This window comes from Capra hircus, chromosome 19 (genome assembly GCF_001704415.2).
Source record: "Capra hircus breed San Clemente chromosome 19, ASM170441v1, whole genome shotgun sequence".
NCBI classification, from domain to species: Eukaryota; Metazoa; Chordata; class Mammalia; order Artiodactyla; family Bovidae; genus Capra; species Capra hircus.
In genome coordinates this window covers 33,330,003-33,470,887 of record NC_030826.1, presented here as the reverse complement: position 1 = coordinate 33,470,887, position 140,885 = coordinate 33,330,003, and the positions used below count along the sequence as shown (strand labels likewise).

At 45.4% G+C, this 140,885-nt stretch overlaps 2 protein-coding genes across 3 annotated transcripts; one reads left to right on the top strand and one right to left on the bottom strand.

Moving 5' to 3' along the window:
• AKAP10 (A-kinase anchoring protein 10) lies at positions 6,200 to 51,738 on the bottom strand. Of its 2 annotated transcripts, none has more exons than XM_018064728.1 (15): positions 51,453 to 51,737; positions 43,237 to 43,284; positions 41,262 to 41,444; positions 38,987 to 39,523; positions 32,006 to 32,104; positions 29,852 to 29,936; positions 28,993 to 29,116; positions 27,716 to 27,852; positions 25,855 to 25,999; positions 24,076 to 24,249; positions 20,827 to 20,936; positions 18,380 to 18,462; positions 15,660 to 15,712; positions 14,925 to 15,020; positions 6,200 to 11,946 (listed from the first exon to the last, which is right to left on the bottom strand). In XM_018064728.1, exons 1-15 carry the CDS (start codon positions 51,538 to 51,540, stop codon positions 11,941 to 11,943), a joined length of 1,968 nt encoding a protein of 655 aa, XP_017920217.1. In that variant the 5' UTR covers positions 51,541 to 51,737; the 3' UTR covers positions 6,200 to 11,940. The 2 variants fall into 2 exon arrangements, with proteins under 2 accessions (XP_017920217.1, XP_017920216.1); XM_018064727.1 differs by lacking the exon at positions 6,200 to 11,946 and adding an exon at positions 11,953 to 13,654 and having other exon boundaries at positions 51,453 to 51,738.
• Positions 66,299 to 130,627, top strand: LOC106503272. The gene is made up of 3 exons (XM_018064005.1): positions 66,299 to 66,361; positions 122,725 to 122,891; positions 129,911 to 130,627. Exons 2-3 carry the CDS (start codon positions 122,745 to 122,747, stop codon positions 130,625 to 130,627), a joined length of 864 nt encoding a protein of 287 aa, XP_017919494.1. The 5' UTR covers positions 66,299 to 66,361; positions 122,725 to 122,744.

Sequence of the window (140,885 nt, the reverse complement as noted above, 5' to 3'; positions counted from 1 at the left end):
GGCCCAGTTCAGATGCCCCCTCTGGAAAGGCGCCCAGGATTCTCCAGGCCCTCCTGGGTCTCCTCCATGTCTCCCATCCAGGCCTTTGCATCTGTTGTTAGCTCTGCCTGGAGCCCTCTTCCTTCATCATGGCCCCTCACCACCTTCTCGCCTTTCGACCCATTTGTCTCCTCCACCTGGAATGTAAAGATGTAGTGTTCTAGCCCCCAGGCCTGGAAGACGCCCTGACACACAGACTCTGTTGACTGACTACATCCCATCTCCCGATGTACCGTCCTGGGCTGGCTGGGCTCCACACAGCTGGGTGACCTATCCAGAGTAGACCAGGGAGGAGAGCAGCTCCTCATGTCTGGATGGAGTCGGGTGAGGCCGCAGTGGGGTCTCAAGTGAATTGGAAAGGTAAGTCAGTGCATATGAGGAAAGAGGGCTTCCCAGGTCCAGCAACTGTGACTAACCTGGAGAGGCCAGTACAGGAAGTGGGCAGAAGATGAAGGATATGGAGCCAGAGGATAAAAGAGACACCCAGAAGGGCTTCATTCAACAAACCTTTGTTTAACACCTGAGTGGGAGAATGGGTATGGGGGCTGTCAGGGGACAGGGCAGGAGGTGAAACAGGGAAAGGGGCTGAGATGGACAGAGGAGAGTGGACTTGGGGCAGCAAAACAGACCAGGAGATGAAGCCAGCGGGAGTTAGAAAACCCCCCTTATTTTCTTGTTTCTAATATCATCGTTACTTACAATAAACACGAGAGCAAATTATTGTAGAAGAGACGTTCAGTCTTGGCAGAAATACTTGTAGTCTCTTGCTTGATCTGTCTACGAGTTTTAGAAAGGTGAGAGGGATATTGGTATTTTAAGCCATTTTAAAGTTTGTGTGTTTACTTATGTAGTTTTTTTTTTTATTTTCAAAAAAAGTATAAATGGTATTTTACTATACATGCCCAGGGCCAGCTTTCATACTCTTTTTAAATTTAAAAAACATTTATTTAGTTGGCAGTGCTGGGTCTTAACCCACTCCAGTGTTCTTGCCTGGAGAATCCCAGGGACAGGGGAGCCTGGTGGGCTGCTGTCTCTGGGGTCGCACAGAGTCAGACACGACTGAAGCGACTTAGCAGCAGAAGCAGCAGCAGCAGCAGCAGGTGGGTCTTAGTTGCAGCATGCAGTACCTAGTTCCCTGACCAAGGACTGAATCCAGACCGCCTGCATAGGGAGCACGGAGTTTCACCCACGAGACCACCAGGGAAGTCCCTATTTGCTTTCATTTGTGACCACCCTCCCTTCCCGCGTCTCCCATGAGACTTTTGTCAACAATCTATTACAGATTTTCCCCACACAAAGATGGTCATATACAAATATATGTAAACTGCTGCTTATAAACAGGTATGTGGAAAACATCCTTCCTGTATGTCAGTTTGACAAACAGGGGATCATATGATACCCTTTTGTATTTTGCTCTTCTCAGGTATTACGTGATGGGATTCCTTTAAGTTACTTGGTGCAAAACTAATTAACCCTTTTTCAAGGCTGCATAACATTCCATGGTGTGGATGCATCAGAATGTATTCAGGCATTCTCTGTGGTTGGACATTCACTGTTTCCTGGTGTGTGTGTGTGTGTGTGTGTGTGTGTTTGTGTGTGTTGGCCACTATGAACACTGTTGTGTTACATTAATTTTTTATGTATTAGTGCTTCTATTTCTTGGACTAGATTCTCAGGCGTGGGATTGCTTGGTCTAAGTGTATGGATTTTTAAATGTAGGTGCCTACCTTGAGGAGTTTATTTTCAGTGAGGGAAGCAGACCATGCCTAGGACAAATAACATATCTGGGAGTCTCACTAGCAACAGGTACCAAAGTGAAATGAAAGTGAAATTTGCTTAGTCATGTCTGACTCTTTGTGACCCCATGGATTATACAGTCCATGGAATTCTCCAGGCCAGAATACTGGAGTGGGTAGCCTTTCCCTTCTCCAGGGGATCTTCCCAACCCAGGGATCAAACCCAGGTCTCCCACATTGCAGGCAGATTCTTTATCAGCTGAGCCACAGGGGAAGCGCAAGAATACTGGAGTGGGTAGCCGTTCCCTTCTCCAGGGGCTCTTTCCAACCCAGGAATCAAACCAGGGTCTCCTGAATTGCAGGCGGATTCTTTACCAACTGAGCTTTCAGAGAAGCCCAACAGGTACCAATAAGAAAACTAAACCTGGGAGGGCGATAAGAAGCATGAGGGGAGGGGCCCAATTTAAGAAAAAGTGACCCAGAATGACTTCACTGAGCTGACATTGGAGTCAAGACTTGAAGGAAGTGAGGCTGTGATCCATGCAGAGGGGAGGACTTCCAGGTGCAGAAGACCCGAAGCAGAAGGGTGCCTGTAGCCCTGAGTGACTGGGACTGAGTGGATCAGGGGGTGGTGATTGGAGATAATGTCCCAGAGAAAACAGGCGAGAGGCTATAGCATCTCAGAGGTCATTGGAAGGATTTTGACTTTCCCCCGGGTCAGATGAGAAGCCTTTGTAAGGTTCTTAAGGAAAGAACAACATCATGACAGTAAAACTGAACAGGAAGTAGTTCTCACCCCTGGAAGAAATGTTGTTGGGGACTTCCCTGGTGGTCCAGTGGCTAAGACTCTGTGCTCTCAATGTAGGGGTCCTGAGTTCCACCCCTGTTCAGGGAACTAGACCTAATATGCCGCAACTAAGAGTCCACATGCCACAACTAAAGATATCAAGTGCTGTAACTAAGACCCAGTGAAGCCACATAAATAAAAATAAATACATTTTTTTAAAAGGAAGAAATGATAATGATTATGTGATGCAACGGAGGTGTTAGCCAATGCTATGGTGGCCACCATGTTGCAATATAAATGGGTCACATCCACATGGCCGGCCCCTTGAACTCACACAAGGCTCAGTGTCAACTCTATCTCAATGAAAGAAGTGGGCAGAAAGCAGAGTGCTTTCCCACAGGCCCCCACTCCCACACAATCTCAGTGTCCTCTCCCCCAGCAACATCCCCGCTGGAGGGTACACGTGTTACAACTGACGAACCTGCATGGAGACATCCTCACCACGCAGAGTCACCGTTTACGTGACAGTCATTTCTGCTGTTGTGTGTTCCGTGGATCTGGAAAAACATCAAAATGGAGAGAAATTTCTCTCTCTTCTTACCTTCTGAGAGTTTTTCCTTTTTTTAATTGAAGTATAGTTGATGTACAATACTATATAAGTTATAACTGTATCACGTGATGATTCACACTTTTTAAACGGTATCCTCCATTTATAGTCACTATAAAATATTGGCTATATTTGCTGTGCTGTACCGTGGGCCCTTGTAGCTTATTTTGCTAACAGTTTATCATGAAGTAGAGTTGGGTTGTGTCAAACGCTCTTCCTGCTTTGCTTTTTGACAGTAGAACTTTTCCTCAGAAATCAATAAGTGGGTCTCTCTGATATGGACTTCAGAAATCAATAAGTGGGTCTCTCTAGTGTGGAGTGTGTCACGGCTGTGGGAACTTGATTAACATGAACTGTTCCTGAATCTGACGCCTTAACCCTGGGGGCTCACAAGACCAAATTCGGTGACCTCCCAGGGGGCAGACAGCAAGGTCGACAGCTCCCCAGCCCCTGCCTGCTAACACCCCCCACTGCCCACCCACTGCGCTGGGCTGACTTCGCCTGTGTCTTGGGCTTTCCCTCAGGTTTTGCTGATTTCTGCTCTTCTGCTCTGAGAGCCCGTGCACAGTCTTGGTTCTTGCAGCCCTTGGTTCTGCTTCTTGCTTCCTTTGAGGAAGGCCCCCAGCCTCCCCAGGCTTCCTTCTCTGAGAGGCTGAACCACCAGCCGTGCTGCTGACCTCAGACAGGCCGCAGGCTGGGCCCCCAGGGGCAGAGGAGGTGGCTTGGGGCCCTGTGGTCAGGACAGGATGTTCACTTCCTCTCGTGCTGGTTGAAGACCTCAGCTCAGCAGTTCTCCCCACGGTGGGGAGAGGAGGAGGAAGGCTTATTTCCCAGGGCTGGCTCCACTATAAACAAACCCTGTGATTAGAGTCGCCTCGAAGGAGGAATTGGGCCTGCACACAAAGCCCTGGGTCTGCACTGTGAGGGCAGCCTTGGGAAGGAGAGGATTAGAGCAGGTCTGTCCTTGTAATAAAGCAAAGAATTCAACGTTCCACCCTTCTCTTCATCACCCAAACCTTCCGATTGCACTGCCAGAAGTTTCCCAAGCCAGTGAACACTCTCTGCCACCACCTGGTGCTGAAGAACCATTATATCCATTTCTACAGAAGACACAGAGGTCCAGGGAGGCAAGGGAAAGGCTGACGACCCACAGCAAGGGTGCAGCACCAAGTGGAATGGAAGCTGTATGTGTTAGTTGCTTAGTTGTGTCTGACTCTTTGCAACCCCATGGACTGTAGCCCGCCAAGGCTTCCCTGTCCATGGGATTCTCTAGGCAAGAGTACCAGAGTGGGTTGCCATCCCCTTCTCTGGGGGATCTTCTCGATCCAGGTCTTTCTTTCATGCAAACAGCACAGTGCAAGTAAGCTCTGATCTCCTGTGCGTGGCTTCCTCCACTGGCCTGAGGGTGGACCATTGGGGCAGTTCTCAGACTTTCTCATCTCACAACCCTTGATAGCCTATCTGTGGGTCTCACTTCAAACCAGTCTTTCACCTACTCATGGTTTGGTGAATCATGCATCAGTCATTTGGACAATATTTGTTCATTGGATTATGCAGATCTTCCAAATATGACAAATTTCATCATACAATATTTTTTTGAATCACATTTATAAGTTAGAGCTCATCAGAAATGTCTTTCAGGATGGGAAGCTATCAAGGCCACCATGGTGAATATCAGTTTTCCAAAATTCTAGTTTTTGCTTTAAGTCGAATTTCATCCTAGGCAATAAATACTGACAGTGTTTTCTTCTCAAAGGGACAGACAGGCTCACTTCATTTTCATGAAAGAAAATGTCTTTGTAAGACCCAAGCCTGAGTAGCAAGTTTGTCAGGCGTGCCCTCATGGGGGTCCACATGATGGCCAGGGGCAGAGCCTCTCCTAAGCCAAGTTGCCCCTCGATGTAGAGGGCTTCCTGGGTCCTCCCATGATGTCCCACATGACATTAAAAATATGCACTTAAGGGTCGATATTTAATAAAATTAATAATCGTTACTTCTTCAGAACTTTCCTGGGGGTCCAATGGTTAAGACCTTGAGCTTCCAATGCAGGGGGCACAGGTTTGATCCCTAGTCTGGAAACTAAGATCCTGCATGCTGAGTGTTGTAGCCAAAAAATTAAAAAATAATCATTACCGCTTCATTCTTACAGGAAACTGGCTCTTTTTTCTTTTAATGGGAAGTGCATGGCGGGAAAGAATACAAGGACCTCCAGCAGTGTCCAGATTCCTGCTAAGGGGCCACGATCACTTTTGCATAATCAATACAAATATTCACACAGTGAAAAAGACAGTTCACATCTCAGTGTTATTATGAAGATGGTTCTAACCGTGCAGACCTTCTGAAAGGGTCTCAGGACACTGGGCCCCTTGGGAGCTGCTGGACCCGTATGAGTGAGAGCCTCTTGTGGGAACAGGTAGGAAGGTTTCTGACTCAAAGGCGTGGGAAGCCTTGGTTCTGATCCTGGGCAGACGGTGCCCAGGAAGGCCATGAGCTGGGCCTGGTTCATTTAAAGCAAATTTTTTCTTTTTTTCCTCCAGCATCTCCCAGGCCATGATTCCCAACGTCAGAATCAGGCCTTCCCTAGGAAGAGCTCACTGACATTGGGTCGGGCAGAAATGCCCTGACCCACTCGAGTTGGATGCTGTATGAGGATGTGCTCGGTGGGGATAAGGAAGAGGACTCAGGTGGACTGGATATCAGGGAGGGTCTTGGAGGAGGCTGGAGGAGTGAGACTCCAAATTGGAAGGACTTCCCTGGGGACAGTGGTGGGGAGGTTGTCTGCAGAGCCCATGGAGGAAGAGCGTGGAGTTGAAGGTCAAGGGTTGCAAGATCTAATAGGTTAGGTCACCCAGGGCTTTCAATGCTAAATACGAAATCTGGACTTTCTTCAGCAGGCCACAGGGACTTCATGAATCATATAAGTGATCCTACATTGAAGGCAAATCTCGACTTTTATAAAGGAAAAAAAATTTTTTTTAATTAAGGTATCAGAGTTTAAATCTTTTGGAATGTTGATGAAACAGTCAGATGTCTAGTTATAACATTTATTTAGTTACATGTGCATATTTAAAATAACAGTATATACAAGAATACATTAGTACAAAATATTGCTTTTTCCCCCCATCTCACATTTCAAGTAACAACTTTATTCCCACTCTTCATGTGCACCTCGGACACTGAAGTCTTCACCCCCATAGAGCCGTGGTTTCTGGAGGCACTCCTCCTAGGTTATCTGAGATGCAGCGTAAGACATATGTCTGACACTGGCCTTGGGAAGCCTGACCAATCCAGAGTCAGGACAGTCCTCTCCAGCCCTCACTTGTCATGTCGTTCAGGCTTATGAACCTTAGAACAAAACCACTTGCTTATTGCTTCTGAACTTGCTCTTTGAAGCTGGTTTACAAAACCCACCACTAGTGACAAGGAGGGAACCCCCACCCCCCTAATCATTCATACCCTTCCCACACCCTTCCTTTAACCCATTCCCATGGGAGGGCCTGATTTGAGGCTGTTTGGGACTGAAATGTGAGGGGAAACCTGAGGTAGAGCAGTTGTTGGAGATGACAGCCTGACTGTAGGGGTGATTGGAAAGTAGTTCTTGGGAATAGGGCCAAAGAGTCCCAGGTGGGGTCAGCATCCCAGGTGCCCTTGGCTTGGACAGCCGTCTAATGCTGATAAGGGATTTATGCGCTTGAGTGAGTGAGTAACGGGTCTCAAGTTACACTTCTGAGTAGTGTGGGCACTTTCGATCAGAGGGCATGAAAACATTAATTTCCCAATTTACAGGAAAGCTTCTGAGATTCTCAGCAATTGGGAATTCGCTAAAATGCAAAATCTCAGCACTCTCCCCTCCCCTCCCCTGGCTCCCCCCCCACCACATACATTAACCCAGAAATTCTGGGGTGGGTCGGGGGAGGGGAAGCAATCGATTGAACATGTTTTCTAGGGGGCCCTGACGCACGTGAAGTGTAAGGTCATGGCTTTCAGGTAATGGGCGGATATCTTGAATGGCTGCCTGGACTTGACTTGTGGCCCTGGAGGGGCCGGCTTTCCTCCAAAGCCTATCTCCCTGTTTATAACAAGAAAAAGGTGCGTGCTTAGAGGAGTACTGCATGGATTCCATGGGAGAGCACCTGGCACGGGGGGTTCCCAGTGCTGGTTAGTATGAAACCATCTCTAGAGGGGACCTCACAAGAGGCTGACCACCTCGGGGTCAGCCCAACAGTGAGTGAGACTTGCCAAGATCGGAGTTTTCACATCACATGTTTGTAGTAACTTTACACTAGGATCCTCATTTCTTGTTTATAAGGTTCACATCTCCCAGAGTTCTGCAGAGAGCCCCATGGGGCTGAGGCTGCTCCTAGGTCCACCTCAACAGGGCCTAGCCTGAGGGGCCTGAGGGGTCAAGGTGCCCAGCCCCTTGCTGTTAGCCAGGTGCTCAACACTTGAGAAACAATGGCGATGAGGGAACAGAGTTGCACACACACAGCCCTTTGGGGGCTGGGAAGGGGGTTCAAAGGTAGGGGGGTAAGGTCATGAACCCTGGCGACCTCTGCCAGGGCTCTGGGAGGAAGCGGGGTTAAATCATCGGCTCAAAGGGCCGTCCTGGCCTAAAACCCCAGCACCTGCTTCAAATGAGCATCTCACCTGTCTCCTTGTTGGAGTGGAAGCTCCAGTGACCCAGAGGGTTTCACCCTACTCTGTGTCCCTGCACCGTCAACACTTCGTAGGCATTAAAGTACTTCTGCGTGGGTGACCAGCAGCTCTGTCATTAAAAAAACAAAAGGCTCTTTGCCAAGATGAGGGGCATCATGGGCTCAGGGCGGAGCTCCACCTGACCTGGAGGCCCAGCTCCCACTGGCCCACAAGGTGCCGGCATGTGGGTTCTCACTGGGATGGAGGGAGAGGTCAGCTCAGGTCATTTTAGAGTGACCCATTTTGGAGTGAGCTGGAAAGCCACTTATCATGGATCTGGGTGTCAGGAAACACCACTACCACAGCCCTCACTAGCTCCTTGGCAAATGCCAGTTCCCTCTGGCTGAACGCAAGCCACTCTTTCCTGGCACCTGCCCACCTACCGCTGGGGCCCAGTTGCTCTGCCTGGGCTCATGAGCAACCTCCAGGGGCCAGCTGAGGAGAGCCCCGAGGCTGCGCTGCCATGCCCAGGGTGGTTTGCCAGCCACAGGCTGGGTGGAGGGAGCGGATGAGGAGACACGCGGTGGCGTGAAGCTGAAGGCAGAAGAGGTCCAACCCTGAGTGACAGCCATCAGGCGGGCTTCCCTCCATGCACAGGGACATCCTCTAGGCCTTTGCTCTCAAGGATCCCTCAACACCCTGCCAGCCATTTCCTTGCCCCCTCACCCAACTCTGTGCAGGACGCAGCTCCCTACTCTGAGCCCAAGCAGAGGCCTCCTCAGCAGACAGCCCCGTAGGGCAGCTATTCAGTCGGGCTCCTAAGCTGTAACCCTGAACATGCTGCTGGAATTAACCCCCACGTCTGGCTCCAACCAAAGGCCAGACTCTGTGCCCAGTACCAAGTGGTCAGCACTCAAATTCAGTGATAATCACTACCCTCCCTCATTTGAAGCTTGTATTAGCTACTGACTAAATGGGCATTATTTTATGCCCTCTATTTCTGGGTTTTACTGTCCATTGGTGCCAAAGAGGAAATGGAGTTTATCTTTCATAAGGATGTTTGGGAAGTGTCCAAAGACCCTAGTGTAGGTGACCGTCCCACAACTGGCAAAGCCCTGCCCTTTTCAGGCCAGAGTAGCTTCTCCCTGAAAAAATGAGGGAGTGTCTTTTAGTTCTGTGAGTTTAGGATTCCACTTTAAGAGAATACACAAAATGACCAAGAAAGGTTCGCTGAAGAAAAATTCCCCAGAATTTAGTGGTATTTTGCAAACACGCTGAGCACACACAATCCTTAGTGATCAGAGCTATCTGGTAGTAGTTTAGTCAAGGTCCTTTTGGTTGTGCCTAAGAAAAACTCACTTCAGATTGATTTTTAAAAAGCCAAAATGCATTCTAAGGATACCCGAGGGATTGGCGCAATCCATGGCAAGGAAGCAGGAAACCTTCACTGGGCTGCTGGCTGCAAGGCAGCCGCCCTCTCCCACGTGCTCTCAACATCTGTGTTTTCTGCTCGTCCACACGGCGCTGGCTCAGCGTTCCTGACTCATAAGTGCCCTGTGTGCACTGTCACTCCAGACAGAGACTGGGACTTCTCCTTCCGCTTGAAAACTTTTAGGATAAAGCATTTTCCTGGGCCTCTTTGGATCAGGAGAAGATCAACCCTGGTCCAATAAACTGGTGTGTGGGGGAGGGGAGGCAAGCAGTCATTGTATACAAACACGGCCCCCCAACAGTGTCCTGAAAGAGGTGCCCAGGGTATCAGCAGGTTGCTTAGCTGTCGGTACTTAAATACAACAACAAAAACAAAGACGTCTGTACTTGTCTGTTCCGAGTGACTTTCCCTTCCAAATTCTTACTGAACTAGCCAGAGCTTCAGAAATATAAATACACTTTGTAATGTTCTACTGAATAAAGACACCCAAGCAGAAGAGGTTAAAACAGCTGCTCCCTGTTTTACTGCTCTCACTGGGCTTGGCTGATGCTTTTTATTTTCATCACATCTTACACGAGTGATGAAGATGCATCTGATCACAAAAGGTACCCTCTTTCATAATGTCTTTTTTCTTTTTAACAATGTGTATGGGTGTCAGCATGACATTAAAGCTGGGTGTTCAGGGAAGCCTGCTTCATGGGCACGCTGTACACAGCCTGGCTCTCAAGGCCAGACAACCCCTCCCATTCTGAGGAGCAGGAGCCGCGAGACAGAGCTTCAGGACACACTTCATTTCTGTGTCCTACAGCAGGCAGGGCAGGAAAAGCCAGCCGGTCTCCAGCCTGCTATCCTTCTCTTTATAAGGCCCTCACAGCTACCGACATCCCTACTGAGAAAGCACAACACACACAGGTATAAGACTGGACAGCATCTTAATGGAAAGCACGCATGTCAACAGCCTAGACCCTGACAGACATTGTTATTCCAAAACATGCAGAGGCGGCATGTCACCCAAAACCACAGTTTATTCTATGAACTTTATATTGCTTTTCTGTTATTTAAAGACTGAAGCAAAGTGACATGGATGGAAGTATTCTGTTAAAAGAACAAAGTTAGTCAATCACAGCACAGGCAACTAATAATACTCGGGTCTATGCCACACGCTCCAAACACAGGGCTGAGTCCAGCAGTTCTGGGTTCTTGTAAAGCAAATGGAAATACTGGGAAGAATCAACACATTTCAATAGAGGAGCCATAAATGCCCTGAAAGCAGAAAGTTGACACAATTTTAAATATAATTCATATATATATATATTTTAAAATCAAACACAATTAAATAGAATATGGTTTAAGTACATGAACACTTGGCTTTAGAAGAATAACAGAGGTGGTACACAGTACCAAAACCCACACACAGCCTTTCTGCTTCATCTGTTGATGAAATGGCGTGCCTCTTGCACAGTCAGGTATTGCAGTGGAAGGAACTCTATTCATTCAAGACTTTCTCAAGGACAGAGGTGATTAATAATTATATATTTATATGTATATATATATATATATTATTATTTTTTTTTTTTGCGAAGTCTGAGCAAAAGCAGTAACACCTAAGAGAATGTTCTTCCCCCAACAGTCTGGGTGGCGAGGCCGTGCTGGCAGCGCCCGCCATGGAGTGTGCTTACCGCCAGGGTGGCTCTACCGAGGGCAGTGTGGCCCAGACCGAGGCCAATGGAGTGGAACTGCAGCGAGGGGCCTCTCATGACCATGGACGAAGGAGAAAGGCCACGAGCTGAACACTGCCAGTGCAGCAAAGATGGGCGGCGGGGGTCAGAGATGAGGGCCTTTCTCCCCAACCCTTGCCCGCCCACACCCCTGCCCGCCGCTTGCTTTAAAAAAGTGTACAACTGGGAACAAACATTTGTTCAAGGAACCACAGGGGAAAACTGGAGTGACGGTTGTTGCAAATTCCTTTCCTTGTGTGCTGTGAGGGGAGGGACGTCTCCAGAGCACAGAAGTTGGAGGAGCAGGGCCTGATGCTCACAGTGCAGAGGGTGGCCCCTCCAGCAGAGGAGCTGATTTACATGTATTGCATCCCGGGAGCAATTAAAATGTGAAAACGGCAAACTGCCACCAAAGGGAAGGACAATGTTCACCACAACTTGACCTGTGACCTCTCAGCTTCCTTCCAGATGAACAGCTCTGTGCAGGTCCTATTCCCGGGAAGGAAAGCCATCTGCCAGCACTGTGCTGCCTGGCTGGGGCCAGGCCGACTCACCTGTTTGTGTAGGAGATGGAGCAAAGCACCCCAGGCACCTGCCTCATGATGCTGCTGGGGTGGGAGACCGCCACAGCGGTGCATCAAACACCAGCTCCATGCCCACCCGCCTCCCATGGCACCTGGCCCTGCAGATCCCTGTGGGCTAAATTCCTCTGTGGATGGGTTATTGCCATTGGAAAACGATTAATCTCTAGTAGTGTAAACAGTGCCCTTTGGTCTCTCTGACTGTCACTGTGCGATCATCTGGGTAGCAGGGCATCTACGAGCCGCTCTCCATGGTGGAAGTCTGGGATTGTCTGCCCTTCTTTCCTGGGAACGACAGTGAGAAGAAATACAGTGCTGTTTTCATTGGCTGTGGTGAGGAATCCAACCAAAGGAAAAAAGTTTTCTTATTTTCCAAAAGCAGATTTCCTTGATCTTAGGTCTGAGTCATATCTGAAAAAAGGAAGGAAAAGACAAAGGTAAGGTACATTTCTACAACCAGGGACACACTACTGTCACAAGGAAGAAGGGGATGCAGCGCTGAGTGAGTGCCTCCCGCATACCAGGTACTGTGTACCACCTCAGGGCCCTACTACAATCACCTCCATTTACAGCAGAGCCAATGGAAGGCTGAAGATGCCAAGTGGCCCACCCGAAGGTGATGTGATGAGGACTGACAACCAGACTTGCTTTTTTATCTTTCCATCTATGTAATAGATATTAGAATGAAATATCTACTTTTTGACAAATAAATTCTGTTTCTAGGAATTAACTCCACAGCATACTCTTAAGAGGGGACAAAGACTTTCATACACTGTTCATTAAAGCATTGTTTTCTGACAGGGAACAATCCCAGACAACCAAATGACCATCTGCTGGGGATTCACGAGATGGAGACAGAGCCATAACATGGAATTCTCCAGAGCTTCTAGCAAGAAAACAGAGACTTGTGATATTCTGGCTGCCTGAGACCGAGCTTCTGCAGCTGAGTCCACCTTCTCACTGCACTGACAAGGAAACAAACATCACAGAAGACATGGTCCTTACTAACTGTGAGATGGAAAATATACACACGAAATAAGTCATTAATGCTGTGAGTTTAAATGCCCAAGTGCTTTCTACAGACAAATGCAGGGCAGCTGATTCAAAGCAGGGAGATATCCACACGGGCGAAGGAGAAGCTGTGACCTCGTCTGTGGGGGCAGGACTTTCACATTCACACACTCATGGACTGAGAATTACAGGGGATCTCAGGAGATCTTCTTGTCCAACATCTCTGATCTGCTGATAAGGAAATGAAGGGACCAGAAAGAAGCAACTCGCACAAGGTCACACATACTGACCGAGAATGGACGGTGCTAGGTCTGCTGGCCCAGTGCTTTGACCACACGGATACCCTGCAGGACTGTCATCTCGGCCAACCAAAGAGAAGACCAAGTAAGGTTAAAAGCAAAGCATACCTGCATATCTTAGACATGAAAAGTACACATGGTAATAAAATCTGAACACACAACAATGAAAAGCCTTAAGTTGAAAATCTGCTTTCCAAATGGTTCTAAAGAACAGTTTCACACTGTGGAATATTTGATCATCAACAAGGTAATGGGGGATCACAGAAACAACCATCTTGCACTTCTTTCTACACCTTTATCTTGCTCTTTGCTATTTTGGGTTTGACTAAGCCGGTGAAGATAAATACAGGTACAAATTATCACCCTTACACAGAAAAGAGGACAGAGTCTGCAAAAGTGAACAGAGCTTTGGTCCGAATCAGCTCAGTGAAAAGTTCAAAATTACAACAAGCTCTATTAACGACAGTTCTTAGAGTAAAAAGCTGGCAAGGAATGGGGTGATGTTGGATCCACATCTCAATTCCTGCCCCCAAACTATGGAGGGTCACAGGGGACATCACATGAACAGAGGTAGCTTGGTTTCCTAACTCCTGCTAACGTGGGCAACGCGGAGCAGTTTAACGCCATCATCAGGAGTCTGAGCAGAAGTTCTCCTGTCGTGTGAAGTCCTCCTGAGTCAACTCAGGTTACAGAATGCAAAGCTAGAAGAACACTGGGAGTCTTTTCTTGAAGAAAACACCAGGGGGCTAAGCGGCTCTCTCCAACTTGCTGGGTTATCTGTGAGGCTCTTGCAGGGACAGCTGGTGAAGCTACAGAAAGACAGAGTATTTGGTTGAGGCAAGTCAGAATCTCCTAAGGATTACTGTTGGTGACCTCCAGGTAAAGATGGGCAGAGAGATCACACCCATTCTATTCACACCTTCCTAAAACAGTGCCAAAGTGTAAAACCAAATTCACATGAATGGGAAAAGTGAGAGAAGAGGCAACAGCAGTCAAGTGGAAGGAAATGGATGCATATACAAGACTGAGCAGACCCCCTCCCTCCAAAGTAACTGATACTCACTTTTATTTCCTTCTTTCTGCTTTCTCTGGGTTTCATTTACTCATTTTCTAGTTTAAGACAGAAGACTGACTTTTCCTCATCTAATATCAACATTTAATGCTACAAATCTGCCTATAAGAATGGCTTCAGCAGTACCACACAAGCATGGCCATTCCCCAGGAATGGTGAGGCACTGTTTCCAGGGCCCCTGCAGATACCAACAAGCCGAGAATGCTTGAGCCCCTGACACAGTGTGGGGCTAAGTATTTCCATATAACCCACAAACCTCATCCTGAGGACCTAAAATCACCTCTCGCTTACTTATAATTACCTAATACAATGTAAATACCACGTAAAAAGTTGCCGGACACAGCAAATCAAGTTCTGCTTTGTGGAGCTTTCTGGAAAATTTTTTTTTAGAAATGTATTTTTGATTCATGGTTGACTGAACCATGGATGTGAACCTTCAGATGTGCAGGCCATACTCCACTATGCTGTATTTTCAGCCCAAAGCATTTTCTAATTTCCCTTTGGATTTCTTCATTGGCTACTCCTAGCCCCAGGTTCCAGGAACTGTCCAGTCTACTGATTTCTAGCAGTTCTTTCCTACAATGGGCATTTTTACCCTACTGTGTAAAGACCAGTACTTGGCCAAGGCCTTGTAAGGCAGGCCTTTCTTTTTCCAATACCCTGTCCTATGAGTTCCAGTCACCTTGGGCTCTCTGAACTTCAATTTCTGACTCTTCAACTCAATTAAGGCAATGAACTTGCTAGGCTTCCTCCTCCCTGCACATTGAAAACTGCTCTGGGGAAGTGAACCAGGTATCACCTCAGTGTTACCCTTTTCTGCAGGGGCTACAGCTGTCTACTGCCCATTGCCTAGTATCTGGAAATAGTTGTTTCATTCAGTTTGCCAGTTTTCCGGTTGTCTATCATGAAAGGGCAATTCCTAAAGGCAGGAGGAGAAGTTCCCCTACATCCTGCACGCTTGTGTCTAGGTCTAATTCTCTTTCGTTTCATGCGGGCTGGGTCCTTACCTTTGTGGACTTCTCTACCGGCTGATCACACTGGGCCTGCTGCATCACATCACTGACTATCATCTTAGCAATCTTCCAAGCTAGCTCCTCCTGGGCCTAAAAAAGTAATTGAATTGTTGATAACAGTTATTTGCTAAAGAATCAACAAACATTATTAGTGCTCTAAACACAACTGCATATACATATCATTTCTACGTATTTGGAAAGAAGCACATTCCTATGTATCAAAGGACCCAGGCCACCCTCTGGTTCTGGTATGCTTACATTATGATTCACTGCCCCCCCCCCCGCCCCGAGTCAGCTACAAGCTAGCCAACAGCATGACTAGTTTCATGTTATATGGTCAAAATCAAACACTTTTCTTCTTCCACTCTCGTCTTTCAATGTACCTAACTATCCAAAAAAGCAAACCTCTATTTCTGAAAGTATACCTGACAGTGAGGAAGGAAACGTTTGAGTTCTGCTGTGGCACTGATCACTGATGCCTGCTGACTGATAGGAACCTGATTGCTTGACTGTTTTCCGTGGTCAGAATCTCTGGACCGAGGACCACCGCCTCCAAGCAACTGTGAGATCTTGGAAGGGCCACCCCTTCCTGTCACCTCTGAGACAAGGAAACAGTAAGGTGCCATGCTGCTTAAGCGAGGAACTAAGGAGAGAGAAAGCCTGAAACCTTACTTAGAATAAGTGCCCCTGATAAGACAGAAATCTTTTTACACTAAAAGCAGAATTTACCTCATCAGTATTTCCTTGCACCCATTTCTTCATAGCTTGAGAGAACATGGATCCTAGTAAACAAAGCCAAAGTTGAATGTAGACCTCATGCATAATTTTGCATTAAAAAAGATTATTAAAAGCCATTTCCCAGTTTTTAAAAGATAAACTTCTAAGATTTTTTAAAAATCATTTGCTTTTGGCTGTGCTTGGCTTTCGCTGCTGCATGGGCTATTCTCTAGTTGCAGCGAGTGGGGGCTACTCGCTAGCTGTAGTGCTTGGGCTTCTCACTGTGGCGGCTTCTCTTGTTGCAGAGTACAGGGTCTAGGATATGCATGCTTCAGTGGTTATAGCACGTGGGCTCAATAGCTGTGGCTCCTGGGCTCCAGAGCACAGGCTCAGCAGTTGTGGCACATGGGCTCAGCTGCTCCGTGGCACATGGGCTCAGCTGCTCCATGGCACATGGGGTCTTCCCAAACTAGGGATCAAACCCACGTCTCCTACATTGGCAGGCAGATTCTTTACCACTGAGCTACCAAGGAAGCCCCAAAAGATTTTTTTTTTTAAAAGATATATATATATATATATATATATATATATATATATTATTTTTTACAACCTCACTCCCAAATTAAGGCATATAACCATTAACAAAAACTGATTATATTGTTTCCATAAGAGAATATTTAACTTGCAAATATTATGGCTTGAAAAAACTTTGAAAAGCAGTTTTAGAGCTTGAGGTTTTTCTTCTGTTCTCCTCACTTGATGAAAGAAACTATCAATCAGTGTTAAAATTTGCAGTAAACATTCAAAGACCAAATAAAACCAGGACCAGGATCTGGCCTTGAGGGCAGAATCTAGCGATACATCAGGAGGTACAATCCACTGACAGGTGGATGGACATAAATCTTTCAGACCAGCTCCTCTACTAAAGGGTTTCCAGTGCAGATGCCGCTGCTACATGTTGGATCTCGGGTCTGCAAATTCGCTGGTAAGATCAGCATTTTAAACAGCCAGGCTCTGTCCAGGCTGTAACAACTTCCCAGGAGACACACAGCCTCTTCACACATCTGTACTTAAAACGCTGAGGCACCACCGAGGAAGGAGGCTAGCCTCTATTTCCATGAGTTAAACACACAGCTTATCCTTTCATGAATACAAACAGGCTCACATTCTAACTCTGCCTTAAACCAAGTGGCTGGCAGACTGTTTCTCAGGCAAGATCCTGATTAGTTCAATGACTGGGGTAGTCTATAGTAAACTGCAGTATTCATGAAAAATACAAAACCTGGACCCTTTCCCCTTAATAATTTGTATTACTAGCCAGAAGTCGAAATACTGGTCTTGTTAAACTTTATGGCCAGGCAGAGTCAATATTTCATGGCCACAACATTACATGTTCTGCCTAAAGTCTCAAATGGCTGTTGAACCCACTGAATTTCTTGGCACTCAACTCTTTCTCCAGGCTACTGACAGCCTCTACTTGCTAAAGTGTCCCCCTCTTCTTCTAGCAGGGTCTCCCCCGCTCCATAGGAGCTTCTTCAGGATCCCGTTGTTCCCTCAGCACTTTCTCTGGGGTATCTCATCCCCTCCTTGGCTTCAACTTCCTTCAAAATGCAAATAACTCAAAAATTTGTTCTTGGGTGTCATACCAATACTTAACTTAAAAATTGTCCTAAGACATTTCAAACTTAACTTGCTCCAAATTGAGCTCTTCTCTCATATACTCTTTTTTTTGTAGCCTTCATCTCAGACATTAATTTAATCCTCCATTGAAAATCAACATCATAACGTTTTATCTAGAGAACCCATGTTAAAACCTCATCTGCCTTCCTCATTTACTCTCCCCGTGAATCTGTAAGCAAATTCCACGGTGGATGTAGTCTCCTGAATTTCCTCTGTAAGTGTTATAAGTCTGACCTAATTCCTGCTACCACTACGTACCCCCAAATCCTCTTCTACCTACATTACTAGTGAATCCTACTCACTGAGTAGCTTCTCTGACACCAGACTCTTCCCAACTGCACTTTATTCCCAGACTATGGCAGAAATTTCTATGCACTCTGCTTAGAAATCTCTGCGGCCCAGAAGACAGGACCACAGGCTTCCTAAGAAACACACAAGGGCATTCACAGGGCACACACAGCTCCATTTCCCTCCAGTGCACCGCCACTGCAGAGACTGCCCACTCACAACATCCCTTACAATTCCTTCTTGTGACACTTTCTCCTAGATAGTGTGAAGTGACTATTAAAATTACCTTGCTTGACCCGAAAGTAAAGTTCCCATATTTTCAGAAGCTTCTGAGATACAGCCGCCTTAAAATGTGGCCCTTCCTTCTGTGCTCTATCATCAGAGCTTTAAAATCCAAAATATAACTACAGGTTGGCAAATGACAAACACTCTCTGCAGCTGCCCTCAGCAAGGAGAGGAAAGGAGAGGAAGCAGAGCTGAACTGCAAAGAACTGCTGTCAGCATGGTATTCTGAGCCATTGTTTCATGCAGATGTGCCTTCTGTAATGGGAAAGCAAGTTCAGTAACTTCTGATTCAGAGATAGAGACTGTGTGGAGACGTGATTACACCAAGCCCTTGGACTCACTCCTGACTATAAACACAAGGTTAAAGACATGATAGCTATTTTGTAAAATAAACAGTTTAAATCTTCAACAACCCTTCACTTACAGGCAATGACTAATGTGAGTAAAGGCGTGATACAATGTATAAAAACACCACAAACCTTTTGATTTCTTTACGTCAGGTTCAGGCTCAGATTCTCGGATGAACTGACCCAAGTCACTAACTCTTCCAAACGTCATCTTCCTAAATAAAGAACACATATTGTGTGAAAAGAACACAAGTCTAACAATCTATTTGAAATTAAGAAAAAAAAATTGAATTTAAGCATCTTATCTAGATCTAGAAAATGAGAAATACAATTTATACCTATCTATTTTACTCAGGATGGGACTTATCTCAAAAAGAATTGTCCCCCACAAAAAGCAAACTTTCTCTAACCCATTAATACCAAAACCCAGTTAATATCAATAACCCATTGATACCAATAACCATCAATGCCAAACAGTAACATAACACACTGTGAAATACTTAGCAACAGTTATGAGCTACAATTAACATTATTTATGGAATAGCACAACACAGTTAAGATGAGGTAAATATGTGTAGACTAACAGAGAAAAATCTCCAAACTCACTATGAATGAAAGCACAAGACAGAATGGAGTGTAATTTCAATCACATAAACATAAGCCAACAAAAATATACACCATAACGTAACAGTAATTATCCTAAGAAGGAAGGGGAGAAAATAGGCACTGGTTTGTAATCAAAGGGCACAGTAGCTTTATTTGTAAATTTCATTTTTGGACGAAGAGATCAATATATTTGTATTAGTTACACTTATTTAAAAGAAGAAAATTTTGTAATGCCTATATATTATTTCACCTCAGGTAAAGCGGATTTTATTCTAGAAACAGCCTTCCTAATAAGTCAGTTAATATATGGGTGCCTATACACCAACTGCTACAGATTTGTTTGCCTTTAGAAAACTTTCAGGAAGATGCTAGAACCACTAAACTAAAACAAACACTAAAATCTATCTCTAAAGATAGAGGAAAAAATTCATTATTTCACTCACACGAGAAGGCAATGGCACCCCACTCCAGTACTCTTGCCTGGAAAATCCCATGGACGGAGGAGCCTGGTAGGCTGCAGTCCATGGGGTCACTAAGAGTCGGACCCAACTGAGCGACTTCTCTTTCACTTTACACTTTCACGCATTGGAGAAGGAAATAGCAACCCACTCGTGTTCTTGCCTGGAGAATCCCAGGGACGGGGAAGCCTGGTGGGCTTCCGTCTATGGGGTCGCACAGAGTCGGACACGACTGAAGCAACGTAGCAGCAGCAGCGGCATACATATATTTAATTTACAAATTCAAATTTTATAAATTAGCATGTATTTATTTTACATACAAGAAAAACTATAGAAATTAAACATCTTGCAATTGACAGTCTTTCTTAAGGTCTGAAATAAATGAACCAATCACTCCTTAAGAATAAATAGCATCTTTGGGAATTAACTCATTTAGCATTATTGTCTACCATCTCCTGAAAGAAGAAATAAAGATTACTATAATACTGACGCAGCTTACGACTGGGTAGCCAAAATAACCTTCTATTTACTTCAAAGTATTTTCTGGACTCCTTGGTCTCCCAGATATCACTTTACTTTCTGGTAAAAGCAATTAAGCATGCTGAAATCCCCTTTCATGGTACTGCCAGGACTCAGGTGGGGTAATCATGCATGCCTTTACACAGGTTTCTGTATTTTCAAGCCATCTTCAGGGAAGAGGAAGTGATATTATGATTTGATCTGTGGTAAAGATTGAGAAGTGCTGTATCACTGCCTTTCTGTTTCAGGATAAAGTAAACAACCAAGTTAACTGCAATCATTCTATTCCATTTCCCCAAATACAGCTGGTTCCCCATATCTGCAGGCTCCAGATCTACAGACTCAATCAACGACTGACTGGAAAAAAGCACTGACATTCTGTTAGATATTATAAGTAATCAAGAGATGATTTATACAGGTTTAAAATACCAGGCCATTTGATACAAGGCACTCGAGCAGCCTCAGATTCTGGTACCTGAGGGGATCCTGCAATCCCCTGCAGTTACCGACAGCCAACGGTACTAGTTATATAGTCCATGATAAATGCTTCAGCATCTTCGTAGTTTAAAACAGAGACTTCAAAATAGCTAACATATGAATCAAATGAAACACGGACAAGACAGCCTAGCACACATCATGTAAACATGACATGCATCAGTGTCATACGCAGCAGAGGAATACGGATGGCAATGGAATCCACTGAGCGCTCACTGCTATCAGGCAACGTTTTCAATGCTTTTCACGTACTGTCTCATTTAACCCCCTCACCAACCCAACGAAGCAGGACTCATTCTTGTTTCACGGATGAAAAACTGGAAAGCGTTAGGCAGCTTGCCATCAGCAGTTGAGCCAAGATTAAACCCAGGAAGTCACTCCTGAGCCTTCGCCCTCAATCGCACTCTACTGCACTACATGTAAAAGGGAAGGGCATAGATGAGACAGTGGAAACAATTTTTACATTTTAAATTAAAAAAAATATTTTTAAAAGAAGCTTACCCTGCATATGTCCGCTGATACAAAGATTCTGGATCCAGACTTGCAGCGTCCACAATTATCGCTTCATCAAAATTTTTCAGAATCTTAACACTGGCTTTTTTCACACTGGACTACAATAGAAATTGTGAAATTAGTGTATGTTATTCAGGAGTCCAGTCAGTCCTGGGTTTGGAATGACATCTATACAAAATCTTCAGTGTTTGAAACACACACACTTTCCACTCAACCCCGTCACAAATGAGATGCTTAAAAGCAATGATCCTGAGACTCAATCGTAAGTGCAGGAGGGAAGCCCAATACTGACACACATGACACGTGCACCCATAGGCCACATGTGCTCTCCCTAAGGAATCGAGCTCCAGCAACTGAGCTTATGTTCCCAACTGTGTAAAACTCCCTTCTTCCATGCAGATGTATCTAGGCTGACAAATGTAAAGCCCGACTTTCACAGGATCAGCATGAACGCTTTTGATTCTTAGTGTGGCCATGTGACAAAATAGAAGATGGAGGAAACTTGCTAAGATGAATAGTATTTTACCTCCCACTCCTCATACCCACAAAGAAAACAAGTCAGAATTGGTACTTCTATGAAATAGAGGCATGGGTTGACCCAGTGACTCCACTTCTAAAATTCAATCATAAATAATTTATACAAAATGACTTATACACAAGATTATTTGTTGCAGCATTGTTAAAAGTAACAACAGATAGGAATACCTTTAACATCAATGACTAAAACACAGGTTAAATTAAAAAGAAATATATAAAGTAACTGACCAAACACTTAGAGAACACTCTACAGCAAAGATGCTCATTGTCACCACTTCTGTTCAACACTGTACTGCAATTTCTAGCCAGAGCAGTTAGGTAAGAAAAGGAATAAAAGACATCCAAAATTGATAAGAAATAAAACTATTTCTATTTGCAGATGACATGATCTTAGATAGAAAACCCTAAAGAATCCACAAGAAAACTATTTAGAGCTAACAAATGAATTTAGTAAAGTTGAAGGTACAAGATAAACACACAAAAAGCAGTAATATTTCTACACATGTGGTGAAGAATCAGAAAAATAAATTAAGGAAACAATTTCTAACAGCATCAAAGACAATAAACTATGTAGGAATAACCTGACTCAAGGAGGTGTAAAAAGTGTACACTTAAAACTACGAAACACTGCTGAAAGATATAAAAGATGGCATAAATAAATGGAATGGTATTCCGTGTTCATGGACTGTAAGACTCAATACTGTGAAGATGGCAACACTTCCTAAAGGAACCTTCACAGATTCAATGTAATTCTGACCAAAATGTTAAAGCTGATCCTAAAATTCACATGAAACTACAAGGAACCAGAACAGCCAAATCAATCTTGCAAATGAAAAAAATGCAAAGTCAGAGGACACACACACACAGTTCCTGATTTGGAAGCTTTCAAAACCTATAAACCGTAGTAATCACAACAACGCAGCACAGTCTACGTATAGACACAGATGATGGAGTTGAGCCCAGAGTCCGGGAGTAAACCCACATTTTTGTTGTTTGTTGTTTAGTCATGTGCCTAAGGTCAAATGATTTTCAACAAGGGTGCCAGGACCATTCAATGGTGAAAGAGGAGTTTTTTCAATAAACAGTGCTGGGACAACTAGATATTCACATTCAAAAGAATAAAGTTGAATCCTACTTCACATAATATATAAAACTAACTCAAAATGGATCAAAGGTCCAAAACTCTCAGAAGAAAACAGGTGGGCATGAGGGGTGGTCATTTACTGGACACGAGGTTTCCATCTGATACGATGAGCAAGTCGTGGTGATGGCAACACAAGACTGCAAATATACTGATGTCACAGAGCCATATACTTTATAATGGTTAAATTCATGCTAAAGGAGTTTTTCCTCAATAAAAAAATTGCATTTCTAAACACAATGAACAAGCTGAATATGAGATTGAGAAAACAATTACATATATAAAAGCATTAAGAAAAATAAAACATCCTAGAAATAAATTTAAGACAAGAAACACAGAACTATACTTGAAAACAAAATATAAGATGGCAATCCTCACCAAATTGATCTGTGGAGTTAAAGTCCTCCTTCCCTATCAGAATCCTGACTAGCTTCTTCGTAGACATTGACAAGCTGATCCTAAAATTCATATGGAATTGCAAGAGATCTCAAACCATCAAAACAATCTTGAGAAAGAAGAACTAAGTTGGAGGACTCTACTCCTGATTTCAAAACTTATTACAAAGGAACAGTAATCAAGACTGAGTGAAACAGTCATCATTTGACCCAGCCATCCTACTCCTAGGTATGTACACCAGAGAAATGAAAATATACATCCACACAAAAACTGTACAGCAGCGTGACTTATAACAGCCAAAACAATAACCCCGACGTCCACAAGCTGAGGAGTGAACAAAATGTGGTGTGTCTATATGATGGGAGTGTCACTTGGCCATAAGAAGAACAAAGTTCTAATACATGCTAAAAACACAGATGAACCTCGAAAAAAGAAACCAGTCACAAAGACAACATATCACAAGGTTCCACTTGTATGAGACATCTGGAACAGGCAAATCTATAGAGACAGAAAGTCAACTAGCAGTCACCTAGGGCTGGAGGAACGAGGACTTGGAGGGTGAGAGTTAAAGGGTACAGGCCTCCTTTCTTGGGTGAAAAAATGTTCTATAACTGATTGTGGTGAGAGTTAAGCAACGCTATAAATGTACTACAAAACCACTGAATTATACAGTGTAAATGGATAAACTGTACGGTATGTGAAGTATACCTCAATAAGGTTGTACAAAAAAAAGAAAGAAAAGAGGAGGACAGTGGCAGGAAGGGGACAAGAGTGTCTGACAACCTGGTAAGGTGTTCTCTTTCTTGACCTAGATGCTGGTCACATGGGTTAGGTTCGCTTATCTAAATTCTTTGAGCTCTACATGATTATTAAATGTAGACTTTTCTGTAACATATTATTATATTTCAACCAAAAATGTAAAAGTACTTTTTATGGTTAGCACCTAGCTAGACCTTTGTGTCTAAACAAAAACAGCATTCTACTGGGTTGGCCAAAAAGTTAATTCGGGTTTGTCAATCATCAGAAAGATTTTGGTTAGAATATCTAGTAAGTAGGCTAATTTTATCTTTCCTTGTTTCTTCCACGACCTAAAGTGTATAAACGGGGTCTGATGCTAGGATCTGAGTGAAAGGATCCTAATGGCTGGGCACACGAGTCACTACCTGAGAGGTGGAGCTGTCGGCAGCCCCAGGGTGGGAGTCGTCAGGAGGACCCATAGAGCCTGGAGCCGTCAGCGAGACACTCCCCCCCAGGAACTCGTCTCCTCGAACTGAGTGGATGAGATCGTTCAAGTATTTATAATACAGATTGCTGGACAAAAAGCCAGGCAAAAAGACCTGAAAGAGAAGATACTTTGTTAATGCTACTAGTCACCACTCCTGACCTTGCGTCTTGTTGTCCTCCAAGTATTATCCCTTTGTACACAGTTTACACTATAACTAAAACTACAACATGTACAATTTATAGGCTCCCCCCGAAAAACTAGCCATGAAACTACTGAATCTGGACTTCTTAGTGACCAGGGAGCGAATGTAATTTGAAACTAGGCTTTTCTGGTTTGTTATAAATACTAAAGTCTTCGTGTATATGTTGATTTTGACTTCTGGACTGATTTCTTTAAAATAAATTACCAGGAGTGTGACTACTGAGTTCAACTCACGAAAACTTCAGCTTTGATAAATCGTAAGGATAATCACTAGCAGTATTATCAAGGCGTCTATTCTGACACAGGCTTTCCAACAGTGGCGTCTGTTTTTTCAAATCACCGTTAAATAAACATCTAATGTACACAGATGTTTTCGTTTGCATTTAAAAATTATTAATGATCCTAAGCTCTCATTATTATTACTGGCATTTCCTATTTTCAACTTTTCCTTTACAGTATTCAGCACAACTATAAATATTGATGTCTGTGTTTCACATACGCCTTCCTCCTAGACAGAGCTGCAGAAGGGTAGAAACCATGTTTTTTCTTCTGTTTACCCCTGTCACAACAACATCCAGCACAGAAATACTCAAAGTATTAGTGAAGGAGGCACACATTCTTCTCCCCATTTACCTACTTGATAGTACTGTACTCTGATATTCTATTTTTCTCTTTTATTAACCAGAAAGTTTACCTTCTTTGTATGGTATAGATCTTGAACTTTCCCTCTAAGATTAGACAATATTTATTTAATCATGAAAAAATGATCAGCCCTGGACAAGAGCTATCCAGTTTCCCAGCAGCTCCCTGCCACACTCCTGACACGGAGGTTTGAGGGGTGGTCATGCAGCAGTGTAATTAATCCCTTTCCACCTGATGCACGAGCCATACAGGAGAGGAACCACGTCATGGGCTTATCCTGGGCTCTGTGCCATGCCCAGTTAAAACTGCTCTAGTTCACCAGAGAATAACTGAGGCACAAGTTCCAACTCTTTATCAATAATAAGCAGCTATTAGCACTTACCTTGTAAGTTACAATGATACAAAAAACTAACTGTTCCAACCCTGTTAGAGGGTTTGGTGAAAAATCTGGATCACCCCTAAGCTAACTTTGCTCAGTACTATCAGTTATCTAAAAGCAATAACAGCAGCAACAGTAATAACAGCAGTTAACATTCTTTAACGCTTATGATGTGTCAGGGGCTATGTTACTAGTAAGCACTCTACACGTCTTACCTCACTTTCATCCTCAAAACACTTCTGAGGTTAAGCACCTGTATGAGCCCCACCTCAGAGAGGAGGAAAATGGCACTGAAGGACTTCGGGAGCTGCCTGGGTCCCTCGGCCTATAGGGTTGAGATTAATACACACCAAGCCAGACTCAAAGCCTTTGCTCTTAATCAACATTGCACTGTTTCAGTTGTCCACTGTTGTGTTTGCTTTCCTCCACATTTCATTTTCTGACTTAAACCAGGAAAAACTTCCTACAGTTTAATACTTCTGGGGTTTTGGTTACCTTCTCCATGGTTGTCCAGGCCTGACGTAATGGAGTTGTGAAACAGTTAGGGAGTGGCCCACCTTCCCGGCAGATGTTGGATTCAATTTCCAGTCGCACAACATCGTCAAATCCAAGAGGATGTGTGGCCTGGAGGGAGAAGTACCTATAGCAGAAAGACGGCAAAAGTCAGCCCATATCCCAGCAATCACAGCGCCTTCTGGCACCGACTCCAGAGATCCTCCTATGAGGCTCGTGCAGACCAAGGCCTACGGAGCTGGGTGGAGGGCAGCCCTGCAGCGACCTTTTCTCCCACCACATCTGAGCATTCTGTGGCTTCCAGCTCCTCTTTACAACGCACATACAGAAAGGCTAATGAAACACGATATTAGGAAAAAAAAGAAAAGCGAAAGAGTAGGAATGGGTAAAGTCAAATTTGGTACAATGACCTGATAAAACAATAGTGCTGGTGGGCGTCTTCGTTTGAAGGCGGCTCCCCGTTTGGACACGGGACCCAGGGCAGACGGCGAGGGGTGCACTGAGCTCCGCCAGGTCCTCACTGCTGCCACTCTTCTGTTCCAGCACAGAAAACCCCACTTTCTTGTTATCAGTATTTTCTTAACAAAAAGTGAGCTTCCTCCCACCTTGCAACAAGTAAGTTGACAATTATTCCTCTATGCTTTGAATTGTGGGGCAACACATACCAAAAAAATTTTTTTTGGCCACACTATGTGGCTTGCAGGGTCTTAGTTCTTAGACCTGGGCTTGAACCTAGGCCCCAGATTCAATCCTTGAAAGCATGGAATTCTAACCACTGGATTACGAGGGAACTACCCCGAATTTCTAAATGTACACATCTGCCATGTTAATGTCCATATAACAATGTTTCCTGTACAGTATTTTCCCACAAATAGATTATACTAAAATAAACACTGGACAAACATTAGAACCACATCCAAGTCCTGCCGCTAATCTGCCCTGTGACTTTTGAGAAATTCACCACCTGTGTGGGCCCTGGTGTTCTCATCAGCAAATTGGGAAAGTCAGACCAGATCTTCTCCTGGGTATTCATCAGGATCACCACATGTTTTTACAGAGAAAGATTCCTGGGTCATACCTCAAACCCACCGAGTCAGAATGTCTTCCACCAGAGGGCAGGAAACCTAGTTTTGACAAGTTCCTAGGTGGCATGTGCACTGACGGGAGCGTGAGCACGCCGGGGAAGCGGAGACCCCTGACCCAGATGCTCTCAGCCTCTGCCAGCCCTAAGGTCCCACTGATTTTTTTTTTACCCTCAAGCTGTCTTCTTAGCAAGTGCTTGTGGATACAAACATCACACTGCTTTGAGGAGCAAACACAGTTTCCAGTTCCATTCCCTGTGAGACTGTGCTGCCATCTCATCTTCCGGGGAAGCTAATGAAAAACTGCTCCCTGCTAAGCGGTCAGTCTGGCTGAGGAGCCACTGAGCCCTCTGCAATATATTCCCGTTGGTTTCATCTTCTTTCATGTCCCAACCCAAGTTTTCAATCACCCAAAGCACCACTGAGTCTGCATGCCGGTGCTTCCTCCAAGAACATTCTTTCCCACCTTCTTCGGCGACAGAATCCAACTCACTCTTTGGGATGCCATCACATCTTCCTTCTGTGAAGCCCTCGGTGACCTCCACCATCACTGACCTACACGCCCCCCACATCCCCCGCATTCCCCCCAGCAACTGGTGTTCTAGGAACCCCTACTCTGCACACACCAGTGAGCAGCTCCTCCGTGGCTCCCTGCAAGCTCCCTGATGGCAGAGACCCAGGTGACCCACCTTTACTACCCAAGAGCACATCAAATGCTCAGTATCTGCTAAGTGCCAAAGTCCTCCACCAACTAGACTCACTTGTCGTATAAGATCATGGCGTCATTTTGCGCCTCCTGTCCGTCGTACTGCCCTTTTTTGGCAGCGAGCTGAGACTGGAAGTTGTCTGCTGCCAACCAGAACTGTAGGATATTCACTGCGTCCTCTTTCTCCATGTACTGGGAAGTAAACATACAAAAGAGGAAAATCAGACTGAAAATCTGTAAACAAATTTCTCTCACCATCTCTCATCTATATATATAAGCATCAATTATTGAAATATAGGACATCAAGAGAAGAAATCCCCGCAAAACCACCCACTCTCCAAAGAGATCCACTTGCTCACTTAATGCCAGTCAGCAACTTACAGTCATTTGAGATTGAAAAAATATTAAAATATTGTTTTAGGAGGGAAAAAAAAACAAACCAAACCAACAAACAAACCCCCCAATCAAAACAAACAAACAACTCTAAGCAACAACAGAAACCCTACCACCACACAGCTGAAAGCAAACTTCAGTGAACGGGAGTTAAAATTAAAGGTGGATTAGTGGTTCCTTGCTGCCAAGCATACAAAGAATAAACCAACTGGACCCAATCTCGAACACCTGATTGTTTCCACCATTCCACGCAGCCACAGCAACCTGAACAAATGCTCAATTAAACTTAAGGTAAAGAGAGGGGGTGAAAATTCGAATCAGCTAAGTAACTGTACCCTGGTGAGGAAGTAGGATGCAGGTGTGGGTCTAAGTGACCACTCTGTGAGACTAGGAACCCTCTACCCAGACTTCAAAGTCACTTGCTTTGCAACAATTTCATTAGCTGAAGCCTAACACACCCCATCACACTAAACTGCATGCCTCAAGGAGATGAGTTTACTCACTGCTCCTTGCAAATGCTTCGCTGGGTAATCCTATCACATGGCTAAAGAAAAATGATGACACAGCAGGAAAAAATTCACTACTTTCCCTTCTCTCTTCTTAAGTCTGGTCTGCAAACATTTATACATTGAAATCAAGTATCAAATTCTGTGGTTTTAAAACAGCTCTAAATAGTTAAAAATCTGCATTTTCTTAAAAGCAGTTTAATTAGGTTTTTCAAAATTATAGAACTATTTTACACTGAATTTTCAAGTTCTCTTTAATGCCAGTCAAGTAATCTCGCCATTAGATACAACACAGTAATCGAGGTATTTAAACCCAATTGATGTGTTTACAAATGACTTGTCTCCTCTATGTTATTTTCCACAGGCAGGGCCCCAGCATTTACAGCTTAGAGGCTGGAATCTAACAGAGTGTGAAAGGAAATGCAGAATTTACCTCTGAGAAATAAAAGAGGGCTGACTCACAGAAGAGAATGTCAGCCAGGTAAACAGTTCCACTGGTCAGCACTTCAATCTGGTATTTACAGAAATGGTGACTTCGTAGAAACTCACTAAAGTGCCTGCATGTGGACAAAAAGGTAAAATTTGAGGGACCGACCAAGGAAAGAGCTCTGCTGGGAAGCACACACTCTTTCCACGCTGTGCCCGCTGTGCCTCACAGCCTGGGTCAGCACACCCTCCCTTCCCACGATGTCTCCCTGACTCCTCTCCCTGCAGCAACCTCTCCCCTCTCTTACTGGCTTGCAGCTCCCCTCTAGCATCGAACACATGCTACCTCCTACTGCAGTAACCAAGCAACATGCCCTATTACTCTCAGGCTGTAATCTCCTTCAGCAGGTACTATAGCTTATCATGCACAGCACCCTTTCCATAAATGTTAAATGAAAGAATGAATACGGAGATCTTTTTGAGGGCATGTGGATTTAGTGCTACAGCATCCATTAAGCTTACAGCATGTACTAACAATCAGGATATCCACCTGAAGACACGTGTTGTTTAAATAGATAAAGTATATCACACTACAGTCACAATCTCCCCCAGTGACTTCAGAATTAAAAACAAATTCTTTTAACTTAAGAAATATTAACATTAAAAATACCAATCTGTTTTACTTTTACTAGGATTCATATAATTTGTATTTAAAAGAAACCATTGCCCAAGATAGTTTGAGAGGATGCCTATAAGATCCTGTAAACATTCAAAGTATTTAAACCCTCAAAGATAACTTGGCTTTTTCCTGAGACTGAACCGAAATTCCCAAGACCATAGAATGTGGGAGTGTGAAACTGACGTACTCGTGCTCCATTGCACTGAAGACTATGGACTGTGCAGAAACGAAACAGTTGGGATCCACCTGCCCGTCTTCTCCACAAATCTTTGCTGTAAAAGAAATGGTAAATAACTTTTTCTCTAAATCCAAACTATACACATCTGCAAATCAAAGCAGGCAATAACTGTAAAGGCATCAGGATTAGCAGGTTTTAATGCAAATAAAAGAAAATACAGGTAAACAGCTGATCATGAGGTAGGGAAAGTCTTTCTAAGCATACATGCAAAAGCAAAAATCAAAAGATTCAATATGAAATTAATTTCTATAAATTAAAACACTCCCAAAACAAAACAAAAGGGCAGACTAAGGGAAAAGATTTGCAGCATATACGACAGTTTAAGAATGATAGATTATTTTCATTCATGTATCAAGAGCTCTTACAAACTAACAAGAAAGTCTCAAAAGAAAAATGAACAAAGGAAAGGAAAAGAAAATTCACTGAAGGACAAATATAAAATGGCCAATTTAAAAACATATGCATGCTCACTAGTAACCAAGGAAATATAATAATGGATTACAATAATGAAGCATATCACCTTTTGTCTAGTAAACTGGCACAAAATTGTTTTAACAATCCATATGCTTAATTGTTTAACGATACACACACTTGAGCATGGGCATGGGCAAACTGACCCTTGTGCTAGTGGGCATATAAACTGGCAGTTTCTAGCATAGGCTTTAAAAATGAACATATCCCCATCCCTTAAAATATGAACGTACCCTTTCAATCAGCAATTCTATTTCTAGGATGGTAACCTAAGGAACTACAGATTTATGAAAAAGAATTTTCTCTTTATCAAAAGCTCTCTCCTTTTCTCAGCTACCCCAGACAGGTTAGTTATCAATTGGTACAAACACCTAAACGAACTGCTAGCGAACGACTTCCAACATAGGCATATTCTAATCTGTTCAGACACCTAACAGTTACCATTAGGCACAGGTGGTCTTGGGAAGCCTAGAAGATGGCAGCAACAAATTTTCACATAGAAAGAGAGGAATGACATAGAAAACCCCAAAATTCCACGACACTTGGAATGAAACTGGTTGAAAATTCCAAAATAGAAGCAGATGGGGACAAGCCACCAACAGGCAGAAGGCCCGTGTGTTACAGGTGTCTGTGTGGGAGAGGAAAAGGGAAACACATGGGCAGCACCTGTCAGCCTGACGCAGACAGAAGGTGTGCACCGGGAGCGTGGTGACTGACTGAAGCAGCTTAGCTGAGACCGGGGAGGGGATCTGCTGTCCCCAAATAATGAGTAAGGACCCAAAGAGCCCCACGCTGGAAAGAACCTGCTAGGAGAGGAATAATAGGCTATACTTCATAAATCAAAACACTTAATTTTTGTGATCAAAAACTCAAAACTGAGTACTAAGACTTAATAGGAATATAATAAATATCTATTCAAAGTATAATGAACCACTTTTATCTGTGACTATAGGCATACTTGAGGTCTTTCTGATACAACATAGTAAAAGCTTTCAAACATTTAAAAAATTACGACCGACAGAAAAATTTATGTACCTATGCACGATGGAAAAAAGAAACAATTTTCAGAAGTGCTGTTTGTTTGCCTTTACTACTGTGAAGCACTTTGATTTTTCTAGTCTTTTTTTGGAAGTGGGGGTGGTGGTGGTGAAGACCTAAGAGGAGACTGGTCCTAATCTGTAGCCTGAAAAACACTGCCAAATAGCCTACCAGGTAGGGTCTGGTTTCAAAGCCTAACTCTGCCATGCCTGAGCCTTATCAAGCACAAATGTTATAGACAGCAGGTGTGCACTGGCAGCTGTTACCTTCTCTGTGCTTCCTCACTTATAAAATAATAACTATTTATGCTAAAAGGTTCTTTAGAAGATTATAAGAGTTTGTTCAGGGGAAGTGCTTAGAATATTGTCTGGGACACAGTAAGTACTCAAGCAAACATATGCTACTATTTTTCAAATAAAAAACTAATAATAATGAATAAGAGCGAAACTTTTTAAGTGAGCAACAGTCAGATACAATAATGTACACTGAAAACAAGACATGGAAGGGAGATGCTGAATTTCATATTCATGAAAAATTCTCCCAATAACCAAAAACAGGCTTTTTTTTTTGGCCATAGCTTCAAGCACTGCTTACCTATGATGTCATTTCTCATTGCTTCTGTAATTGGTATCGGTTTAGCAGCATCTGGAGATATGTATTTGGTAAAAGTATTCACTGCATCCTGCTCTATACCTGCAAGGGAAGACAGCGACAATTTCAAAACCAAAAAGCAACTTGTACCAGTAATGGAACATATTCACCAACAGCAAGGCTTTGCTGTGGACCCAAGCATACACACAAATACACAAGTAAATAAACTTAGGACAAAACAAGCCTCTGTCACAAAATTGCTTTTACATCCTTTGGTTGGTGGAGCAGAGGAGTTATGAGGGAGCCCCTTGCCCTTCCTGCAGCTAACAAGCTCATGAGAAACAGCAAATACTTATTCTCACACACCCTCTTTCCATATCTCCTCTCCAAAGTTGGAACCTGAAGGATTTACACACAGGGGGCTCAAGTTATTTACAAATCCATGCTGAAAATCGGAGAAGGCAATGACAACTCACTCCAGTACTTTTGCCTGGCAAATCCCGTGGACGGAGGAGCCTGGTAGGCTGCAGTCCATGGGGTCGCTAGGAGTCGGACACGACTGAGCAACTGCACTTTCACTTTTCACTTTCATGCACTGGAGAAGGAAATGGCAACCCACTCCAGTGTTCTTGCCTGGAGAATCCCAGGGATGGGGGAGCCTGGTGGGCTGCCATCATCTATGGGGTCACACAGAGTCGGACACGACTGAAGCGAGTTAGCAGCAGCATGTTGAAAGTATTTAACCAAATTTCACATTCAAGAATACATTCATCTGACCTTCAACAACCCTGGAAGGTTCAAACAGTGAGTCTCAGACTTTCTGTCTTGGGACTTTGCAATCTTAAAAATTACTGAGCTTCCATTTATCTGAGTTTTACCTATAGATAGTAAGGTATTGAAAATTAAGATGAGAAAAAATTATCCAGTTTAAATGAACAACATTAAATCTGTTAAAAAACATAAACACCACCTAAAAAAAAAAAACTATTTCCCAAACTGAAAAAATTAATAAGAGGGTGTCATTTTATATTTTTGCAACTCTTAGTTTTCTTGATAGCAAACTGTTAAGATTCTCATATCTGCTTTGGCATTCAATCTGTTGAGCTTTTTTATTTGGGTCAAATGTACATAGTGCTATCAGGATATGAGAAGAAATGTATGTATATTATATATGTTATTGTGTGTGTGTATATATATATATATATAGTGTGTGTGTGTTGTTGTGTTAGTTGCACAGTCATGACCTTATGGACTGCAGCCTGCCAGGCTCCTCTGTCCATGGGATTCTCCAGGCAAGAACAGAGGAGTGGGTTGCTACTTCTTTCTCCAGGGGATCATCCCAATCCAGGGTCTCCTGCATTGTAGGCAGATGCTTTACCATCCAAGCCACAAGGGAAGCCTATGCGTATACATGTGTGTATGTACAATTTCTGTCCTGGTTCCTGGCACAGAGTTCCTAAAACCCTTGCAGCTTCCTGAGTTACAGTAGGGGCCAGAGGAACATCATTTGTTAATCATAATACAGCTCTTTCAACCACAGGAAAAGTTTATGGACACAAAGTGACTTGTGCAGAGAGGGAGCTGGTTGCCAGAGAAGGAACAAGAACTCCAGCCCCACTCCCCAACCTCCAGGGAGGGTGGAGGGGGTTGTGGACCATCAAGCCAATCACCAACAGCTAATGATTTAATCAATCGTGCTTACGTGATGACACCATAAAAACCCTAAATGAAGCAGCTCAGAGAGCTTCTGGGTACATGAATGTGTCCACGTGCCAGAGGGGAGATCGCCCCAACCCCACAGAGACAGAAGCTCCTGCACTTGGGATCCTTCTGGATTTCACCCCATGGATCTCTTCATCTGGAAGCTCATTTTCCTCCTTTATAATATCCTTTTACATCACTAAACATATATAATGTGTTCCCCTAAGTTCTTTGAGCCTTGACAGCAAATTAACAAAAGAGGAAGAGGTAGTGGGAATCTGACGTACAGGTGACAACCTGGGACCCATGATAGGCATCTGAAGTGGGGGACACTGCTGTGAACTGAGCCTTTAACCTGCAGGGTCAGCACTAACTCCTGGTAGTGTGAGAATGGACACTAGGTTACAATCCAATGAGAATGGAGAACTGCTTGATTTTGGACAGACACTGCTTTGGTGTGAACAGAGAAATGGTTTTCTTTATATCAAGAATATCTGGCCTCAGAGAGCTTTCCGAAGTAACTGTGGTTATATTCTTCTTTGATCCTCCTTGTGTGTACTCAGTCATAACCCCAAGGACTATGCCCCCCCCCCAGGCTCTTCTGTCCATGGGATTTTCCAGGCAAGAATACTGGGTAGGTTGCCATTTCCTCCTTCAGAGGATCTTCTGGATTCAGGGATTGAACCCGTGTCTCCTGTATTGGCAGGCAGATTCTTTACCACTGTGCCACCTGGGAAGCATTCTTCTTTGATACTATATCCAAAACTTGAAAAGTGGTAGTTTCTTAAAAGTTAATCAGAATGTAGAATCAGAAACCAAATTAATAAACTGGTTATAGTCTGTTACATTAGAATCTACTGGTCTATGTACCATGTTTAAAGAGTTTTTAACTAATGAGTGCTTTTATAGTATCATATATTTTCAAGTATTTTAAAAAATATTGGTTCACTAACTTATGAAGATCTTACAAATGTTGATAAATTGCATCATACAGTATAAAAAAAGAAATCACAGGATTAATATCACCAATGATCTTTTCAGAACACTCCTTAAAGCTGTCAAAGCATGCGGTAGTGAACGGAAGTTCTTCAAATTCGACGTCTCACTTGAAAACTTACATTTTATCACTGGGGAACAACACTGCCAGCTGTTTTCCATGAAATGACAACTCATTTTACATGGCCAGAATTACTGATACCAAAACTGGACAAAAGCAGTGTAAGAAGACTACAGACCAATATCCATCATAAATACAGGTGCAAAAATGCTTGACAAAATATTAGAAAATCAAGTCCAGCAGCATAAACAGACTAATACACCACAAGCAAATGAGGCTTACTCTGGGAATGCAAGCTTATTCAGTATTTTTTTTTTTAATCAATATAATCCCTCAGACAAAAGAAGGAAAACCACATGGTCATATTAAATGACACAGAAAAAACATTTGAGAAAATTCAACACCATTCATGATTTAAACAATTATCTGTAATCTTTTAAACAACTCTCAGTAAACTTTTAAGAGAAGGGAGCTTCATCAACCTGATAAAGGGCATTTACAAAATCCCATAGCTAACCTCACACTTTATGGTGAAAGCCTGAGTGCTTTCTAAGATCAGGGAGAAGACAAGAATCTCAGGCAATCTACACAAAAGCTCCTAGAAATAATGAGTAAATTAGGGCCACAGAACAGAAGGTCAACATATAAAAGTCAATCATATTTCTATATACTAGCAATAAAAAAACTATGGAAACAAAAACTTTTTAAACATACTATTTGCAATAGTACCAGAAAAGGGGGAATAACAAAACATTAAGGATCTGTACACTGAAAACCATACAACGCAAAAGAGAGCGATCAAAGAGGTAGGTAAATGGAGCAGATTCAATCTGTGGGTTTTAAGACTCAATACAGTTAAGAACGTAAATTCTCTCCAAACTGACCTGTAGGTTGAATGCAATTCCAATAAAAAAATCTCAGCAGGTGTAAAGTTAAGTAGCTTATTTGATGTTTCTCTTGTTTCTTGAGGCAGGCTTGTATTGTTATGAACCTCCCTCTTAGCACTGCTTTTACTCAATCCCATAGGTTTTGGGTTGTCGTGCTTTCATTTTCATTTGTTTCTATGCATATTTTGATTTCCTCTGTGATCTGCTGGTTATTCAGAAGCGTGCTGTTTAGCCTCCATATGTTTGTGTTTTTTATAGTTTTTTCCCTGTAGCTGACATCTAATCTTACCGCATTGTGAGTTAAAGAGAAACATCAATACAGTATATTAATGCATATATATGGAATTTAGAAAGATGGTAATGATGATCCTATATGCAAGGCAACAAAAGAAACACAGATGTAAGGAACAGACTTTTGGACTCTGTGGGAGAAGGCGAGGGTGGGATGCTATGAGAGAATAGCATTGAAACATGTATATCACTATATGTAAAACAGATGACCACTGCCAGTTTGATACATGAAGCAGAGCACTCAAAGCTGGTGCTCTGGGACAACCCAGAGGGATGGGGTGGGGAGTTGGGTGGGAGGGGGGTTCAGGACAGGGAAACATACGTGCACCCATGGCTGATTCATGTTGATGTATGGCCAAAACCAAACCATATTGTAATTACCCTCCAATTAATTAATTAAAATCTCAGCAGGGTTTCTTGTAGATATAGACAAGCTTATTCTAAAATTTATATAAAATATATAAGAACCTAGAACAGAAAAAACAACTTTGAAAAAGAACAAACTTGGAGGACTCAAACTACCCAATTTTAAGACTCACTACAAAGTTACACCACTTTAATTCCCCAGCAGCATGTGAGACAACCATGTTCACGATGCTATTCATATCAACTATGAGCTATAATAAGCTTATACCCTTTCAGGTCAACTTCTGTTCATTTAAAAAATAACTTGTGATAGGCAAAGCTTTCTGGATTTCTCAACTGCAGATAAGGAACTGTGGACTGTAGGAGCCAGTCCAAATCAAGATGGGCAAAAGCACGAGAGAGAGAGGGCATTTACCCGAGAAAGCCCACAACCCTCATGAGACACGAGGCTTGTACTTTCAAGGACAGCTGCCCGGGACCCAAACAGGGTAGAAATTAGACCTAAACCCGGCAGAAGGCCCTAAGAGTATACAGTCCATGGTGTCTTAAAGAGCTGGACAAGACTGAGCGACACACAGAGACACAAGGCCCTAAGAGGGCAGGGCCTGAAACAAACACACACACACACACACACACACACACACACACACGGAAGGCCCTAAGAGGCAGGGCCTGAAACACACACACACACACACACAGCCCTAGAGGGCGCGCACACACACACACAGAAGGCGCCCCCCCCCCCCACACACAGCCCTAGAGGGCAGACACACACACACACACAGCCCTAGAGGGCACACAGAGACACACACAGAAGGCCCAAAGAGGCAGGGCCTGAAAACACACACACACACACACACACACACACACACACACACACACCCATCCACCCACCCACCCCCACCCCAAGACTGAAACTTAGACACCCACCCCTCCCCCCGCAAGATAGAAACTTAGTTTTCAGTGATACCAGGGTAGCAATGAAGTGGGTCCTGGATGCCTGGCAAAAGCAAATGCAAAGACACTCAAAAAGAACCTAATCTAATTAGAGTCCCTGAAGAATTACCAAAGATAAAACTCAAAGACATATGTATTCACAGCCAAAACCCACTAAAACCACAGCCTACCAGAAGTGTGAACCTGCAGAAACAAACCCTGAATCAGATACACAAAAGCTATAGGCACTGGGGTTATGAGATACTGAGTACGTGTTTAATAAATTTAAACAAATAAAAAATGGGGTCAAAAGTAGGACAGAGGGATAAAGGAACAAGAAACTAAAAAATGACCAGGCAAACCTGAAGAAAAATATTTCTAGAAATGGAAGAATTTGCTAACTTTTAGATTAAAATAACACTTTAAAAGACTGATTCAAGAGCAGTTTAGATCCATTTTAAGAATCAACTAACTTAAAGATCTGAAGATGTTACCACCAATCTGAAAAAGCTACATACTACACGATTCTAAGTATGTGACATCACAGAAAATGCAAAACTATGGAGACAGGAAAAAGATCAGTGGTGGCCAGAGTGAAACGAGTGGGTATATAAACCGGTAGAGCACACAGGTTTTTAGGGCAGTGAAAATGCTCTGCCTGCTACCACAATGATGGTTACAAGTGGTTATACACTTCCCCAAACTCACAAAACAGGTTAACACCAGGCGTAAATGCGAAAGTAAACTCTGGGTAATTGTGATGCCCCCAGGTAAGTTCACTGGTTGTAACAAGTGTTTCCCTCTGGTGGGGATGTTGATGATGGGGAAGTCGATGCATGTTCAGGGGCAAAGGTTGTATAGGAAATACCTGTAGCTTCCCTTCAATTTTGCTGTGAACCTTAAAAAAAAAAACAAAACAAACAAAAAAAACTGCCTTAATAAAGGCTTAGTAGGAAAAAAAAAGAGAGAAGATGAAAGAGGAGATGATGACAGTGGGTTGGAAGCTGTTTAGTCAGAATTCCAGGATAACTGAAAAATGAAGTGTGTAGCTTTCAAGCTAATAGAGAAGAAAAAAGAAAAGAGGAGCCACAGTCCAGATGCCAGGACTTGAAGTGCAGGTCCTGCCTGGTGTACGACCTGGCAGGCTCCCCGACCTTCCCAAGCCATGGCTTCCTCACATGTAAAACGGGGTGACTGCCTACCTCACAGGGCTGCTGTGACTACTCCGTGAAATTCAAGTAAAGCCCCTGACACAGAACCTGATTAATGCTGCCTGCTGTCGATTAACAAATAACTTTACCTGAAAGTTCAGTAAAAGAGCAAGAAAACTAAGACTGAGGTTGACATTAGCCTTTCTGGATAAGGATTTGATTTCAAAACCCTGGACCCTTCTTCATTTGTTAATTCTTATTTCTTTTTCTTAGGGGGTCGGCCCTTCTGTTCTTTTTTCATACACAATCCTATTCTAAAACTCCTAAATTTGGGAGAAAATTACTCTAACCCTTTTAATCCCCATTCAAGTTCCACTTTGTAAGTAGATTTTTAAAAATATATTTATTTTTATCTATTTGGCTGCAACAGATCTTATTGTAGCATGTGGGAGGGATCTTGAGCTCCTCAGCCAGGGATCAGACCCAGGCCCCCTGCATTTGGTTTCTGCAATCTTAGCCACTGGACCACCAGGGAAGCCCCTAAATAGATTGTAAAAACAGAAACAGGATAAAGAGAGACAAACCACACACTTACTTTTCATTAATTTTCCTGATAATTCCTTCAGTGGAGAAGATGGACTACTTCTACTGGCTACCGTGAGCCTGGAGGACTCCTGGGTTTCCAGGGAGCCCCGATGAGTTCCTGTCCTGGCTGTCTCCAGGTGGAGCGAATGGGCACTATCACTCTCCTGGGAAAGCAAGTGGTTCTGGGAGTTGCTAGTTCTATTATTTAAGTCAATTCCTTCCAGCTGGGCTGAGCCAGAATCCTCCAACCTCCTGTTAAGAGACTCAGTTACAAAAGCTGCTGTGGTTTCAGGCTTTTTAGATGGAGAGACAGGTTCAGCCAATGAGCTCTGCTTCACCGTGTTCAGACTGTGCGCTCTTATTCGGGACCAAGTTGTGGAGTGAAAACTTTCAGCCTCCAACCAAAACTTAACCAAATGCTCCATTCTCCGAAGTTCCATGAACTGAATGAAGTAAGGGAGGACCACGGTGTCATGCAAGACTTGCTCAAGGGTCTTTGAAAGACTTGATTTGGCCTCCTGAGTCTGGTAGTCCAGACAAGATCTGCCTAATGGAAGAAAAGAGTCAGCAGTTCAATAACAGATAACAACCCGCTAAAGCTTATTTAAATTATTAGAAGGGTCTTTGTTACTCGATTAATCCTCGTATCTCTTTTCATGGCAATTCAAATCATGTAAATTCTTAAGGGAAGAAAATCTTATAATACCAGTTCCAAAGGAAAGTAAGACCAATAAAAATATTTTAAAAGTTCAATCTCATTAAAAATCTCAGAAAAGCAAATTAATACATACCATTTTTGCCTATCAAACTGAAAGATGGATTTTAAAAAAATTACAAGAACTAACAAGGGCATAGCAAAACAGATGATGAAAAACGTTAAATGACAAAATCTTTTTGGAGGATTCAGTAACAGACAGCAAAGTCTTAGCTATCAGGGTAATTTTCAATCCAGTAACTCTATTTCTAGGACCTTATCCTGAAGAAAAATTGTGGATATAGCTAGAAAGATGTTATGAACTCTTAGCCTCATTTATAACAGAATAGTTAGATCTGGGATTTTATCTTGAAAAATAAAACCAAAGTTAATAAAACAAAGTTTATTTCACATTTAACTAAATTTAGGTTATGACTATAAACACAAGCTAATTATTAGAAGAAAGAAAAAACTAAGAAAATATTAACTTTCACAGCACGACACAGAGAGACTCATTTTTATAAAATTAACTGAGGGCCTCATCTGTTTTTCAAAAGGGCTTTTCTTCACCCTTTGTAGTTTCTTCTGAAGCACCTCATGTACCACCCCTGCTGACTGTCCTGACTTCAGTGTTAACTAGTCCATTGTTGTCAACATCTCTTAAGGGAACTTCAGGAAATCTTGAGCCTCTGAAAGACTTAATTTTAAGTACCCTTTACCCAGTCTTGGAGAAGGAAATGGCAACCCACTCCAGTATTCTTGCCTGGAGAATTCCACGGACAGAGGAGCCTGGCGGGCTGCAGTCCGTGGGGTCACAAAGTTCGGACACAACTGAGCGACTAACATACACATGCCCAGGCTCCCCTGGGGTATCAAGATCACACTAAGACACTGACACAATTTATCCGTCTTATCCAGACTTCCCCAGTTTCACCAGTACTCACTGTATGCGCATTTAGTTCTCCGTGTTTCTATCATGTGAGTAGACTTGTATAAACATCAACACAGAGAACAGCTCCAGTGACACAAGGATCCCTTTGTGAGGCCTTTTATAACCAGCTGCCATCCCTAACCATTGGCCAATACTCATCTACCTGTTCTTCATGTCTATCATTGTGTCATTTCAAGAACCGTCTTGAATATATTGTCTCTCAATATATATTGTCTCTCAATATAATTCCCTTGAGATTCATCCAAGCTGCTATGTGTAAATAGGAGTGGCTATTTCTCTGCATCTACATTAACATTCCAATTATCAAGCTTTAAATACTTGCTAATGTGTTGGAAGAACATAAACTCATTATTTTAATTCGCACTGCACTGAGTATTAGCGCAGTGAGGCATCCTTTTCACACATTCAGTGGCCAAATGTATTTCTTCTTCTGGAAATGGCCCATTATTCTACTGGGCATGCTTTTTATATTTACAGAAGGACAATATGGAGCCATCCATTACACTAGCTGTTGGTCCAGTTTAAACATTTTTTTTTCAAAGTCCCAGGCAATATGGGTCAGTATCCTCTGGCAGGAACTTCACACTTTATACTCAAATCCCTCCTCCTAGAAGTTAACAAAAACTGAAAGTCACTCACCCAGGTCCCCAAAGTGAGCGGCCTCCATGTGGCTGGGCTGTTTCTTAAGTGTTGCGGTCCTGCTACTTGAAAAGGAGTCCATGTTGGCAGAAATGGCATTGATTGCAACATGACTTGGTCCCGCAGCCTCCAGCAAGGCATGATTTTTAGTGCTTTTTTGTGGGGAATGTACGGATATTGAAGCTATAATTTTTCAAAAAATTGTTAAAAATTAAACACAATTTGATAGTCTAAAACTGTCTCCTAAAAGGGCTTTAAGGAACTTTTAAAATTAGATTTTGTAACACCTCTCTTGAGTAAGCATATACACTCAACAAAAAATTCTTACGGAAAAGGTCAATTAACCAAGCAGCAGAAAATTGGAAAGAAACTCCCTATTACTTACATATAACTCTCAAAATACTGTGCCAAAAGTAGAACTTAGAAGAGAGATCTTTCTCTGAGAAAGTTCTCTTTGAGAACCTCTAGGAGTCCAACACGACTGAGCAACTTCACTTTCACTTTTCACTTTCATGCATTGGAGAAGGAAATGGCAACCTACTCCAGTGTTCTTGCCTGGAGAATCCCAGGGACAGGGGAGCCTGGTGGGCTGCCATCTCTGGGGTCACACAGAGTCGGACACGACTGAAGTGACTTAGCAGCAGCAGCAGCAGCGTACCAAAGGCAGCAAACATCTCGAAATATGGACCTTTTTCAATTTCTTAATCCTAGCTTGCTGGCAAGTGACAAATTAAATTCCAAAATAAAATTTTAGATTATCAAAAGAATTAGAACAACACTCTTCAGTATTGCTTATTTTATTTTTTAACTGAGTAACACAATTCTGTTTACTTTTTACTTTTTAACTGAGTAACAAAATAAGTATGCTTATTTTACTTAACTGAGTAACAAAATTTCACCATCTAATAAAAACTGATCGAAGTTCAAGCTGCTTAAAGATAAAGCACACTTAAAAATTCACAAAATATATTTTCTTTTGTAGCCTAAAGAAATATTAATATTCTGTTGACTTCAGGATAAAGGGGAACTCATCAAATTCACATGGTCAAAGTAACCCTATGAATTAATTGCTACAGCTGAATTAAAATTCCACTCATCCCACTTATTCCACCCAAATATCAGAAGACTCTCATGAAAGGTCTTTAAGAGGTTTTGGTTTATTGCACTGAACCCACACGGAATCCAATTGACTTTAAATTATCAGAAACAAGCAGAGAATAAGGCTGTGAGGTACCCTACTTATTCCCTAATCTTACAAATCTCTTAAATTATAATCAGTGTCCCTCTCACAAATTGAGCATGTGGAGTTAATGCTAGCCACACAACATGCAAACATTTAAAAGAAAAATCTAAAGAATATCAATCTACAGTATTTGTATAAATAAATTACATCTATGAAAATTATATACCATGGACATGGATGTAATTTTCATTACAATTTTCCCATTCCAAAATTTTTGTACATTGACATAATGAAACTAGTCAAAACTACAGCCAAGATCACAGTCTTAAAAAAAGCAGGCTCTTACCTACAAATAAGGACAATATATTGATTCCAATAAAGAACTCTGAATAAATTTTAAATTAGGGCCATTCGTTCAAAGTAATAAAGTGAAAACAGTAAGCATCCAGATCCCAGATAAACCTCAGAAAACCAGGCTTTATAAGTCAGTGGTCAGACTGCTCAGTAAAGAGTATTTTCTGCTTTTAGTTTTTTAAAATAAAGTCAATCAATTGCTTTTAGGGAATCACTGAAATGTGTGATTAGCAAGGAGGACACTGGTTCCCTGGAATCACCAGGACAGCCAATGAATGCTCAGTAAAAGCCTAGCATATGCTGGGTGTTGAAAGATACATCAACTAACAGGGAAATAAGTCACAATCATGAGTAATTATAAAAGAAGGCAGAGACGACCAACAAAAAGGGAGAATGCAACAGGATTAAAGAGCTCATAACTGCGAAGCGCAGACTCACCTTTGACTGACTTGACATCTGGGGTCTTCTCCTGCTCTTTGCTTTTCACTGGAAGAGAGGAGGGCAGCATGATCAACTTCTTCAGCCAAATGCCCCCTCCGCTAAAACTCAGGCCAGCTCTATTCCAATAGGTGAGTGTGTACAAAGTTCTACACAAAAGGGCAAGCCGTCCTGGAGCACGGCAGGGCAGCTGTCAGGGGAAGTTTCCCTTAGAAGTGACCTCTAAATGGCATTTGATCAAGAAGGCTGAGTGATTAAGGAGAGATGAGGTCAGGACACCTAGGTTCAAATTTGGGCTCTCCCATGTGATCCTGGACCAGTTACTTTAATTCTCGGGGTCTCAATTTCCTTGATGTACAAAACCTGGTCATTCTTATGAGCTAGTAAAGAGTCATTTCAACAGGCAGGATTCCAACTTTGGTCTGTGAGACCAGAGAAATCACTCTTCTACCCTTGGTTAGGGCTTCCCTTGTAGCTCAGTCAGTAAAGAATCTGCCTGCAGTGCAGGAGACCTGGGTTCGATCCCTGGGTCGGGAAGATCCCCTGGAGAAGGAAATGGCAACCTAGTCCAGCATTCTTGCCTGGAAAATCCCACGGACAGAGGAGCCTGGTGGGCTGCAGTCCATGGGGTCGCAAAGAGTTGGGCACGACTGAGCAACTAACACCCTTGGTTAAAAGCCTGCAGAATGACTGTGTGATTAAGATAACGTGTGCAAATGAGTGTCTTAGAGGCACCTCCTACTCCATACACCAGAACTCAACATGTACATTCCCCGCGACGCCTCTCAGTACCCATCCCCGTGCTGGGGTGACTGGGGTTTGCAGCCGCCTCAGCTGCATCTGCCAACTGACTCCATCTCCCTCTTGAAACGTGAATTTGGCATGGCTTCCGTGAAACCCCACTCCTTGTTTTCCAGGGGCTCCTTCTCAGCTTATCCCTGGCCGACTTCTCCGCCAGCTGGGAGTTTCTCAGGGACAAGATTGGCCCCCCTTCTCTCCACTCCACGTACATATGTACTTCCTTGCTGATCTCAGCTATTCTTCAGGCTTTCAATACCACAGACATGCTGTAACTCCCAAAGTACTCTCTCTAGTCTGAGTACTTTTTGATCTCAAATTCATAGTTAACTACCTTTCTCCCATCTTCCATAACTCCACTGCCTAAATGGGACATACCATCTTTCCCCAAACCTGCTCCTAAATCAATCTTTTTCTCCTCTCATAAATGATTCCACTGCCCACTAGCTTCTCAGGTCAAAACTCTGGGAGTCATCTTCCACACTGTCTCTGGATCACCTCCAAACCACTTCTAAGAACAACTGGTTCCACCACCAAGTACCTTAGAGGTATATTTTATTGTATGCAAACTTTAAATTTTGATGTTGTCAAACTTACATTATGTGGATTGAATTTTCCTAAGTCTTATTTCTTACCCCTGTATTTTCTTCTGTATGATTTCAAACTTTGTTTTTTCAAATTCTGGGCTCCAACTCACCTGGCATTTATTTCTGTACTATAAGGGATAGCAAACTACAGCCCAAGGGCCAAGTCCAGCCCACCACCAGTTTTTCATAGTGTTTCTGTATAGTCTATGGCTACGAGGATAGAGGAGAGTGACGCAGACCAAATACCCTTCTCAGCCTAAAATATTACTATCTGTTTTTTTTACAGAAAGTTTGCTGACCTCCTGATGTGCATAATGAGGAAGTCTTAATTTTTCTTTTTTTTCGGGGGGGGGGCAGTGGGATAATAAACACAATTTACTGATTAGTCCAATCTTTCCCAAATGAATAGGAACTTTTTACATACTATGTTCCCATACATACGTGGGTCTGTTTCTGGGCCTACTGCTGTAATTACTAACTATGTAATAGGCTCTGCCAGAGCCAAGCCCTCCATCATACTCTTTTTTCAAAACTATCTTTCATATTAATTGTAGGACCTACTTGTCCTGATCCTAAAACCCTCATGGTAATTTCTTTTTAAACATTAAGCATTGACTTGATCAATCTTGGAGAGAGCTCACATCTTTCTGGTATTGAGTCTTTCTATTATGAACATAGTATACCTCTACTTATTTGGGTCTCCTTTTAGGTCCACTTGTATTTTGTAAACTCCATAGACATTTCAGTCTTTTATTTTTACTGACTACAGGGATACAACTGAGTTTCAAATACTTATTCTAATGCTATATGTGTAAATTTTCTTAAACTTTCCGTGTACACAATCATATTATCTATGAATAATGACTCTTGTTCCCTTTCCCTTGCAAAACTTTTCCATTTTTTTTATGTGCGTGCTCTTGTGAAGACTATGTTAGTTTTCTTTTTGTCTGTATAACCCTGATCTATATTCTCATCCTTTTAAGTTTCCTATGCTCTTTTTAACATTTAAACAGTATAGGTTAGGAAACCAATATGAAAATAACCATCTCTTTATTGTCCAGGTCATTCATTTGTTTATTGTGATTACTATTCTTTATTTCCAAAAAAGAATTTTCTTAAAACTCAATTACAACTACACACCCGTTGACTTCTCCTAGTAATTCTGTTTATTTTACTTTATGTATTTTGAGACTGATTTTAGGTACAAACCAGTTCAGAATTTTATCTTCCTAGTATTCTATTCATTATACCATACTTTACAGACTTTTTTAAAAATAGTATTTTACGCTTTAAAGTATTTCAAATACTTCACAAGCTTTCTTCTCTTTGAATCCATTTATTTTCAACTTCTCTATGTCTTTATGTTTTTGTTGTGTTTCTGGTAAATAGCTGGGTTTTTTATTATTATCCAACCCAAGTCATTACTTTTTAATCCACCTTTCAATGGACTTTTACTAGATTTTTAGCCAGTGAGACTTTATTTACATTCATTGTCATTTATTTCTACCACCTTATTTTGCACTACTGACTCTTCTTGTATTTTTTAAAATTATTATGAAACATTTAAAACAGAGGCAAGGCAGGTTTAGCAAATCTTAGCATTATACCATATTTGCTTCAGAAAAATTTTTAAAGGAAATAAAACATTGCAGGTACAACTAAAGTCCCTCTGTGACCTCATTCCCTTTCTCCCTAGAGAAACAATTTCAGAAAGTGAATGTTTAAGGTTTCCATCCACACTTTTACTATTTACCATATTTATGTATTCATAAGCAATATATGAGAGAAGGAAATGGCAACCTACTCCAGTGTTCTTGCCTGGAGAATCCCAGGGACAGGGGAGCCTGGTGGGCTGCTGTCTATGGAGTCGCACAGAGTCAGACATGACTGAAGTGACTTAGCACCAGCAGCAAGCAATACATAGCATTGTTTGAAGGTTTTAAACAAGTGGTTGTACCAACTGCCATTTCCAGCAGCTGCTGCTGCTGCTGCTAAGTTGCTTCAGTCGTGTCCGACTCTGTGCGACCCCACAGACAGCAGCCCACCAGGCTCCCCCGTCCCTGGGATTCTCCAGGCAAGAACACTGGAGTGAGTTGCCATTTCTTTCTCCAACTCATGAAAGTGAAAAGTGAAAGTGAAGTCGCTCAGTCGTGTCTGACTCTTCACGACCCCATGGACTGCAGCCTACCAGGCTCCTCCTCCCATAGGATTTTCCAGGCAGGAGTACTGGAGTAGGGTGCCATTGCCTTCTCCACAGCATATCCTAATTAAATCTTGATACAGTCAGGCTTTAATCTCAACTCCTAAGAACTCCACTCCTGCAAGTAACATTTCTTTCCTGTATCATTTTCTCTGTCTCTACTGAGTTCTTTCTATCAGCCGACAAACAAGCTGAGCATCTTTTATTTTAAAAATAACAACAAAAAACAACCCTTATCCTAAAGGCCCCTTTCAGTTATTGGCCTTGTTTTTCCCTCTTAACTGCAAATTTTCTTGGTTATTCTTTTTACTTTCCCCAGTTCACATTCTCCCCTCAACCGTTTCACTGACGCTACATTTATAAAAGTCATCAATTACTTCCATGTTATCAAAATGAACTGCTATTTCTATTTACCTCAACCTTGTAAGTGTCATTAAATACAATACTCCCTACTTTTTGAAATACTATCTTCTCTTAGCTTTCAAGACACTCCACTCCTGTATCACTTCGCATTTTCTTTTCAAGTCTCCTTTGCCAACGGCTCATGTTCCTCAACTTAACTTCTAAAAGCTCAATTAACTCCAGCGCTCTCTCCTTGTCTATAGTATGGCAGGATATGCTATCTCCCACTGAACTCATTCTTCCCTTCTGAGCAAGAGAGCTGTAGCCTGGCACACAGTTGGCTAGCTTCTCTCCATTTCCCAAAGCCCTTAAGTTAGCTGGGACCACATGACTAGGTTCTCAGCAATTAAACATGAACAGGAGCAGTATTTGCCATTTCTGGCCAAAGCTTCTCTTTTCCCTTATTATGGGTCAGAAAGCTGACAAAAGGGGCTATGACCTGGCTTTATAACATGCAATATACCTTAAGAGAAAGAGGAATAAGACAACAGCAGGAAAATGATCCCTGAATGGTCAGGAAGGAAAGCCACCCGATGACCAGGGAACTGGACTGTTACACAGAGAGAAATAAAGGCCAATCTTGTTTGAGCGATTGTACTCGTTGTGTCTCTCTGTCATGGAAGCTTAGCCTTTCAACCTAACTAATTCATATATTGTATGTCTTCCCTAGATAATCTCACCCAGTCCTATGTCTTTAATCATTATTTATGCAAAATACTTTTAAATTCAGATAGAGAACTCAAGTTCTGATGCTCTTTTCAGAACTACAGACTAGTACATCCAACTGCCTCCTTGACAGATCCACATGGACTCACAACAACTGAAGAACTCTGGATTCTTCCTACCCCAAGCTCTGAATTTTCCACAGCTTTCCCAGTTTTCCTTCACTCCAGTTACTTACTCAAGCCATGATTTCTCTATCTCCAAGACCGCCCCAATGCCCTCTTCTCTCCGTCCTTAAGCTGCAGCCTTCTCTCCATCCTGGAACAAAACCAGCTCGTTCCTAACCCCAGGACATTTGTACTACCAGTTCCCTCCAGCAAGAATACAGTTCCTTTTACCTTTACAAGGCTGGCTCTTTCCTCATGTAGACCTCAGTTTAAATACCATCTTCCCAGACAAGCCTTCCCTCTTTATTCAAATACAAACTGCCACCTGGTAAGCTGCTCCTGTATCATTGTTTAAATTCCCTGCACATCATTTATTACCTTTTGGAATATTCCTTACTCTCATTCACTTACTCAACAGATATTTACTAAATTCCTAACTATATCCCAAGCACTGATCTAGACTTGAGGGTACGGCCATGAACAAAAGTAAGCTTCCTTCCTAATAAAACACGAGTCAGCAGATGGTGATAAACGCTACAGAAAACAAACAAACAAACAAACAAACCAGAGCCACAGGAAGGGAGTGCAGGGGCTGGGGGCTGCAATCTTCAGCAGGCTGGTCAGAGAACCCTTCACTAAGATGTCAATTAATCAAAACCCTGCAGGAGAAGGGGGAAGAAAATAGGCTTGCATCTGTAGGAAGAGGTTTCCAGCCAGAGGGAACAAGTGCAAAGGCCCTGAGGTGGGAATGTATTTAACAAGGTGGCCAACATACATGGAAGAGTGCTGGAGAAAGGGAGCAGATGAACACAGAGGAGAAACAGGACCTAGATTACGTAGGGCCATGTACAGGAAACCACTGAGGGCATCTGAACAGAGGTGTGGTATAATGCAGTTTGAAAACACACAGGGGGATCAAAAATGGAGGAAGGGAAACCAAATTGAAGCCTAAAGCAAAATAACGCTGTTTCTTTGATCTTCATAAAACCGGCTTCCTCTTGACATTTAAGCTGAGATCTGAATGACAACCCCTCAGAGGACTTCATTAACCACCCAAACTAAATAGAGATGCCAGGGTGTTCACAGTCAGGGATGGTGAGAAGTGACTGGATTTGGGCTATATTCTGGGGTTGACCTAAAAGATTTGCTGATGGATCAGATATAGAATAGGAGAGAAAAAGGTTGAAGAAAATACTAAAGTTTTGGCCTGAGCAATTAAAAGGCCAGAAAGGCAATTTATCAAGATACTGAAAAACAGATGAAGGAAGGTTAAATCTAAAGTGAAATTTTAGATACAGGAAGTTGTTTATCAGTTGACCTCCTAGACACCTACTGTTGTTTGTTGTTGTCGTTTACTCACGCAGTCACATCTGACTCTTTGCAACCCCAGGGACTGTAGCCCACCAGGCTCCTCTGTCCATGAGCTTTCCCAGGCAAGAATACTGGCGTAGGTTGCCATTTCCTCCTCCAGGGGATCTTCCTGACCCAGGGACTGAATCCATATCTCCTGCACTGCAGGTGGATTCTTCACTGCTGAGCCACCTGGAAAGCCCAGACGACTATTGCGTAGAGGTAAAAAGTGGACCAACAGCTGGATATGGAGTCTGGATTCAGGCAAGAAAATCCAAGCTGGAGACGTAAATCTGGGAGTCATCGGCAGATAGGTGGTATTTAAAAATGGTATTTAGAAACTGGATGGGAGCCCTAAATAGGACCATCTCCAGTTTCTATTCTTGCTACAGTCTCCAAAAAACATCTAGAATGATCTTTACAAAGCAAAATGAGATCAAATCACTCCTCTTTAAAATTTTAAAATATTGTCTCTGCACTTGGAATAACACCTTGCCGTGACCTACAAAGCTCTGAATCATCTGATCCTTGTGTACCTCTCTGAACTGCAGTCACAGTGGGCTTCTTTTCTGTCTTGAAGGACACCAAACTCTTGCCACCCAGCCTTTGAACACTATTCCCTGTGCCTGGAATGCTCTTCCCTGGCCTCTATACATTACCTCTTGCTGTTTCTTCAGCTCTAAGTTTCAAGGTTGTCTGCTGAGGCCTTTGACTAACATCAAATCGAAATATCTCTTCTCTCAACCTCTCTCTTTCATAACTCTTTATTCAATTTGTAAACAGAGAGAGAGAGGTTTATTGTCTACGCCAGCAGACAACAAGCTCCCTGGAAATACGGATTTTGTCTTGTGCAGTGCTCAATACTGAGGGCCTAGCACAGTGCCTGGCAACGAGGAGACATTCAAAAGTATTTGCTGAATAAATAGACAACAGGCTATGTGCAACCTGCAATTTGCCTCATTATACCATTATATGTAGAACACTCCTTACCCTAAAAAAAAAACCCAAACCAATCATTTCAACACTGTCAAACAAATTAGAGAGCTATCAACCATACCAAAGTACCTTACCAACACAGCTTCCTTGTACCATTTTACCACTTTCATTCATTCAGAGTGGTTTTCATTCATTCATCATGGTTTCATTCACTGATCACATGGCATCAGTTACTAAAACTCCGTGTGTACTTAAAAGGAATTCTTTATAGAGTTGAATGGGGTCTTTAGGAATCATCGAAGTCTCAGCTGAGAGGAAAGTGGGTCAACATTTTTCTGTCCCAGATGACAGACTTAGTAGCAGAGCTGTCACATAAACCCAAGTCTGATTTAGTTCAGTGCTTTCCCCAAACCTGTATTTGTCTGGGAAATTTTCCCTGAAGCAACAAGAATCGAGACAAGTATCACTATCATCCCAAAAGACCCACACTCGTCCATCCTGGATACATACTCATAACGAAATGCCAATAACCTTACCCAAACTCAAAAGGAAGTTGCCTCTACTCAAAAAACTGGGCAGCTACTACTACTGAAAACCAGAAATATCAATATAAGCAGTTTGTCTATAAAGTTAGGATTCCAGTAGCAAGTAAACTTGCTAAGTCATCAAAAGGACTCTTCATTAGGGAACTTCTAGCCGTAAGTTATGTCATGTCATTTTAGCAACAGCAGAACCCCCCTCCCCCCATAAAGGGGAAACTGGAAAACAGCACTCGTTGAAGAAGACAATTTTTTCACGTGTTGCTTTTAGACACAAACCCCTAGGTATTCTGAAAAGTCCGAGACTTCCGTAATACATTTCCATTTTCTGTTATAAACGCACCACCCCCACCCCACCCCCTGCGAAAAGCTGTGTGTCTGCAGAAGGCATGCCCCAAGCGGGTCCCGGCACACACTTCGGGACCGGCCGGCGTTCGCCCGCGAGGAGGCCCAGCTCCCTCCCACAAGCCCGCCAGCCCGGCGCGCAGGCCGTCCGACCTCGCGGAAGGGAAGGCCTCGCTGCCCGAGGGCCCGCCGCCCGCCGCCCCAAGCCCGGCCCCGCGCCCCTCGCTACCTTTCCGCCGGAAGAAGGACATGGCGGGGCCCGGGTCGGGGCGGAGGGCGCGGGGGGATTGCCGCGGGGAGGGCCCGGCTCCCTTCATTCAGCAACCGGCCCGGACTTCCGGGTCCGCAGCGGCCGCCGCGCTAGCCAGAAAAGAGACTCGTCTTCCGGGTGTGGGCCCCGCAGCCTCCTCGAGACGCGCGGGAAGCTCCCGACGCCATGTTACCAAGCCGCCCGCCCGGAGTTCCGGTCCTTCGCCGCGCGGGGCTTCACGGGAGGCCGCGCGCCGACCCCGCCCCCCGCCACGCCTCCTCGCCTCCTCCCGCGGCTGGGCCTCCTCCCGCGGTGGGGCCCGCGCCCGCGCCGCCCACGGGACGCGCGCGCTACCTGCGCCCGGCCCTGGATCCCGCGCCTCTCCTGTTCCTGGGCGGTGCGAGGGTGGCCCCTGGCAAGCCCCTGACCCGGCCGAGTGTGGCCCGCTCCCCGCGCTCCCAGGGATCGGACCCTGGCGTGGATCTCGGGATGCAGACTGGGTCCTAGGATGCAGGCTCGAGGCACCATCTGTCCCCGCGACTTCGGCCGTGGAGGAGGTGCGTTGGGCTTATTACAAGACGCGATCAGCTCTGAAAGGACAGCAACATAAAAACCTCGCCAGTATTTACCGGGCGGACTCCAAGGAGCATCCTTCCAACCTCCTTCAAATGCCATTTTCCTAGAAACCTCTGACCTCTCTCGACCCTAGAAGCAGAGACGAACCTCCCACCCTTGGGGCCTCTCCCACAGAACTGGGAATCCCAGTAGCCTCGCTCGTGTGCGATGGAGGAGCCTGGAAAAAAGTAGCAAATCAATAAATGGGTTTTTCAGTCAGTGAAGTCCATCAAGTGATGGGCAGAGCAACGGAGGTCCAGAGAGAAGAGGCAGCTGGTCCAAGGTTATTCAGGGTGTCGGTGTTGAGACTAGAACCCGGGGTCTAGTCACAATATAATTAGAGCAGGTTAATAGATTTGTTTGGGTTTGGTCCCTGAGTGGGGAAAATCCCCTGGAGGAGGGCATGGCAACCCACTCCAGTATTCTTGCCCGGAGAATCCCATGGACAGAGGAGCCAGGCGGGCTACAGTGGGTGGGGTCGCAAAGTCAGACACGACTGAGCGACCAAACCACAGGGGCGTGTGCGGTAACGACAGCGGACACGTATGGAAAGGTCAATGCGCAGGTGCCAAACTCTCCGGACACATGACGACTCTTGGGGAGTCGGTGGGAGAACCAGGCGCAGAGAGAACCTGCCCAAGGTCACGGCCTAACCAGAGGCGAAGTGTGTGGGACATCAGACCTAAAGAGTCGGCTCCAGAGCCAAGGTCAAGCCTCTTCCTGGGTAAGGACAGTGTCCGGGCAGGAGCAAGAGGCTGCCGCGTCTCCGGGCGTCCGAGTGTGTCCTCCCTGACCTGAGCAGGTGCTAGGAATGGACCTCTGTCTGACCGCGGAGTCTTCAAGGGGTTCAAGCGGCTCCCCCACTGATCAGAAGGGCGCTGACCCCAGCCTGGCGCAGGGGAATCACTCTCAAAGGTCTGTGGTGGGTGAAACCCGGGGTCCTGCCCCCCTTTTCCGGGAAGGGGAGTTGGGCTGACGTCCAGGGCCTGTGGGGTGGGGGTGGGTCTCTGGGTTCCCGGCTTGGTCGGTGTAAGCGATGAGGGACTTCCAGCAGGAGTCTGAGGGCGAGGCGGCTGCACTCCAAGCAAGGAAGTGCGGCGCCCTTTCTCGGGAGTCCAAGTCGAGGAGTGCAAGGCATGCCTCCAGTATCTCTGGGAGGGGAGCGTGAGGGATGTAGGGATAGCGCTCCAGTCCCTCTAAATCTCCTTCCTCTTTTCTCCAACACAGAATCAACGTAAAGAGCTGGGTCGTGTCGCGCCTTCCAGTGTGATATCTGCTCTGGAGGCCAAAATTCTGCCAATTTTATTCCCGAGACCAGAAAGCATCCCAGTCAGTTAATAATACCAGTCGTTATTTATAAAGTGCTTATCATGTGCTCTCAAGGGTCTAAGTGATGTATAATCACAGTCTCACCAATCCTTCTCCTTCTTCCCTACCAAAGACCCTGTGAGGTGGCTAACATCATTACCCCCAATTTACAGATGATAACTCAGAGGCTCAATGAAACCCACCCAGGATCACAAGGCTAGTAAGGGTTAGGGGCAGTATTTCAGTCACTGTCCCTCAGACTCCAAAAATCTGCTTGTAGCACTTCCTCCTGTCTCCCCCACCCACCTAACCTGCTGCTAATTCCCATTTATCCCATGTTCTAGTTAAGATCTCTATTTATTGGGCAAGCATAAGGGGATGAATGCTATTCAGCAGAGCAGATGCCTTCTGAATCATCACCCCTTAAAGTGTTTATAGGCTTAGGGAAGCTTTAAGAGTATTATCATTTAATCTTCTGGAATGCGATGATCCACATAGGAACAGAGTTAAAATAAAACAAGAATATAGAAATAAACAAGAAAATTCCACTGGCCCAAATGCCCAGTTGTGACAAATTGATACTTTGCATTGCATTTCTAAGTTAATTTGTTACAGCCACTTTAATTTACACATAAAACAAATTTAATTTTTGTGAAACAAAATTGAGTTTTACTGGAAGGAATCTCTTTCATTATGTTCTTAATTTTAAGAGAACTCTCACAGGCTTTTTATACCAGTTGTATTAATTACAACAAGCCAGTGAGGTAAAATCAGCAAGTTAATTATCACAAAGCCAGTGCATAAAATCAATCTTCTATGACAAATACTACTTACAGAGGACTTCCCTGGTGGTCCAGTGGTTAAGAATTTGCCTTCCAACGCAGGGGATGTGGGTCCAATCCCTGGTCGGGGAACTAAGATCCCACTTGCCTCAGTCCAACTAAACCTGCTCACAGCAGGGAAGACCCAGCGAAGTCAAACAAATACTCTTAATCGAGTGAACTGTTCTGCAACAAATATTCAAACGCATGTAACTGTCTATATCAAGCATTTATAACATCATGGACAGTAATCAAATGAAGTGTTTTCTCTTACAGGAAAAGAAAACTCCTCATACCTTTTAAAGAAGCAGAAATTCAGAACATATACTGATATAACTTAAAATACTCTTGGGCTTCGCTGGTGGCACCGTGGATACGAGTTTGCCTGCCAATGCAGGGGACAGATGTTGGACCCCAACTATTGAACTCACGAGCTGCAGCTACTGAAGACCTTGGGCCTAGAGCCTGTGCTCTGGAACAATAGAAGCCACTGCAATGAGAAGCCTGAACACCACAACTAGAGAGTAGCCCCCGCTGGCTATAACTCAAAAGCACGTGTGCAGCAATGAAGACCCAGTGCAGCCGAAAATAAATAAATAAAAATACAGTCATAATAATAACAAAAGAATACTCTATAAAGAATTTGCATCAGGCCAAAAGAAAGTGATATCAGATGTAAACTCTGAGATGTAAGACATTATAAAGAGCAAAAAAGTGGTAAATATATGGACAAATGTAAATAAACATATAATGATAACATTATGAAAGTAATGTGAGGGGGCAGAGTCCACATCAGCTCACCCTACCTTACGACACCAAATACAAGTTTGGGGGTCTCCAAGACCACCCTTCGGTTTGATAACTTGCTAGAAGGATTTGTAAAACTCACTGAAAGCTGTTACATGCTCACAGTTGTAGTTTATTACTGCTAAAGGATGCAGACTAGGCTCAACCAAGGGGAAAAAATGCCAAGGGCAGAATCCAGGGAGGTACCAGACACAGAGCTCTGGTTTGTCCTGTCCCCATGGGGTCGGACAGCATGGCTTTCCGGCTTTGAATTATAATGATATTCATGGAGGACTGCCAATGAGGGGAGCTTACCTAAGCCTTGATGTTGAAAGCTTTTTGGGGGGGGTTCCATCACATAAGCATGGTTATTGCCCTTGTGGCTGATCTGTCTTCAGATCCTCAAGAGATCACACTGATATCACATGACCCAAAGTCCCTATGTTGAATCATGTTGTTATTATATGGCTGGCTGCAGGCCAAACAAAACAGACCACTCCTATCAGACACGATATTCCAAGGGCAAGAGATGACTTCCCAGCAGCCCAAGGTTAAGGTCAGACTTTCCTTTGGGCAAGTTAAATTATTTTCAACACAAATGTCTAACAGGTTTAAAATTTTCACCAGCATGGCAGGCCCCTGAATCTTTGTAGGGCTTAGATCTCACCTGGCGTGTATGTGTCTTACCAGGGCATCTAGAGTACCTGCAATTTCTTGCTCACTGGCTGTAGATAGCATGATGTCATCATCAGTGCCCCAGTGGGATGTTCTGCAGAACATCCAGACAATGAAGGGTTCTTTGGACCTGTACTGTCCAACATAGTAGCCACTAGCTACTTGCAGCTTTACAGCACTTGAAATGTGAGTAGTTGAATTAAGATGTAATGTGCTGTAAGTGTAAATTATACACTGGGTCCCAAAACTTGGAAATGAAAAAATAATGTAAAATAACTCATTAACATTTTATATTGATTCCATGTTGAAAAGATAATATTTTAGATATTGGGCTAAGTAAATACAGGTATTATTAATTTTACTTGTTACTTTTTGATTTTTATTATTATTTTTAGTGTGGTAACTGTGAAACTTAATAATAAAAGGAAACCTCAACTAAAATTGGAGTTAGGAAGGCCTGCAGACGAGCTCTCCTACCCTGCCCCTCACAATTAACTACCCTAACAAGAAGACATCAGTTCTTAACTGGGAGATGGAGAGAAGTACTCCCAAACAGGAAGTGTGTAACTACCTAACTACCCCAGCAGGAGGAAGGAAGGCTTTCTTCTCATCCAGCAACAACCCCAGCCAATGGAAAACACAACTGAGCAACAAGCTCAGCCAATGAGAAGCTGTCATCCTCTGAACTTTTTGTTTGCTGCAGTGAACTTTTTCCTTGCAGATTTGGTGTCTGCTGAGGGCCAGGTTCCTGGTTCATAGATGGCTGTTTTCTCCTCTGTGTCCTCACAAGGCAGAAGGCACAAGAGAGCTCTCTAGGATTTCCTTTACTTATTTTTAAAAAATATTTTATTATTTAAGTAATTAATTTGTTTGGCTGCATCAAGTCTTGTGGCACTCGGGATATTAGTTGCTATGTACGGTGTCTTTAGCTGCAGCATAAGAACTCTTAGTTCTTTAGTTGCAGCATGCAAATTCTCAGTTGCAGCATGTGGGACCTAGTTCCCTGACCAGTGATTGAACACAGGCCCCCTGCTTTGTGGAGTCTTAGCCACTGGACCACCAGGGAAATCCCTGGGATCTCCTTTATCTGGGTACTGATCCGAGTCATAGGGGCTTTCAGATGACCTAATCACATTTTAAAAGTATCTTTTCCACGATGGCTTATCTCAGCAGGTTGAATATAGTCCCCTGTGCTATACAGTAGGACCTCATTGTTTATAATAATGCTTGTATTGCTGTTATACTAGTGAATAGTCTAACTCCCACATTTCAACCACAGAAAGTGAAGCTTGCAGCAGAGGGCTCCTGGCAGGGCTGCGTAAAGGGCCCCTTCCTAGGGGAGGAGTGAGGGGTGGGGCAGTCAGGTAGGAAAGGAGGCAGAGCCAGTGTGGGACAGTGTTCCTGAGTGGGCTGCCTGTGATCAGGAGGGCCTGCTGGGTCTGTGGGGCTACACCCTGAGAAGTGTATGAACTGCACCCACGGCTCCCAGTCCTCATAGGTCAGGGGTTCACTCCACAGGGCATTGAGTCTCCTGCACTTCAGGGCTGTGGGGACAGACCCCAGGGCATGGTCAATATGGGAGCCCAGAGCAGGGGCAAGAGCACAGTTGGGCCAGGAGGTGAAGTGCTGACAGTTACCACTGCATGAAGCTGTCCAGAACCCATGTGGAACTGACATGGGAGCCAGTGGAGATGAGAAAGGTCCAGAACGACCCAAGTCAGGGATCAGAGGAAACTGGGCAAACACCATATGCACCACTCCACTCCCCATACCAGACCAACCAGTTCAGAGTGACCAGGAATGCAGCCAGGGGAATGGGTCTGTAGGGTCTTACAGATGCACAGATTCCAGGGATCTGTAGGGCCTGGACATTTGACTGCCTGTTTGTTTAACAAGCTAATTTAAGGTGATCATTTCAATTTTCATCTTTGAGCACCTACCAGACCTACTTAAAAAAAATTTAATTCCCACAGGAGCTCTTATTTTGCAGATGAAAATCTCAGGGACTTCCCTGGTGGTTCAGTGGTTAAGAATCCATCTTGCAATGCCAGGGACAGGGGTTTGATCCCTGATCTGCAAAAAACACATGCTGCTGGGCAGCTAAGCCCGAGTGCCACAACCTCTGAAGCCTGTGAGCCCTAGTGCCTTTGCTCTGCAACAAGAGAAGCCACCGCAGTGAGAAGACTGCAGACCTCAAGCAGAGAAAGCCTGAGCACAGAATGAAGACCCAGTGAAGCCATAATAATAATAATAATAATAATAATAATAAAACAAATTTTTAAAAAGAGAAAGTCTTAGGTAGTCTCTAATTCAACCAGTCTGAATGATTCTAAGGACTAGAATGTAGACTGGACATTTAATTCCAAATTGTTTGTCTCCCTCCCATTAAAGGGCTTCCCTTGTAGTTCAGCTGGTAAAGAATCTGCCTGCATTGCAGGAGAACCCAGTTCAATTCCTGGGTCAGGAAGATCCCCTGGCAAAGGGATAGGCTACCCACTCCATTATTCTTGGGCTTCCCTGGAAGCTCAGCTGGAAAGAAGCTGCCTGCAATGTGGGTAAACCTGGGTTCGGTCCCTGGATTGGGACGATCCCTTGGAGAAGGGAATGATTACTCACTCTGGTATTCTGGCCTGGAGAATTCCATGGATATCCATGGGGTCGCAAAGAGTCGGACATGAATGCGCAACTTTCGCTTTCACTTTCTCCCACCAAAAAGAGACTAGTGAGCCCAAACCTTTAATTGTCCCCCTTTTGTCCCCCTCCTTTAATTTCCTATGTACCATCAAACTTATTCATTTAAAATGAATTTGAGTGGCATCTCTCTCATATTCTGCTGCTATGAGGATCCATCCTCAGAGGCTCAGGATCTAGATGGAAGGATGGAGATGAGACTGCAACATGTGCTGAGTGTGTACTGAATGCCAGATATTGTCCAAGGGACTTTTTATTCCAATAAAGTTGTGTTGCATTTAATTCTCACAGCAGCTTGAGATTATTATTGAGGTGTTATTATTTGCCTCATTTTGCAAATGAGTGAATGAGTCTTCAGAGAGGGTAAATGAATTGCCTAAAATCTTTCAGCTCTAAATGTAGAACGAAGACGTGGAACACAGTTTCGCTGCCTCTAATGCCCCCTTTCTTCTTACCATGCTGTGTAAAGTTTTTGTTTGTCAAATCTGATGATTCACTTGACTCGAAAACAATAACCAAAATTTGCATGGGTGTCTTTTTAAGAATGGGAAATGACTGAATGGCTTTTCAGTTCCCCATTCTCTTTGCCCTGACTTGAGAGAGTCAGAAAGTAAGCATAAACCCTGGGTCTGTAGCAGATATGCAAGCCACCCTCAGACAGCTTTCATTTCCAAGTCAGGCAGAGCCACAAGTGGAGGATGAAACCTTCCCTGATCTGGGGTTCCTTAGACCAAGGTGCTCAAGGGTGGGCTTTGCATCTGAAGACTCTTCAACCCTGCACCTGCTTTTGGGCACAGATGTTTGTAAGAATTTTTTCTTTCTTTTTTGGCCACACTGCATGGCATGTGGGATTTTAGTTCCCTAACCAGGGATAGAACCTGAACCCCCTGCAGTAGAAGTGTGAAGTTCTAACTACCAGGCAGCCGGGCTAAGTCCCTATAAGAATATTTTTTATAATGGATGAATGTGCAGAGAAGCTGAGACTTGCCCTCACTGTGTCAGACAAGTCAACCACATAGCACAGCAGAGAAAACGGCTAGTAGCCCGGTCTTGTGCAAACCTGCTGTGTGCAGGCTTTTGGAACCCAGCTGGCTAACTGTGCCACCCGGGAGGTGGGAGGTTCGAGGACCAGTGCTGTCCTGCTCCTGATGCAAGGGGAGAAGAGGGGAGGTGAGGCCAGGTCCTTGAAAAAGGAAGGCCCTGTTTGGGAAATGATGCTGGGAAAGATTGAAGGCAGGAGGAGAAGGGGATGACAGAGGACAAGATGGTTGGATGGTATCACTGAACCATCCAACATGAGTTTGAGCAAGCTCCGGGAGATGGGGAAGGACAGAGAAGCCTGGCATGCTTCAGTCCATGGAGTTGCAAAGAGTAGGACGCGACTGAGCAACTGAACAACAAGGGGCTACTGGCAGCTGCCGGGCAAGGTGAGTCCATCTCTTAACTATTGGTTTTATAGTGACAGCCATCAGATTATGAAGGAAGACTGACTCTACCAGTTCCTAAATGTTTCCTGAGGGTCTCTTTTGTCTGTTACGTCATACCCGAAAGAATGTAAGTCTGGGAAGTGATCTGGACATCTACCCCAGCCCTATATTTGTCCTTGGGTCAATTATTTACCCTTGATGAGTGGCATCTGTAAAATGGAAATATCACTGACCTCATAGGTGGTTGTACATTTAAAGGAATATATTAGAAGTGCCTGGGCTTCCCAGGTGGCACAAAGTAAAGAACTCTCCTGCCAATCCAGGTGACACAAGAGATGCAGGTTCTATCCCTGGGTTGGGAAGATCCCCTGGAGGAGGAAATGGCAACTCACACCAGTATTCTTGTCTGGGAAATCCCACGGATAGAGGAATCTGCCGGGCTACAGTCCATGGGGTTGCAAAGACTGAGTGACCTGAGCAGATGTTAGAAGTACTTAGAGCAGAGTTGGGCCCATAGAAGTCACTCAGCTGGTAGTAGCTGCTGCTGCTGCTGCTGTTACTATTGCAATGATTCGATTGCTTTTGTTCTCTGTTTATGTTGAAGGTCTAGGCCTGGGGGCATGACAGGGAGCTCATCCTGACATTCACGGGGATTCAGGGCAACTGGGGGCAGAGACTGTGGCCCCAAGAAGGAACCAGCAATACAGGGGGCCCTGTTTTGGAGGAAGGTCAGAGAGATCTGGGGGCTTAACTCTACTAACCATTGGCTGCTTGCTTGACCACCATCCCTGATCCCCTACTGCTCCGGCTCCAGGAATGTCACCCTGTTCTCTAAAGGTGCCAGCAGCTCGTTCATCGCACAAATCCAGAGGGAGTCAGCTGCCTGCTCCATGTGCTGCCCAGGGCTGTGATCATCCAGAGAAGAGTCTGCAGAGGTGGGGAGAGAGGGGCATGGCTGCTCTTGGAAGCGCAGGGGCTCTGAGAGGAGCCAGTGGCCGTGGAGTGTGAGGCAGGAAGCTGGCACCCGCAGAGCTTCAGGACTTGAGGAAGCCAAGGAGGAAATCCTGGGCAGGTTTCAGAAGCCTGTCCTGAGAAGGGAGCACAAATCCACATGCTCCCAACACCACGTGATATAAATACACAAAGTCTGCTCGGGACTGGGGCTTCCTTGGTGGCTGAGATGGTAATCTGCCTGCGGTGCGGGACACACAAATTCAATCTCTGGGTCAGGAAGCTCCCCTGGAGAAGGGAATGGCTACCCTACTCTAGTATCCTTGCCTGGAGAATCCCATGTAATCTGCCTGGCAGATTACAGTCCAGGGGGTCGCAAAGAGGCAGACACAATTTAGTGACCAAACAACAACATACAAACATCCAATGTGACATGTAGAAATGTGTCTCCATGTGAAAAAATTCTGAGGTTGTAGTCAATTCCCACGTAACACAGAGATTCTTAATTGGACACTGAACCTGGTGATGGTTTTGGTGGGGGGCATGGGGTATCCCATGATCCCTGGAATTATATAGGATTGGTTTGTACATTTACCCAAGAGTGTTTATTATTTCATCACATCTTAACATGAGCCAGTGACCCAAAGTATTATGAATTCCTGCATAAAACATCTATAAGTTCATATTAAAAATTCCAAATAATTCTGCTTTGTTCCTTTAAAAGCAGCCACCGCTTTGGGGCCCTGAGTTTTAGAGCACTTGTGTGGGTGTGTGCGCCTGTATTAGTCGCTCAGTCCCACTCTTTGCGATCTCCTACTTCAGTATCAGATCAATCCGCTAGGTGGCAGCAAAACCCTCAAATGGACTTTGTGCTCCGTAGCTCTGCTGTGTCTGACCAGTTGCATCTCAAAGGGCTGCAGCCTGCCAGGACCCTGTCCATGGAATTTCCCAGGCAAGAATACTGGAGCAAGTAGCCGTTTCCTTCTCCTGATTTTTGAATTATATCACTTTTTTTTTCACACCAAGAGTTGAATCCAAATCCTGGGCTTGTTTCAGCTCTTTCAGTGGTTCATCTTACCAAAAGGAAATATAGTGAGGTGCCTACTATTGTGATTGTTGAACCCAAGTTCTGACTGCTGGATTAAAAAAAATTTTTTTATCTGACTGTGCTGGCTTTTAGTTGCAGCATGGGGGCATCTAGTTCCCTGACCAGTAAAGTAAATCTAGTTCCCTGAGCCCCCTGCATTGGGAGTGCAGAGTCTTAGCCACTGGACCACCAGGGAAGTCCCCTGACTACTGGATTGATTAGGTGACTTGATAGTACAGATGTGGAAATCCAAAGTACAGATTTTCCTCCAGTTAACAAGAAGCACCCTTACTATGCCTTTGACATTTGTATTCTCAGTCCTTGGAACAGAGCTACTTGAACAAATGTGTGAGGGTATGTTAGGCATTGCCTGGCTAGGAGACTCCCTTGTACCAGCCAAGGTCTGCTGGTAAGCAACAGAGGTCACCTCTGGCTGTCTTAAGTAGAAAAGGAATTTACTGGGACAATGTGGGAATAGATCAGAGAGTCACGAGAGAGCAGTCAAAATCCAGACTGTTGCTTCACTTTGCATCACATGCTCTATACTTCTGGTGGATGCTCCTTTGATAGACCTGCTGCCAAAGGGGTAAGATAGGAAGGATGCTCTGACACAGCTTCTCAGGGAAGCAGGGCCTGTGTCCCCTCATAACATGCCCAGCACCCCAGCATCGCCCAGCAGAGTGTCTCAGGGCCTTTGCCAGCTTCTGCCCCATCTCAAGTGTTTTACTACTCATTTCTTCCTGACTTCTTGGAATAGCAGTGAAGACTGTAGACACTCTCGACTTGACTTTTCCTGGGAATGCTTTGAATGTTTCACTATGGAGTGAACATTTAATGAGGGGCTCAGGTAGCTAGATTCTCTATCTGGCTTGGGAATTTCCCTTGTGTTCCCAGTTTACTAGGAGTTTCTGAAGACTGAAACTGGTCCTGTATTTTGTCAAAGAATTTCTGGGCACAAAATCCTTCTCTCAAGTGTCTCTACAGCGAAGGACACTCACAGATCTTTCAGTGTTGAATCAGCCTCTTAGCCTTGGGGAGATTAACTCATGCCACCATCCATCCATTCAGCAAGTCCTGCATACCTGCCGTGAAAAGCAGTGTCCTCAGCACTGGGTGTGGACAGAAACGACAACAAAGTGCCTGCCTGCAGGGAGCATGCACTGTAGCTGGAGGGAGGCAGACAAATTTTTGAAAAACACAAAATGTAAAGTATGTCTGAGAGTGATAAGTGTCCCATGACCTGCAATCCCTCTTTATCCTCATGTGCTCTGGGTGGCTCCACATTTCCACCTTTGCCTGGATGCAAACACTGCCCGGCCTGAGAACCTCTGAGGACACCTGAATGAATCTGTTCTTCTCCAGAGAGCCATCCTGTGCCTCCCCTGCACTCATACCCAAGCTTTCAACTGTTTGCCTTCAACTCTCACCCCTCTCCTCTTCCTGATGTCTATCTACTTTGTTATTCACTGGAGAGGTCATACACAGCGGTGCACGTGCAAGGTGTGCAGGTGGTTTGAACATCCAAGTGCATGACCTTGGTCTCTGGTTCACTCCACTCCTCCCCCTGGCTGCGCAATTGATATAAGGGTACTCAGTGGTCCTACCTCCACCCCATCCATCCTCACATCTTAACCTGGGCATCTGCGACCATCATATTTCCTTACCAAAAACTCCTCTCTACCTTGGTTTTTCAATTATTCCAACAAGATAAGTAAATCACTGACCCCTCCTCAAAACATCCAGTCTGTCTGACTCACTGCCAATCCCAATCATCCAGCTTTCTTCCTCCTACTTCTTTTTTTCTGAGTATGATTTGCTTTATTTCTCTTTGACTATGTTTTAAAAAACCTGAAAAAGCTACTGTGTTAACTGATTTCAAGTAAAAAAGTATCCAGAAGGAAAGACAGTACTTGAGCTCTTATATTTATCAAATGAAGAAAAGTGCAGAGAAGAAATGGAATGTAAATGTGCCTAGTCACTGTATAAGTCACATTTAAATTTGATTTTTTTAAAGAAAATTACCCTAACCCTTGGACTGCAAGGAGGTCCAACCAGTCCATCCTAAAGGAGATCAGTCCTGGGTGTTCATTGGAAGGACTGATGCTAAAGCTTAAACTCCAACACATTGGCCACCTCATGCAAAGAGTTGACTCATTGGAAAAGACCCTGATGCTGGGAGGGATTGAGGGCAGGAGGAGAAGGGGACGACAGAGGATGAGATGGCTGGATGTCATCATTGACTCGATGGACATGAGTTTGAGTAAACTCCGGGAGTTGGTGATGAACAAGGAGGCCTGGCGTGCTGTGATTCATGGGATCGCAAAGAGTCGGATATGACTGAACGACTGAACTGAATTGAACTGAACCCTAAATTTATGAGTATTAACAAATTTTAAATCTGAACAATTTTATAAATATGGGCGGTAGCTAATATTTGCTATGTAAAGTGTTGACTTTTAATTATTTATTTGAAAATAAAACATCAGGGCAGAAGGCACAATGAAATGGCAAAGAAAAGGACATCTTTTAAACATATTTTCCTTAATAATACTGTTGTTATTCAGTCGCTAAGTTGTGCGCTACTCTTTGTGACCCTGTGAACTGAAGCACTCCAGGCTTCTCTGTCCTTCCCTATCTCCCGGCGCTTGCTCAAACTCATGTCCACTGAGTCAGTGATGCCATCCAACCATCTCATCCTCTGTCACCCCCGTCTCCTCCTGCCCTCAATCTCTCCCAGTGTTGGGGTCTTTTCCACTGAGTCAGCTCTTCGCATGAGGTGGCCAAAGGATTGGAGTTTCAGCTTCAGCACCAGTCCTTCCAGTGAATATTCATAATTGATTTCCTTTAGGATTGACTGGTTTGATCTCCTTGCAGCCCAAGGAACTCTCAAGCATCCTCTCAGCACCACAGTTGGAAAGCCCTGTACATGTGCAATATGAAGCACATGTTGGGGAAAAGAGAAAGGAGAGGAAGAACTTCCTCCTACTTCTCACCTTGCTCAGTTTAGATTTGGCAGCACACACACACACACACACAGACACACACATACACACAGACACACACATACACACACAGACACACCTGTCTCTTTTCACAAACAACTTCTCTTCTTTTCTCAGGGGTTCTCATCTTCCACACTTTTGGCGCTTGGGTCAGATCATTCTTGGTGGTGGGCCCATCCTGTGCCAACATTATATGTTGCAGCATCAGGGGCCTCTACCCACTAGATAGCAGTGCCCCTCCCCCAAGTGTGAAAACCACAGTGTGTCCAGCCATCTCCAAGTTCTTCTGGGTGGGGAGGTGGGGGTGGGGGACATACGGCCCCTGAGAACCCCTAGTCCTGGCTCGTTTCCCTACTGATGCTGAGACTCCACCTGCCCCAACGCATACATACAACTTCTTAGGCATCATATGTGTGAAATCTCTTTTCCTTTCCTGTGTAGCCCACAGCTCCATCTTAACGGATTCTTTTCATAAATACTTAAACCTCTTCAAACAACCCTCCTTCAACAACACTTCCAGGGAACCCCTAAGGCAGCACCTGTCCTTCTGTTCCCTCCACATGTTGAGGGGTTGGTATTTTCCGGGCTTCATTTCTTTCTCCTCTTTCCATCTTCCCTCCCTCAAGTATGATTCAGGGACCTGCCATTTGGCTCCTGAAGCTTCCACTAAGGTCTTAGATGACTTCCCAGTGCACAAATGCAGTGTACATGAGGCTCACTGGAGCAGAACCAGATGGAGGCAGTGTGAGTGTGGTGTTACCCTGTTGAATTTTGGCTTTTCAGAGGCATCCTCGAGGCGACGTTGGGTGGACACTGATAGTTGAGGGCTGGAGTGAGAGGGGTGGCCTGGGCCACCAGTGCACCTGGGATGGACCTGTGTGTGTGTATATATATATATATATGTACCTGATGCCACAGGTGAGATGAGGTCCCTTGGAGAAGAGTGGTCCGTGGGACTTAGACCAGATGTTCTCAAACTTAAGGGAACTTAAGAATCAATTGAAGGGCTTGCAAAAGGCAGATTGCTGGGCCCCACCCCCAGAGTTTGTAAAGCAGCAAATCCTACGGAGCCGCGGCGAGGGGGCGTTTGAGTTTCCAACCAGGTCCTCCCGAGATGCTAAAACTGCTGGTCGGCTACCACGCTTGGCGGTCCAGGTACCAGCTGGGCGGTTCCGGTACCGCGCTGAACAGTCCTAGTACCGAGCTCTGTGGTTCGGCTATCGAGCTTTGAGGTCCAGGCACCGCGCTGGTCGGCCGGGTACCGAGCTCTGTGGTTCAGGCACCGCGCTTTGCGGTCCGAGTGCCGAGCTTTGCGGATCCGGTACCACGCTTAGCGGTCTAGGCACCGCGTGGGCGGGAGACGGCGCAGGGCCGCGGGACTACAACTCCCAGCGTGCCCCCGCGCCGCTCGCGCGCGCCCCCTGCAGGCGGCTCGGGGCGCCGCTCGGCGGCGGGGGCCGCTCGGGAAGTCCGTGAGGGAGCGCGGGAGCCGCGGCGGCTGCTGGCTGCGGAGCGGAGCTGGCGGGTGAGTGGGGGCGGCGCCGACCACTCTCGCCTCGCGTCTGAGCCGCGTGGTCATCTCGGGTTGCGGGTCCGGGTCTAGGTCCGGAATGGGGGTCCGGGGTGCGGGGTTCGGGGTGCAGGGTCCGGCGCGGGTCGCGGGGCTGCCCCTCGCTGAGGCGGCGTCCGGACGGTCCAGCTCGGGCGGCCGGACCCGTGTCGCAGGTGGCGCGGCAGGAGACTGGCCTCCCCTCCGGGCCGGGGGTGTCCGGGAGCGCTGGACGGATGCCGGCGCCGCGGACTCGGGGCCCCAGAGGCGCCCCCGGAGCGGCCCCGCGGGAGCTATCCCGGGTGCTGCGAGGCGGGGCGGGCGGTCCGTGGGGTCCAGGCCCCTGCGAACCGTGGGCCCCGCTGCGCTGGCCCGGCCGGCGTGGCGCACCTGGACCCGGGCGCCGTTGGGATGCCCGGTGGCCCGGGATGCGCAGCCTGTCAGGAGCGCAGGGGGACGCCTCCTCCTCGCGCATCCGGGGAACGCCGTTAGTTTTAGAATTCTGTTTTAAAAAGGGAATTCGGACCCTGAATATCTCATTTTTGAGGTGTGGGCGCTGCGTTTGCCAGCAGGTAAGTTTATATAATGAGCGCTGCTCGCTTGGAGAGACGCGTTCCCGGAGGCTGCTCGCCCTTGCCCTCTATCGGGAGCATTTCGCCCGCCGTGACGCGCTTATCCATCAGCAGCTGCGGGCGCTGCAGGCAGCAGATAAAGCGCCGCTGAGTCGTCACAAGTCAAATTTTGGTTTCAGAAGATTTCTGTCGTTTAGTTTCAAACAAGATGCTGTTTCATTTAAGATGGGAGACGAGGTTGGGGGTGGGGGCAAGCCTGTCATCCCCGATGCCTTACTCTCCAGAAAACAGCTTTGCAGGACGAAGTCTGGAAGCAAACTGTTTGATTTGTGCCCCAAACTAGACCTGGAGCGTCCACTCTGAGGTCTGTTCGTTTTAATCGTTTTTCCGGTTGATTTGTCTGCTTGTTGTACATGGACAATCTTCTTTTCTGTTAAACAACAGAGGTCTCTTTCTAATGTTTGTACTCATTTCTTGTTTTCTATGGACCACCTCTCCAGAGCCTTGACTATTAAATAGGACATTTTTGTCTCGGGCTTGGTTTTAGGGGAATGTTGCCAGTGTTTCCTCATTAAGGATCTTCTTTAACAGATTAAGTCAGTTTTTGTTTTGTGGATTTCCACCCCCTCCCAAAATGCTTCTGTGTAGCATGTATTGATATGACCATGTAGTTTTCTTCTTGAAATTGTTAACATCACAGGAGATTATTTTGCTAGATTTTCTGTTGCCAATGGGTTGTTTGATACTGACATTTTATTTAGGATTTGGGGATCTGTATTGATAAGAGATTGGTGTTATGTTTTTTCACCCTCCTCCCATGTCTGAGTTCATAATCAAGGTTATGCTGTCCTCAGTGGTGGAGAGGGGAAAGTTTTCTTCATGCTCTGAAGCAGAATGATCTTGTCCCGAAGTCTGGCAGAATCTGACTGCAGACTGCCTGGACTGCTGGTGTTGGTTTTTTTTTTTTTTTTTTTAAGAAGTTGGTATTAGTATTTAACTACCTTTCCATTTTTTCCATCATTGGCTTTTCTAAGGTTTTCTGCCTCTTCAACCTGATACTTTTACGTCCTCCCAGAAAATCATTAGCACTGTTGACATTTAACATATGTTAAGATAATGTTATGTATTGTAGTCTGTTGTAAGAGAAAAAGTCTCCCTTGTCTGTGGTGCAGTCTCCTGTTTATACTTACGTGTGTGTATGCGTGCGTGTGTGTCCACCTTTTCTCTTTTTTAATTGGCCAGACTTGCTTCATGCTTGCTGGCTTCTTTTCAAATAACCAGCTTTTGGATTTATTGATTAATCCAGCTTTCGGATTTATTGATTAATCCTATTGATTTTTTTCTATGTCATTAATTTCTGTTCTTTTTCTTTCTCCTTAACTTGGGTTTATTTTACTCAAATTTTAGCCTTTTGAGTCGAAAGATTCTATCATATAATCAATCAGTCCTCCTGATGGAGGCAAGGACTTATAATTCCTGTCACCTCTTGTTTGGTGTTGGCTCTATTCTTACTTTAACGCTTCAGATTAGACATTATTGCTGTTATTATTTTCTAGGTTAGCTAGATACTTGTTTAGATTATTTGTTAGCTAGATTTGTTTATTAGCTATTATTTGTTACTAAATTTGTTAAATTTATCTACCTGTTTACCATTGTCCTCACTCTTCATTCCTTCCTTCAGATTCTCTTTTTTGGATCACCCTCCTTCTCCCTGAAGTACCTTCTTTGCAAGTTCTATCAGTGATGATACATTTTTCTGTTTTTATAATATCTGAAAATGCCTTTAATTTACCCACATTCTTGAATTTTGGCTTCAACCGTTTTCTCTAGTCCAGTGAGTCCAAAGTTCCGTGTGTGTGTGTGTGTGTGTGTGTGTGTGTGTGTATTTAGCATTTTTAAAAGATAATTTGTAGGTGGAAGGTTTGGGGACTTCAATTCTGCCATAGTGCTGAAAGATGAAAAATAGAAATTAATCTGTAGTCTAATAAGCTGTCAGTTTTAGTGACTTTTCCCTGTACAAAATTAAATGTTCATCTCACATTTACTAAGTATAATTTATATTCTCTGGACCCTTATTGTTTACTTGACCTATTGATTCTGAGAATTGTGTTAAGGACTTCCACTGTGATCCCTAGTGGTTTTCTTTTGTTCTATTCATTTTTGTAATATTATTAAATATATACACTTATGAGCCAGCCATAGCAATGTTGTTGCTTAGTCACTATGTCATGTCTGACTCTTTTGTGACCCCGTGGACCCCACCAGGCTCCTCTGTCCATAGGATTTCCCAGGCAAGAAGACTGGAGTGGGTTGCCATTTACTTTTTCAGGGGATCCTGCATTGACGGGTAGATTCTTTACCACTGAGCCATCTGGGAAGCCCTATAAGCAATGTGCATGCATGCCTTCATGCTAAATTACTTAAGTTGTGTCTGACTCTTTGCGACCCCATGGACTGTGGCCCTCCAGGCTCTTCTGTCCATGGGATTCTCCTGGCTAGAATGGGTTGCCATGCCCTCCCGAAAGGGATCTTCCTGACCCGGAGATCAAACCTACATCTGCAGCTCCTGGTTTGCAGGCAGATTCTTTACTGCTGAGCCACCAGGGAAGCCCTTTATCTGGCATATCTTCTAGTAATATTAATTTATTTTTTATTTTCTGTATTTTGTTTTAGGTGTTACTCTTGTGATTAGCTAACAGCAAGATTTTGTTTTATTCCTTAATGTTTGCCTTTTTTGGAAAAGTTAGGGTAAATACACATATAATAAAATTTACCATCTTAGTCATTTTTAAGTGTACAGTTCACTAGAGGTAAGTATATTCGTGTTGCTGTGCAGCCAACCTGCAGAACTTTATCATCTGCAATATCTAAACTGTTCCCATTAAACAATATATTACCGCACCCTGCCCCCAGTTCCTGGTAACCACCACTGTACTTTCTGTCTCTGTTCTAGGTACCTCATGCAGAATTTGTCTCTCTGTGACTGGTTTACTTCTCTTACCATTGTGTTCTCAAGGTCAGTCCATGTTGTAGCAGGTGTCCTTTCTTTATGAGACTGAATACCATTCCATTGTGCGTACAGACCACATTTTGCATGTTATTTCATCTGAGTTGCTTCCGCATTGCAGCTATTGTCAGTAATGTTGGTCTGAACATGGGTGTGCAAACACTTCTTCAAGACCCTGCTCTCTGCTTTTGGGTATTTACCCAGACATCAAATTTCAAGATTGTATGATCATTTTGTTTTTAATTTTTGGAGGTATTGCTGTATTATTTCCCCAGCAGCTGTACCTTTTTACATTCCTGAAACAGTGTACAAGAGTTCCAGTTTTTCCTTATCTTTTCCAATGGGTGTTATTTTTTTTGTTTGTTTGTTTGTTTTGAAAGTAGCCATCTTAATGGTCTTGAAATCTTTATCTTTCAATCAATGACTTTAACCTATTTATATTTGATTAATGTAATTTTGGGTCCTATTCCTGCTGTCTTGTTTTATGTTTTCAATTTCTTGTGCTTATTTCCTGACAGCCTCCACCCTTTTCCTATTTTTTGTTGGGTTGACTGAGGATTTATTTATTTTTTTCTTTCGTTTTGTTCTATTTTATTTCTCTCGTGACATAGAAGTTACAAATACTATTCTTACTCTGCTTGTGTTTGGCACCCTTGAATTTGGAGATACCTTTTTATTGAGGTATAACATGAACATGTAAAGGTATACACATCTTAACAGCTTGATGAATTTTGACTAACTAAATACATGTATAACCAGCAGGCAAAACGAGAAACAAATAAACAAAAATAAGAACAACCTTTCCCACATTCCAGATTCTGTCCTCCTGCTGCTCACTGCCAAGGATAACCCCTGTCATTTCTGACAGTAGATTGGTTTTCCTGTTTCTGTACTTGATAGCAATAGAATTATACAGTACGTGCTCCTTTGTATTTAGCTGCTTTCTGTCAACATTGCATTTGTGTAATCTGTAGGATTCTGGAGTGTGATTGTGGTTTGTTCATTCCATTGCTGTATACATTCCACTGTTTGTATGTATCACAATGTGGATATCCATTCTACCGCGACTGGATTTAGGTTGTTTGTAGTTTGAGGTTATCATGAATAGTGCACCATGAACAGTCTTTGCTGGATGGATGTATGCGTTTCTGTTGAGTATATATCTAGAAGTGAAATTGCTTGGTCATAGAGTGTGCATATGCTCAGCTTTTGCAGATGCTGCCAAACAGTTTGCAATAGTGGTTGCATCAGCTTATGTACCCGAGAAGCATATGTGGTTGCCTCACATCCTTGCCAACTCTTGGTAATTTCTTTTTTATTTTAGTCATTCTGGTGGGTATGACATTGCGGTTTTAACTTGGATTTCCCTGATGATAGATGGATTTGAGCTCTTTTGGTATCCTTAAGTTTTCACACATACCTAAGCATTTTTTCTCTTGGTGTTTAAAGATAATCTGTATATATGAAATTTGGGGGTTTTGTACATTATGTGTCAACATTTATAAGTTTAACTGATTATTTGTTCATCACTGACTGTTTTATCTTGTTTTTCTCATTTTTGGATTCTTTAGTTGTTTTGATTGCATGAGTCCTTCAGTAAATTTTTTACCCCTAGAGATTCTATGAGTGGTAAAGTTTCTGAGCCTTCATAAGTTTTAAAAATATTAAAAAACTTGCTTTTCCATGTGAATACTCTTGACTGGGTATAGGATTCTAGGTTAAAAATGTCTGAGTTTTGAAGATAATTCTTTATTATCTGCTGGCCTCTAGTGTGGTTGATGAGAAGTCTTTGTAATCTGATTCTCACTTTTTTGTTTGTTTTTCTGTTAACCTGTTTATTTCTCTGAAGCTCCACAATTTGTTCTTTTTTCCTTGTATTCTAAAATCTTGCCACTATTTGCCTTGGGGTGGATTTCTCTTGTGCCTCCTGCTTAGTTCTCAGTGGTCCCTTTCATTCTGTAGGTAAATATTTCTTTGGCCCTAGGAAAGTTTGAATGTTTCCCTGCCTCCTCTATTCTCTTCATTTTCTGCTTCTGGAATTACTGTTAAATGGGTATTAGAATTTCTTGGGATTTCTCTGTCAGTCCAGTGGTTAAGACTCTGTTTTTCCACTGCTGGGGGTGCGGGTTTGATCCCTGGTTGGAGAACTAAGATCCCACATGCTGTGTGGCCAAAACATAAAATAGTATGAAAATGGATATTAAGATTTCTTAATTTATCCTTCATGTTTCTTGACTTTTCTGTCAAATGTTCTATCATTTTCAGGCTGCATTCTAGAAGATTCTACAAATCTAGTTTAGCTTTGTCCCATCAACTCTTTAGCCCATCTATTGAGTATTTTTTTTCTTTTAATCATGTATTCAATTTTCAAGGTTTCTACTTTTTTAAAATTTAATTTTTGGAATAGATAAGATATTCAGTGTTCAAAAATTATACTGTATTAAAAGCTGTAAGTAAAAGGTGCCCCTCCATCTCCCCACCAAGTTCTCTGTCACCTCAAAAGCAGGTAACCATTGTTATTAGTTTCTTATATATCCTTTCAGAGACACTTTATGAAAATATAAGTAAATATGAATTACGTTCTTAAGTCCTCCATTGTTTTTGCACAAATAGTCCTGCCCTTGACCCTGCTTTTTTTTTGTTTGCTATACCCCCAGGGCTTGAGGGATCTTAGTTCCCTGACCAGGGATCAATCCCAGACCCAAGCAGTGAAAGTGTCAAGCCCTAACCGCTGGACCACCAGGTAATTACCTTGACTGGGTTTTATTTTTCTTTTTTAATCTTTTTTTGGTGTGGACCATTTATAAAGTCTTTATTGAATTTGTTACAATATTGCTTCTGTTGTTTATGTTCTTCTTTTTTTTTTTGGATCTTAGCTCCCCAACCAGGGATCAAACCCTCACCCTCTACATTGGAAGGCAAAGCCCTAACCACTGGACCATCAGGGATGTCCCCGTGTCTACTTTTTAATTTCACCATGTAGAGATTTTAACCAACAGTTGGCTCTTGCTTTTCATAGTCATGCCTCCCTTCCATCTTTCCAAAGACATTTAATAATTTCTTCTACATGCTTCATTGGGCTTCCTAGGTGGCTCTGCGGTAAAGAACCCACCTGCAAGGCAGCAGGCACACTGGTTCTGCCCCTGGGTCAGAAAGATCCCCTGGAAAAGGAAGTGGCAACCCACTCCAGTATTCTTGCCTGGAGAATTCCATGGACAGAGGAGTTGGGCAGACTACAATCCATGGGGTCACAAAGGAGTCAGACACGACAGTGACTAAACAACAACAATGTGCTTCTTTAACTCCTCTCTCAGGCACACGTCTTCCTGTTGACTTGGTGTCCCCATTTCATGACGTTGAGTAAGAACCTGGGGCACCTGCCTTCAGATGCCCATCCTCGAGCATGAGGGTTCCTGTTTGCCTGCCTGTCTCTGCTGCCTCTGGTGATAGCTGGAGACTGACGTGCTGCTTCGTGGACTGTGTGGTCCAGGGCAGGGGCTCGTGTCCTGGACGCTCAGTGTGCAGGGAGGAGTCCCAGGGGCCCAGCCCTCCCGGCTGCCGTGCCCCAGTTCATCTCCTTGTCAGATCCCACCCCTGCCCCTCATTCCCTCTGCTGATCTGGAGCCTGAAACCCTGCATGACGGGCTCCTCCCAGGCTGGTGCCGGGCTGTGGTTCAGTCGGGCAGTCTGACCCTGAGTATGCTGTGCCTCTCAGAAGCATCTTAGGTGCTTTCATTGGCCACTGGTCTTGTTTCTTGTTTCCCAGGTCTCTTATTGATTTAGTGGTTTAAAAATATTTCTGTCGTTCCAAAGAATTTTAGAGTAGGAAAGCAGAAGTATGTATTTAGTCCAGTTTCCCCCACTGTGTCCGCAAGTCCGTTCTCCAACATTACCTTTTATCTTGAATCAATTTCTCTTGTTGAGGGGGTCCCAGAGACCACCCCCAGGTTCAGAGATTTCCTAGGAGGTCTCACGGGACTCCTCACATTCTCACATTGCCATCCCCATGGCTGTGACTTATCACTGTGAAGGATACAAAGCAAGACCAGCAAACAGAAGAGCCCAGAGGGGCCAAGCCCTGGGGACCAGGCACAGGTTTCTGAGAGTCCTCTCCTGGGGAGCCACCTGGCGACAAGCTGTGCAAACACAGCTGAAGCACTGTCCTCCAGGAAGCTCTCCTGAGACTGGGCCCCAGGGTCTTTTCTGGGTGCTGGTCACACTGGGCACCCTCTGCCTAGCATCCACCCAAACTCCAGGCTCCTGGAAGGGAAGCAGGTGTTGAGCATAAACCAGTGTTTGCACAAACAGTTTAGGGGCAATAAGAGCCTCTCTTATCAGTCCTGCAAACATCAGGAAGCAAAATCCAAGTTCCCAGATGCCAGCCAAGGGCCAACTGGCTCAGGCCTGTCCCAGGCCTGCTCTGTTAACCCTTTGTTGTAAAATGGCCCTCCTGTTTTCCACAGGAAAAAAATGGATACCATACTTGGAAATGACTTCTCCCAGCCAAGTTACCAAATGCCCTTGCCCTCTCTGGGGAGAAAGCAGCATTTCTGGAGTATTACGGGTAAAGCGCTGTTTCCTGACTTTGAAATAAGCTGAAGTTTGTTGCGCGGCAAGCAGCCTTGAGGGGCAGAGCAGGGGGTGACCACTGGGCTGTTAAGTGATCGGTTCTCTTGCTGGTCTCCGGTCACCAGTTGCAGGGCACCTGGTGCAAGGCACATGACCGTTCCCAGTCTCATGTGTACCTTTTCCTAGATCAGTCAGGTCACCTCTTCCACCACAGGCTCTGCTCCCCAAACTCTGGCCATGGCTCCACCCATGGGGCATTTTATCCCTTACTTCTCTTCCGTGACTGTGTTCAGTGGCGTTTGTTGCTTCACTTTGTGGCTAGGTTTAATCTCCCACAAGACTGAGAATTCCCTGAGGACCACACAGCAAGCCACATGTAGCTATAGACCCAGAGCCTCCCTGGCAGGGGGAAGCGCTTACGCTGGTATCTGTTAGTGCTCCTGGAAGGAGCAGCTGCAAGGACATGGAAAGGCATCTCTTCTCCATCCTTGATCCACACGTCGCTGACTTGTGTTCTGTGACGAGGATGGTGATGTAAACCTGTGTGTGTGTGTGTGTGTGTGTGTGTGTGTGTGTGTGTGTGTGTACGTGTGCTCAGTCATGTCTGACTTTTTGCAGCCCCATGGACTGTAGCCCACCAGGCTCCTCTGTTCATGGGACTTCCCAGACAAGAATACCGGAGTGGGTTGCCTGTTCCTCAAACGAACAGCTTCTCCATCTGAGCCCCTCTCTTGTCTTGTGTGCTTTTTCGTGCTTTCATTGGTTTATAGTTCATAAATTTATAATTTATTCCTTTTTCTTCTGTGTAGCCCACTGTCTCATTTTCTTCCCCACCCTCGCCGTGGCCGACTATTCTGTTGAATACACACGCTCTTATTGTATGTATTCTTTTTTTTTTTTTTTGAGGGTCATTGTGGTTTTATTTGTATGTGTTTGCCCAAATGTAACTGTTAACGTATTTGGTCTCTTGATGCCATCATGATATAATGTGCTCACATCTTCCCAAAATACTTGGATTTGAGTGAAGATCTCTACCCTACCAAATGCCTCCACATCTTGTGTGTATGTATTCTCAAGAATGTGTATTGCTTTGTGTGCATGTTTTTTCTTTTTAAAAAAATCTAGTTTGTTATCTCCTTTGTTTCTTCTTTCTTTGTCTGTGTGGACTCTTGGTTGCAGTACACAGGATCTTTTGCTGTGGCACTTGGGGTTAGTTGCCTCAAGACATGTGGGATCTTCATTCATGACCAGGGATCAAACCTGCGTCCCCTGCATTGGAAGGCCGGTTCTTAACCGCTGGACTGCCAGGGACGTCCCCATGGGAGGGTATTTTTAATTTACAGAAGTGGTGTCATGTTAGACTCTTCTAGTGTTATCACTCACCACCATGTTTCTATGACTCATTCCTGTCGCTATGGTGACTATCCAGTTTGTGTATCCACATATCCTGCCTCTGTCCCTCCTGGTGATGGATGCCCACATTGATTCCTATGCCCAGACACTACAAGCAGTGCTGAGGGAACCTCTCCTACATGTCCCATATGGACTTCTGCGAGAATCTCTCTGGACTTGGGCCAGGAGCGGGACTGCCTGCTCACAGTGTGTGCCTGTACTTAGTATTTAGGACCAAGTACCATTGATTGCTTCTGAGCGAGGCCACACCATTCTGCATCTCCCCAGAGTGCACTGGATTCCAAAGACCTTTCTCTTGCAAACACTTGGCATTGTCCAGCTTTCTAGTTTTTCGCAGTCTTACTCTATTTACATTTCTCTGGTTACTACTGAGTATATACACTTGAGAATGTGTATGCTTGCTACCTTGTTGTGTTTTCTTTAATGTAAATTGCCTGTTCATGCTGTTTCCCCATTTTTGTTTTTTTGGCCTCGCCACATGTCTTGCGGGATCTTATTTCCCTGACCAGGCATCAAACCCTGACCCATAGCAGTGAAAGCCCCGGTCTTAACCACTGTACCATCAGGGAATGTCCTCTCCTCCATTTTCCAGTTGAGATTTTTAACTAGGATATTTTTTAGACATTAACCACTTGCTGATTTTTAGATGATGTAAATAGTTTCTCCTGATACATGATGTCCACTTTGTTGTTAGTATCTTAAGGAAATCCTTAATTCTGTAGTCAAAATAACCAATTTGGGGGGAGGTAGGGGAGGGAAGGATTATGAGTTCAGGATTAGCAGATGTAAACTATTACATACAGGATGGATAAACAACAAGGTCCTGCTATAGAGCACGGGGAACTGTATTCAGTATCTTGTGATAAACCATAATGGAAAAGAAATATGAAAAGAATATGCATATACATATATATATATATTGTGTTTCTGCTAAGTCGCTTCAGTCGTGTCCGACTCTGTGCAACCCCATAGACAGCAGCCCACCAGGCTCCCCCCGTCCCTGGGATTCTCCAGGCAAGAACACTGGAGTGGGTTGCCATTTCCTTCTCCAATGCATGAAAGTGAAAAGTGAAAGTGAAGTCGCTCATTCATGTCTGACTCTTAGTGACCCCATGGACTGTAGCCCACCAGGCTCCTCCATCCATGGGATTTTCCAGGTAAGAGAACTGGAGTGGAGTGCCAAAGTGACTCAGTTATATATAACTGAGTTTTTTTTATTTGACCCCAGATACCAAGATAAACGCCTGTGTTTGTCAATTGACAACATGTTAATAATCAAGACATTTCACATAAAAATCCAGATTTTTAGCCTCTGTTGAATCAGCTGTGTTTCAGTGTCAGCTGTAGTAACCAAGTGGTGGACTATCCGCCACCCGGCAGGCCTCACTTGTTCCCCTGTCCTCCTGGTCATGTGGTCTTCTGAGTTTATGATCAGCACCTGCTGTGTGTGGAGCAAAATCTTGAAAATAAACAAGCGTGATGATAGTGTACATGAAGGTGCTACCTGAATGTGATTCTGGGGTGAAGTGGGCTTGGAGCTCAGAGCACAGTGTGGTGGCTGTTCTCATGATGGCAGTGAGTGTCAGCACAGGAAAGAAAACCAGCTGCACTAGTAAATATTCTAGGCTTTTTAGGAGTCACAGTGTCTCACAACCACTCCCTTCCAGCTCTTATAGTTCGAGGGGCGTGCATGCATGATCAGTCGCTTAATCGTGTTCAACTCTTTTGCCATGCACTGTAGCCCACCAAGCTCCTCTGTCCATCGGATTCTGCAAGCATGAATACTGGAATGGGTAACCATGACCTCTTCAAGGGAGGGTTCGATCTTTCTGACCCAGGGATCGAACTTGCGTGTCCTGCATAGGCACACAGATTCTTTACCATCTGAACCACCTGGGAAGCCCATAGCTTGAAGGCAGGCATTGACAGTATGTCAGTGAGTGTGATCCATTCGTTTGGTCCAGACTTGCCCCGCAGACTGTCATTTTCTGACAACATTTTCGCCTGTTGTTTCTAAGGTGCTGGCTCACAGCATTTGCCTGATCACTGGGAAGCAAGTACCTGCTTGTGCCAGTGCCGAGGTGGTGCTGGTGATGAAGCACACTTTCAGTCTTCAAGCTCCAGCTCTGGGTGGGGAGACAGACAAGTGAGGAGAACAGGCCAGGATGGGTCTAGGGTGGAACGTATCAGGGAAGACTTTCTGTAAGAAGGAGGCATCGAAAATGAGCGGGGAGAGGAATTAGGCAAGACAGGGGCAGGGCCTTTTTGTGCTTCATCTGTAAAACCCAAGAGGTGACAGTTTCACTCACTATGGCCGGAAAGCAGAGACCTGGTTTTGTGGTGGCAAGGAGTGGGGGCTTGGGGTGGAGGCAGTGGGGGTCGTAACCAGCCCTAAAGTGGGTAGCAGGAATGATAGGACAGAGACTGGGTAAAAATTCCACACAAAATCCTGAGTCCTTAAATTATCAGAGATTGATGATGACAACCCCCATGCTATCAAATTGTGTCAGAAAATAAGAAATCACAGAACTTTAAATTCACAAAATCAAAATAATCCTGATGGAGAAGAGTACAAGCCCACAAAGGTCAACTATAGACAAAGATGACATATGGATATATGCAAATATCCTAAATAAAACAGCAAGACGACTTCAGTAGAATTTCAAGTAGGTTTTCTTCTGCAAATTGAAGATTGCTTTGATATTAGGACATAGGTTAGTTTAATCTATTGTGTAAGTAATGAAAGGGGAAAGCTATGTAATCACCTTAAGAGAAACTGAAAAAGCACTTGATGGAATCTGACTCTGAACCTTTTAGGTTTCCTTGAAAAGTATTCACAGTCTTGCCTTCTGGCGTGCAGGCTCCCTGCCTGCCCAACTTCCTCACCTTTTTGTTTCCTTGGCAAACCTCGGCTCATTATTTCTTTGTTCTTTCTTAACTTTTAGCCGCACTGTGTGAGGCATGTAGAATATTAGTTCCCCAACCTGGGATCGAACCCATACCTCCTGCTTTGGAAGGCAAAGTCTTAACCACTGGACCGCTGGGGAAGTCCCTGTTTCTTTTTTTCCTTTTAAAATATTTATATTTATTTGGCGGTGCCGCGTCTTAGTTGTAGTACGTGGGATCAAGCTCCCTGACCAGGGATTGAATGCAGGCCTGCTGCATGGGGAGCATGGAGTCTTAGCCACTGCACTGCCAGGGAAGCCCCTCTGCTCATTATTTCTTCACCTTTTCCTTCCTCATGGCCTTTGTGACCCTTTCCTGTGTCCTCCATATGGAGTAAGTTACCTCTTCTCTCCAGTCTAGGCAGTACTAATCAGACCTCCTGTCTTGCATTTTGGTAGTAATTCTGTTTCTCTCTATACTTAGTTGATTTCCTTCTATCAGAACCTTGTCCTGGGGTGGGCCCTGGAGATACAGAGATGAGTAAGATGATACTGGTCCCTTGGCTGTAAACCCCCAAACTTGTCCCCTTGCTCCCCTGGCCACTGCTACCGCTGCTGCTGCTAAGTCACCTCAGTCGTGTCCCAGAGACGGCAGCCCACCAGGCTCCCCCGTCCCTGGGTTTCTCCAGGCAAGAACACTGGAGTGGGTTGCCATTTCCTTCTCCAATGCATGAAAGTGAAAAGTGAAAGTGAAGTTGCTCAGTCGTGTCCAACTCCTAGCGACCCCATGGACTGCAGCCTACCAGGCTCCTCCGTCCATGGGATTTGCCAGGCAAGAGTACTGGAGTGGGGTGCCATTGCCTTCTCCCCCCTTGGCCACTGCCTCCAGCTAAAGGTATAGGTGGAGGCCCCAGGGGAGACCAGGATGTGAGAGGAGGGGGAGCCAGGGGATTTCTCTCCCTCGTTTTCTGCCTTGGACGTTGTCTCAGGTGTGGTCCCAGCTCCTGCTGAGGGATACTTGCCTCTGGCCTTTGTCCCACTGAGACAGGCCAGGACGCAAGCGTTTGCTGCAATGCTTGCACCTGGACATATCTCTCCTCTAGCAAAAAAGTACAAAGAAACTATATGGAGCTAAAAATAACTGTCTGTGCAGTTGGTGTACATTCTGGACAAAAGATACAAAGAGACCAAAAAACCCAGCAGCCATTTTTGAAGAGCCTTGAGCAAAAGCAGAGTGTTGGGAACAAAAGCAGGGTATTGAGCATGCCCCCTGCACTCAACACCACCCTCACCTAACATGAGAAACAAGCTCACCCTCACTCAGGGAGCAAGCAAGGGGACCTATTGCTCTCAGTATCCCCTGCTGCAGCAGTTCAGTTCAGTTCAGTTGCTCAGTCGTGTGACCCTTTGTGCTTAGTCGTGTGACCCTTTGTGCTCAGTCGTGTGACTCTTTGTGATCACATGGATTGCAGCACACCAGGCCTCCCTGTCCATCACCAACTCCTGGAGCTTGCTCAAACTCATGTCCATTGAGTCGGTGATGCCATCCAACCATCTCATCCTCTGTCGTCCCCTTCTCCTCCTGCCTTCAGGGTCTTTTAAAATGAGTCAGTTCTTTGCATCAGGTGGCCAAAGTATTGCAGTTTCAGCTTCAGCATCAGTCTTTTCAATAAATATTCAGGACTGATTTCCTTTAGGATAGACTTGTTGGATCTCCTTGCAGTCCAAGGGACTCTCAAGAGTCTTCTCCAACACCACAGTTCAAAAGCATCAATTCTTCTGTGCTCAGCTGTCGTTATAGTCCAACTCTTAGTCCATACATGACTACTGGAAAAACCGTAGCCTTGCCTAGATGGACCTTTGTTGGCAAAGTAATTTCTCTGCTTTTTAATATGCTGTCTGTGTTGGTCATAACTTTTCTTCCAAGCAGCAAGCGTCTTTTAATTTCATGGCTGGAGTCACCATCTGCAGTGATTTTGGAGCCCGCCAAAATAAAGTCTGTCCCTGTTTCCCCATCTATTTGCCATGAAGTGATGGGACCAGATGCCACGATCTTAGTTTTCTGAATGTTTAGTTTTAAGCCAACTTTTTCACTCTCCTCTTTCACTTTCATCAAGAGGCTCTTTAGTTCTTTGCTTTTTGCCGTAAGGGTGGTGTCATCTGTATATCTGAGGTTACTGATATTTCTCCTGGCAATCTTGATTCCAGTTTGTGCTTCATCTAGCCCAGCTGCAGCAGGGGCCCTAACAAAGCCTTGCCTGAATTTCTTGTATGGCCTCTGGTCAATTTCTATGGACTGGAGAAGGTCAAGAACCCTGATAGGTATCACCGCCTCCTTCCTTTGCTCCTCCAGTCTTATTAAACCTGCTGGAGGGCTCCTGCTGTTGTGAGTCTCTGGTTTGTTCTCCACTCTCACTTAGTGTTTTAGTCATTCCCCAAACCTTTTGGGGCTTCCTTGGTGGTGCAGTGGTAAAGTATCTCCAATGCAGGAGATACAAGTTGGATCCCTGGGTTGAGAAGATACCTTGGAGTAGGAAATGGCAACCTGCTCCTGTATTCTTGCCTGGAGAATCCCATGGACAGAGGAGCCTGGTGGGCTACAGTCCAGGAGGTTGCAAAGAGTCGGACACGACTGAGGATGCATCACTTGCTTCACTTGCAAACCTTGTGACCAGTTCCCATGTTAAATTCCCTCTGTTGAGCTTTGTTGTTGTTGTTCACTTGCTAAGTCATGTCTCTTTGCTACCCCATGGACTGCAGCACTCCAGGTTTCCCTGTGCTCCACTATCTCCTGGAGTTTGCTTAGACTCATGTCCTTTGAGTCGGTGATGCTATCCAACCATCTCATCCTCTGCTGCCCCCTTCTGCTTTTGCCCTCAATGTTTCTCAGCATCAGGGTCTTTTCCAGTGAGTCAGCTCTTTGCACAGAGGCGGCCAGAGTATTGGAGCTTCAACTTCTGCTGAACTACAGCTCTTGAATTCTGTTTTCCAGATTGGACCCTGTCCAGTATAGAACAAGAACCCCACTTCTAGATGCCCACAGTCTTACAGGACAGACCTGGAAATAACTGTGATTTTTGTCTGTTTCATGCTGCTTTCTGTCTTCTTCCGGAAGTACACCTCACCTCGACCACAAGGATTGGCCGTCACCCAGACTGACACCATCATAGGACTTCACACTCCCTGTTCACAGAGGCTTTTCCAGGAGTCATATCATGTCCCCAGACCAGGCTAATTACTTTCCTCTGAGTTGTTTGAAATGGGTCTGGTGCAGCCAGAGCCCCGTACCGTCTTGGGAGTCGTAGGAGGTGTGAGTTCTGTGGAAACTTGGTATTTGGTGGTTTTTTTTTTTTTAATTAGTTTGTTTGGTTCAGTGTATGTCTCCAGTGCATAGTGAGTGCCCTGTCAACACAATTTCATAAAATCTAAGGTGCCATCCATTTTCAAACAATTATTTTGTGTTCCACTAAGGAAGAAAAAAATACTGTTAATTAAACCATAACATAGTTTTTTATGTGCACTTTTTATTTTAGATGTATGGAAAGATCTTTTGGACATATTTAAGATAGTTTATACCATATAGTTTATATCATACAGTGTTTTTATTTGTATATAAACAGGAAAGTGTAAGTGCTGTTAGCTGCTTAAGGCATTTCTAAAACCTCTTCTTTTTTAAAATAATTTTTTCATGCTAAAAATTTATTAACTTTTAAAACCAACAAATACCGTTATCAAATTCCTATTAAAACCTCCTCTTTGAAAAAAATTATTCATTCACTCTTTTATTTTTGGCTGCACTGGGTCTTCGTTGCTGTGTGCCCGCTTTCTCTCGTGGGAGCCGGGGCTACTCTTTGTTACGGTGTTCAGGCTTCTCAGGTGGAGCATGGACTCTAGAACACGCAGGCTCAATAGTTGTGGTGACTACCGGTTGCCCTACGGCGTGTGGGATCTCCCTAGCCCAAGAATAAGAACCGGTGACCCCTGCTTTGGCAGGCAGATTCTTAACCTCTGGAACACCAGGGAAGCCCTAAAACCTTCTCTTCTAAGTCACTTTTGACTCCAGGTTGTTTGTGATTTTTCACAGATGAAGTCCCCTCTGCTACCAAGAACCCTGGTAACATGTTGTGTGTGGTTGTGAAAGTGTTCCACGTTGTCTCCAGCGTTTTCTTTTGAGCTTGTGACACCCATTCTGTGAATCTGATGCTGGCCCTTCCTTATCGCACCTAAAGGGATCTGCAGACTGTGTTGATAAAGCAGCCAGGACTCACACCGCTCCTTCGATGGTCCTCTTTGGTGTGAAGCCTGGAATAGTGTAGGACCACGGTCAGCTCTGAGGCCACCTGGAGTGAAAGCCAAGTTACCGTGCTTTTCAGGGAGCTTATCCTGTCACAGACTGAGCAGCATGGACCAGCCAGCGGTGACCATAGGAGGCCTGCTGACCTCAGGGATATTAACATGGGTGTTTTAGCATTGGTGGATTGTGATATTTGTACAATTAATTAATCAATGAATCTGGTGGGGCCCGAACCCTCACTGAGAGACAGGCAGAAAGACTTGGGGAGAGAGTCTCCCTGGGTTCAATGGTTCCTTGGGCCACATCCACCCTGCACTTTCCAGGGTTTATTTATGAAATCTGGTCCTCCTTCCCTCTTCTTTTGTGAAACTAGTTCAGATTAGTTTCATGTCACTTGCAACCTAGCAAATCCTGACTAATCCAGAAGCTTATAAAATGATTATAAAGTGTGATGTGTGTAGGAATTAAAGTGTATTCAGGCTCTGAAGTAGCATCAAGGAGAGAGAGACCTGCTCTGTTTGAGGAGGTCAGGCTGCGACTCTAGACTCTCCGAGGTGAGGCGGGACCCACCTCCTGGTTGCCTCCCAAGGACCCCGTGTATACTCCGGCTTCCAACTACTTGCTCCCATTGTCTTTCTCACCACATAATTAAAAAAAAAATCAGTTTAGGGGAGGATGAAACATGTGTTTTTTACTCCCATTTATAATGGTATAATTACCTTTACTGGTGCTCCTTGAATTTTTGTGTGTGTGAATTTGAATTTCCTTCTGGGCTCACTTGCTCTCACCTTGAAGAACTCCTTCCAGCATTTCTTGTAAGGCTAACAACAAGTTCTCTGTAGGATGGCAGACATTTTATTGGCTTCTGTGTCCACCATGCCTATAATAAGATCTGAGGCTGGTCTTACAGGTAATAAATAGTAAGGCAGTAGGACATGACTCACCTGGAATGAATCATTCCATTGCTGAAGGCGACTTTTGAAACTTTACAGCTCCCCCTAAAGGTGACAGTATACCACTGGTGTGTCTAGCCACCAAGCTATAGGTGAACGAGGGTTTTCTTTTCTGCCAGGCACTCTTTCTGTATTGCTTTGTGACTCCCCCTGCACCCCCCCCGCCACTTGCTCTGTTTCAAATGTTTATCTTTACCCTCTTTATTTATGTATTTCTGGCTACACTGGGTCTTCATTGCTGTGAGCGGGCTTTCTCCAGTTTTAGTACTTGGTCTTCTTATTATGGTGGCTTCTCTTGTGAGCAGGGGCTCTTGGATGCAAGGGACTTCAGTAGTTGTGGTTCATGGGTTTAGTTTCTTTGTGGCTGGTGGGATCTTCCTGGACCAGGGATCCAACCCATGTCCCCTGCATTGGCAAGTGGATTCTTAACAGCTGGACCATCAGGGAAGTCCCTGCTTTGTGACTTTTAAGTCATTTGTTCAGTTTCTTTTATTATTTTTTTAAATTTATAGTGCAGAAACTTTCAAACATTCACAAAAATACACAGCCTCATATGGTACATTTTCATGTACCTATGACCTGGCTTCAGTGATGATTTAACTCACAGCCAAATTTGTTTTATAAACTTCCACCTAATCATCCTCAATATTATTTTGTAAGTCGCTCAGTTTATTTTCCTCATTTTTATCCGGGAAAGAGTATGATAGTATCCTGAACAAACTGAATTAAGGTGTAAAGAGAAAACCCTGTAAAAGCCTTTGATGTGTAGTAAGTAGATGAAAGCTATATTAGAAGTGTGGGACTTAGTCACTATAAGCAGCAACAAAGGATGCTTAACACCATGTGCTGGGTTTGTTTTTCTTAAAAGGAGCTGTAGTCTGGCATTTTAACAAGAGTCATAAATGACAGGGTGGTGTAGACTAAGTCTAGCTTTGAGACTGTAATGATACAGGACTGTAAGTTTATAGCTTTTTTAGTTGACTGTAACTGTCAGACATTTTAAAATTGAGGGCTTCCCTGGTGGGCGAGTGGTTAAGAGTCCGCCTGCCAATGCAGAGGATGTGGGTTCGATCCCTGATCTGGGAAGAGCTCACATGCCTCAGAACAACTTCAGAAGCCCCTGCGCTGCACCTACTGAGCCCAGACGCTGCACCTGACTGAGACTGTGGGCCGCAACTGCTGAAGGCTGCACACCCCAGAGCCTGCGGTCCTCAGCAAGAGAAGCCACCACAATGAGAAGCCCTCAGACCGCAACTAGAGAAAGTCCACATGCACCAATAAAGACCCAGCACAGCCAAAAATAAATAAATTAAAATATTTTTAAAATGTAGTCTTATAATTAAAAAAAATACTAATTCAATAAAATTATTTTGGAGAGAAATCATGTTGAAAGATTTTAGTAGTATCCTCAGAGTGAGATGTTTTAAATGGTTCTTCTGGACATAACCTGCTGTTCATTGTGAGGACGTACATTTACTTAACTAGCTGCAAATTGATTTTGCTGAGAGAAATAAGGCCTTTGGTTGGTCATTCTGCATTCTCTCACCTGTCTCCCCAGTGATATAGGAAATGCATTTGCAGGGTTGGCAGAGGAAATTAGGATTTGTTATTGTTGTTCTGGAGTATATTAACACTTAGGCTCATACTTGATAGCTTCACTTCAGTGAGCATCCTCCTTTAGTTAAACTGGCCTTGAGTATTCTCCAGGGAAAAATAGATTGTTACGTTTTTTAACACAAATGTGTGCATGAACTGTTGAAGAAGAACTTCCTTTAGTCACAATTTCAGAGTTACAGAAGCACATGTTTGTTATTATGATCTTTCAAGTTTGCTAACTGCTTTACTGAAAATAGTACATGGAAAAATATAGCACAGTGTGTCCCAAATAAGCCCGTGGGTATTTCTTTTTAAAAGTTATAATTTAAATTCTGTCTTGAACTTGTCAAATGCTTTCTTTTAAAATACATGTTTATATAAGCATTTGCTTTAGTGCTTCTGTGATTGAACCAAAAGGGCTTCCCTGGTGGTAAAGAATCTACCTGCCTATGCAGGAGACTCGGGTTTGATTCCTGGGTTGGGAAGAGTCCCCTGGTGGAGGAAATGGCAACCCGCTCCAGTATTCTTGCCTGGAGAATCCTGTGGACAGAAGCCTGACGTGCTGCAGTCCATGGGGTTGCAAAAGAGTTGGACATGACTTAGATACTAAATAACAATTGAACCAAACAGCAGGGAGAATGGGCAGCTTCTGCTCAAAAGACCGAAACTCCCCCACGTCTCTCAGGGAGGGGTTTTTAAAGACAGTGTTAGTGGTGAGGATTGTAGGGGGTGTGATCAGCTTGTACACAATTCTCTGGCGGTTGGTGGCGAGGTGATCAGGAGTCAGCATCCACAACCTTCTGGTTCCAGGGGGTCTGAGGTACGTGCTGGAGGGCTGCAGGCACTTAACTCCAGCTGGGGGGGCGGGGGGTGTCAGTCTCTGCACCACTCAGGGGATGTGGCTTAGACTACTATCTAGAGCCCTCGAGGAGGAACTGAAGGTCCAGCACCTGTGTTGTGGCTTAACTATTATTATTTTGTCTTACTTAACTGTTTTCCTTTGTTTCTGCATTTTCTCACTTCTCTGATTAACTTTGGAACTCAGGGAAGGCCTGTGAAGCTAAAGCTTTTCTACAAACAAGAGGCAGGGGACACGGTGGGATAGGGTGGGGTTTCTGTCTCTGAGAAGCCTCTGCAGGGTCCTGTTCAGTTTAACTTTTCCTTTGAATTTGCCTTATTTGTCCGTTAATTCAGCAAACATTTGCTGATTCCCTGATCCATGCTAGATAATGTTCTAGCTACTGATGATGGGTGGGATGTGAAGCAGACAAGGACCCTGCTCTCAGTGAGTTTATAATCTAGTGGGAAGATAGGCAGCCAATAAGAAATCTTCAGGCTGTGGCCAGCCTGTGTGGAGGACATTGAGCTGCCGGTAGTGTGAGAGTGAATGAGCTTGGGGGCAATACCTGGTCATCGTATTTATACTTTAATTTAGTTACTGTTATCAGAACAGGAATATGGGAGAATGGAAATACCATGGACTTTTTCTGTGTAAACCTTAGGTTTTCTAACACACGTTGTGTGAACGTCAGAAAATTACATAATCTGTCTGATTCCCAGTTTCCTCAACTACTCTAAGGGTAAAAGAATACTACCTAGCTCATAGGGACTTTTTGAGGAATAAATGTGACAATTTAAGCAAAAACCCTAGGAAAGTGTTTGGTCTCTAACAGTTGCTTTATAAATAGTAACTAACATATTTCTAGAGGCTTCCCTGGTAGCTCAGCTGGTAAAGAATCCGCCTACAATGCAGGAGATCCTGGTTTGATTCCTGGGTCAGGAAGATCCACTGGAGAAGGGATAGGCTACCCACTCCAGTATTCTTGGGTTCTCTGATGGCTCTGCTGGCAAAAAGAATCTGCCTGCAGTGTGGGAGATCTGGGTTCGATCCCTGGGTTGGGAAGATCCCTTGGAGCTTAATTTCTTTCTTCATTAAAATTAAAAAACTAAGTTCCCCCATGATTTCATCAGTTTTTCTATCCGGTGCCTAATGAGATGTTTAAAGAGAGCACCTTAAATAGCCATACATGCCCATGGTCACCATGGTAACTGCTAGCATGGGAACTTGCTGCTGTGGGCTTATTCATTTCCATGAATCACCACAGTTTAATGTACATCTTCTGTTGGTCAGATTTTGTTGAGGTCATAATTCACAGGAAGGGAACTACATTTGTATTTAATGCAGCAAAGTTTTGTAGAACTGAAGGATAATAAGTACATCAAGAATCTGGACACCAAAGCAGGGTTCTAGTGCAGAAACGGCAGCAGCACTGCAGTTTCTTCTGTGGGAATACAACACACCGTGGTTCAGAGGAGTTTTACCACCCCAGCCAGCTAGGGTGCAAGCCGCAGACTGGGAGCAGGCAGAGACCCCGAGACACCAAGTCCCTCAGGGCTGCCGACGGGAACTTTCCATAGAGGAGATTCCAAGGCCAAGGTGGTCATCGTCTTAGATAGACAGCCAGTTAAACACCTTAGAAGAGCATAGTGCACAGGGAAGCAGGTACGTCAGAACAGTGAGGCCTACAGCCAGCCCCAGAGACCTGGCAGGGTCTGCGAACAACAGCGAGAGAAGGTGGGATGGCTTGGGGTGATACTAAGCTGACTTGAGAGTTTCCCAACTTGTGGGCGCATCTGTGTTCCTAACAACACACTTTGTCCTGGATCTACTTGTCCTGGAGACAGGACCAAGCTAAACAGCACCCTTTCTTCCTTTCCTTCTCTCTCGGTTAAGGAGGTCTCTCCTCTGTCCCAGATCAGTGGCCAAGGGGTCCTACCAAGACCTTCATCAACTACCCCCACCTCATTGACACTCTGACTTCTCTCTCTCTACTGATTTTTTTTTTTTTTTTAATTCGGCCATGTGGGTCTTATTTGCGGCAGTCGGGATCTGTAGTTGTGGTATGGGGGATCCAGTTCTCTGACCTGGGATCGAACCTACGCCCCCTGCATTGGGAGCATGGAGTCTTGGCCACTGGACCACCGGGAAGTCCTTGTCCTGATTTCTTCTCTCTCCACCTATAAACATGCTCAAAATTTCCTATCTTAAAGAGGTGTCCACCCAAACTGTCTACTCTGACCTTTAACTGTTGACTTCCTTTCATGGCTAAGTTTTCAGGAATCGCTTGACTTTGTCTCTCATTTCCTCCTTAACTCTGTGACTTTGCTTCTTTTTGAAAAAAATTAATTAATTTTGGCCACAGTGAGTCTTCCTGCTGCATGTAGGCTTTGCTTTAGTTGTGGCAAGCGGGGACTGGCTGCAGTGCACGGCTTCTCCTCCTGGGGGCTTCCCTTGCTGCAGAGCACGGCCCTGAGCGCAGGCTCAGCGGTTGTGCTGCACAAACTTAGTTGTCCCACAGCATGTGGACTCTTCCTGGGTCAGGGATCGAACCGGTGTCCCCTGCATCGGCAGGTGGACTGTTAACCACTGGGCCCCCAGGAAAGACCTGTGACCTCGCTTCTAGCTCTGTCTTCTGTAGACTTTGTTCTCACTACGTTCATCGTTGGGTATGTCCATCCGTCCTCTGTACTCTTCCAGCTGAGTGTGTCTGCATTTCAAATTCAGCAAGAAATGAACTCATCATCTGCTTCAGTGCTATGATGGTTTGAAAACATACCTGTAAACTCTTTGATACTTTTCCTTTCAAGAGGTGGGGCTTAATGCCCTGTCCATGAACGTGGGCTGGGATTAATCACTCCCTCCTAATGAGCTGAATAGGGCAGAAAGGATGTGTGAGACTTGAGGGTCATTAAAAACATTGTGGCCTCCTCCTTGCTCTCTCTTGGGTCACCTGGTGCAGGGGAAGACGTGTACCATAACTGAAGGATATTCAAGCCACCTATAGAGAGGTTCACTGGGCAAGAAACAGAGGTCTGTCAGCAGCCAGCGGTTACTTGCCAGCCATGTGATTTAACTCCTCGGAGCTCCTGTCCCAGTCAAGTTTTCAGATGGTGCAGCCCCAGCTTAAGTATAATCCAGCAAAGCCTCTCCTTGATTCCTCACCCACAGAAACTGTGAGATGATAAATGATAAATATAATAAAATTTAGTAAGCTGCTAAATGTTATGGGTATTTGTTACCGAGCAGTAGATGAACAATGCACATGGCAAACCTTGTCTTTTCACAATCTCAACAAATTGTTTTCAAAAAAGAAATACCTCCTTCCTCCTAAAAATTCAACTGACAACTCAAGTTCTATTATTTATATTTAGGTATCTGTAAGATCATGGCATCTGGTCCTATCACATCATGGCAAACAGAAGAGAAAAAAGTAGAAACAGATTTTAATATCTTGGGCTTCAAAATAACCATGGATGGTGACTACAGCCATTAAATTAAAAGACATTTGCTGCTTGGAAGGAAAGCTATGATAAACCTAGACAGTGCGTTAAGAAGCAGAGACATCACCTTGCCGACAACGGTCCGACTAGTCAAAGCTATGGTTTTCCCAGTAGTCATGTATGGATGTGCAAGATGGACCATAAAGAAGGCTGAACGCCAAAGAATTGATGCTTTCGAACTGTGGTGTTTGGAGAAGACAATTGAGAGTCCCTTGGACTGCAAGGAGATCAAACCAGTCAATCCTAAAGGAAATCAACCCTGAGTATTCATTGGAAGGACTGATGCTGAAGCTGAAGCTTCAGTACTTTGGCCAGCGGATGTATGTGAAGGGCTAACTCATTGAAAGAGACTCTGGTGCTGGGAAAGATTGAGGGCGAAAGGAGAAGGGGGTGGCAGAGGATGAGATAGTTAAATGGCATCAATGACTCAATGGATATGAATCTGAGCAAACTCTAGGTGAGAGGGGAGGACAGAGGAGCCTGGCATGCTGCAGTCCATGGGGTCGCAAAGAGTCGCACACAACTTCATGACTGAACAACAGCAACAATTTGTTGATTCAGCCTCTTATGAATTTCTCTTTCACTCTCCATGTGTGGTATCTCATCTAGACTGTTTAAATTGCCTGGAAATGGGTTTCTTGCTTCTAGCTTTACTCCCTTATAATCTGTCCTCCATGCTGCCATCAGAACAGTTGTTCTAAAGTATGAGTTTTTTCTCCTTCTTTGCTTAAACCATCCTCATTGACTAGGGCTTATCAAGTCCAGACACCCTAGCAGTACAGGTAAAGCCGCTTGAGGTTTGAGTGCTTCTTCCTCTTTTCTGTGGCATGCCATACATATTCCTTGAAATTCAGAGCATGATTTGATAGAGGAATTCTGCTAACATCTTGTTCTGTTTTCTCTGGCCAAAACATGTATCATTAACTTTGGGGCAGTTCTAAAAACATGTTCCATTAGTGCTGTACCAGTTTTATCTCTGTGGGGTGCAGCAGTAAATGAGGCCTCTGTTCTATTCCTGTGAAACTCATAGGACTTTGCACAGAGAAACGTTATTGTACCCTTGAGGAAGAACTTGGTTGGTTTACCGAAGAGGCCATGGTGCTTTGTCTGAAAGTCACGTGGGAAGCATGCGTGGTTTTCTGCCACTATTTTAGAAGCTTCATAAAAACTATGAAGTGTTCTAACCCTTGGGAGCAAATGCATCAGGGGGCCAGTAAATTCCAGTTTTTCAGTATACACTACTGTGCCTCCTGCCTGTACATCCCTGTTTAACTGGCTGGCTGGCCACATAAAGGACACACACCTCTCCAGCTTACACTTCAGTCCTGTTCAGTATGACCCTTGCAGTCAACTATACAACAACCAAAAAGCTGATTAAAAATAGAAAAGAAATAGTGACCCTTCTAACTGTCGAGTCATATTTATACTGTCAGCATGACCTTTATATTTCCTTAAACCACTCTCTCTGGGCTTCCCTGGTAGCTCACACGGTAAAGAATCTTCCTGCAGTGAGGGAGACCTGGGTTCGATACCTGAGTCAGGAAGCTCTCCTGGAGGAGGGCATGACAACCCACTCCAGTATTCTTGCCTGGAGAATCCGATGGAGGGAGGAGTCTTGGTGGGCTACAATCCATGGGGTTGCAAAGAGTCAGATATGACTGAATGATTAACACTTCACTCTCCTCTATCAATTTTTCTAAACTGATGTAATGCTACAAAATAGAAAAAGAGGAAAACTGTGAATTTTAACAAATATGAACACCAGCATACAAATATTATTAAAATATTTGGTGAAAACATAGTAACAGACTAACCAAGATGAACCACATCCCTTAAAAAAAAATAATTATTTACTTATTGGGGCTTCCCGGGTGACACTAGCAGTAAAGAATCTACCTGCCGATGCAGGAGACCCTGGAGATGCAGGTTAATAAAAAAAGATGATTATCTTGGACTGTGCTAGGTCTTCGTTGCTGTGTGGGCTTTCTCTAATTTCGGTGCGCTGGCTTCTCTTGTGGAGCATGGGCTCTAGGGCGCGTGGGCTTCAGTAGTGTCAGTTCCTAGACTCTAGAGCACAGGCTTAATAGTCGTGGTGCACGGGCTTAGTTGCTCCGAGGCATGTGAGATCTTCACAGACCAGGGATCAAACCTGTGTCTCCTGCATAGGCTGGTGGATTCTCTACCACTGAGCCACCAGGGAAGCCTGAACCACATCCCTGTAACTGAAGGTTGGATGCAGAAAAATAACCAAAGTATAAATTTCAAACTTAATGGTTATATGAAGAGTGTAACAGGATTTCAGGGAAAAGAATAATCTTGCATTTCAAGATAACATTAATAAAATACTTGGGCTTCCCTCATAGCCCAGTTGGTAAAGAATCTGCCTGCAATTCAGGAGACCCGGGTCCAGGGTCCGATTCCTGGGTTGGGAAGATCCCATGGAGAAGGAAATGGCAACCTAGTCCAGTATTCTTGCCTGGAGAATCCCATGACAGAGAAGTCTAGCAGCCCATGGAGTCACAAGAGTTGGACATGACTTAGGGACTAACCTACCACCACAATTAGTAAAATATACTTGAGTAAAATTGTTGCACTTTTTTCTTTTGAAGTTGAAATTCCCAAAGTAGCTTTGGATGTATGAATCCCGTTTTTCTTTCATGTATTCAGCAAACACTTACTCAGTGCGCTATGCTGGGCTCTCAGCAAGGGGCAGACGGAAGAGGCCAGGGCTTCTGCCCTCACGGAGCTGGTGTTTGGTTTTCTTCTGCGTCATATCCAGTCTGTACTCTGCTGCTTAGTTTTCTGTTTCTCCTTTTTCTTGCCTCTTATGTTTCAGATCCATAAACTATTTTAAGTCTACTTTCTCATTTCAAAGTACTTTGTTCTCCAATCTAAACAGATAGTAACAGTTGTGGCATTAGTCCTTGTGTATATAGGCTTAGAAATTCCATTTTTAAAGCACATTCTTATAAAAACTCATAGAAGTGCAGATAGTAAAATGTGAAAGGTCTCCCTTTATTCTTTTACTTCAAAATAGATATATTTGTTTGACTGAGCCACATCTTAGTGGTGGCATGCAGGATCTTTGGTTGCATCGTGCAGACTCTCAGCTGTGGCAGGTGGGATCTAATTCCCCGACCAGGGATGGAACCTGGGCACCCTGCATTGGGAGTGTGTAGTCTTAGCCACTGGAGCACCAGGGAAGTCCTGAAAGTCACCTTTTACAATCTCCTCGCCAGCTGCTTCCCAAGATCCATGCATACAAGTATGTGAAAGTCCTATTTCCCACATTTTTGGTGACGCTGTTATCCCTTTAAAAAATATTAGCCAATATGATGGCTTTAAAAGTATCTTATTGCTCAGTTCATGCCTGCTGGGCACTGGGTAGATGAAGCATCTTGTCATATGTTTATTAGTCTTTAGTATTTCTCTGAATTGTCTTTTCCTACCCTTTGCTTTTTTTCCTCTGGAACTGTTTGTTTCTTCTTGAGTTAATTTTGGTAATCTGTGTTTTTCTAGAAAATTATCTGTTTTCCCAGTTTACAAGTCCATATATATAATTATGTCCTCTTTCTTGTTTCTAATTTCGATGCCTTCTTTTTTTCTTCTTTGATTAAATTTGCATGAAGTTCTGTCTTGTTTGTCCTTTTAAAACACCAGCTTTTACTTTTATTAGTCTTCGGGACTGTTAAAAATGTTTTTGGTTTCATTAACTGCTGCTTTTTCTTTATTCATTCCTTATTTGTACCTTCTTTTGTTATAATTTGTTTATTTTTGGTTGTAGTGGGCCTTCATTGCTGCATGAGGGCTTTCTCTGGTTGCAGCAAGTGGTCTTCTCATTGCAGTGGCTTCTCTTGTTAAAAAGCACAGACTCTAGGCACACAGGCTTCAGTAGTTGTGGCACGTGGGCTTGTTAGTTGAACCCGTGTGCCCTGCGCTGGCAGGTGGATTCTTAATAGCTGGACCACCAAGGAAGTCCTCTTCCTTGCATCATTTGTACCTTTTCGGAAGCAAAGTTTCAAAAGTTGTTGCTGAGGGTTAGGAGAGGGGCATCAGCCCTGTTCCCTGTCCCCACCCCCCATCACTAGTACAGAAAGTTCAGAATCAGGAAGAAACAAGTCAGGCATCAGGTGGAGATCATGTAGGCTTTGATAGTAGTAAGGCTGGCTTGAAGAATAATGCTCAACCTGCGATTAGTCAGGCTAATGACCTTTCCCCTCTGAGTTAGCAAGAAATTCTTAGAATAAATGCTTTTTGGGAGGTTCAACATGAAAATAGAGTTGAATAAATCAGTTGCTCAGTAGCAATGAGGGCTTTCTTGGTGAGGTGGTTCAGATGGTAAAGAATCTGATGATGAGGTGAGGTGGTTCAGATGGTAAAGAATCTGATGATGAGGTGAGGTGGTTCAGATGGTAAAGAATCTGATGATGAGGTGAGGTGGTTCAGATGGTAAAGAAATAAATGCAGGAGACCTGGGTTTGATTCCTGAATTGGGAAGATCCCCTGGAGGAGGAAGTGGCAACCCACTCCTGTATTCTTGCCTGGAGAATTCCATGGACAGAAGAGCCTAGTGGGCTACAGTCCCTGGGGTTGCAGAGTCGGACATGACTGAATGACTGACACTTCCACTTCTCTTAGGGGCAATGAGGGCCATGTTCCCTTGGGGGAGTTCAGTCCTCATAGTTCCAGCTGGAGACCCAGATTGGAAACGGAAGGGTGGCGATGTGGCAGATCCCAGCTGGCAGCTGGCTGAGCAGGGAGCTGATGGGGAGCCTGGTGGAAGGAGGTGGTCCTGGGATTCAGACTGGGCGGGGAGGCCTTTGGGAACCCGAGTCTGGGAAGAGTGCAGGGGTTTCAGCTTAACCAGCAAACCAGGCTGTGAGGGAGGAGGTGAAGGGCTGCTGGACGTCAAAGAGGGCCTTTCAGTGTCAGAATCCCTATAGTAAGGAAGTCAGGTGGACAGGTACATCCCCAAGGATGCCGGGACCTGTGAGGGAATGGGGCTGAGTCATCCTTCAGGCTCTGGGGCTCTTGTTCTTCCCACTTAGCTCAACATCTGCTTTGAAGCCAAAAGAATCGCTGCTTTCCTATTCCTGGCTAATTAAACAGTTCAAACATATGCATCGCCTCCCTCAGCATCCTCACACGGGAGGTGCTGTGTGGGTGGCAGGTGTGTGGCCCTGGCAGCGAGAGGTGGTCGGGGTGGAGTGGGAGGAGAGTGGGGAGGGGCCAGCCCTGGAGCCACACTCGCCTCTTGGCGACCTGACCTGTCAAGGCTCCTTTGGGCCTGTGAGTTCATCTGGCCCTCCAGGGGTGTTTTTATGACAGTATATCAAGGCCTAAACTGTAAGCCAACAGGCCTATGTTCCTAGCCACGTGTTTGCAGAATGAGTTTGGTCTTCCTGTTTCCTCAACGAGGGCGCAATGACCCCTGTCCAGAGCTCGTACAAAGGGCAGCCTCACTAACCATCTCTCTCCCTGTGTGCTGTGTCTCCCTCTGTAATTACTTCTCTCTATGTAATTTCCTACAGTGAAATTTGATGCTTTAGACGTAAATTAAAAAGTCATCTAAAGAGATGGTTGGGTTAACATAAAAGTCAAGCTCCTTTAAGGAGGAATGATTTTTTACAGTCAGGTCACACAGATATTTACAAAGAAGAGCAGTGTATTGGGTTGGCCAAAATGTTCATTTGGGTTTTTCCAAAAGATCTTAGGAAAATCCCAAATGAACATTTTGGCCAACCTAGTACTGTCTTACATGCTGATGTCAGGTTTCAGAGTCTATGTATACAGGTAGGGCTTCCCGGGTGGCTCAGGGGTAAAGAATCTGCCTGCCAAAGCAGGAGACACAGGTTCGATCCCTGGGTCGGGAAGATCCCCCGGAGGAGGAAATGGCAATCTACTCTAGTATTTTTGCCTGAGAAATGCCATGGACAGAGGAGCCTGTCAGGCTGCAGTTCACGAGGCTGCAAAAGAGTCGGACATGACTGAGCGACTTAACCACCACCATCAGCACGTCACGTAAACACTTTCTGTTTATACTCATTTTCCAGTAATAAGCACAGAGTCTGTTCTGGCTGCACAAAAGAGACTATGAAGAGTTTTCAGCTGTTTTTGTCCCTGGGAGGGTGTCCTTTCATGTACTTCATCACAGGTCCTTGAGGGCATGTCTCCACTATAATGCAAGGGTCCTAAGGAGTCTTACTCTGACAGTCTTTGCAAAGATTCATCAAACATCTCTTTGAAACCCACTCAGAGTCATTTTCATCTTTTGGCTTTGTCCTAGGTATTTTTAGGGTTGATAGATTTATTTTTTCCAAGAGCAAACAGAACATTTTAAGGCTTTGACTTTTGGCTAAGGCTTAATAAATTCTGTTCCATGGAGAGTGGGCAGGTTTCCTGCTGAGGTGCTTATGAACTTGGCTGGCACAGAGATTTCCTCTCAGCACTAGCTTGGAGTCATGAACCCAGCCCAGGAGGTAGACCACCCTTGTCCTGTGCAGCTTCTGCACCAGGGGACACTTGGACACACTGTCATGGCCTGTCACCTCCCTCTGTTCTGAGGTTCCGTGTCCCCACAGAAGACACCTTGTTCAGGGTTTACTTGTTTCTACACTTAAGAAAGCCTGCCTGGGGTCATGCTGAACTTAGTCTCTGCAGAATAAGCCATCAAGTCATAGAGTCTGCTGCTCTGAGAATGCCTAATGGTTATTGTGCTGAAATAGTACCATTAAAATGATAAAACAAGCCGTGTTCATCTCAGCTAGTGTCAAAAAAATCTTAAGAACATAACGACAATTAGAACCTTCCATCATTTCAGCACCTAGAGGTAACATTCTCTTTTTTGTCATTTATTTTCTAAACTTTTATTTTACCGTGGTAAGAACACTTAACTTGAGATCTACTCTCTCTTGCTTTAAAAAAAAAATATCTATTTGGCTGTACCAGGTGTTGGTTGCAGCATATGGGATCTAGTTCCCTGACCAGGGATTGAACCCAGGCTCCCTGCTTCAGGAGCATGGAGTCTTAGCCACTGGACCACCAGGGAAGCCCCAAGACCTACTTTCTTAAATGTTTAAGCATACAATAAATGATTGGTGATTAGAGGCACAGCACTGTACAGCAAATCTCTAGACCTTACTCATCTTGTTTGACTGAAACTTTATGCCAGTTGATTGATTAATTAAACTTTATGCCCCATTCCCCCTCTCCTAGCCCCTAGTAACTACCATTCCACTCTTTGATTCTGTGAATTTGGCTATTTTAGAGTTCCTCAGATATGTGGAGTCAGGAAGTGTTCTTTCGTGACTGGTTTATTTCACTCAGCATAATGTCCTGAGGTTCATTCATGTCACATACTGTGGACTCTCCTTACTTTTTTTAAGGCTGAATCACATTCCATCTTTATCCGTTTGTCTTCTGATGGACACTTCAGTTGATCCCACATCCTGGATATTGTGAATAGCACTGCCATGAACAAAGGAGTGTTAATGTCTCTTAGAGATCCTGATTTCAGTTCCTTTGGGTAAATAGCCAGAAGCAGGATATGATATTTCTACAGTTGACCCTTGAACAGCTGGGCTTGTACTGCATGGGTCAACTTACACACAGATTTTTAAAAATAAATATACAGTTGAACTTCTGTAGCCATAGGTTTTGCATCTTCAGTTCAGTGCTGATACAAACTTAATACATAACCATATATTCCACTAAATATATTGTCATCTTTGTTCCACATCATCAAATATTTTACAGTATCACTTGTGAAATTTATATAAATCACATCATAAAATTCACTATTTTGAGGTATACAATAGAGTAATTTTCTTGTGTATTGACAAAGTTGTGCCACAGTCACCACTATCAAATTCCAGAACATTTTTATCACCCCCAAAGGGAGTCCTGGAGCGATTATCAGTCACTCCCCATTCTAACTCCTCCCTTCATCCCACGGCAACCACTAATTTACTTTCTGTATTTATGGATTTGCTAGTCTGGAAATTTCATATGAATGTATTCATACAATTGTGACCTTTTTGATGTGGCTTCTTTCACTCAACATAATGTTTTCAAGGTTCATCTATGTTGTATCATGTCCCATTACTTCGCTCCTTTTTTTTAAACTTCATTCGTTTTTACTGATGAATAATATTCCATTGTATGGATCTCACATTATGTTTATCCATGCATCACTTGATGAGGATTTTTTCCTACTTTTTGGCTATTGTGAATAGTACTGCTGTGAGCATTCGTGTACAGATTTTTATTTGAGCTCCTGTTTTCAGTTCTTTGAGGGTACATACCTAAGAGTGGAATTACTGTATCACCATGGTGACTGTCTTTATCTTTGAGGAAATGCCAAATTTTTTTTTTCACAGATGCCATGGCAAAAATGCCACTGGAGAAAGAAATGGCAACACACTCTAGTATTCTTGCCTGGAGAATTCCATGGACAGAAGAGCCTGGTGGGCTACAGTCCATGGAGTCACAAAGAGTCAACGTGACTGAGCAATTAAACAAACAACAATACCATTTTACATTCTCACAAACAGTGTATGGAGGTTCAATTTCTCCATATCTTTGCTAAAACTTACTATTGTCTTTTTTAGCTGTAGTCATTCTAGTAGATGTGAGGTGCTATCTCATTGTAGCTTTGATTTTTGAACCGCTAATGCCTAATAATTGCAAATATCTTTCCATGTGCTTATTGGCCATTTGTATGTTTTATATTTTCCTTGAAGAATTGTCTGTTTGGCTCCTTTACCCATTTTTCACTTGGGTTACTTGTCCTTTATATTGTGGATAATAGACCCTTATTAGATATGTGATTTGTAAATATTTTCCCCCATCATGTGGATTATCTCTTCACTTTGTTTCTTTTTTTTTTTGTAATTTTATTTATTTATTTTTGGCTACGCTAAGTCTTTGTTGTCACGCAGGCTTTTTCTCTAGCTGCGGCGTGTGTGGGCTTCCCTCCAGTGGTGGCGTGTGGACTTCTCATTTTGATGGTTCCTCTTGTTGTGGAGTACAGGCTCTAGAGCACATGGGCTTCAGTAGTTGGGACCCTAGGGCTCAGTGGTTACAGCTCCCAGGCACTAGAGCCCAGGCTCAGTAGTTGTGACACACAGACTTAATTGCTTTGTGGCATGTGGGATCTTCCTGGATCAAGGATCAAACCCGAGTCTTCTGCATTGACAGGTGGATTTTTTTGTTTTTTAAACCACTGAGCCACCAGGGAAGCCCTCACTTCTTGATAGTGTACTTTGAAGCACAAACGTTTCTGATTTTTACGAAGTCCAACGTATCTAGTTTTTCTTTGGTTGTTTGTGTCTCATGTGTGATATCTAAGAAAATGTGGCCTAGTCCGAGGTCACAAAGTTTTATACTTATATTTTCTTCTAAGAGTTTTCTATTTTCCAGCTCTTAGATTTTGAGGTATTTTTTGCATGTGGTGGAAGGAGTCTAACTTCATACTTCTGCATGTGGATGTCCAGTTGTCCCAACACCGCTTGTTGAAAAACTGTTCTTTCCCTGCCTAATGGTTTTGGTGTCCTTGTCCAAAATCAACTGCCCATAAATGTAAGAGTTCAGTTTTGAACTCTGAGTTCTGTTCTGTTTATCTGCGTATGTCTAGCCCTGTGCCAAATATCACATGGTCTAGACTGCTGTAGCTTTGTAGTAAGTTTTGAAATTGGGAAGTGTGAGTCCTACCTTGTTCCTCTTTTTCAAAATTGTTTTGACTATTCTGGGTCCCTTGCATTTCCATATAAGTTGTAGAATTAAGAGTCACTGCCAAGAGCCTCAGACTTTGGCAGGGGAGGGGCCCTGAGGCCTTGCCGACAGAGGTCCGTGTAGTCAAAGTTATGGTTTTCCCAATAGTCATGTACAGATGTGAGAGTTGGTCTGTAAAGAAGACAGGATGCTGAAGAATTGATGTTTTCAGACTGTGGTGCTGGAGAAGATGCTTGAGGGTCCCTTGGACTGCAAGGAGATCAAACCAGTCAATCCTAAAATCAACCCTGCATATTCATTGGAAGAACTGATGCTGAAGCTGTAATCCTTTGGCCACCTGATGTGAAGAGCCGACTCATTGGAAAAGACCCTGATGCTGGGAAAGATTGAGGACAGGAGGAGAAGGGGGCAGCAGAGAATGAGATGGCTGGATGGCATCATTAATTCAATGAGCATGAGTTTGAGCAAACTCTGGGAGATGGTGAAGGACAGGGAAGCCTGGAGTGCTGCAGTCCATGGGGTCGCAAAGAGTCGGACTCAGCTTAGCGACTGAACAACTCCTCTGCTGAGCAGACTGGCTTTTTTTCCCCTTCTTCTTCTGTTTGATATCTCAGGGAGCAATCAGCAAGAAAGCACTCAGCCTACATCTTTAAATCCTATGTTTCAGAGACATTCAAAGGAAGCGCTCAGGCACCAGTAGGGTAGAAGTGATTTTGTAGTCTATGGGAGGAGGTAGAAGGGAGGGAGAGGCAAGGGGAGAGGCCCTGGAGAGCAGAGCCCGCCTGCTTCCTGAGCAAAGCGTTGCTCCAATGCTCGGCCCCTCGAGTGTGGTTTTCCTCCCGCCAGCACCAAACCCTAAAATAGTACCACTGGCTTGCTGATCGAGGTCAGCCGCTCCCAAGAAGCAGGAGGTTTTGGAGTAAGTACCTAGCTGGTTATTATTTAAGGTGGGGGTGGAAACTCTCAAAACAACAGCGCTATCTGGGGAAAGAGGTTCTTCTGCTGTGGGTGTAACATCTCAAGTCTCTGGTGACTCCTGACGCTATTAACACATCCTCATGGGCTGGGCAAGTGCATGCTACAGGCTTGTTTGGGGGCTGACGATGGATTTCAGACGTCTTCTGACAGCCTGAAAACATTGTCTTTTCTCACTGCCTGTCACTTTTCTTGTCTTGCCAAGTAAGGATAATTAATACTGCTGCTGCTGCTGTCTGTTTACTTGCTCAGTCGTGTCCGACTCTGTGACCCCATGGACTGTAGCCCACCAGGCTCCTCTGTCCACGAGATTTCCCAGGCATGAATACTGCAGTGGATGGCCATTTCCTCCTCCAGGGGATCTAACTTTAGGTTCGAGTCTAAAGGTCTTTGGAAACGCAGTTCTCCTCCTGGGTTCTAGTTACTGGCAGTGTGGAGATGTGCTCACAGCCGTGGTGCAGAGTCTGCTTGTGTGCATGTTGTTGCCAGGCATGGGAAATCTGAAGTCCCATGGGGGGTACTGCCCACTGGACCAGTTCTAAGGTTCTCCCCTGGAATCCAGTTCTGGGGAGCGCCCCCTCCCTTCCTTGCAGAGGGCCGGATAACGTCCCTATGCACAGTATCTGGGCCAGACGCTATGCTTGCGAGGCCTAGATGGCAGAGTCTCAAAGATATGACAGAGATAGAAACTTTTCTAGGAAGTTACTTGTTACGTGGTTTCTGTTTAGACGTCTTTTGCCCCCACTCCCTGAGCAAGGGGCTCAAGTTACTCTGCAGGGTCTCCACCACTCTGGTGGCTGGAAATTCAGTTCTGGGGAATTCCCCCTTTCTTCCACTGAGTCTAATCTCTTATTAGAATCAGACCATTAGCTCAGTTTCGCAGGACGTTCATCCTTTAAGTTGACTCAGAAATGGGCTTGCCCCTCTCGTTAGGATGCAGAGATAGGCACACATGTGGTCCTCTGATCCGGTTCTGTCCCTCTGGCTCAGCCCTACAGAGTACGTCTTCTGTGGCTGTGCTCAGAGCGGCCGTTTCACTTCCCTTCATCTCTCCTCTCTCCTCTGCCACATGAGTTTCCGTGTGTCCATGTCGTCTCAGCAGGAGACACCCACAAAAAGTCTTGCAAAACAGGCAGGACTGTACCTTCACTGGGGAAAACTGGTGCATGGGAAGTGTCTTTTCCCCTGGCTTCAGGTTTGATTTTCAAATACATCAATGTGTTTTAAAATGATGAACATGAGACTTTGGCATGCCGACTGCGTGGCAAATGAAGCAGTCCAGTTCTCCTAGAGGATCGTTTCCTCTGATTCCCACGAGACCCCCATATGTACGGCCCTTTCTTTCAAGGTGGGGAAACCAAGGCATGGAAAGGTGACCAGGAGTTGCCAGCGGAGGCTCTTGGGAGAACGTCGTGGCCAGAGAGGTGGCAAGCACACCGGCCTGGAGCTGTGGTGGTGCTTTGGGGAGCCGTGCACAGTCCAGCTAGGAGCAGGTCTGAGTGGCGGGTCAGAGAGAACCCAGAGAGGCACATGGCACTTTGTCTTCACCTTGGAAGGGGTGGAGTTGGGTGGTCTGTAATCAGAGGGATCTAAATGGGGGTTCAAGGTGGGGCATGATCAGTTCTGCATCTGAAAAGCCTGTTGTCCGAGGTGGCCGTGGCCCTGAACTCTGGACAGGAAGACCAGCAGCAGTTCTACCCCTGGCAGTGGTGCTAAGCTTTGGGAGTAATGAGTGGGAGTAGGATCCAGGAGAGATTTCCGAATCAGAAGGCAGAACATGGTGACGGGCTAGCCACGCGGGTTGGAGGACAGCAGCAGGATTCCCGTTAGGGTCCTGGGTTCCAAGTCTCAGCAAATGCCCTCTTGTTGAACACATGTAACTCAATGACTTTTGATAACTGCACACACCCACAGAACCGCCACTGTCATCGAGATACTAAACATCTCCTTCACCCCAAAACTTTGCTCATGTCCCTCTAGTCCTGTTCCCAGCCCACCAGCCCCAACCCCACCACCGTCCCCAGGCAAACACTGATCAGCTTCCTGTCACTCTTTTGTTTCTTCTAGAACTTCATATCAATGGAACCATACACTCGTAGTATTTTGTGTCTGGTTTCTTGTCAGATTCATCCATGGTGTTCTGTGTGTCAGTACTTTATTTCTTTGTATTGCCAGGCATGGGTGTATCACCGTTTGATGACCTAGTCACATTTCTGTCATATGTATGTGTGGCTTCTGTACAGATTCTCAGAGCTGCCCTTTTTTAAAAAATCATTACCTGTCAATGAGTCTTTGGCTTTCTGGCTGTTTAGGCAGCTGAGTCTCAAGCTTGGTTGCTCAGAGACACCCTGGGAGTTTTATTAAAACATATTGGAAGCAAGGGACTTCCCTGGCATCCAATGGTTAGGACTCCAAGCTTTTCACTGCCAAGGACCTGGGTTCAATCTCTGTCTGCGAACTAAGATCCCACAAGTCACACAGTGCGGACCCCTGCCAAATATATATATGTATATGAAGCAAGACTTATCCTTGATGGGACTGAGTCAGGGTCGCAGGGAGTGAACCCCAGGCCTGCATGTTTTTAATCAGTCTGGCAGGTGGTTTTGATCTGCTAGGTTAGGGAACAACAAGTGACTACTAGGAGAACAGTAGGTGTGGAGTTTTAACCCCCATAGTCCTGTTTGCTTATCACCAAGAAACCATCTCTCTGAACTCCTAGGTAATGTTCTATTTCCCAAGTGCTGACCACACCCACTTCACTGGCCATGGGTTACTGTGCCTGCTCATTTCATCATTAATTCATCAAACAGAATTCTGAGCTCTTACCACATGTAACACATCCCTCAAGATGCCTCTGTCTATATGCAAAACCAGATTTTCTGCTTTCAATCCCTTTGAGAGTCCCATACCCAGTCACACAAGAGAAGGTCGTACTGTGAGAGCACGCAGACAAAGTGCTTGGGCTTCAGAGGCGCATCCAGTAATTTCCAGCTTCTTATGGATGTGGGAAATTGGCAGTCAGATAAGGTTCCAGGGAAGAAGTCACATTTGATCTGGGGCTGGAAGGATAGGTCCGATGGGTGCGAGTGGTAGGAAAGGCAGCCGAGGGGGAAGGAACAAGAAAAACAGTGGAAGCTGGACATCCTGGCTGCTGGGGGCCAGGGCGGCCCAATCTGAGGTGGGCAAGGAAATGCGGTTGGGGGTGGGCCTGGGTAGGAGCAAGGAACCCACGTGAACTCGCCCAGCACGTGCTCAGTGTGATCCCACCACGATCTTCCCCACGTCTCTGTTCGTGTTTATACTCAGCCCCTCCGATGTGTCTTCCAACCACCACTGAGCCGTGAATTCAGTCCTGGTGCTGTCTACCTGCACAGAGTGTAAGGCCTAGTCCCACAGGACTGGCTTTTTGCTGTTATGAACTGTTGATAAAAAAATTAATCAATAGTCAATCTAAGAAGGAAATGGAAAATTTATTCGAGCCCTCCGAGGATTGCAACATGGGAGATGGCCTCTCGGGTAGCTCTGAGGACTGTTCCCAAGAGGTAAGCAGGGGAGGCCAGTACACGTGTGGTTTTGGTGAAGGGGGTATATGCAATGAGCACCCATCTCGGTAGGAGGTTGCTGCTGGTCACGAGGAGCAGACACCTCATTTAATGCTTTTTTTTTTAAGTGCTTTTCTAAGTATGGGAAGATGCAAGAATCCAGGTTCATACAAATTTCTCCTGAAAATATCTAACTGTCTGAGGGCTGGTTCTGCCAGTTTTTCCAGAGCACAGAGTGCTTCATCCTGGTCTTCACTCAGAACATTCTTCAGGGTGTCCTGTGGGTCATCATCAGCAGTGGCTAATGACTTGGTTCTTATGGAACTGGACGGTGGGCAACATTCTTTATTTGACAAGCCTCTCCCTTTTGGTCTTAGTTTTGGCCAAGGTTTGGGAGGCATTTAGTGACCAATTTGTCTTATGGCAATAGGAATGCTTGTTCCCAGGTCAGGCAAGTATATCATGGATGGGCCACTCAGTGTGCTGTTAGTGGAGCAGGCCCTGTTAACAGTAGCCCAAAGCCTCTGGATCCCCATCTTACAGTCTGTTATGTCCAGGAAACGATTTCCTCTCGTTGCTCCCTCCCGCATCTAGAGTTACACTTGATCTTATAGGACTTTATATTTGGTCAATTGTTTCAGACCACCTATTCATCATTTATTTTATCTGAGTCTCAGTCACACATCATTTGGTGATGTAAGAAACAGTAATTTTGTAAAATAGGCAGAATATAAGTAATATAGCTAGTGATACTAATATAAGGTCATAAGTAAGTATTTAAGCTGAGGACTTTCTCCAAGTGGGGCCTGTTATCTCCCTAGGTCATCTGACCAATCTTTCCTGCACCAGTCACTGTCTGGTGCAGGAAAGGGAAGTACTGTAGTGGCCTTGTTCATGAAGTCCGCCAAAGATGTCTGCACAAACAAGGTGAGTGGTGGTCATTGTGGCCCCAGCAGGACTGAGAACTTCTTCTAGAGTTACATGACTGGTACCAGAAGGAGAGGGGCTTCCCAGGTGGCTCAGCAGGCTCCTGCCTGCCAGTACAGGAGACATGGGTTCGATCCCTGGGTTGGGAAGATCTCGAGAGAGAAATGGCAAATCCTCTTCAGTATTCCTGCCTGGGAAATGCCATGGACAGAGGAGCCTGGCGGGCTACAGTCTGTGAGGTCACAGATTTGGACTTGGCTGAGCAACTAAACCCAAAACAACAACCAGAAGTAGATAAATGTTGTTTTTTAATTTTTTTTAGTTGAAGCCCTAATGGCTCAGCAGGTAAAGAGTCCATCTGCAATGCAGGAGACACGGGAGACACAAGTTCAGTCCCTGGGTTGGGACGATCGCCTGGAGAAGGGAATGGCTACCCACTCCTGTATTCTTGCCTGAAAAATCCCATGGATGGGGGAGCCTGACAGGCTACACTCCATGGGTTGCAGAGTCGGACACAACTGAGCAACTAAGCACATAATTGATTTACAATATTATGTTAGTTTCAGGTATACAGCAAAGTGATTCAGTTATACATTCTTTTTGAGACTCTTCTCCCTTATAGGTTATGACCAAATGTTGAGTATAGTTCCCTGTGCTATACAGTAGGTCCTTGTTGTAGGAGGAGAGAAGTTGATTTTATGGTTGAGCAGATATTTCCACCATTGGGGGTGGGGAGTGCAGGGGTCTGGTTAGTACAGACGCACATGTACACTAGTGGGGAGGGAGGAGGCCAAAAGCAGAGTAAAATTATGTTTAAATTTTTCTTATCTTGCTTTAAAACATGAATTTTATTTCATCAGGACCAAGCCTATGAATTACTTCCCACTCAGACACCCTTTCATTTCTCTTGGGCAGATACTGAGGAGTGGGATTACTGGACTATATAATCAGTGCAGGTGTAATTTTATACTGTTAAAGACAAGGGGCCCCAAATGGAGTCACTGATGCTGAGCCCCATCACCAAACCAAGAGTTCACTACAGTTTCATCTTATCCCCAAAACAGGTTCTTAAAACGAGTGAATGAGGAATTCCCTGATCAGCACTGGCTGAAGTCACTGGCCTGGTGGACCCCCGCCTCCCCTAAAGGGAAGTGACTTCGCAATAACCACACCGATTTTCTGCTGAGCGTGGCTTCCTATTCTGCCCATTCTCCCTATGAAGGTCTTGTCCTCTGTACACCTCATCGGAGCTCCTTTCTCACTGCTGGATGGGCTTCTACCCCATTCATGAATCACTGAGTAAAGCCAATGAGATCTTTAAAGTTTACACAGTTACCTTTTGTGTTTTTTTTTTTTTAAACAAAAAGAAATGACAATTGATTTGCAAAGCTGCTGCACATTTTGTATTTGCACCAACAATGAATGGGAGTTCCAGTTGCTCCATATCTTTGCCAGCACTTGTTTTTATGTTTCTAAATTTCAAGCCATTCTAATTAGACATATAGTAATGTCTCCCTGTGGTTTCAATTTGCATTTACTTAATGACTCAGGATGAGATGGTTAGATGGCATCACGGACTCAATGGCAATGAATTTGAGCCAACTCTGGGAGATAGTGAAGGACAGGGAAGCCTGACATGCTGTAGTCCATGGGGTCATGAAGAGTCAGACATGACTTAGTGACCAAGCAACAACAACTGTTACATTGAGTGTCTTTCTAGGTGTTTATTTGCCATCCAGTTATCTTCTTTGGTGAAGTGTTTGAATCTTTGATCATTTTTTATTGAGTTGTGTATTCTGTCGTTGTTGAGTTTTGTGAGTTTCTTCATAAATTCAGGAATCAGGTCCTTGATCAGTTTTGTGTTTTGTGGATGCCTCCCTTCCAGCCAGTGGCTTGGCTCTGCACTTTCTTGACAATGTCTTCTGAAGAGCAGAAGTTTTAAATTTTGATGAATTCCAGTTTATCTATCACTTTAAAAATTTTTTATTTACGAATCATACTTTTGGTGTTGATGCTGAGAAATCGTTGCCTAACTGAATGTCACAAAGATTTTCTCCTGCATTCTTCTAGCAGTTTGCTGGTTTTACTAAAGTTTCTATCTGTCTTTAGCCAACATTGATGACAGATGGGACAGTGGGCCCAGAGCTGTGGAGCCAGAAGAACGAGGCAGTCCTTTGCTTTAGGGTGCTCTGGGTTGAAGAGCTGGGGTGGAACGTAAGTCAGCAGGGAGTCAGCCTGGTTAGGGAGCTGTGGACGCTTCTTGTGGTGGGAAGACAAGACAGGACTGTAGGGGTCAGGTTGAAAGTAGGAATGGGGGTGGGAAGCTGTTGTCCTGGGTGTAGAGTGGCCGTGGGGAGGCCTGGAGGCTGGTGACAGAGCCGCTGCCTGTCCTTCAGATCTGAGTGCAGGGCACCTGGCAGTCGTGGGCAGGGCTCTGGGCGGGCCTCACCCCAGAACAAAAACGAGGTGGGGGCAGCTTGCACTGAACCACACCAGTCAGACACATCTGTGTCACAAAGAACCCGTCCTCAGGGAGAGGCCACAGTGCTGAGGCATCATTGTGCCTGGGTCCCACCCTGGGGACCGGTCACCAGCCCGCTACTGTCCTGCTGTTCTTGTAGACCTGCTCCTGAGGTCGCTGCAAGGCCCTGCGATGACAGGGCCATCCTGGGAGCAGCCTGGACAGGATCCCTCATGTGTGCGGCTATTGTGCGTGTGTTTAAAATGTGATCTGAGAGCACTGTGTGCTGGAGAGAGAGAGGGGCCTGTTCCAGGCGCTGAATAAATTAACCCTGCCAAGTGCAGCAGTTGCTTTCATGAGCCAGCTGGTGCTTCAGGAAAAGAGCTGAAGCCTGTGGGTTAGCAAAGAACATTTCAGGAATGTGAAAACAAAAAAGAAATCAGCACATTCAGTGTTTTCACCTAATCCGGTAACAATAAGAAAATCCAGAGCGATGGCTAACTCGGCAGCTGGGTAGAAGGCTGGACTCTGCCTGCTACCCAGAAGGGGTGTCCACCAGGCCCTGAGGTGGCCAGGGTGCCGGTGTGGCCCTGCAGCTGGTCCCATACACTCTGTACCTGTGGAAGTTCCAGGAAACTTCTGTCTCCCCCTCATTTCCTCCAGAGGTCTAGAGCCAACACAAATGCTGACAGGCCTGATGGCTGTGCGGTCCTCTCTTCTGTCCCTCTGTCCCTCCCCCACCCTGGGGTGGCTGCTGCTGTCATGTCCATGCACTGGAGGCCTCATTGCCCACTGTCCTCAGACCCGGCTCCTGGGCCCACAGATGGGGGCCGGGCCCACCGCTGGCCCTCCTCCATCACCGCCAGGTCCCCCAAGGCTTCCATCTGCCCCAGAGACAGCATGCAGTGAAAGGGCCCTTTCAGTGTTTCTTCTTGGCCCAGTCCCTGCCTCCCCCAAGCCCAAAGAATCAGAGTTCTCCCAGGAGGATCTGTAGTGCCTTGGCTAGACCTACAGACAGACTGCCAGGGGCCATCCTGCCAGCCTCCAGACTCCTGGGCCATAGTGCCCAGCATGGCTATAATCCAGGTAAGACCCTGCTTCTCTGATCCTTCAACCAGACCCAGGGCTGCCTTTTCAGAATATTGTCATCATTACAGAAAACCGACAGTCACTGCTGGGGTCCTTGGTGAGTCTATCTATGTGGGACCACAGGCTTCTGAAGGCGCCCATCGGGGGAGAAGTCTGTCTGCTGAGCAAAAAGCAAGAAGGAGCCATAGTCCATCATTTTCTTCCTCCACAAGGTCTTTATTTTGTTGAGCTCAATATTTATTTTGGTTTTTAAATTGAGTGTTCCCAAACTCCTATGTTCACCAACTCAATGGACATGAATTTGGGCAAACTCCAAGAGATAGTGAAGGACAGGGAAGCCTGGCGTGCTACAGTCCATGGGGTCACAGAGTGGACATGACTTAGCAATTGAACAACAGCAACAACAAAACTCCTAATTTAGGAGCTTGGGGCTAACATATACACACTGCTGCTGCTGCTGCTAAGTCTCTTCAGTCATGTCCGACTCTGTGCGACCCCACAGATGGTAGCCCACCAGGCTCCCCCATCCCTGGGATTCTCCAGGCAAGAACACTGGAGTGGGTTGCCATTTCCTTCTCCGCATGTACACGCTGCTGCTACTGCTAAGTCACTTCAGTCGTGTCCGACTCTGTGCGACCCCATAGACGGAAGCCCATCAGGCTCCCCTGTCTCTGGGATTCTCCAGGCAAGAACACTGGAATGGCTTGCCATTTCCTTCTCCAATGCATGAAAGTGAAAAGTGAAAGGGAAGTCGCTCAGTCGTATCCGACTCTTAGCGACCCCATGGACTGCAGCCTACCAGGCTCCTTCGTTCATAGGATTTTCCAGGCAAGAGTGCTGGAGTGGGGTGCCATTGCCTTCTCCGCATATACACGCTACTATATATAAAATAGATAGGGCTTCCCTGATGGCTCAGCGGTAAAGAATCCACCTGCAATGTAGGAGATGCAGGAAACTCGTGTTTGATCCCTAGGTCAGGGAGATCTCCTGGAGGAGGAAATGGCAACCCTCTCCAGTATTCTTGCCTGAAAAATCCCATGGACAGAGGAGCCTGGCAGGCTACAGTCCATCAGGTCACAAAAAGTCAGACATGACTGAGGATGCATATGTAAAACAGAGAAACAACAAAGTCCTACTGTATAACACTATATTCAATATCTTGTAATAACCTATAAGGGAAAAGAATCTGATAAAGTATATATATGTGTGTGTATATAACTAAATCACTTTGCTGTGCACCTGAAACTAACACAACATTGTAAATCAACTAGACTTCTGTTTATAAAATCCTAAAACAGATTGGTTGTTCCCACTACCACACCCAAACACAGACACACAGACATGCACACAGAGAAATACACACAGACGCACTCACAGAAACTGGCCAGACAGCTTGGGGTCCAACCGGTGAGCGCCCTGCCTCCTGGCGTCATAAAGGCGCCTGCCTCTGACATCTGCAGACAAGAGGACCCCGTGGGGAGGAGCATGTCCTTTTAGGGGAAGAGAAACTTAACTTGTTGTAATTAATGTATCAGAGGGGAGAGGGACATAGCTGAGGAGGCCTGGCTTGTGACATGGTGCAGCAGAGCCTGTGATGGGGCAATAGGGACCACGCCTGCGCTCCTGCCCTGAGTCAGAGTGGGGGGAGTGCTAGCATCTCCCACCACAGCTCGTGGATCGTTGAGCCACCTTCTCAGCGAGGGGCCACGGGAGGTGAACCTCGTGGATTCTTGGGAGCCTGTGCAGCGTGGAGCATGGGAGTTGCCTCTCCTGTGTTTGCAGACAGCTGCCTCCTCCTGGCTTCTGTTTCCTGTTGGCCGAGGCCTTGTGGCTGAAGTTTAGTGAGCCTGGGGGCAAGGTGGTGGTGGGGGGTGGGGGGGGCAGGAAGTGGGTGTGGGAGGGGCCCCACCTCTGCACTTGTGGACGGAGGGTCCCTGTTTGCATCTTTGCCCAGTAGTGCTGGGGGAGGGGACTTGTGCACCCCCCGTCTCTGTAGGCCAAGTGCATTGAAGTGAGTGGGTGGAGGGCATGGGGTTTTGCTGGGGGGCTGGGGTGGAGTGGCATGCCCTGTAGTGCTTGCATTGTTTCTGGAGGAAACAGAACAGAATGAGTCAGAAGTGGCCGCTGGTTTCCTTGGAAGCTGTGCCACTGACATCACAGGGTTTGCCCCTTGTCCCACCTGGCAGAGAGGGGCCCCCAGAGGAACAAAGAAACAGAAAAGGTTGCACGAAAGGTACTTAGACTTGATACTTTAAATTCTTGGGCCGCTAACCCTGTGGTTGCCTTTGGCTACCACTTAACAAAGCATCGAACACAAGTTCCTTTATTGTGATGTTTCAGTTAAGATGTCTGAAATCTTAAAGCATAAAATTGTAAAATATTGTTGACCATTACTGTGAAACTGGAATTATAGCACACATTTTTTTTTTAAGCCATCCTTTGGGAATAAAGTCAGGAATGGAGATGAATCAGTAGGTGGTTTTAGAGATTTGGTGTTGAATGACTTCAAGAACTATTTCCCCGTATGTAACAAGTTAGTGAGATTAATCTCATAAGGCTGATGCTGATACATCCACATGAACTCTGTTTTCAATATACCAGTGCTAGAAGGCTCTGCATCAATATCCATGGGGTTCTCATCCTGAGAGCTGTTTGGTGTCCTTGGTAGTTGTTTAGAGGCATCTATAGGTCTTAGGGAGGAGGACTATCATTGCTTTGTGGCTCCATTTTGTTGCTGTTATTGTTTAGTCACTCAGTTGTCTCTGACTCTTTATGACTTTATGGACTAGAGCCCGCCAGGCTTCTCTGTCCGTGGGATTTCCCAGCTAAGAGTAGTGGAGTGGGGAGTATTTCCTTCTCCAGGGAATCGTCCCAACCCAGGGATCAAACCTGAGTCTCCTGCATTGGCAGGCAGCTCCTTTACCACCGAGCCACCTGGGAAGCCTGGCTCCATTTTGTATTCTCCGACTAATTCAGCACTGATTTTGTGAATCTAGGCACCTGGCTAATAGAGGAAGAGCGAGGAGACACTTGCACATGTTTCTTCAGTGAAAGAAGGGCCCTAGCATTCATTCACCAGTGTCTGCTGAGCACCTGCTCTGTGCACCGGGATCACCGCGATGAACTGGGAGGCAAGCTGCGTGGGGTGGGTGAGGGATCAGCGAAGGATGGCCAGTGGCAGCCAGAGTCTCTGTCTAGTGGTAAATCTCTGAAGAAATGAGTGGGAAGCTCATGCAGAGATTGGAGGGAAAAGGCCTTTTGGAGGAAGACTCCCCCCGACCCCGTGTGAAGAGCTGTGGGACCTTCCAGGTGTGACGCTCCTCCAGGGGGTCCAGCTGGGCATGCCCGAGGGGGGGCCCTCTGACAGCACAGACGGGGTCTCTGGACAGAGGTCCCGGACCTGGGGGTTGTGACAAAGGTCTTAGATTTTTACTCTAAATATAGTGAGAAGAAGCCACAGGAAGGTTTTCCGCAGGGAGGGACATGGCCTGACTTGTATGTTTTTAAAAATAATTTTTAAAATTTAAATTGTACACATACCATAAAGGTTACCATCTTAGCCATTTACACACTTTGTGTTTTTTAAAAGCCCTCTGGCAGCTGAGTGGCCTTAACTGTCCTGGGCAGGATAGGCAGGAGCAGAGCTGAGACCGTCTGTCCTCTGTGGGATGCGGCAGCAGAAGGAGGGGGTGGGCTGGGGCAGGGGAGTGTGGGGAGAGACACTTGGTGTGGGGTGGTGAGTATCGAAAGGCCTTGTTGGCAGAGCCTCACAGGAGGGACTGGAACATTCACAGAGGGAGGTCTCTGAGGAGGGTCGTGGGGACTGCAGGTGCATTGGTGGGGCCTGACTGCCCCTTGGGCTGTGGCTGGCCTGGCTGGCGGAGCCCAGCTGGGCTGTCCCTTGATTGGGAACAAGGTCGAGCCCGGGTCCATCTTGGGAAGCGCTCAGGCTCGGGCACATCAGCAGAACTATGGGTTTGTGTGTGGGCAGCAGCCCTGGCCGAACGCTGAGGCTGAGTCGGGCAGGAGTTCCCAGTCCACTGAGAAGGAGGGGGGAGCGCAGGGATCCACACAGGAGCTGGACCCCCAGGCAGCTGAGGATCTGAGGGGCAGCCCCGGGCCCTAGGGGAGGGAGAGTGGGAGGAGGCCCAGCTGACAGTAAAGACGGGAAGTCAAGAGAAGCTGCTGACTCAGGCTGGTCTGTGCTGGGGCTGGCGGCTCCCCGGAAGGCAATAGGCCAGCTGCCCAGAGAGTCGAAGGTCAGATGAGGGTGGGGCCCTGAGGAGGCACTCCTGGGCTGGGGAGGCTTCTACAGGGAGACCCCTGAGCTCACTCCGTTTGTCCCTCCACATCACCAGTCTCTTGCAGATGCTGCATCTGTACCCACCCCCCTATCCACCCCGCCGACACATACTTGTCCGTGAGCCCTGGGCAGCAGTGGAGGTTAGGAGTTGGGAGAAAGCAGGGAGAAAGCACTCGAGGCCCTTCTGTCCCCAGCTCCTCGCCCATCCAGGGGCTCACCTTCTCCTCTTGGTCCAGCTCCCTCAGGGGCTCAGCTGCTCCATCCCTGACCTGGCAGGCTGGGGGTGATCCTGTCCTGGCCTGGCTTCTGCACCTCCCCTCTGCTGCTTTTCAGACAGGCCACTCCCTCGTAAAGGGTCCTTTCTGAGCTCTCCAGTTTCCCAGCTGATGTTCCAGACAGAGGCAGGGGCATGTGACTGAACAAAGATTATGACTCAAGATATGTATGTGTGTGTGTGTATGTGCAAGCACACGCATGTGCTCAGTTGTGTCTGACTCTTTGGGACTCCATGGACTGTAGCCTGCCTGGCTCCTCTGTCCATGGGATTTCCCAGGCAAAAAGACCGGAGTGGGTTGCCATTCCCTCCTCTAGGGGATCGTCCCAACCCAGGGAACCCTTATCTCCTGCATCTCCTGCTTTGCAGGCAAATTCTTTGGTGCTGAGCCATGATTCAAGATGCTTCTGCCTAAATTGAGATGAATCCAGTTCCCTCCTCCACTATAATTTTTGCTTTGTTTTGTCTTTCTTATCACATTTTAAAAACTTGTTGTGGTGAAATACACGTAATATAAAGTTTACTGTCTTCACCATTATGAAGTGTTCAGCTCAGTAGCACTAAGTACATTCATACTGTTTTGTAACCATCACCACCATCCATCCACAGAACTGTTTCTTCTTCAGAACAAAAACTCTGTCCCCATCAAACAATAACTCCTGTTCACCACCCCTACCCTCCACAGCCCCTTGCAACCGCTGTTTTACTTTCTGTTCCTGTGAATCTGACTACTGTAAGTACCTCACATAAGTGTAATCATACAAGTGTTTCTGTCTTTTTCTGCCCGGTTTATTTCACTTAACACAATTTCCTCGAGATTCATCCACGCTTTTTCTTCCTTTTGAAGACTGAATAATATTCCATTGCATGCATAAACCACTTTTTGTGTATCTACTCATCCATCAGTAGACGTTTGGTTTGCTTCCACCTTTTGGCTGTTGTGAATAATGCTGCTGTGAGCATGGGTGTGCAGTAGTCTCTTTGAGACCCTGCTTTCAGTTTTAGGGGGAATGTACCCAGAAGTGGAATTGCTGGATCATATGGTAAAATCTGTTTTTTATTTTTTTCAGGAACCACCATACTGTTTTCCATAGCAGTTGCACCATTTTATATTCCCAGCAGCAGTTCACAAGAGTTCCAGATTTGTCCACATGCTTGCCAACACTTGTTATTTCTGGTTTGGCTTGGCTTGGTTCGGGTTGGTAGTAGCTATCCTAATGAGTATGATATGGTATTTCAGTGTGGTTCTGATTTGTATCTCCATGATGTTGAGCATCTTTTAATGTACTTTTGACCATGGGTATATCTTGTTTGGGCTTCCCAGGTGGCACAGTGGTAAAGAATCTGTCTCCCAATGCGGGAGACACAGGAGACTGGGGTTCAGTCCCTCAGTCAGGAAGATCCCCTGGAGAAGGAAGCAGCAACCCACTCCAGTATTCTTGCCTGGGAAGTCCCATGGACAGAGGAGACTGGCGGGTTGGAGTCCGTGGGGTCGTAAAAAGTCGGATATGACTGAGCACACATGCATATCGCCTTTGGAGAAGTATCTGTTCATGCCCCTTGTCCATTTTAAAATCAGGTTAGTTTTTGTTGTTGAGTTGCAGGAGTTCTTTGTATATTCCGGGTGGTAACCCTGCCTTAGTCTGCCTGGGTGCTCATAACAGAATACCATAGACTGAATGCCTTAAACAACAGAAATGGATTTCTCACAGTTCTGGAGGCTGGGAAGTCCAAGGACAAGGTGTGGCCATTGGGTTCTTGTTGAGGGGTCTCCTCCTGCCTTGCCGTCGGCCGTCTTCTCACTATGTCCTTGCGTGGCTTTTCATCGGTGTGTGTGCAGCAGAAGGTCTCTCTCCCCCTCCGCTCCTAATGCACCAATTCTGCGGGATTAGGACCCACCCTTATCACTTCATTTAACCTTAATCTACCCCCTGAAAGCCCTATCACTTTGAGAATCAGGGCTTCAACATATAAGTGTGGTGGGGGAGGGGCACAACTCAGTCCACAGCAAACCCTTGCCAATGTTTTCTTCCATTCTGTGAGTTGCCATTTCACTCTGTTGATTGTGGGTTCTCTGATGCATGGAAGTGTTTAATTAAAAAATTTTTTTTTCTATTTACTTGACTTTTTGTCTGCACTGGGTCTTCACTGCTGTGCATAGGCTTTCTCTAGTTGCAGTGAGCAGGGACTGCTCTCTCTTGCAGTAATGTGGGCTTCTCATTGCGATGGTTTCCATGCTGTGGGGCTAGGCTGTAGAGCGTGGGCTCAGCAGTTGTGGCATATGAGCTCATTTGCTCCGTGGCATGTGGGATCTTCTCAGACCAGGGACTGAACCTGTGTCCCCTGCATTGGCACTGGACCACCAGGGAGTCCCAAGTGTTTAATTTTGTTGTCATCCAGTACATCTTGTTGCCTGTGCTTTTGGTGTCGTATTTAAGAATCCATTGCCAAATCCAGTGTCATGAAGCTTTTCCCCTGTGTTTTCTTCTGCGGGTTTCACAGTTTTGGCTCTTACATTTAGGTCTTTCATCCACTCTGAGTTAACTTTTGCCTATGGTGTAAGGTAAGGGTTCCACTTCATCCTTTTGGTGTCGACGCCCAGTTTTCTTAGCATCATTTGTTGAAAAGACTGTCCTTCCCTCTGAATGCTCTTGGCACTAGACAATATATTCTTACTCTTTCAATAGACCTTTTGAAACTGTGCCTATAGAAAGAGCTCTTGAAGTACTTTATTTCCATCTCCTTTTGTATGGCCTTGACTCTTTTCTATCATTCTTTGATGTGAAGCCACATTCTAGGTAAGGAAACAGCCAGTGGTTAGTGGCTACCAGCTCTGTGGGACACTGGCTTCTTGGTTCAGCTTTGGAGACAGAAAGATGGCCCAGGGCAGTATTTCTGAGGGTTTGATCTTAATATAGCTCCCAGATTACAGCCTCTCTCCAGGATTTGCGTTTCATATTTAAAGACCAGAGCCTCCTGTTTTTTTTTGTTTGTTTGTTTGTTTTTTTGTTTTGGTTTTTTTTTTTTAGGTTAAACCCTATTCGTTATGGTCTCCACCTTGTGGTAGTCAGTCATAGTTTCTGTAAGTCCCTATTCCATTTCCAGACTGTGTTTTCGGCTTGAGATGGTGGGGCTGGTGCTGTGCAGTTGTCCTTTTCTGTTTAGTTTTGTTTCATCCCTTCTTGGTTCTCATTTTCTTCCGATGACTTCTGCTGATGGGATCAATGACTTTCTGTCAAAATTTTATGTATTTATTTATTTTTGGCTGAGCTGGGTCTTTATTGATGTAGGCTTTGTCTGGTTGCGGTGAGCGGGGGCTGCTGTTGATTGCGGTGCTTGGGCTTCCCTCTGTGGCGGCGTCCCCTGTTGGGGAACACAGGCGCTAAGCTCACAGACTTCAGCAGTTGTGGCTCAAGGGCTCTAGAACTTGGGCTCAGAAGCTGTGGCTCGAGGGCTTAGTTGCCCCGCGGCCTGTGGAATCTTTCCAGACCAGGGATCGAACCTGTGTCCTCTGCATGGGCAGGCAGATTCCTATCCTGCCTCTGTACCACCAGGGAAGTCCTCCATGTGAATTTGCCTTTTCCCTTCTGATGCTGTGTAGAAACTTGTTCTTTATATACTGGGAAGGATTGAATCTAAACAAAATGGGATGACTTTTCATCTCGAGACCAACAGGAAATAATAAGCTTTGAAGAGCTTCCTTTGGCCTCCAGCCTGAGTCTGGGATTCCCTTGGCTGCTCCCGGGCAAGGTTTTCAGCGTAAACATTCCCAGGTTGGGTGGGAACCGAACCAGGTGCCAGTTGAGGAGCCTGGCTCTTCCTCTGGAACTCAGTTTCACAACCTGGGGTCCCGACAGCTTAGGCAGGATCATTCTTCATTGTGGGGCTGCCCTTCGGGTACGGGGGTGTCCAGCAGCATCTCTGGCTCCACCCCCAGCAGCACCCCGCCAAGCTGTGACAGCCCAGAACAGCTGCACACACTGTCAGATGTCCCCTGGGGGCAGAATCCTCCGCCCACCCCACTGCAGAGGTCAAGAGCAAGCCCAGCGCGGGTTCTAGAAAGCTCTTGCTGGATGTTTTCAGCGTGCCATTCACTTGCCTTCTGTTTCCTGCTGAGTCCCCTGGTAGTTGAGCTATGTGAACATGCTTATTTTGTTTGTTCTCAGACTTGAATGCCTCCTCTCGGCTTCCTGGGGCTTATTGTACTTGGAGTGCAAAGCTGAATGCCCTCTCCCACCCCCGGACACTCCTTATTATTTTCGATGGTCCAGAATGGTTTCCCTGCTGCCTTTCGATTTTCTTGCCTTAAAAGGGTAACCAGTCTGAGGCCCGAGACACCAGTCCCCCAGCACAGCTCTGAAGGCGGCGCTGAAGCAGCTGAGCTGCATGCTGTCTGACCCTCCCGCTGCATGGACCGTGTCGTGTTCCTGACTGTTCTCTTCCTATCCTTCTCTTCCATCTTTTTTACTTAACTCCACTCAATTTATGAGTTATGGTTTAAATAGAAGTCTTACACCATTCTAGAGAGGAAAGAAGCTTGATAAGAATATAAAATGAACAACTTAAGGAAAACAGCCCTGGGAAGACCCTCTCCCTGCCCTTGTGGCGTAAGTCCCTAAGTTTAAGTGTACCTTGAATCCTCGGATAACACGGGTTTGAACTGCATGAATCTACCTACAAGTAGGTTTTTTCCACAGCGGATCCTTCAGTACCTCTTGGTCCATGGTTGGTTGAATCTGTGGATACCAAGGAACCACAGACTCGGAGGGACCACATATGTGGGAGGACCACAGACGTGGAGGGGACCACAGACATGGAGGGACCCAGACATGGAGGGCCGACTATAAATGATGAATAAATTAAGCCCCACTTTGTTCAAAAGTCAACTATAATTTCTTGATCAGTTTGATCCTTTTGAGTTGGTTAGAAGAATTTTTAGGAATCAGGGAATTAATCATAGAAATCTTTTTTTTTTCTCCCCATCATCTTGTGCTTGGCTGGAACCCATCTGTCTATTTTGTTATGAGCTCATAAACCTAAGAGAAGTATCTTTCATCAGTATGCACACGGTGTTGCCTTTCAGCTGCTGGGGCCAGTCCCAGTGACTGTGGGGTGTCTGCTCGTTGTTCACCCTCCTCTGCACTTTCCCTCTGTCAGGTTTCCAGGTGAACACAGGCTGCTCTGTGAGCAAGGAGAGACCTTGCTTAAGTCTGGAGTGTCTGTCTGGTTCTGGCCACTGGACATTGAGTCCGTGATTCCATCACTGGGTGTTGCTGAGTCAAAGCCAAGCAGCTCTTGGCTGAACGCTGTGAGCATTTGTGAGTAGGCAGCTGGTGCTCATTGAGTATCTTCTGTTGTGTGATGCAGGCACCAAAAACTCCGTTAAATCAGGTGAAGATGTTGGGAATCGTAGTATTTTGAAAAGCATGCCTGAGCCTGTGCGGTGAGCAGTGGAGGTGGAATCGGACCAGGAGCTCTGGATCCTGAAGCCTGTGTGCTTTCCTCAGAACACTACCCAGGGAGGCTGTACCCATCCCTAGTGTCTAAGAGCCAATTAAAACTGGATTTGAATCCTGGCTGTATCATAAACTCTGTGGTTTGGGCAAGTTCCTTAACCTCCTAAACAGAACCAAGTGTCCCCATCTTAGACTGAGGGTGATGCTACCTTGTAGGGTTATAATGAGGGCTTGATGACACGTGAAGAGGGCTGAGCAGCGCCAGGCCATGGGTGAGGGGCGAGAGGAGGGTCGGAGAGGAGGGTCGGAGAGGAGGGTCAGAGAGGAGGCAGTGGGAAGTGGATTGGGTGAAAGTCTGCAGAAGCTGGGAGTGGGCCTGGCGCCCTGCCCAATTCCAGCAGGAGGATCCTGGAGAGTAGACAGAGAGCAGGGCCAGAGCAGGCCGAGCACTGTGGGTGGATGGCTCCAAGTATGTTCCTTTGGGGTCCATTCCTGGAAAGCCCAGGGCTGGGTGTTGGCAGAGCAAAGGAAAGAGGAGGCCTTGGAAGATTTGGGGAACATGAGGAAGACCCGGTCCTGCTGGAAAGGGCAGGCGATGCTTGACGAAGTCCTAGATGTGGAGTGTGGGGAGCAGGGCTCCTAGCAGGCCTTCAGCTCGGCTGGAGGTTGAAGCACCCCCACCCAGCACCCTCATCCCAGGAAAGTGGCACTGCTGTGGTGGAGCCCGCTACCCCTCAGGGGGTATTCCCCCCAACACAGCACCCACCCCAGGACCCCTCCCCCCGCACTCTCCCTACCAATAGGACTCTCTTCCTGGTTCAAGGGGAGATGTTACTTATTTCATTTCTATATATTTTGAATTCTGGAAGAAGATGGAGTTTGAAGAGTCTGGCTGGTGCATGAATACAAGATAGATGTCTCCATCTGGGAAAATAAAGGAAAGACGTGTGAAGGGAGCCAAGGATGAAGAGTCAGGCAGTGTGGAGGGGCCCAGAGGAGGAAGGTCCTCTGTGTACCTGCATCTGGGAATAATCAGATTGGGCTCAAGGTTCTAGGAGAATAAAGATGTGATGATGCAAATGAAGTAACCCCAGAATTTTGCCTCAGAGCAAGTGACCGCAGCCTTCGAGAAGTGGCTGCAGGCTTTTCAGGTGACTGTCTGGAAGGCTGTCAGGTTTGTTGCCAGAGATTAAGGTTTCGATCTGGAATTTTGACTGAGATGCATTTTCCCCTTTCCTTTCTCCTCTTTTCTTTCTCCCTCCCCCTCTCTTTTTTCTTCCCTTCCTTTTTTTTTTTTTTTTAAAGATTTATTTATTTATCTTTGGCTGCTCTGGGTCTTCATTGTGGCGCACCGGCTTCTCATTGCTGTGGCTTTTTTTGTTGTGGAGCACGAGCTCGGTAGTTGTGGCTCATGGGCTTAGTTGCCCTGTGGCGCGTGTGGGATCTCCCTGAGCCAAGGACTGAACCTGTGTCCCCAGCACTGGCAGGCTAGATCACCAGGGAAGCCCCCTTCCCTTCTTTTTCTTTCTTTTTTTATGCCAAGGGCTTAGGGAAACATTGGGAAGATTTTCTATCACCTTCCTTCTGCTTTTCCTCTTCAAGGTCTTATCTTTCTTCTGGGGAATGAGTACGATACATTTCATTTTTGGGTTGATGGGTAGATTTTGGAAAGCACAGATTCGGTATAGAATCACCTATGTTTTCACCAAGTAAGTCCTGCAATAGTCATCTCTAAGTAGTTGCAGTCATCACCTGAAAGAGTGCCTTGATTAAACAGATACTTTATTTGTTGTCTCCATGAGTCAGACTGATATGTCACTGGTTGGTTCTGCAGTCATGGGTAAAATTCATCAGTAATTCTCTCCAAGAATCACTCAGGCTGTGTTCATTCATTTTATATTGAGAGTCCTAATGAGTTGCTATATAGGTCTTAACCTAGGAATTCTTCCTTGTTGCTGTGGAAACAAGCATTAAAAATTGTGGGCCGAGAAAGAAAAATAGCTGGTGCTAAACATCCATGAAATACACAAGAAATGGTTGTTTAAATACAGAATCTTAAAAATCGTGATACCTGGAATCAAGCTGAGACTAATAAACTATTGAACTAGTCATATGACTGAAATTATGAGTAATTTTTCTCAGAAATGCTTTAGAAAACAAATCACTGTCTTAAAATATTATTTTCACCTGTAGTCACATTGGCACAGCTGACAGGATAGCAGTGCTCAGAACGAGTGCCAGGTACTGTCTTGGACACTGGCCACCAGCTAAACTGTTTAAGTAGGAGCAGGGGCTGGGAGGCCGTTGGTTGAAATGATGTCTCCGAGAAAGGAGACAAGAACAGGAGGACATCCCTGCTGAGCCAGGCTGGGGGAGGCAGCCTGTTCATTTTCTCGGGGGCAGAAAGGGGTATCCTGGGATGCGGTGAGGGGAGAGGTGGCCCAGGGCTGCTGAGCACCAGCTACGATCCAGGAGGCGAGCAGTTAATTAGACCCAGCTCCTGCGAATGCTGGGGCTTCCCGGGTGGCACAGTGGTAAGGAATCTGCCTGCCAACGCAGGAGCCACAGGAGACGAGGGTTCAATCCTTGAGTTGGGAAGATCCCCTGGAGGAGGGCATGGCAACCCACTCCAGTATTCTTGCCTGGGAAATCCCATGGACATAGGAGTCTGGTGGGCTACAGTCCATTGGGTCACAAAAGAGTTGGACATGATTGAATACTTGGGAGTGCAGCTGCTGGCTTCACTGTCACCTGGTGGTTGGTGGTGGTTCAGTTGCTCAGTCGTGTCCAACTCTTTGTGACCCCTGTCCGTGGGATTCTCCAGGCGACAATACTGGAGTGGGTAGCCATTTCCTCCTCCAAGAGATCTTCCTGACTCAGGTATCAAGCCCAGGTCTCCTGCACTGCAGGTGGAGTCTTTACTGACTGTGCCACCAGGGAAGTCCAGTCACCTGGTGGTGGTTTTTAAAGTGCATTTTCCAGTTTGTTTCTTATCTGTGGTTTTGGTCCTTGACCTCACCTCCCTGGTCGTGAGCATCCACAAGGACAGGCAGAGTGGAGTCCCATTGTGCTGCTGAGAGGGAAATGGGTTCAGAGGTTCAGGGCCAGCCGGCCCATGTCCTCAGCAATGATGGCAGGACTCAGGCCACCTTCCTTGCCTTTGGATGTGGGTTTCCCCCAGGTTTTTAACCACATCCTGCTCCTTTGCACAAACTGTCTTTCCTAGAATATTTTAATTGAGTAACTCTACCCTATAATGGCAGGTCTGCCTGATCAAAATCTTCCCAATTAATTTTTAATTGATACCATTTTTGTCCAAAAGAAGAAAAATAAGCTGTGCTTCTGTGAAATTGAGTTTTCAAGTAATTCATTTATGTCTATTTGGAAATTATGTAAGTTGCTCGACTGTCAACCCTAAAATGACCAGGCTTACAGATACAGTATGTCTCGACTCCAGCTGACCTGTTTTATGTGGGGAGATACATGTATTTCCACATTGCTGAAAAGTAATGTCATAACGTTTCTCTTATAGCTCAGTCAGTAACAAATCTGCCTCAGTGAAGGAGACCTGGGTTTGATCCCTGGGTTGGGAAGATCCCCTGGAGAAGGAAATGGCAAGCCACTTGAGTATTCTTGCCTGGAAAATCCCATGGACAGAAGAGCCTAGTGGTCAGCCCATGGGGTTGCAAGAGTCAGACACGACTTAGTGACTAAACCACCACCATGTCAGAACATTGGTAATGGTGCACATGTGTTTTCAGTAGTTCAGTGAGAGCTGTTGTGAAGCTGTAGAAAGGAACCTGGTGGGAAGGTACCATCTCAGGAGGAAGGTGCTCTCTGTGCATCCTCATCTGGAGGCTTGTTCTCCATGACAGCGGTGATGCCCATGGTGCATGGTGAAGCTCTGTCAAGTGTGGACACATGGGTTTTCTTTTCTACTCTTTGTACAGAAGGACTCCTTGGGACAAACATGAGGAGTGCAGCCAAGCCCTGGAGTCCAGTGAGCAGGGCAGGGAGCCACGGGGTGGACCGCCCCCGGCCCCTCCCCGTCCCCTCTCCCGGCATGAAGAGCTCCAAGTCTTCCACCTCGCTGGCTTTTGAGTCCCGACTCAGCAAGGTATGGATGGGACACCGGGCAGGGCTGCTGGGTGCCCTGAGGCAGTGAGCAGGCCCCAGGAGGGCCCCAGCATAGCTTGACCTGAAGGCACAGAGCAAAGGGGGTGCATCGGGGTGCCCTGGGCTCGAGAGGAAATCTGTAGTCAGATAGAGACGGCAACCCCCTGCATGGACCATGTGGACTCTCCAGCCAGAATCTGACCCCAGCGTCCACTGGATGGGCTCAGGGTCACCAGGGTCCTCATAGTCCAGGTGTCACTGCCCCACTGGCCTGCATCTGGGGTTCTCCTCTCAGGGTTCCCCTCCCCCAACCAGGGCAGCCCCTGGGGGTCTCCCCTGCTGGCTCCTCCTCACCCCCTGGGGTTCCTAACATAAGTGGACTGGGGTACCTCCTTACACCCTGAGATGAAACTCAGAGACCTTGTCACTGGCCTGCACACACACACACACACACACACTCTGGAGAAATCATTGTAGAATCCTAACTATAGAAGGAACATCATTTATAATTAAATCATCACGTTTCTACCTGCAACTGCCTGTGCGTGGCTCCACTGAAGGACCTGTGATGCTTCTTGGTGCCCCATGGATGTGGCCGCTCCAGGCAGACAGATTCAGGGTTATCGTGTTGATGATTCGGGCACCGGGAAGGCTGGGGTGATGGTTTGAATGCTGGGCACTCTTGGTGAAGTTGTGAACCCAAGTGCAGTCTTCCCTTGTTCTTCTTAGAAAGTTGAGTGTATCTTAAAGTCTTATAAGAAAGAAACACATTGTCTTTATACGTAAAACAAAGGGGTGCTCTCCACTGGGATAATAATCAAAGATGCTCCAGCTCTGTGAGTGTCTGAGTGATCTGTGAAGAATGTGGATGCAGACAGTTCCTTGTGCCAGGCTGCCAGGTTCTTGGAAGGATGTCTGGGGTCTCCATCCTCCCACTGGGTAGCCGCCAGTACTACCTCCAATCACGGTGACAGCTAAAGATGCACCCACAAAATTCTGTCACACTCCCTGAGGAACGGCACTGTTCCTGGTGAGGACAGTTTTTGTAGGTGACAGTGTCCACTCATGAATTCTGACACCACATGGGGGTGACACCTGGATCTGTGTCTCCAGCCAGCGCTCCTCCGGCTGCCTTTGTGACCCACCTCCTGGGTGTCTGGAAGGCCCCTTGAAGGTGACATACTCAACATTGACTGCTCTCCTTCCCCTCTGTCTCTCCTGCCTACAAACCTGCTCCTCTAGACTCTCCCTATTCCAGTAAATAGCAACTCTGTCCTGTCGTCGCTCAGGCAGAGCCCTGACATCATCCCCAAACCCCCCTTTCCTCACATCCCATGGTCCACCTGCAAAACATCCCAGGGACTACCTGCCTGCTCTTGACTTTGCAGCCTACGTTCCATTCTCAACAGAAGCCGGGTGGTCCTTTCAACACAAGTCGCTCCTCTGCTTAAAATCCTCCAGGCTCTCCCCACCCATTCAGAGGGGAGTAAAGTGTCCTCCCACCCCGCCGAGCCTGGCTCCCTGGGCTGTGTGCACACAGCTTCTGGGTTCCCCCTGTGCTGCCCTGTTGCTCCCTGGCAGTGCTCAGTGTGGGCTGAATGCCCGGCAGGGGCGGTGGGTGTAGGAACAGCTCGCTGAGGAGGGGGTCAGACAGGCTGCATCAGGACCCCAGCTCTGCCTGCTCCTGGCTGTGGAACCTCAGGCAGGCTTCATGGCTGCTCCGAGATGGGGTGAGGACTGTATCTGCCCTGAGACGTAAGTGTGGATAGTGCCCTGCACATAATTTTGTTTATCATTATTCTATTATCCTGGCCCTGACCAATATTTCCATCGTTTTAATTTTTATTGTCTTTGACCTATTGGGAGACATCTTCAATGTGGATTTTAAATGAATATATACATTTCCCCCATAACCGACCCTGAGAACTTCTGGAATATATTAAAATATTTTCAAGCAGTGTTTAATCACAGGTGAAGCTCAGGTGTGTTTTCTACTGACGATGAACCAGTAAAATGGTAGCCGTTTCTGCCTTTGATGGATGTGTGTTTTGGAAACTGGTTCCAGTGGGAGGACATCAGGGGAGACACAGACACTCCTCTGGAGGCTCTCGGCTCTTGTCTTGGTCCTTGGGGTCACCAGGCCTGAACCTGTGAAAGAGGGTGCTGGGGTTGGGGGAAGGAATAGCCGAGAGCTGCACCCCCGTACTGTCTGACCCTCCTCTCCTCTCTGCCTCTGTGGGCAGAGGAAGAAGACAAAACCCAGAGCACAGAAGAGAAAGAGGCGACAGACATTGACAGAAAAGCAAGTGGCTTCCCCCTTGAGTATTTTACTGCTGAAATCTGAGCACTCAGAGAAGCTCAATTATACACTGAACACGACATCCCACCTCCTGGACGCCACGGTCAACATCTCACTATGGCTGCTTTACAGGACTTCCCGGGTGGCTCAGTGGTAAAGAATCACCTGCCAGTGCAGGAGACGCGGGTTCAACCCCTGGGTCGGGAAGATCCCCTAGAGGAGGAAATGACAACCTACTCCAGTATTCTTGCCTGGGAAATCGCATGGACAGAGGAGCCTGGTGGGCTACAGTCCCTGGGGTCACGAAGAGTCAGACTCTACTGAGCACACACATATTACCTACGACTGCTTTGCAGAAGATGGACACATGTAAGTGTAGACAGATATGTTTTCACTGGCCCAAAACAGGAAAACTAAAACACATGCACCGAAAGTAGAATGAAAGACCCTGCTTCAGACGCTGGCCTGAGCTGTGGAGCCGTGGAGGAACAGATGTGTGTGGGGAGGAACAGGAGCCTGGATGGGATGGCAGGGGTAGGGGGACTACTGTGAGTCCTCCTCATGTCACTGAGCCCAGCACAGGGAGGCAAGCCACCCGAGCTCCCGGATGCAGACAGGCCATGTCACACCAGCCACTAGAAGGCCCATGTCTGTTAGTCAGGACTCTCTTGGCCACAAATGACAGAACATTGACTTGAACAGAAGAGAAATCTATGGAAGACATCTGAGGTTCCAGGTCACTGTGTGCAGGACAAAGGTGCAAGACCGGAGCGTAGAGAGGCCGGGACTCCCCGGGACTTCACGTCACCTTTCTCTGCTTTGTCATCTTCTTTGTCACGTGGTATGAAGTCTGGCAGTCAGTCCTGCCCGTGCCTCCCCGATTCCTTGGAGGGCCAGCTAATGCTTGCTTCTGGTTGGTTAAAAGAAAGCAACAAGCAAAGTATTGGGAAAGGTCTCTGCTTGGTGGGCACGAGTCATGTGTTAACCCCATCCAGTTTCCTGTGGCCAGGGCTCAGGGTCCCCGTAAAGTAGCCTCATGGTTTATGTTCTCCTTGAGTCTTGGGGACTGAGTCAGTCCTGTTGTTGTCCTTCAGGAAAGAGTGTTCCACAGTTGCACTGCCTGAAGCAGGAACCACCAGCCCCTGTGGCGGTGATGAGCCCTAAAGGGTGTTGTGAGTGCAAGACACACGTCAGGTTTTGAAGAGCGAGTGCGAAAAAAGGAAAAAACTTCATCTGTGTGTTCTACATTAATTGATAATATTTTTAATGTATTGCATCCAGAAAATATATCACTAAATTTAAGGTTGCCTGTTTCATTTATGTTTTTTTATGTTCCTCCCAGACCATGTAAACTTAGGCCCATGGCTTGTATAATATTTCCACTGACAGTGCTACTCTAAAACCTTTTGGTTCTCAAAGTGTGGAACCCACAGCGGCAGTACCAGCATCCCCTGGGAACTCATCCAAAAAGCAGATCCTCAGGCCCTACCCAGACCTAGGGGATCAGAAACTTGGCAGGGGCACTGGGGCTAGGGTGCAGGCATCCATCTGCATTTTAACAGACCCTTAGGATTCTGACAGACCCTGAAGTTTGAGAACCACTGTTTCAACAGTTAACATGTTCTCCACCTTGAAAGACCAGATTGTGTTTTGTGCGATTATTTGAGAACTTTGACATTGCCCATCCCCATCTTTGTGGAATTGAAGGAATATCTTAGCTACATGAATCTGTGAGCTGTTCAGACATTTTCCTTTTGTAAGCTTTCATGTACAGGTGCTCAGCAGCTTAAATATCAGTGGAAGCGTTGGTGAAAATACTTATTAAACACATCAAAGCAAGACCGATGCTTTCGTAGGGATCTTGTATAACAAACCAGAGATCTTAGGTGGTGCCGAAGCTGCATTCGATGACCAGGGAACAAAGCCAAGAATGCAGCCATGAACAGAGGAAGATGAATTAATAACCTCATTCCAGCGGTGTGGCCGGCGTCTCCTGGCTCCTCCTAGGCTCTAGCCCAGTGGAAATGTTCTGTGTCTGATATTGCCTCCAAGAAATAATAAGAGAGTCTTCTGCTGTTTGCCTCAGAGGACAGGAAGGATCAATCTGGAGTCTGTATGTCCTGCCTCTGGGAAAGTACTAAGCAGTGAATCTTTCTCCAAAGGAATTCCTCATGGAAGGTGCAGGAGAAATGTAATGTACAAGGGCTCCCTGTAAAAGCTTTGCTGCCCCCCAAATGGGTCATGCTGCACTAGGGAGACAGCATGCCACTGGCCTGGAGCACGTCTATCTTATCCTTTTGCCAGTGAAGGATGGGATCAGATCTTTTTATGATACAGGTTGGGACCCCAAAGTCCAAGAAGAGGCCGAGGAAGTTGGGTACAGCTGGTAAAATGGAACTCAGGAGTGGGCTTCGGAGTTCACTCAGATCCATACCATGGCTTGATCTGTTTATTAGGTGAAGAAACAAAAGCACAGGAAAAAAAAAAAAAAAGGCACAGAGAGGTAAAGTGATTTACCCTGGGTCACACAGCCAGTAAGAGGCAGAGCCAAGATTCCAACCCAGGATTCCAAGTCTGGACTTGGAGCTGGTGCCCTAAGCTGCCACCCTGTGCCACCCACATGACATGGCTTTCCTTCAGCCCTGTCCACAAGCCCCGGTGGTGTCCCCGGCGTCTCCTGGCTCCTCTTGGGCTCCAGCCCAGTGGAAATCATACAGGCCTTGGAAACGCAGTCCCGGGCCTGCCTCCCAGTCCTGCCTCACCCATGTAGCCTCTAGCGAGTTAGTTAATGCGCTTTGTCAAATCCAGTGTAGTCAAGTTGTGCTTTGAATCAGAAGTAGCATGTGAGTCAAGGACCTAGAAGGACCCAGGCTGCTGCATGTCATCAGCTGTCTGTTCCCTTAATTCTGCCTCTGACCCTCCAAACAGGCTTACCACCCAGTCTTCACAGCAAGAACTTGACTTTGCCTTCCTTCCGCCTCCCCAGGTGCTCTCTCTATTCCCCCTACCCCACTGCCCTTCCAGCTGCCTCCTCTCTCCCCTCCCCAACCCCGCCCAGTCCTTCCTTCACTTCTGCTCACAGAGGGGTCTCTCCAGCAGACTGAACTGGATGGCTTGCCTGGCTGGAACACATGGGTTTCCCTGTTGTCTGCTTATCACATCCAAATCCTTGTCACTGCTTCTCCTCATCCTTATTTCTCCGGGGAGCCGGGAGGGTCCTGCCCTGGCCCCATGTGCTCCCCCTTCCTTCCCCACCCTGCTCCCTGCCCCCAGCTCTTAGTGTACACTTGCAGCCTCAGGGACATCCCCATCCACTTGGTCCTCCAGGCCTGGTCCAGGGCACCTGCTCCGTGAGGATGCCCACACCTCCCGTTTTTGTTTTCCTCACTGTTCATGATGTATTCTGAGTCACCACACAGGAACTAGCCCCTTTGCTGGTTGTTGACCCTGAGAACAGGCCGCCCACTCCGCTGTGGCCCGTGTGCACCCTGGCCCGTGGATTTGGCACATTGCATGTGCTGAGGGCGGATGCCCAGTTCCACCCTGGCAGTAGGCCTTCGGAGCACAGTGTCCAGGATGGTGGGAGCAGCTCTGGGGGCTGTGGTGAGAGGGGAGGGCCCCTAGGCTCTCTGTTCCACCCGCTCCCTGTTCTCCTTCTCTGGGCTCCTTAACCTTCAGGAAATGGCCCTAGAGCAGGATGGAGCCCCTGACCAGTGTGGTGGCCCGGGCTTCCTGCTCCAGGTCTCCGTTGATTCGAGGGAATTTTCATGCTGTTTCTCAGTGTCGTGTGTGTTTGCGGAGGCTCCGGACACCTGCCTGTCTCGTCTTCTAGAAGGATCCCCTCAACAGCCATCTTTAACCAAGACTCTCTGTGGTTGGGAGAACTTATTTGTGTTTTTTCTCCTTCAGCTCAGGTATGGTTTACCTGGGCTAGAGTGTGAGCTCATTTAGGGCCACCCCCCCTCCCCCACACACACTTCAATAACTTTCAGCAAATGTTTGTTCTCTGCCTTCCGTGCTGGGGAAGAAGACAGACAAGGAGCAGGGGTCCTGCTGTCTTTCTGCCATCCCTAACCATTCTTCTGGCCCCACAGCAGTCCCTCTCCTCTGTCTGAACACAGTGTGTATGGGGTCACCTGCCAGCGCTTGGGGTGGGCATCTGTGGATGGTCACCTGTTTGTATCTCTTCCCTCTGAGAAGGGAATAACCTCCAGAGGTTTTTGTGCTACTTTTTATTGTCTTTGAATTTCTTGTGTGTCGCTCTATCCTGATTTCTGTGTGCCATATAGTTCTTTTTTGGTTGGTTCCCAGTCTTTTAAGAAAAAAACAATAATACATTGGGACCATCCTGGTGGTCCAGTGGTTGACTCCCTGCTTCCAATGCACGGGGCATGGGTTCCATCCCTGGTTGTTTGAGGGGGTGGGGTTGTCTCAGCCAAATAAATACATAAAAATACACATCATATTTTTAAAACTTCATTATTTGAATGTGATTGATGGGTGGTGACTCCCCACGACCTTACACGGATCTCTGAAGCAGTGCTGGATGACCGCGCCAGAACCGAGGGCATCCGGGTTTGTCCACTCTTGCGCTGTTCCCTCCGGCCCGCCACTGCCTGAGGAGCGGGATGGGCAGATGGGGCCTGCTCCATGCTTTGCCGGTTTATGGTGCTCCTTCCGGGAAACGCATCTCTTCACCCTCTCTCCCCTACCTCTCTCAGCTCAAGCGGGCCAGCAGCGAGGACACCCTCAACAAGCCCGGAGCGGCCGCTGCTTCCGGGGCAGCAGCTCGGCTGAAAAAGACGTCCACGTCCGGGGCCATCTCCGAACTCACCGAGAGCCGCCTGAGGGGCCCCTCAGGTAGGCGGGAGTGGGGGCAAGGAGAGACTCAGGCGGTGGAGGCGGGCAGGTGGGAGGGTCTCAGGGAGGTGGGGGTAGGTGGGCGGGGTCCGGGGAGGGGCGCGGCACGTGGGGGGAGCCCAGGGCGGGGGAGCCCTGGAGGCTCTTGTCCATTTGAAAGCGTCTCAGGGCTCAGGTCTGTCAGGACCACTTTGAGTCAGGAGCTTTTAGGCGACAACATTCCACAACGGGGGGTTTCCTATGTCTCGGGGAGACAGACACAAGGGAACAGGGAGGCGGTGGGGAGCCCTGTGTGTCCCTCCGCCCCTCTGCTTGTCCGTCTCTTTGCACGTGTGGCCTTCATGGGGATTCAGGCAGAGTGGTACAGGCCGTGGGGCTGTCTTGGGGTCTTGGTGCGGCGGTGTAGACGAGTGCGTGGGCCCGCAGGTCCCTGGCGGAGCTGCCCAGCCTGCTTCCTGGGTCCTGTGGAGACCAGGACTGGAGGCTGCTTACAGTCGCTCAGACGCCGGTGGCCGCTGAAAGCCGTGGGCATTCTCTGTGTTAGCAGTTTCTTGAGAAACAGAAAAGGTTTTTTTTAAATCCATTATTCAGAGCGTTGGAAACTTAAAACATCAAAGAATATATTTCATTTTCTTTTGCAGCATGTAGATAAGAAAACTGAGCTTTCCGTGGTCCAACTCACAATGCAGGCCCATAAATAATAGTAATGTATTGCTCAGTCATCCAAGATGGGAACAGCTGAAATGTTCCTTTATGATAGGGGTTTAATGGTAGCCTGCTTATGACTTTTTTACTTTTACGTAAAATATCACAGATTAGCTTTCCAAAGTATATTTTAATTTACCCAGTTTTCAAAAAGTTGAATCTGTAAAGAATATATGTGACTTTTTTTATGATGTGGGAATGGCCTCATGTTTCTCTACGACCATTTTACTTTTTGAAAGACTGGTTTCATACTTAATATACACACATTTGGTTTTTCTAAATAATTCTATTTATTGATGCTCGGGCTTTATCCCACTTGCGGTGAGCAGGGGCAACTCTAGTTGCTGTGCTCAGGCTTCTCGCTGCAGTGGCTTCCCTTGTTGCAGAGCACAGGCTCTAGCATGGGCTTCAGCAGTTGTGGCTCCCGAGCTCTAGAGCGCAGGGTCAGCGGTTGCAGCTCCCGGCTCTAGAGCGCAGGGTCGGCAGTTGCGGCTCCCGGGCTCTAGAGCGCGGGGGCGGCAGTTGCGGCTCCCGGGCTTAGTTGCTCCTTGGCATGTGGGATCCTCCCATACCAGGGCTGGAAGCTGTGTCTCCTGCATTGGCATGTGGATTCTTTACCACTGAACCACCAGGGAAGTCTTCACACATTTTGTTTTTAAAATACAGCATATGAAAGTACAATATATTTTTTTATCAAGCCAGCCTGACTGTTTTTACAAGTTAACAAAGAACCACTAAAAAACTAACCGACTGACCTCACTCTCAAAATATTGATGTAAAAACGTGAGGTGAAAATTTTAGCAAGTAGAATTCAACAAATTAACAGCAGTAGTGCATATCAAAACCAAGTGGATTTATGGCATCCAAGATTGGCTTACCAGGAAATTCAGGAATATAATCCATCAAACAATATTGATAGGCTAAATAAGAAAAACCATGAGGTCATCCCGATAGAGATGGAACATTCCTTGGACAAAGAGAGCACTCTTTGATTTCACTTTCACTTCTTTCTGATTAAAAAACAAAAACAAAACTCTTGGTAGACTACAAGTGTATGGGTACTTCTTTAGTGATATGAAATGAATGTATCTCCAGCCGAAACTAGCATTATGCTGTATGGTGAAATCTTAGAAGTATTTCCATTAAAATCAAGAATGACTTAAGGTTGACTATCACCAATTTTTTCTTCAAGTATTAAGCTAGGCAGTGAGACATGAGAGCCATAGGAGGGTGTTCATGTTAGAATATAATGGTGATTTTATGCAGACAATAACATTGTATGCTTAGAATTTCCTGAAAGTTGTATCATTAGAAAAACCTTATCATGTCCTAAAAATGTGTTCGATATGATAAGAGTTCAGTGTGTGGCTGATTATACAATGTGAAATACCAATAGCTTTCTCATCAATAACTAGTTAGGAAAGATAATAACATAAGAAATAATCCCATTTATAAAGGAATGAGAAAGGTAAATAAGCTTAATATTGGCACTTCCCAGGTAGCGCAGTGGGTAAAGAATCCACCTCCAGTGTAGGAGACGCGGGTTTGATCCCTGGGTAGGGAAGATCCCCTGGAGAAGGGAATGGCAGCCCACTCTAGTATTATTGCCTTGAGAATTCTGTGGACAGAAGAGCCACAGTCCATGGGGTTGCAAAGAGTTGGACAGAACTGAGCATGCATGCACACAAACAATATGACAAGGGCGTATATTTTAAAAAATCTTAAAACTTTTTAAAGGACATAAGTGAAGGTATGCATAAGTAGAAGGGTATATACCTGGTTCTTGAATAAGACTAAATATAACAAAGATTAAATTTAGTAGATATGTTAAATAAAACAAATGTCTGAAGTATCCTATGAATTTGTCTTCATCTCAGTGATAGTATCAGTGGTAATTCGAGAGCAGAAACACTGATAAAATGATACCAATTTATATGAAACAGCAGTTCTCAGCCTCAGGCGATTTTGCCCTTTACCCCAACCCAGGGAACCACTGGCAGTCTGCAGAGGTTTGGCTGGCATCACTGTGGGTGATACTGCCATCTAGTGGGCAGAGGTCAGCGGTGCTGCTGAACTTCCTGCAAGGCACAGGATAGCCCCTCACAGAAAGGAAGGGTCCTGCCAGAAATGTCAGTAGTGCGCTGTTGGTAAACCCTAATCTAGAAGAATAAATACTCTCAGATAACCAGGAAGTTTCTGAAACATCAGCGATCGGGGAGGACTGTTCAGTGGAGCCGACAGTCCACAGGATTGGAGAATTCCGTGTAGGATTACAGTAGTATTTTCTATCAAGATGGATAATTCACTCACAAGTAATGACTAATTGAGTCTTTAGGAAAAAATAAAGCTGGATCCCTATCTCATGCCTTTCATCAGAATAAATTCAAAGTGGATTAAAATTTAAACCTTAAAAAGTGAAACCATGAACGTGCAGAGAAAACATCAGAGAATCAACTTGTGGTCTCGGCCTTGGAAAGAACAAGCAGAGAAGTCATAGTCAAGCACAAAAGTCAACTGGTGAAAAAAATCGCATAAATATTAAACACTGCTTTGTAAATAAGGGGAAATTATTTGCAAGACATATAACAAAGGGGGCTTATTTACAATGAGTTGGTATAAATCAATAAGAAAAATAGTGCAGAAGAAAAATGAGTAGTTCATATAAAAAGGAAATACAGATAGCCATTAGAAAGATGTTGGGACTTCCCTGGTGGTCTAATGGTTAAGAATCTGCCTGCCAATATAGGGGCACAGATTCAGTCCCTGGTCCTGGAGGATCCCACATGCTGCAGGGCAACTAAGCCCGTGCACCATGACTGCTGAGCCTGTTAGCCCTAGAGCTTGTGTTCCACAACAAGACAACAGCATCAATGAAGACCCAGCACAGCCGACAGAAAAAAGATACTAAGTCTCACTTAGGGTTAAAAAATATAACTCAGAGCAATAATTACGATTAGTGATTTCCCCTAACAGATTAGTAAAAATTAAAACGATTGAGGAACTTTCTTGGTGGTCCAGTTAGGACTTTGTGCTTCCACAGCAGGGGACACAGGTTCAACCCCTGGCCAGGGAAATAAGATTCCACATGCTATGCAGCACAGCCAAAATTAATTTTAAAAAAGAACTACAAAATGATTGATAATTTTTTTATTTCATTAAGGGTGAGGGGAGCCATACCACATACTGCTGATGACAGGGACAATCTGGCAAAATCTATCTACATTTGTAACATGTATGATCTTTCACCAAGGATTTCTACCACTTAGCATTTAGCATTATGCTGGACTGTGAAGAAAGCTGAGCACCGAAGAATTGATGCTTTGAACTGTGGTGTTGGAGAAGACTCTTGAGAGTCCCTTGGACTGCAAGGAGATCCAACCAGTCCATTCTAAAGGAGATCAGTCTTGGGTGTTCTTTGGAAGGACTCATGCTAAAGCTGAAACTCCAGTACTTTGGCCACCTCACTCAAAGAGTTGACTAATTGGAAAGGACTGTGATGCTGGGAGGGATTGGGGGCAGGAGGAGAAGGGAACGACAGAGGATGAGATGTCTGGATGGCATCACCGACTCGAGGGACATGAGTTTGGGTGAACTCTGGGAATTGGTGATGGACAGGGAGGCCTGGCGTGCTGCGATTCATGGGGTCACAAAGAGTCGGACATGACTGAGCGACTGAACTGAACTGATATACTTGAAAAAGAATGCCTATATACATGAACAAGATGTTTGGTTATGACATTATTGTAACAGTAAAACACTGGAAATACCCAAGTGTGTATCAGTCCAGGGCTGGTTGCATAATGAGATTTTGGTATAGCAGAATAGTGTGCAGCCATGAAAATGGACACAGTAGATTTGTATGTACTGACAGGGAAAGATTATTACTAAGTGGGGAAAATAAGATGGTGTGTAGAGTCTGACCTCATGTGTTTTGATTTTTAAATACATGATTTAATTTTTGAAATCATAACTGTTTTCCTGGAAGGATATAAGGATGTTACTTTGAGGAGAGTATTGAAAGTGGTGGGGGAAGGAGACCTACCATATTAGATCTATCTATACTGTTTCAAAATGTTAAAAACACATACACACATTGCTTTAAAAATTAAAAACAGAATCAGTTCAGTTCAGTTGCTAAGTCGTGTCTGACTCTTCGCGACCCCATGGACTGCAGCATACCAGGCCTCCCTGTCCATCACCAACTCCCGGAGTTTATCCAAACTCATGTCCATTGAGTCGATGATGCCATCCAACCATCTCATCCTCTGTCATCTCCTTCTCCTCCTGCCCTCGGTCTTTCCCAGCATCAGGGTCTTTTCCAGTGAGTCAGTTCTTTGCATCAGGTGGCCAAAGTATTGGAGTTTCAGCCTCAACATCAGTCCTTCCAACGAACACTCAGGACTGATTTCCTTTAGGATGAACTGGTTGGATCTCCATGGAGTCCAAGGGACTCTCAAAAGTTTTCTTCAACACTACAGTTCAAAAGCATCAATTCTTTGGTGCTAAGCTTTCTTTATAGTCCAACTCTCACATCCATACATGACTGCTGGAAAAGCCATAGCCTGGACAAGACGGACTGTAACATAAATTTTATTTTGCTTTAGTCCAATCCTTCCTCTTCTACTTGCCTTTTAGTGTGTGTCTTAACCATTTGCTTGTCAGTAATTTAACTGCTTAATCATAGCACATGTTCTCTTTATTCAGGATTCTAGAGAAAGACTTTGTAAAACCAGTTTTACTGGTTTCCTCACTCCATGGGCTTTAGTTTTCTTATTCTCACATTGAGGAAATACATACAGATCTTCAGCTCAGTGATGTCATAGCAAAGGTCTGTGAATGCTTCATAAACTGTGATGGGCTATTTGGAACGTATTCCAACAGTTATCATTCAAATTCCTGAATGTAATGAGATTACCTTGATTGTAATGAAGTTACATCCTTTGACTTAATCAAGTTAGATTAAAAAATTGCACTTGTCTGTGGAGCTTTTGGGTTTTAAGTGTAGGTAGTCCTTAATGTTTTCATATCAGCTTTTGTACAGCTGGCGCTTTTGTACATGGTCACATATCCCCAGTCTGCCCCATTCCTATGAATTCAGACCCGTGCATCAGCTGACAAACCAGCCACTAGGAGCACTGGCCGGCAGGTCACCCATCAGCAGGTCTGTCTCTGCTGCAGGTGCCAGCACCCCTGCCATTGTGCAGTCGTGTTAGGTGGTTCTGTGAATATCAGCTCACACTTTGTCTTTATTTTATGTGCACGAAAACCAGGGGAATGAGAGCTCTGGCACTAGTAATAAGTGTGGGTTTTAATATCTCAGTACCATTGAGACAAAGAAAGAGGTGACTCACTGCTAGAACGGGCACCCCCATCAGGAGCTCACTGGAGTCTCCACCACTCTCTATAGATTCAGCTGTAAAGACAAAAATGAGACTAAAGAAAAGAAGGAAAATACTAGCAGTACGTGATTGATTTCCTCCTAAAGGAAAGATGTAATTATAAATTGTATGTAAACACTTAGGGGACAGAATTCTTTTTATGGCCCTCAACATTTGGCTTTGGGACATGTTTTCGGTAATGGCGTGGGATGGTATAATCTGTTTTTTTTTTCCAGTATATTAATTTTGGAAGGGATCCTGTCATGAAACAATTATACAGTGTTGTGGTTTTAAACTCACAGCAGTTAAACCTGTGATCAGCCTGTATTGTACCCTTTGCTGGGAATTAATCTGTCCTTGGGGAGGAGCCCTCAAACCTGGCACAGAAGAAAATGCTCACTCTTCGGGTAGTACTGATCATATGATGGCAACTGCTGCTAATGTGCTGTCTAACCTGGGTGCTGGGGGAGCTTGGTAAAGGGGCTGGATTGTCTCTGGGTTCTGATGTCCAGGCCCGAGCATCCCCAGGGCCTTGTCACCATCGCAGTACCCAGAGCAACCGCTGGAAGGCAGGGAGGGGTGTGGACGGGGCAGGGGTTCCGGCCCTACCTGGTACCCTCCCCCACCCCACCCCGCACCAGGTTTTGGCCTCGCTCAACCTCACCACAGCCTCCAGGAGAAGGCAGTGTTTCGCCCAGATCACAACACTTCAGGGAGGTCACACGAGCGTTACTTTGTCTTCTCCATGCCCGCCCATTTCCACACTGAACACTTGCTCCTCCCAACTGATTTCGAATCAGTATTATAACATCTCTGTGGCAGAGCCCAGCCCAGACACCTGCTTCTTCCTTTTCTCCCTCCAGTGTCTGTGATGCAGATCTGGTCTTAACTGATGGGCATGGGCTTAGAGAATGGGGTAGCCCCTGGTGGTAGATGGCTGTCCTCCCTGATGCCCCCTAACTGCACATCCCAGGGCCCCAAGAGATGCTAACCCTTTTAGGTACCCCCTTTCCAAAGCTGCAAGGGGCCCCAACACTAGATGGCAGCCTCGTCCACGCACTGACTCATGTTCTGGGAGCCCCCACTCTGACCAGAGGTCCTTTTGACATTCATGCAATTAGATCAACAAACATTTTTGAGTGCCTACTGTGTGTCTGACACTATTTTAGGCAACAGGGCTACCTAAGGGGGCAGGACAGAGATCCCCCATCCGTGGAGCTCCATGAACAAACATGGACGAGAACAGTGCAGGCACATGGCTGCAGCCGAAGTGGGAGGGGCGCAGGGCAGACAGCTAGGGTTGGGGGCTGAGGGAAGGAGGAGTGACTCACCCAACCTCGTTTTATTTACTTTTTATTTTTAACTTATTTTTATATTGCAGTATAGTCAGTTAACGGTAGCCATACTGGTGGCTCAGACAGTAAAGAACCTGCCTGCAATGCAGGAGGCCTGGGTTTGATCCCTAGACTGGGAAGATCCGCTGGAGGAGGGAATGGCTAGCCACTCCGGTATTCTTGCCTGGAGATTCCATGGACACAGCAGCCTGGTGGGCTACAGTCCATGGGATTGCAAAAGAGTTGGATACCACTGCTACTAGTCAATTAACAATGTTGTGTTAGTTTCAGATAGGCAGCAAAGGGACTCAGTCGTGCATACACATGTATCCACTCTCCCCCAAACTCCCCTCCCATCCAGGCTGCCACAGAACATTGAGCAGAGTTCCCTGTGCTATACATTTTAAATATAGCAGTGTGTACATATCAATCCCAGACTCCCTAACTATCCCTTCCCCCGACCCTGGCAACCATAAGTTCGTTCTCTAAGTCTGTGAGTCTGTTTCTGTTTTGTATCATGCGTTAAGATTCTACATGTAAGGGATGTCGTATGATATTTCTCCTTCTCTGTCTGACTTATTTCACTCAGTATGACACTAAGTCCATCCATGTCTCTGCAAATGGCATTATTTCATTCTTTTAAATGTCTGAGTAGTATTCTATTGTATATGTGTACCGCTTCTTCTTTATCCATTCTTCTGGACTTGACCTCATTTTAGAAGGAGCATTTTGGCTGGCTGTACAGACTGGACTAATGGATGGAAGGGAGACCCAATCACAGGCTATGGCCAGGCCCTAGGAGAGAGCCTTTTCAAGGCTGAATAATATTCCCTTGTATGTAAACCACATTTTCTTTACCCCTCCATCACTGACTGACCAGGGAATAGCTTTAACTTCTGCAGTGTCCAGGGTGACGCCACTGTGAGGAGGTTTTAAACTTGGTACTGCTATTATAAAGTCTTGGATTCTTTGAGGGTACCTGGCAGTTTCATGACCCTGTACTTCCCAGAGGTACATGGTCATCAGGGTTTGGTGGCTTTCAGGGTTCCTCTCTGGGAACCTGTGGTTCAGAGGAGGGCACTCTCCCTACTTGTCCCTCCAGAAATACTGACTTTTTTGCAAAGTCTTTCTGTCCAGAAATATGGCTGCCTCTCTGAGCCTTCCTTTTTGTCTTTCTCTATAGTCCACATATTTCTTCTCCTTTTTCTTCTGTTTGTTGAGTTTTCTTCTGTTTGTTGAGTTTTCTTCTGTTTGTTGAGTTTCTTCTGTTGTTGAGTTTATACTTTTATTACTTTTGTGGGTGGGATTGCTTTTTGTTCTTTTTTAATGTGGAAAACTTCATGAACGTGCATGTCATCCTCCACACTAATCTTCTCTGTGTCCTTACAATTTTAGGATGTGTTGCTGAGGTGAACATTCACTGTATTTTTTTTAATTAGATATTTTTTAAACTATCTAATTTGTAACTGACTCCTTCCCTCACTGGTACTGATGGTTTTCAGTTGATTCTCCCATGATCTCCAAGTGGACGATTCTATCAGCTGCAGATAACAAAGCCCTTTGTCTCCTTCATCCCTGTGGCTGTGTCTTTTCTTTCTCATTCCTGCTGTGTCGTGTGTGTGACACTCGGGTTGTGTTAAATGCTAGTGATGTGCTTGTTCTCATTTTACTGTGATTACTTTGGATCTTTCCCCATTAAATCAGATGCAGAAAGTTGGCTTGAGATATTGATTTGCAGGTTCAGTTCTTGCTTTCCTCTTTTGCTTAAGAGTTTCTAGATTGGGTGGTAGATTTATTAAATGCCCTCAAGGCATTCTGTTATGACTTTAATTATTGGTTTTCTCTTTACCCTGGAGCCTCCTTCAGGGAATTCAAATATGTGTATATTCTGTCTCCTGAGTATATCTGCCCCATCACGTATTAATATTTTCTTTAATCCTTTTGATTACTTTCATGCATCCTCTGATTTTTTTTAAAGTTTATCATCTAATGTGCTTTGCTTTGTTTCTTTACTTTAGCTATTGTATGTTTAATCTTTTGTCTGATTTATCTGATCTCAAATTGTTTCTTCTTCATAACCTCTTGCTGTAGCTTCACAGCTGTAAAAGCTCTTTGAATTTCAATGAGAATATACATTAGATATTTTCTAAAATTTCCTATTTCTTCCAGTAACTGTTTCATAGGTACTTATTTATCTGGATTTCTCAGTTGGTTCCCTTCTTATGAATGGCCAAGACTTTCCAGATCCATCTTCGTAGAGGGAAGTCTGTTGTATGACGTTCTGGGGGCTGTGTCCACACAGGTGACTTTCTCTCACTCTGAGACTCAGGGTAAACTTCTGAACAGTGACTCAATTTTCTCCCATTGGTGTCTTTACTCATTGGGGGATCAGACCCTTCCCATTGGAGAAGGTTCGCAAATTTCCTCAACCTGTAAGACGAGGTTGACCACACCCATCTCAGGAAGTGGTGAGAAGGAAGTACAGTGGCCTCTGTGAGGAAGCAAGAGTGGAGCCTAACATGGAACTGTCTTTATGAAATGTGCTTTTTTCCTCGAAAACTGCCCTGCGCGACAGGACCTCAGAGTCAGGAATTATGGCGATTAGATAAACCCACCTGCCGTGGGCTCTGTCTGGCACATCTTGCCCAGGAGCTCCCAGCTCTGCATTAGGATGTGCTTTTTTTTTTCCTTCCAGAGCTCACCTCTCCCTTGCACTTAGTCAGCAATTCCTTTTTCAGTCAAAATTAAAGTTATCCTTTTTGGTTTGAAGCAGTAAAATTCGGGTCAGGTTTTAACTGAATATATGAAAGAATGGGCTTCCCAGGTGGCACTAGTGGTAAAGAACCTGCCTGCCAATGCAGGTAGATGTAAGAGACACAGGTTCAATCCCTGGGTCAGGAAGATTCCCCTGGAGGAAGGCACGGCAACCCACTCCAGTATTCTTGCCTGGAGAATCCCATGGATAGAGGAACCTGGTGGGCTGAGGCCATGGGGTCAGAGAGAGGACATGACTGAAGTGACTTAGCACACACACTCATGAAAGAATGTTCCAGCAGCCACAGCACATCGGAAGCGCTCAGCCCTAGGAAATGAAGAACTCCTGGTTATTGGAGTGAAGATTTCATTCCAGCTAACTCCTTGATGGGGATGTTGGAGGGTGATTGAATCAGATCCTTACTGACCTCCTTCCTGACTTCAGGAGGTTGCTGTTAAGCTCAAAGACCTCCTCCTGCATATCCTCTCTTGTCCCCTCCCACATGGGAGACACTATTCCAGGCCCTCAGGCCAAACCTGCGTTTCCACCCCAAAGTGAACCTGCCTTCTGGAAACGCTACCCCAACAGCCGACACTGTCTATCCGTTCGTTCCTTCACCAAGTATTTGTGTCTACTGAGTCCCAGGCGTCTTTCCAGGTGCCAG

Excerpts from the sequence above, each read along its gene's own strand:
- AKAP10 (XM_018064727.1), bottom strand. The coding sequence starts at position 51,540 with ATGAAGGGAGCCGGGCCCTCCCCGCGGCAATCCCCCCGCGCCCTCCGC. Across the intron at positions 41,445-43,236 it reads AGATGTCAAGTCAGTCAAAG|CTTCAATATCCGTACATTCC; the intron begins GTGAGTCTGCGC and ends GAAAAATTATAG. Across the intron at positions 24,250-25,854 it reads CCTGGACAACCATGGAGAAG|GTCTTTTTGCCTGGCTTTTT; the intron begins GTAACCAAAACC and ends CTTCTCTTTCAG.
- LOC106503272 (XM_018064005.1), top strand. The coding sequence starts at position 122,745 with ATGAGGAGTGCAGCCAAGCCCTGGAGTCCAGTGAGCAGGGCAGGGAGC. Across the intron at positions 122,892-129,910 it reads TTGAGTCCCGACTCAGCAAG|CTCAAGCGGGCCAGCAGCGA; the intron begins GTATGGATGGGA and ends TACCTCTCTCAG.